The 106,930-nt window shown below is 55.1% G+C and overlaps 6 protein-coding genes across 11 annotated transcripts; 2 read left to right on the top strand and 4 right to left on the bottom strand.

Annotated features, from left to right (window-relative positions):
* The first annotated feature begins 2,278 nt into the window (after nucleotides 1-2,278).
* On the top strand, nucleotides 2,279-31,460 carry PPL (periplakin). Its single transcript, XM_058815661.1, has 22 exons — nucleotides 2,279-2,437; nucleotides 11,325-11,424; nucleotides 12,472-12,626; nucleotides 13,799-13,919; nucleotides 14,435-14,560; nucleotides 14,825-14,866; nucleotides 15,301-15,462; nucleotides 15,854-15,961; nucleotides 16,462-16,557; nucleotides 17,501-17,623; nucleotides 18,465-18,611; nucleotides 19,517-19,668; nucleotides 20,156-20,253; nucleotides 20,508-20,665; nucleotides 22,812-22,990; nucleotides 23,074-23,212; nucleotides 24,471-24,664; nucleotides 24,990-25,140; nucleotides 25,428-25,511; nucleotides 26,043-26,159; nucleotides 26,783-26,875; nucleotides 27,914-31,460. Exons 1-22 carry the CDS (start codon nucleotides 2,376-2,378, stop codon nucleotides 30,596-30,598), a joined length of 5,292 nt encoding a protein of 1,763 aa, XP_058671644.1. The 5' UTR covers nucleotides 2,279-2,375; the 3' UTR covers nucleotides 30,599-31,460.
* Nucleotides 31,461-32,171: 711 nt separating this feature from the next.
* On the bottom strand, nucleotides 32,172-60,791 carry UBN1 (ubinuclein 1). 2 transcript variants are annotated; one of them, XM_058815860.1, is made up of 17 exons: nucleotides 60,274-60,791; nucleotides 58,677-58,763; nucleotides 57,698-57,793; nucleotides 57,021-57,155; nucleotides 56,480-56,583; nucleotides 54,948-55,377; nucleotides 50,255-50,325; nucleotides 47,735-47,864; nucleotides 46,351-46,469; nucleotides 45,759-45,881; nucleotides 44,814-44,957; nucleotides 42,023-42,073; nucleotides 40,920-40,962; nucleotides 39,399-40,622; nucleotides 37,778-38,030; nucleotides 37,403-37,492; nucleotides 32,172-34,520 (listed from the first exon to the last, which is right to left on the bottom strand). In XM_058815860.1, the coding sequence occupies exons 1-17, from the start codon at nucleotides 60,511-60,513 to the stop codon at nucleotides 34,468-34,470; spliced, it is 3,393 nt and encodes a 1,130-aa protein (XP_058671843.1). In that variant the 5' UTR covers nucleotides 60,514-60,791; the 3' UTR covers nucleotides 32,172-34,467. The 2 variants fall into 2 exon arrangements, with proteins under 2 accessions (XP_058671843.1, XP_058671844.1); XM_058815861.1 differs by lacking the exon at nucleotides 37,403-37,492.
* Nucleotides 60,792-64,198: 3,407 nt separating this feature from the next.
* Nucleotides 64,199-69,807, bottom strand: NME3 (NME/NM23 nucleoside diphosphate kinase 3). The gene is made up of 5 exons (XM_058816136.1): nucleotides 69,580-69,807; nucleotides 69,125-69,255; nucleotides 68,610-68,711; nucleotides 67,616-67,728; nucleotides 64,199-66,322 (listed from the first exon to the last, which is right to left on the bottom strand). The coding sequence occupies exons 1-5, from the start codon at nucleotides 69,749-69,751 to the stop codon at nucleotides 66,205-66,207; spliced, it is 636 nt and encodes a 211-aa protein (XP_058672119.1). The 5' UTR covers nucleotides 69,752-69,807; the 3' UTR covers nucleotides 64,199-66,204.
* Nucleotides 69,808-80,433: 10,626 nt separating this feature from the next.
* Nucleotides 80,434-92,640, bottom strand: SPSB3 (splA/ryanodine receptor domain and SOCS box containing 3). 4 transcript variants are annotated; one of them, XM_058816124.1, is made up of 7 exons: nucleotides 92,578-92,640; nucleotides 89,806-89,939; nucleotides 86,343-86,520; nucleotides 84,463-84,650; nucleotides 82,602-82,704; nucleotides 81,683-81,808; nucleotides 80,434-81,453 (listed from the first exon to the last, which is right to left on the bottom strand). In XM_058816124.1, exons 2-7 carry the CDS (start codon nucleotides 89,917-89,919, stop codon nucleotides 81,107-81,109), a joined length of 1,056 nt encoding a protein of 351 aa, XP_058672107.1. In that variant the 5' UTR covers nucleotides 89,920-89,939; nucleotides 92,578-92,640; the 3' UTR covers nucleotides 80,434-81,106. The 4 variants fall into 4 exon arrangements, with proteins under 4 accessions (XP_058672107.1, XP_058672104.1, XP_058672106.1 ...); XM_058816121.1 differs by having other exon boundaries at nucleotides 86,337-86,520; XM_058816123.1 differs by having other exon boundaries at nucleotides 86,343-86,523; nucleotides 92,578-92,612.
* Nucleotides 92,641-92,986: 346 nt separating this feature from the next.
* Nucleotides 92,987-97,188, top strand: NUBP2 (NUBP iron-sulfur cluster assembly factor 2, cytosolic). Of its 2 annotated transcripts, none has more exons than XM_058816130.1 (7): nucleotides 92,987-93,055; nucleotides 94,267-94,385; nucleotides 94,923-95,121; nucleotides 95,341-95,495; nucleotides 95,621-95,731; nucleotides 95,996-96,065; nucleotides 96,598-97,188. In XM_058816130.1, exons 1-7 carry the CDS (start codon nucleotides 93,022-93,024, stop codon nucleotides 96,738-96,740), a joined length of 831 nt encoding a protein of 276 aa, XP_058672113.1. In that variant the 5' UTR covers nucleotides 92,987-93,021; the 3' UTR covers nucleotides 96,741-97,188. The 2 variants fall into 2 exon arrangements, with proteins under 2 accessions (XP_058672113.1, XP_058672115.1); XM_058816132.1 differs by lacking the exon at nucleotides 92,987-93,055 and adding an exon at nucleotides 93,192-93,240.
* A 1,118-nt stretch (nucleotides 97,189-98,306) lies between these two features.
* IGFALS (insulin like growth factor binding protein acid labile subunit) lies at nucleotides 98,307-101,226 on the bottom strand. The gene is made up of 2 exons (XM_058816117.1): nucleotides 101,165-101,226; nucleotides 98,307-100,348 (listed from the first exon to the last, which is right to left on the bottom strand). The coding sequence occupies exons 1-2, from the start codon at nucleotides 101,178-101,180 to the stop codon at nucleotides 98,535-98,537; spliced, it is 1,830 nt and encodes a 609-aa protein (XP_058672100.1). The 5' UTR covers nucleotides 101,181-101,226; the 3' UTR covers nucleotides 98,307-98,534.
* Nucleotides 101,227-106,930: the final 5,704 nt, after the last annotated feature.

Genomic DNA, 106,930 nt, shown 5'->3' on the forward strand with positions numbered 1-106,930 from the left:
TGCTCTCAAGGGCATTTGCACACAAAAATGAGCCACGCCAGAGATGTGGGGAGATTAGGAGGATTAAGGCTGCAGAACTGGCACAGGAGGAGACGGAAAGCAAACCCCCTGGTAGGCAGAGGCAGTTCATCCCTAAACCTCTGCTCACCTTCCCACAGGGTCAAGAAGGGGGGCTCTGGGATGGCTCTGGGAGCTTTAAGAGGAGCAATCAGTCCTTTGGGCATCCAGAACATGTTGCTGCTAGAGATGGGGGGGGGGGGGGGGGGATCCCAAAGCACAAAAAGCAGAAAGTGTTTCCAGAGCCGAGTAAGGATGTGCAGGATTTCACACAGTGAAGCAAAAGCAGCCAGGCTGGGTTTCTCCCCTCAGCTCCTCTCTGTGGGGCTGCAGGGAGGACAGGGATGCTCACAGCCTCCAAAAGAACCTCAGCACTGGCAAAACCCTCCTCCCAAAACCCAGGGGAGCACCGTGGGCTCCTCAGCACGGGCAGGAGGCTGGCACTGAGGCCATGGCAGGCACTGAGGGTGCCAGGCTCCAGGCAGTGCCAGGGATGCCAGGGGATAACGGGCTCTGGGGATCACATGAACAGTTCCTGCCCGGGGGATCCTCATGATCTATTTAGAAATAAGAACAGAAGCTGGGCACCATGGAGAGCAATTCACACCCCAGTGATGGTTCAGATGGAGCTGCTGCCATGGCTGGCAGCAGGAACAGCCCAGAGACAGCCCCAGCCAGGCCAGGGTGAGGCCCAGCCCCAGCTCTGGCTCTCGGGGGCTGCTCCAGCCTCACACCAGCACACCCAGCACCGAGTGACAGCGCTGGGCTCAATCCCAGCAGGACCCTGCCGCCCCCAGCCCCAGCTGATCCACCTCCAGCACAACCCTGGGCCCTGGGAGGGTTTTAAACCCATCCCCAGTGGCCAAGGGCTCTGAGGAGCTTGGCTGGATGGGGCACACCAAGAGCTGCTGTGTGTGGGGTGACAGCCCGGCCCGGGGGGCTCAGGGCTCTGTGGGGCTCGGGCTGTGGGTTCCTCACAGCTCAGGGGATGGCAGAGCCAGGCAGCAGTGCCAGAGCCCGGCAACAGCTCTCACTTCCTAAATGAGCCAGGAGCACAAACCACGGCAGAATGGGATGGAGGGACTGCCACAAACACACACAGAGCAACACGGACAGACAGACGGACACACAGACGGACACAGAGAGACGCGAAGCCGCACTTGCCTGCGCTGTGGCTGCCGGCCCCGCCGCCTCCCCGCTCCCCCGGCCGGGAGTGCCCGGGGCCGCAGCGCTCGGAGCTCTTTAAGGGCGCCCCGGATCCGGCACACGCAGGGATCGGGATCAATAGGTCACAGCGTGCACTGACTTGCCCCCAGAACAGAGGATTTGGGGCTGGTGGGGAAGCTACAATCAGGGCTTTAATCCCGCATGGGCACAAAATCCCGGGATAAAAAGGCCAGAGCTGGTCCTAATTGCTGACTGCTGTGTGCATGTGTGAGCAAAACCTCTTAGGCTGCGGGGGGCCTGGGGGAGGCAGCTCCGTGCCTTATGGAGACCTCGAGGTCGGAGCAGATCTGTCAGATCATCAAGTCCAACTCCCCCAGCACCATCGTATTTGCCACTGACCCTGTCCCCAAGTGCCACATCCAGAGGGCTTTGAATCCCCCCAGGGATGGGGACCCCACCACAGCCCCGACAGCTGGGCCAGGGCCTGGCCACCCTTTCAGTGAAGCTTTCCCAGTATCCAGTCTGAACGTTCCTGGCACAATTTGAGGCTGTTTCCCCTTGTCCTGTCCCTGTTCCCTGCTGTCCCCTCCTGTCAGGAGCTGTGCAGAGCCACAAGGTCCCCCCTGAGCCTCCTTTTCTCCAGGCTGAGCCCCTTCCCAGCTCCCTCAGCCCCTCCTGGTGCTCCAGACCCTTCCCAGCTCTGTTCTGGACCCCCTCCATCCCCTCAGCGTGAAAAGACCAGCGCTGTCCCGGCAGTGCCGATGTCACTGAAGGAGCAGGGACGCTCCCAGCACCGCTCATCCCCAAACACAGAAACCTCCCGGGAGGAGCCGCAGCCCCCCTTGACTGCCCCCTGTGCCCATCCCGGGCCCGTGCCAGGCCCTGCACATCTGGGGGGGTCTCAACCCTGCCAGGACCCTCCCAGGGGCGCCCCCAAAGCCAGGGGAGGATGCTGCGGGCTGGGAGGGGCACGGCGGGAGGAGCAGGAGGAGGCAGGAGGAGGCAGGAGGAGGCAGGAGGAGCCGCAGGAGGCAGAGGCGGTGCTGCCCCGTCCCGCCTCCCGGCGGGGCCCGGCCCGGTGGCGGCGCAGAGGCTGCGGGCGGCGGCGGGGACGGGCAGGAGGAGCGCGGCGGGCGCCGTGCGGGGACGCGATGCACTCGCTCTTCAGGAAACGCAACAAAGGCAAATACAGCCCCTCCGTGCAGAAGAAGAGGTGAGTGACCCGGCCCCGGGCAGCCCCGCTCCTCGCGGGACGGGCAGAGGGGATCCCGGGGATCCCGTCCCGCAGCATCCCCCCCGCTCGGCGGAGCTGATCCCCCCGAGGAGAGAGAGCCCCCCGAGGAGTGGGAACCCCCTCAGGTGTGGGAATCCCCCCGGTGTGGGAACCCTCGAGTGTGAGAACCCCCGAGGTGTGGAACCCCCAAGTGTCGGCACCTCCCCAGGAGTGGTTGCCCCCGGAGGTGTGGGCACCACCGAGGTGTGGGCACCACCGAGGTGTGGGCACTCTAAAGTGTGGGCAACCCCGAGGAGAGGAACCCTGAAGTGTTCCCACACCCTCGAGGTGCGGGCACGCTCTGGGTGCTGGTGGAGCCCTGAGAGCCGAGTGCGAACTGCGGTGTTTGCCCCCCCGTGCGGTGCCAGCTCCTCCCCGAGCTGGGTCCATCTCCTGCCCCGGCTGTGGGCACAGGGATTGTCTCTCCCAGCTCCCCTCCCATGGCAGCAGCTCCGGCGAGCAGGTTCCTTCCCTTGCCAGGTGTGTGCTGCGTCAGATCTTAGAGGAAAATAGTCTGGTTGTTGTCCACCTTGGCCCCTGTTCCCTCCGGACCGAGGATTCGGTCCATCGTCGTTTCCTCGGCTCTCTCTGGCGGGGTGGAGACGCGTTTCGCTTGTACTGGTTGGCTAAAAGAAAAAGAAAAAAAAAAAGAGAAAGAAAGAAAAGCAGGGTGTTGAATGCGCCCTGTGAAAGGTCACTGATAAAAGGGAAAAGGTGTAAAAATCCCTCCGCAGGAAGGCTCGGCCTCTCTGGGCTGGATGTTGGACAGTCCCCAGCCCCTGCCTGCGCCTGGATGTGTTTCCACAGAGGTGGATGTTGCGATTAATCAGAAACGTGCCCTGTGTTTCCCAGAGTAGCTACAGGGGCTCTGGAGCATGTGGGATGCTCCAGGATTCTGAGTGATTCAAGGATTCAAGATCCCAGCCCGTGTCCGTTCATCCCCTCCCATCCCTCTCCATCCGCACCAGTCCCGGCTGGTGGAGCCCGAGCAGCCGCCCCCTCCCAAAAATCTCCTTTGGGAAGGGAGCTGGGGAGCGCTTGGGGCTGAGGGGCCTCCGAGCACCCAGGAGGGACCGGTCAGCCCAGCAGGCGCCGGCATTTCCCGAGCAGGGGATCCCCGGCTGCTCCCTGCCCCGGGAGCGGGGCTGTGCCCGTGGCAGGGGTTCCGTGCCCGCTGCTGCCCGGGCACCGGGCACTGCTGAGCTCCAGCCCCGGGAAGGCTCCCCCGGCCGGCTCGGCAGGGCCGCCCAGGCTCCCTGGGCACGCTGTGCTGCCCATCCTGGCACACGGGGCTGGCACCGAGCCCTGGAGGCTCCGCACCTCCCTGGCGGCCGCGACTCCCCCGAGTGAGGATGGTGCCAATGCTCATCCTTCTGAGCATTTCTGCGCTTCGGGGGATCAGCGGGCGGCTCGAAAGGGAGAAACCCCCCAGCAGGGATGGGATGGGATGGGATGGGATGGCAGCTCGGGACCCCGGGAGCAGGAGGAGACAGAGCTGCGGTGTCACAGCATTGTCAGGAGGCTGTGGAGCAGGAGGGGACAGACTGCACTGTGCCCCACCGTGGGGCTGTGCCCGGGTCCCCACTCTGCGCTCCAGCCCCGGGTACCCCGAGCCCTCTCCATCCGCCGGGGATGGATCAGCGCAGGAAGGAAGGAAGCTGCTTTCCTCCTCCTCCTCCTCCCTGCCTGCAGCCCAGCGGCCCTGGGCAGGTGCCAGAGCACCTCCGCAGGCTGCGGGCCAGGCTGGAACCTCTGTTTTTCTGGCTGGTGGTGGCTGAGGAAGCAGCGCAGGGCTGTGCCCGGGGCCAGCCTCCCTCCCTTCCTGCGCCCCGGCTGTCCGTGCACACCTCGGGGAGAGCTGTGCTTATTAGCCCCAATTTGTTAATTCCTGCCTCGGAGTTTACAAACATCTGTGAATCCAGGGAACACTCCCACCGTGTGGAAACAGCCCCACCATCAAGATGGGGAAGCCGGCGCCCGACCGGTTGAACAACTCGCTGCAGGAGGATTGCGAAGAAGCAGCGAGGAGCTGCTGCCCCGTCCCCTGCTCCAGGCACTGCCAGGCGGCTCCCGCCCCGCTCTGCTGCCAGGAAAACAGAGCAACACTCCCCAAATCAGCCTCCCGCCCCCGCCGGCAGCGGGGACCGCGATTTCGACACCGCGGGAGCGCGGCCGGATCGGCGGGGCTGCGCCTTGGGCAGGGCGCGGTGCCCGGCACGGAGCCTTCAAAGCGCCGAGGGACGGGGCGAGAACCGGCACCGGTTTGGCGAGAGAGAGAGAGAGAGCGGGGGGCACCGAGCGTGTCCTGCCAGCCCCGGGAGCCTTGGTGGCTTCCTCAGCCTCGGGACAAAGCCCAGGATGGGAACATCTCCATGAACAGCACTGGCACCAGGAGCTGCACCCTCCCCATGAACAACTCTGGATGTGACAGCCACCCTGTCCCACCCCCAAAGTGGTCCTCAAGATCCAGCAGCACCAGGGTCCAGGTCTCTCCTCGGGAATATCTGCTGCAGCTCTGTGATCTGCCTGGCCTCCAGGCTCAGGAGCCATCCCCATCCAGCCCTGGGCATCTCCTGCCTTGGCTGGGGATCCTGGGGGATGATGGTGACATCTCTTCTGTCTTCTCATCTCTTTTGTCTCATGGACTTGCTTGCTTCACTCTGCTCTCATCCCTGAGCACGGGAAGGCCCTGGGAATTCAGCTGTGCCCAGTGTTCTTACATGGATGTGTGTCCCTGGGAGGGAAGGCAAAGCCTTGAACAGAGCCACAGTGTGGGGAAAATCACTGGCCTCCTTCCACACCACGTTCCTCAAACCCTTGCCATGCTTAGAACACAGGAGAGGTTGGCTCCTTCTTCTTCTTTGGTAGTCCAGGCTTGGCAGGTAGGAGGCAGTGAGGGAGGTGCTGGATGGAGCTTGGAGCACCCTGGGATAGTGAAAGCTGTCCCTGCCCATCCAATTTAAACCATTTGATCATTTTATGATAAAAACCAGCTCAGCGTTCCCAGCTGCTGCTGAAACTCTCTCCTGCCAGCAGGAAAGTTGTTCATCCTCGGGGTGGGAGCACTCCCAGCCCTGGGGACCCTCAGCAGTGTCAGTGCCCAGGTGAGAGGGTGCAGGCACTGGGACAGCTCTGCCTGCGGGGCTGGCCCCATTTCCAGAGGCTGTTTGGAAGGGCTGGAGTCAGCAGGTGAGTCAGGAGCTGCTCAGGCTGAGGGCGGAGCCAGCTCCCTTTGCCCGCCCCGTTCCTGCCCTCATTTCCATGCAGATTACAGAAATATCACCATTGCTCGCAGGGAAGATAAATACCCCTGGAACTGGCTGGGCTGAGCACAGCAGCCCTGCTGTCCAGCCTCACCCTGCCGTGGGCAGCCTGACAGAGCCTGCTCTGAGTTTTCAGCCAGATCCTAATCTCTCCCAAACCTGAATCACTGCAGCCAGAGCCCAGCCCTTGTGCCACAGCCTCACTTCGGGGTCATTAAAAGCAGCAGGAGAGAATTGCATGCAGGCTGGAGGAGCTTCAAGGACATTTAGAGCTCTGTGGCCTTCTGGAGGATTCATTCAGTTTAATTCCTCCAGCAGCAGGGCTGACCTGGGAGAGCTTTCTGTGAAATTTCTGTGCATGGACATTGAATGGGATGGAATTGGGAGCAGCAGAGGGTGGGCACTGCCTGCTGTGCTCATTGTCCATGCCAGGGGTGGGATCAGAGCCATCCTCACCCAGCTCCCCTGGCCCTGCCAAGCCATCCCACCAGGAGAAGGGATGGGAAGGGTTCCTGACAGGAGAGCAGCATCCCTGAGCAGGGGATCCCTTCCCATAACCCTCCCAGCAGGGATCAGGCTCATGGGGCAAATTCCCAGCAGGAGCCTTCCCAGGATGAGCTGGAGCTGCCAAAACTCAGGAGTGTCTGAACATCTCCCTTGGAGGGATTAAGGAAAAAAACCTCCTTGTTTGGAAAAGAGAAACTTGAGAAATCAAAGGGATTTTCTACCACCTGCCAGCAAGCACAAGGCCTTTGCACATCCTGGAGAAACTGATCTCAGGGAGGTTTGCTCCAAAACCTGCTCTTACCACTGAGGGTGCAACCTAATGAGAAGAGGAAAAGAAAAATGAATAGAGGAAAAGCCCAGTTTTTAGCAGCAAAGTTTTCACATTACAATAATTATAATCATATTTGTCTGTTGAGAACACCTCTTCGTAAAAATATCTCAACTAAAATATTAAGAAAAATCACCAAAACTGTAAGAAAACAGAAGAAAGAAAAACCTGAATCCTAAAAATCCCCCCTAAGCCTTCAGAAACACCTGAACCCCTCTGAAAGCAAGGTCCTGAGGGCAGAATTGTGGTACATGGATGAAGCTGCTTCCTCCTGTTCCCCAGCTGGGAGAAACCCCAAAACCAGCTCCCGTTCCCCATGGGAATGATCTGGGGTCCCTCACCCCAGCCAGGCAATGGCACTGACAAAAATCAACTCTTGTGCTGAGCACAGCTTTCCATGAGAGATCATTTTTTCCTCCCTGACCAGAGAATGTTAAAGTTCTCCAGAAATGGCAAAGCCAGTTTTTCCAGGCTTTTATTATTTTTTTTTTTTCATCTCTCAGACAAAGCCTTATCTATTCCAGCAGAGCTCTCTGCATTCCCCCTGTGCTGCAGCCCCACAGGGGCCGTGCCCTGGGCACTTCACTCCTGGCTCTGCTCAGTCTCGTGTGTGCTGCCCATCCCAGCTGGGCTCTGGCCAAGTCCTGCTCTGCTCCATGCTCCAGCCCCAGGCTGCTTTTGGGCCCTGGCATCCCTTTGTCTTCCCTGGATGCATCCATGGCTCTTCCTGCAGCTTCCCAAAGGAGCCCCATCCTCCCCGTCCCATCCACCCACTTTTCCTGGGGCAGCCAAGGCTCCCTCGCTGCTTTGCCCATCCATTTGTGCTTCTCCTGCACAGAATCATGGAGTGGGTTGGGGTTGTAAGGGAGCTTCAAACTCATCCCATTCCCACCCCTGCCATGGCAGGGACACCTCCCACTGTCCCAGCCTTCTCCAAGCCCTGCCCAGCCTGGCCGTGGGCACTGCCAGGGATCCAGGGGCAGCCACAGCTGCTCTGGGCACCCTGTGCCAGGGCCTGCCCACCCTGCCAGGGAACAATTCCCAATTCCCAATATCCCATCCATCCCTGCCCTCTGGCAGTGGGAAACCATTCCCTGGGTCCTGGCATTCCAGCATCTTCCCCCTTGCAGCAGATGCAGCCAAACTCCTCCATCCCCTGGCATGGAGAGTCCAGCCAGGCTTCAGCTTTCCCTGTTTGACATCCAGCTGGATGCAGGGGCTGTGCTCCTCCTCTGGTTTATCCACACAGCCCCAGCTGTGGCAGGGACAATGGGTAATTAACAGGCCTGATGGTAATTAACAGGCCTGATGGGTAATTAACAGGCCTGATGTTCTCACATCAGCGATGTCCAAGCTGGTTGATGAAGTGGCACCAAAGTGACAAGTGTGGAGAAATAAATACACAAATAAGAGAGATCTCCCATGAGGGGTTCCCATTCTCTCTTATTTCTGTTTATTCCTGCCCACTTGTTATCCCTGCAGTGGCTGGGGGTGCACAGCTGAGCTCAGGGCAGGATGGGGAGCACAGCAGCAGCTCCCCAAAGCTGCAGTTTGAGCTGCAGCTCCCATGGGAGTGTTTATGAGAGTTCCCTGTCCCATAGCCTCAGCTGTGACTTTCACACAAACCACAGAGCAGCAGAGGGCAAACAGCTGCTCTGGTGTGCCAGGAGAGCCCAGCCATGCCCACAGCACTCCCAGCATGTCCTTGCCTGCTCTGAGCAAGGCTGCATTTCCTGGCCCTGCTCACCCAGACATTGCAGGTTCTGGATCACCATCAGCTCCCTTCTCTGCCCTCCCCTGCTCCATCCTGCCCTGATGGAGAAGGACTGTCACTGTCACTGTCACCATCACTGTCCCCAGTGCCAGGGGCTGAGGGTGACTCTGCCCCAGCCCTGGCAGTCACTGAGGGCAGGAGGGGGTCCAGGGGCAGCACCCCCAGCTTGGGAAGGGGCTGGCAGGGCACAGGGATGAGGAGAGTTTGTGGCTCCAGGCTGAGAGAGGAGCAGAGGGAAGGGGAGCAGGGGCTCATCCTCACCCCACCCCAGCTGGGCAGTGAGGGGAGGCTCAGGGCTGGGTGTTACCCTCACTGCTTCCAGCACCTGAGATCAGTTTTGTGATGCAAAGTGAGCACAAGGCTGGGCCAAGGCTCCAGGCTCAGCTCTCCAGGTCAGCCTGAGCCACAGCCATACATCCAAAATTCCCTGCCTTGGGTTTATTTCCTGCCTACAGTTTAGAGGTTTCAGTCAGAGGTAGAACTAGAAAAAGCTCAGACTTCTGCTGGGTTTGAAAAAGCTCAGACTTCTCCTGGGTTTTAGGATGGTTTTCACATCCATGCTGCAGCCCTGAAGATCCATCCTTGGACTTGCTAGGGTCCCTGAGCCCAAGGCAGGGCCCAGGGAGAGGAGCCAGCAGGAGCTTCCAGCTGTGCCCAGCTCAGTGCCAGCCCAGGAGTGCCCAGCTCAGTGCCAGCCCAGCCCTCACAGAGAGCATCCCAAGCTTGGATGATGAACCCCTCTCACCCCCCCAGCTCAGGTGGCTCCAGTGCAGGGTGAGGGTGAGGAAGGCTCCTTGGTGGCCTCAGGCTCTGCCAGGGTGCAGGAGCTGCCAGCTCTGAGCAACCATCACCCAAAGAGACCCAAACACGTGCAGCACACTTCAGGCACCCACTCCAAACCACTGATCCCACCTGACTCCTGCCCTGCTTTCTGTGGGATGGTGAAGGTTGGAAGAAACCCCGACGTGGATTTTGAGGAGCTGCTTCTACCACTGGAGCAGGAGCCAGCACCCACACCCCATCTCCCCGTGCACCCTCCAGCTGTGATTATTGAACACAGAATGAGAATCACCCTTGGAATTATTGCAATACAGCTCCCAGTGACCCCTTCCTTGTCTCCTCTGCCAGGAATGCCCCCTGGGCTCATTGCTGCTGGTGCAGGAGGTGCCAGGCAGGCAGCAGGCACAGGGACGGGCACAAACCTCTGAGTACCATCCTGATGATGCAGCTTCTATAAAAAGAAAAAAATCAGTGTAAACCATGCCCATAGCAGAACTTCCCTGGGAAGTGTGAACTTTTCTGGATGCCACAAGGCTCCTGCAGCCTGGGGCAGGTTTGAGGTAGGGAGGAACAAGCCCAGAGCTGGGGTTTGGGTTTGTTCTGCTGCACTGAAGCGACAGCACATGGGGCAGGCAGGAACAGGTCCTGAAATTCAGCACCAGAGTCCTGGTGGGACTGCAGCTGCAGCCCCAGTCCTGGGGCAGTTCTGAGCCCTCCCAACACTGAGGGGCTGGAGGGGATCCAGGGAAGGGTCAGGAGCACCAGGAGGGGCTGAGGGAGCTGGGAAGGGGCTCAGCCTGGAGGAAAGGAGGCTCAGGGGGGACCTTGTGGTTCTGCACAGCTCCTGACAGGAGGGGACAGCCAGGGGGGTTGGGTTCTGCTCCCAGGGAGCAGAACAAGGGGAAACAGCCTCAAGTTGTGCCATGGGAGGTTTAGGTTGGATATTTGGAATATTCCTTCATGGAATGGCCAGGCACGGGCACAGCTGCCCAGGCTCACTGTTCCTGGAGGGATTTACAAGCTGTGTGGATGTGGCACTTGGGGACACGGGTCAGTGGTGGCCTTGGCAGTGCTGGAGGAATGGTTGGACTCGATGTGCTTGGAGGGTTTTCCAACCTCTACAATTCCATGGTTCTGCCTAGGGATGCAGGAACTCTCTGTGCCATGAGCCAGCACTGCTGGGGTGCTGCTGCTCCCCCAGCCAGCCCCGCTCATCCTCTCCAGCAGCAGTTGACACTTCCAAGTGCCACATAAAGATTCCTTCTGCCACCACATAACGAGCTCATTAAGGCTCATATGAAGATGGTTGGGGCTGCACTGAGCCAGCCCAGATGGCAAAGCAGCTCAGCTGGGACACCCCAGCCTTGCCAGCAGCCTCAGCCCCCTCTGGCTGCAGGGGTTTGGGGGGCACACTCTGCCCCTGCCCCTGCCCCTGGTCAGGGCTGGGTGAGCTGGGCAGTGCCTGGCACAGGCTCCTGGCATGTGCAGCCTCTCCCTGCAGCCACAGTGACAGACACGGGATGAAATGTTTAAAATAAGCCCAGCAATGCAGAGCCTGCGTCACAGGGTGTTCTGCTCTGCTCCAGCCCCGCTGTCCCTGCAGTGGGATGGGAATTTGGGCTGGCCCTGCACCCTGCCAGCCTGGCAGCAAAACCAGTGCAGGAGATGCAATGTGTGTGATCCCATGCCCTGTGTGGGGTTAAAGTGTGAATAGAGAGGGAAACTCTGAGCCCAGAGGGGCAGAGCAGGGCTGCAGCAGGGGCTGCCCATGGCCAACACCCTCCAAGGGGCACCTGACTGTGGGCATGGGCCCTCCCTGCTGCTCCAGCTCCTCTATTTCCACACTGGAGCCTCCTTTCTCAGACACAGGGTGGGATTGTTGGAGTGTCAGTGCAGGGCCAGGGGCTGATGCTCCTCGTGAGCCCCTTCCAGCTGAGGATATTCTGTAATTCTCTCCCTGCTCTGAGGCCGAGGGAGGCTCAGGCCCCGCTCCCCTTTCCAGCCGCCCCCTCCCGGCCCCCTGGCTCGGTATTTTGGACAGAGCTGGAAGGCAGCAGTGAGTCACACACAGCTGCAGAGCCTGGCAGGCCCGGCTGGCCCCCGGCCACCCCCGGGTCACCCCCGGCAGCTGTGCCCGCCCCCGAGGGGTGACCTGAGCCCCCCTTCTGTCCCCAGCATCTCCAGCAAAGAGCTGACCGAGCTCATTGAGCGCCTGCAGAAAAATGCTGACCAGGTGGAGAAAAACATCGTGGAGACCGACTCCCGAATGCAGAATGTAAGCAGGGCACGGTCCCGCAGCCACAGCTCCTCCCTGAGCTCCTCTGCCCCCTGCCCCAGCCCCTGGCACTGCCCGGACTCTCCCTCCTCTCCTGGGCACGTGTGGGTGCCTGCCCAGCCCTCACTGGCACCTGGATTGTGATGATCTGCAAGGGTCATTCAAGGGTTATCGGGGTCCCCCGCTCGTGGGAAGAGGGTGGGAGGGTGTTCCAGGCAACAGGGCCCCCCAAAATTCCCTCTTAACCTGGGGAGCAGGACTGTGCAGAGTGGGGTGTGCATCCAGCAGGGAGCTGGGGATGAGGAGGCCTGAGCCACCCTCCTGATCCCAAAGGCCTGAACCACCCTCCTGATCCCAAAGGCCTGAGCCACCCTCCTGATCCCAAGGGCCTGAACCACCCTCCTGATCCCAAAGGCCTGAACCACCCTCCTGATCCCAAAGGCCTGAACCACCCTCCTGATCCCAAAGGCCTGAACCACCCTCCTGATCCCAAAGGCCTGAACCACCCTCCTGATCCCAAGGGCCTGAGCCCTCCTCCTGATCCCAAGGGCCTGAGCCCTCCTCCTGATCCCAAAGGCCTGAGCCATCCTCTAATCCCAAAGGCCTGAGCCCTCCTCCTCACCCCAAAGGCCTGAGCCATCCTCTGATCCCAAAGGCCTGAGCCATCCTCTGATCCCAAAGGCCTGAGCCACCCTCCTGATCCCAAAGGCCTGAGCCACCCTCCTCACCCCAAAGGCCTGAGCCACCCTCCTGATCCCAAAGGCCTGAGCCCTCCTCCTCACCCCAGAGGCCTGAGCCACCCTCCTGATCCCAAGGGCCTGAACCACCCTCCTAATCCCAAAGGATGCATCCCGAGGTGATGCAGCTCCCCAGCCCTTCCCCAGCAGCTGAGATTAGAGTGACCTTGTCAAGTGATGGAAAGTGAAATCCATCCCAGGTGGGTGGGAGACAGCAGAGCTCCTGCTCCTCTCCAGTGCCAGGGGAGAGCGGGCTGGGATGACCTCCTGGCACCCAGAGGTGACCCTTCCTCCTGTCCCCACCATGCAGGACCTGCACAAGATCAAGTCGTGCCAGCTGGCACAGTACAAGGAGCTGACGGCACAGAAACTCTCCGAGTCTGACAAGCTGCTCTACGTGCTGGATGGGGACGCGGCCGTGGCCCGGCACATGAAGCATCCCCAGGGGGACATGATCACAGAAGAGTGAGTGACACGCATGGGCCACTGTCCCCAGAGCCCTTGGATGAGTGGAGGCCTCTCCAGGGGCTCTGCTGAGCTAAAGAGTTGGTCCTTATTTATCAATTTCATTGCAATATTGATAAGGGAAGAAAAAGACCTAAGTCCTTAACTTTCTTAACTCCAACAAAGATTTAAAAAATTCCTTGTAAAAAATGTATCATAATTATCAGACTATGAAACCATTTTAGGTGGGAAAAACGTTCAAAATTTGTCGGGATAGTGGCTGAATGCAGGGCGGGGGTCACCACGGGCTGCTCTGCATGCCAGCTCCTGAAAAGGCAGGGGGAGCCAGTCTCCCCCCAAGCCCCCAGCCCCCAGATTGGGCTTAACCCTGAGCAAGGCAGTCCTATCCCAATAACTCAGTCCCTCTGGGAGACAGAGTGCTGAATACCCAGTCAGCTCACAGCCACTGGCTACCCTTAGCAAGCTCAGTGATTTCAGCTCTTTAGTGATTCTCAGCTCTCTTGGGATTTCAGCTCTTTGCTGGCTTGCTAGGATGTCTTTGGCTGGGGCAGAAGCAGAGGAGAGAGAGGAGAAGGAGAGGTCCTGGCGTTCCACAGCAATGGTTTATTGAGGGATCTGTGAAGGGTTCCAGTGACAGCTCTTCTTCTGCTGAATGGGCTAAAACAGCCCCTTTTTATAGGGTATAGGGGGATCCAACCTTGTCCAATAATAAGAGTTAGGGGAAAAGTGACCTATGGGGTTACAGAGATAAGCTATGGGTCGAGAGGCAGAAGGCAGGAGCTTATTTTGCTGTCTCATCATAACTCAGCAGTTCCTACTGTTAAGTCTCAGCCCTCCACAGAGCCTTGGCCAATTCTATGGAGTCTGCTACAAGCTCCCGTTAGGGTGTGTGACCCACACCATCCTGGGCACGGGGAGTGTGAGATGATGGCAGCCTGGCAAGGTGGCCCCACACTGCCCCAGTGCCCTGATCTCACAGCCCCTGGCAGAGGGCAGAGCACAGGGGATGCCCTCTCCCTGCCCACTGCACAGCCCAGCTGCTGCCAGCCCCCCGGGCTCTCCCCAAGCACAGCCACCATCCAGGGGACCTGGAGAGGATCAGCTACACCCAGCAATGCCAATGCCAGCCATGCCCACATCCTGATTCCACTCTCACCTTTCCCTTCTTGCAGCATCCGGCAGCTGAAGGAGCGTGTGGCAAACCTGAAAGTGAAACACGAGCAGATCTACAACTTCCCCCTGCAGCACATTGAGCCCCAGGTCAACTGGTCAACAGTGATCGAGGAGAAACAGGTACAGGGGCCACCAGTGCCACTGCCTGGCCAGCAGCACCAGCTGGGCAGGGACTCCTGCAGCTCCCCATGGAGATCCTGGCTCTTGGAAAGCTTCTGGGCAGCTCCACAGTGGGAGCTGCAAACAGCTGGGTGGCAGGGGAGAGGCAGAGGTGGTGGGACAAGGCTGGCTGCTGTGGCACCAGGAGTCAGTGCTCGAGGTGGCACCACTGCTGGCCTCAGCATCCGCAGTCACCACCTGCTTTAGGCTCTATGCCACAGCCTTTACTTTTCATTTCATCCCACTCCCTGCACTCCTCCAGCCAGAGAAGGGTTTATTTAACCCCCCAAACTGGTTTTCCCATGGCTGCCCTCCAGCACAGCTGATTTCACCCACACTCTCCTGGGGCATCTCTGCACTGCAGCCACTGGAGCCCATGCAAGCCCAGCTCCAGGGCAACTCCAAGAGGAGTTTCCTAGGCCTTGGCAGCCTTTCCTCGCTCCCCCATTGCTAACCCCAACTCCTGTTCACCCCAGGATGCTCTGAGCAGCAAAGGCTTTGGGACTGACCTGCCGCTGGTCAACAGCCAAGTAGAAGAGCACAACATCTTCCACAATGAGGTCATGGCCATCGGGCCCCACATCGTCAAGGAAGGAAGCAAGGTCAGCTCTCCTGCCTCTTTCCCTGCTGCCCTGAGCCCAGGATGAAGGGGAGGGTGTCCCTGTCCCACCATCCAGGGGGCTACAGCAGGTTTGGGTGGGTGCCCAGATCCCCTCCAAGCCTGAGAGCCCAGCATTGCATGCCAGCTCTGGCTTTACAATGAGGTAAATCCCATAAACCACATCCCCCTGCACCCTCAAGCCCCCATCAGAGCACCCAAGTGTCTCCAGCCACCCCTCCTAACCCTTGCCTTGCTCCTCCTCCAGGAAAGCATGAGCGACTTCCAAGCCAAATACCAGAAGCTGCTGGTAAGAGCCCCTGGGATCCTGGGGAGGAACCCCTCCTGGAGGGGTCCCTCATTGGGGTGGCCTGGGATCCATCCTGGAGGGGTCCCTCATTGGGGTGGCCCTGGGATCCATCCTGGAGGGGTCCCTCGTTGGGGTGGCCCTGGGAGGTGACTCCTGGAGGGTTCCTCTGTTGGGGTGGCCCTGCGATCCCCTCCTGGAGGGGTTCCTGGTTGGGGTGGCCCTGGGATCCATCCTGGAGGGTTCCTCTGTTGGGGTGGCCCTGGGATCCATCCTGGAGGGTTCCTCTGTTGGGTTGGCTCTGGGATCTCCTCCCAGAGGGGTCCCTCATTGGGGTGGCCCTGGGAGGTGACTCCTGGAGGGTTCCTCTGTTGGGGTGGCCCTGGGGGAGGCACAGGGAGAGTTCTGGGCTGAGCTGTCCGTGTGTCCCTCCGCAGGCCGGCTCGCAGCAGCGGCAGCAGGACCTGCACTCGCTGCAGGATTACATGCAGCGCTGCACCAACAAGCTCTACTGGCTGGATCAGCAGGCCAAGGACAGGACCCATTACGACTGGAGCGACCACAACCTGGACTACCCCAGCCGGCGCCGCCAGTACGAGGTCTGAGCCTGGCCTGGGCAGAGGGGAGCTGGGCACGGGGCCGGGAGCTGCATGGGGGCAGGAAATATCCCTCCTCTCGTGCCTCAGTCTCCCCCAACCCATCACAAATGGCTTTGAGATGTGCAGGTGGTAGTACAGGGATAGTGAGGTTAATCCTTAGCTCTGCCAAAGATAACGTGACGGGGAAGTGTCCCCATGACAGGGACAGCTCCCTCAGCCTCCTCAGCGCTGGCTTGGCAGCAGTCGCATCTTTAGCAACATCTGCCAGGGAAGGAAAAGTGAAAGCTGCCGTGGGAGAACAGCACACTGTCTTGTGGAGCTGCTCAGCCCCAGAGTGCAGCCAGGCTCCCACCCTTTCATGGGGATCAATATCCCACCTCTCTCCATCCAGAACTTCATCCACCGGAAGCTGGAGGAGAAGGAGGAGGCCATCAACAAGCTGCACGCTGATGGGGATCAGCTGCTGGCCCAGAACCACCCCGGGAAGAATGCCATCGAGGTGAGCACCAGGGATGGCTCCCAGCTCCTCAGCCACCCTGGAGCATGGGAGACTCACCCAGCCCTTCTCCAGAGTGGGACCCAGTGCCAACACCACTCGTGACTTTAGTTCCTGGGATGCCAAGGGGGAAAAAGCCTCCTTCACTTGCAGATGTGTAAACACCACAGGAGGAGAAAAGATAAGCCTAAGGAGCTCTTCCCATCTTCCTCATTCCTGTGGCAGTTACCTTGTGCCCACCTGGAGAGGATAAACTGTGGTGGAACCCTTCCCTGTTTGGTGGGAGATGGACACAAGGATGTGCCACCTGCACACAGCCTGTGTTCCCATGGGATCATCCCAGCCTTGGGTGTTCCCATCCTGGGCTCCCCCAAGAGCATCTGGGGGGCTCCAGAGGCAGCCAAGGAGCTGCTCCCTCAGGATGGCGACGGGAACCTCCTGGAGGAAAGTTCAGGCTCCCCTGCCAGGGGGTCCTGCTGATGTCCCCTGTCCCTGTGCTGCAGGCTCACATCGAGGCCGTGCACGCTGACTGGAAGGAGTACCTGAACCTGCTCATCTGCGAGGAGAGCCACCTGAAGTTCATGGAGGACTTCCACCAGGTACCACATCCCTGGGCAGTGACTTGCTGGAGCCTGGAGAGTGGGTGCTGGGTTGCAGGAGATCCCAGAATACAAAAATTCTTGTTATTCTGGAAACTGGGTAGAAGAGATGGAGTGCCACAAACCCAGGATTAAGGTTAGGAGAGCACCTTGAACTGATAGAACACAAGTCATAATTGCTTAGGCACCTAAGGTAAGTGATTGCTTGGCCAAAGCATGACTTGCAGAAAACTTCTGCTCCACAGAAGTGTCCTGAGCCACAGTGGGTGTCAGCTTCCCTGTGCCCAGGACAACAGAGATCCCTCACCCCCAAACGGCATGGGGAGAGCTTGCATGCTCCTCTGGGAAGCAGAACAGGTCCATGTAGGAAGTCCCAGCTGCCAAAGCCCCCCAGGGAGCTGGGCACAGGGGCTGAGTGTCCCAGCTGAGCTGGGCAGACAGATGTCTGCTGGATAAATGGCATCCGACAGCCAGGGAGGCTCTGCAGGGGAGCAGGTCGGGCTGGATTCCTCTCCCACAGCCTGGGTGTGTTCCCCACCCCACGAGGCTCCTGCCAAAGCTGAGCTGCGGTGCCCAGCCCAGGCAGTGCCTATTGTGGGGATGTGCCAGAACAGCTGCCCCAGGGCATGGTTTGTGTGAGCAAGGGCCGGGCTCTCCCTGCTGCTGGCACTGGTGGTGGTGGCACCACACACCGTGGTGATGCTGTCCCCGTGAAACAAAAGTGAGGGCAGGGAAAGCTCAGCATGAATAAGCTGCTCATCCCTGGTTGTTGTTTCCTTCAGTGTGATCTCCTGAGCAAGGGAAATAGTGATCCCTGGCCTTGCTCCACATATTCTAGTGTTCAGATTCCCAGAGGAGCTCTTGGTTGCTGTGCGAAGACCATGCAGGGTCTGCTCCAGTTTCAGCTGGATCCTCTCTCACAAGAAACTTTCCCTCTCTGCAGTTTCAGAAGGATGCCAAGGATGCTCAGGAGCTTTTGAAGAAGGTGGATACAGACCTGGACCAAAAATTCAGCCCAGAGTTCAAGGACAGATACCAGCTGGAGTCACTCCTCCGGGAGCTGGATGTGAGTGTCTGCAGGCAGGGCTGCAGGGTTGGCAGCAGCAGCAGCCACTGTCCCCTGGCACTGTCACAGGGATGTCCCTGCCTTTGTGGGCACCTGGCCCAGCTCTCTCCGTGGGGAGCAGCAGGGCCGTGCTGCTGCCTTCCCCCAGCTCTTCCTTCCCCCCTGGCTAGAGATTGCCTCTCCCCTAGCAACGTAATTGCTCACTGGGCTGGTTTTTATTTGTTCTCTCATTGAGTTAGCACTCGTTAGGGGTGGGAGCATAATTAGACTTGCTGCCAGAGGAGGTGGTGGAACTCGCTGTGCTGCACTGAGCTGGGCTGGAGATCACCCACATGGGAAGAGCTGTGCTGGGCCTGAGCCTGAGCCTGAGCCTAAATCCAAGCATGCTGCAGCAGGCCAGGCTGATGCAGGTGTCCCAGGACAGCTGATAGCCCTTCCCAAGAGCTGTCCCCTCTGTTCCTGCATGCTCCATCCCACGCAGCATCTCGGGATCTCCACCTTCAGGGAGATGCTGGAGAGCCTTGGGACAGGGCTGGAATCAGAGCTGGCAGTGGGGCACCAGCACAGCCACATGTGGGCCAGGCACAGGGACCCTGTCACTGCCCGCTGGCTTGGCAATCCCTGGGCATGTTGCCAGCCCTCAGCCCGGCTGCAGAGGGAGGCAGGAGGGTGCAGGAGCACCTGGAACAGGAACCCAGGGCTGCAGGGGGTGCCTTCAGCACAGAAGCAGCCGCAGTCTCTGTCCCAGATGCGAGGAAATGAGCTCCTCCCTGCCTATGAGAGCCCAGCAGTTCGCTCTTCCCCTGTTTTCCTACTGTTTCTTTTTATTGCCCCGTGCCAGGACCAGGAGAAGGCCCTGGACAAGTACGAGGCCGTAGTGAAGTCGCTGCAGGAGCGCAGCCAGCAGGTGCTGCCCCTGCGGTTCCGCCGGCAGCCGCCGCCGCAGCCCGTGCCCGTGGAGGCGCTGTGCGAGTATGAGGGCGAGCAGGTACCACACCCATCCATCCATCCCTCATCCATCCATCCATCCATCCATCCATCCATCCATCCATCCATCCATCCATCCATCCCTCATCCATCCATCCATCCATCCATCCCCCATCCATCCATCATCCATCCATCCACCCCAGCCCAGGCGGGCAGCGCTGCTCGGGGCACGGCAGGGGAAGCAGCACTGGGGGAAGGAGCAGGTTTGCCCAAGTAGTGGTGGTGGCTCCTGCAGGGGGAACGAGGCAAAGGTTGCCCTGGCCCCGGTGGGAAAAGCAGGTTTTGCAGCGGAGGAGCAGGAGGGATCTGGGGGAAACGCGGCCTCGCTGCCTCTCACACCCCCTGGGGATGTTGCGACAGCACAGCTCTGTCACATTCCCACGCTCCCCGAGCTGCTGTCCCGGCGTGTTCCTGACCAAAGGAATGTCCCACCGCCACCGGCCGTTCCCAGCCCTCATCCCCTCATCCCTTCATCCCACCGGCTCGGTCTGAGGGATGGGACAGCACAGCCACCACGGCAGCGACAGGAGTGGGATGGGAGCCAGCAGCTCCAGCCAACTCAGCTGCCTGCTCCTCCGAAAAGGAAAGGCAAGGGCACAGCCCTGGGAACGCCTCCTCATCTCTGCCCGAGTGGGAACTGCTTGCCGTGGCTGTCGCAAGAGGCACGGCCCGGTGCCTGCAGGCTGCGGGCAGGGAGGAGCAGGAGCACGAGTTTGTGAAGAGGGGCAGGGAGGAGCAGGAACACAAGTTTGTGTTGAGGGGCAGGGAGGAGCAGGGGCAGGAGGAGCAGGCACAGGAGGTTCTGGCGAGGGGCAGGCTCCCCATGGAGGAGCCGGGAGCAGGGCTCGGGGCTGTGCTGCGGGCGGTGGTTCGGGCCGTGCTGCTGTGACCGGTTCTGTCCCGCAGGGCCAGATCAGCCGCGGAGCCCACTACACCCTGCACAGCAACAGCGGCGACCTCTGGGAAGTGGCCGACAGCGCAGGAGACACCATCAGCGCCCCCGGGGTCTGCTTCATGATCCCCCCGCCCGACCCCGAAGCCATCGCCCTGGCAGAGCAGTACGTGCCCCAGCCCGGGTGGGACCGTCCCGCTGCCCCTCCGGCCCTTGCCTGCCCCACGCCCAGGCCCAGCCCCGGGCGCTGCCACCGGCCCTGCACCCTGCTCTGGTGCCCCAGGGGTTCCCACAGTGAAGCTCTGTCTTCTCGGAGCCTCAGGCTTCCTCCCAAAGGATTCCTGCCCTTCCCTGCTTGCCCAAAGGTCCCACCCAGGCTCCCCCTGCTCTGGGGGCCATTGTGGCAGGAGGAGCTGCCCACCCCTCCCTCAGCAGGCAGGTTCCTGCCCAGCTGCCTCTCCCCTGTTCTAATGAAGATGCTGCTCTACCCCAACATGGGGTGAGGGTGCTTTTTCCCCCACCTACCTCACGGCTGTATCGAGGGAGCAGCCCCACAGCCCCTCCAGAGCTGTAGCTCCTTCCTGGAGCTGGGATGGTGACGGGTGATGGAGAGGCTGAGGGTCTGAATGACCTCCTGCTGTTCTTTTCTGCAGGATTGCCAAGCAGTATGTGAGTGTGAGGGAGAAGACCAACAACTGCAAGAACGTTCTGCAGCAGCGCTATGAGGGGCTGAAGGCAGACAGCATTGGAGGTGAGGGCAGGAGGGCAGCCTGGGGCACAGAAAGGCTTGAACTGAGGTGGTGGAGCATCTTATGGGCATGTTCCCATCTCCTAAGGGTCCTGGGGACAACGGTGGATGGATGGGGGGCAGAGCAGCCAGGCTGTGGTCACAGCAGGCCAGGCTCAGGGAGAGCAGCAGGACGAGGATTTGGCACCCACCAGTGGGACTGAGCCCACACCCAGCTCCCATAACCAGCTTTAATCTGGTCTCCTCTTGCTGTCCAGATGCTGCATCAGTTCGGGGACGCCAGCTGCTGGCAGGGCTGGAGAAAGTCACCAGTGACCTGGAGAAACAGGAGAAAGCAATAACAGCGAACCTGCGGCCGCCGCTGGAGCAGAGCCGGGCCGTGCAGGACAGCACCGAGCGCTCCAAGGACCTCAAGGTGGGGCTGTGGGGCCGAGGGGCAGGGCCTGGCAGAGCTCCTACTCCCAAAGCATCTCCAGAGGGTCTCCATTGCCAAGGGTGCTTAAGGTGCTCCCTGAGCCCTGGAAATGGGATGTGGAGGGACTCACAGCTGCTTCCCGCAGAGATGGGGAGCAGCCCTATGAGCAGCCTCAGAAGCCCAAAACCTTTGCCAGCTCAGTCAGATGGGAAAAAGGTGATGGCTGCAGGTGGTGGCTGTGAGGATGAGGGGGGAGCCCTCAGGTTTGGATCCTGCCTATCATCCAAGCACATGTCTCCCAGACCTGAGACATGAAACTCTTTATTGAGAAGAACAGCAATTCAACACAGAATCATTGAAGAATCTTTGAGTTACTGCTGTGAAAGCCAGGGCACTAACAAAACTTCTTTCCAGAGCTGGGGCAGCTTGTGGATGATTCTGTGCATTATCATGATTCAGAGGTCTACAGTGGCTTATCATACTGAATGACATTGGCCTGCTATCCAACCCAATGATTTATGCAGGATAAAATGGAGTTCATCATAGCCAGTGAGCCAGAAGGGATGTAGGTTCTTCTTAATTGCTATTCAAAAGTATGTTCTGAACCGACTTTATAGACTTCAGAGTTTCAACATTCACCCAGTATTTACACTGATGCTTGCTATGAGTGTACTGACAGTGGAAATAAGTGGAGGTGCCTTCTTGATTTATTTTACCCTGGATGAAGGCACACAGAGCAGCTTTGAATCATACTTTACAATAAATTTACATCAGACTGAGCTCTGCTCTTTCTCATTATTAGCTCTCAGTCTGAGATCTGTGCTGATGTGAAGATCTCTCAGAATATCTCCAAGGATATTGTCATATTGAATGATACTGGCCTGCTATTTAACCCAATAATTTATGCAGGATTTTTGCCGGTGAACTTTGCCACCACTATCACCAGCTCAGAGAGGAACAGGAAAACCCTTGTGGTCCCAGGCAGTTTCTCCTTGTGGACCTGCTCCTCCAGGCTCCAGTGCCAGTAGCATCCAGCTCCTTTCGTCTTTTTCAGACCCCTAATTAAGCCAGGCTCCATGCCACAAACCTCCCTTGGTTTAGGAGGAAGTTCAGTCCTGGTTACATCACTTGCCCAGGGCTGTGTCAAAATCCAGGTGCTACCACAAGAGAAAGCAAATTGCCCCAACTGCCTGCAGCACTTTGATGTCCAGGCAAGGATTCATCTGCCAGAGCCCAACGGCCCAGATGAACCCAGCATGTCCCTGACAGAGCTGGAGTGCTGGGAACCACTGCCCAGCTGGAGTTTCCTCACTGAGGAGAGACAGGTCAAAAGAAAGTCAGCCCAAAATATCCTTCTGTGCCCTGCAGGGCTGGAAGGCACCTTCCACCAAACACAAATCCTCAGTCCTGACTTCCTTCCTCTCCCTGGACAGCCAAGTGTGGCTCCTCTGTAGCTGCCAGCTCCTGGCCTAGCTGCTCTAAAGGCTTTGTTCCTCCTGCAGAACATCACCAGTGAGGTGATGTGTTCCTCCTGCTTTGTTCTCCTGCAGAACATCACCAGTGAGGTGATGTGTTCCTCCTGCTTTGTTCTCCTGCAGAACATGACCAATGAGGTGATGTGTTCCTCCTGCTCTGTTCATCCTGCAGAACATCACCAGTGAGGTGATGTGCTCCTCCTGCTTTGTTCTCCTGCAGAGCATCACCAATGAGGTGGTGTGTTCCTCCTGCAGAACATCACCAACGAGGTGATGTGTTCCTCCTGCTTTGTTCTCCTGCAGAACATCACCAGTGAGGTGATGTGTTCCTCCTGCTCTCTTCCTCCTGCAGAACATCACCAGCAAGGTGATGTTTTCCCCCTGCTCTGTTCCTCCTGCAGTACATCACCAACAAGGTGATGTGTTCCTCCTGCTTTGCTCCTTCTGCTTTGCTCCTTCTGCTCCAATGAGGTGATGTGTTCCTCCTGCAGAGCATGACTAGTGAGGTGATGTGTTCCTCCTGCAGAGCATCACCAACGAGATGATGTGTTCCTCCTGCTTTGTTCTCCTGCAGAACATCACCAACGAGGTGATGTGTTCCTCCTGCTCTCTTCCTCCTGCAGAACATCACCAACGAGGTGATGTGTTCCTCCTGCTTTGTTCTCCTGCAGAACATCACCAACGAGGTCCGTCGGATCGAGCCTGAGAAGAACAGGAAGATCCAGGAGTGTGAGGCCTTCATTGAGTCCGTGCCCAACACGGGCAGTGCCACCCTGGTGAGGAACAAGGTGGACAACACCAACAAGAAGTACGAGCGCGTGGTGCAGCTGCTCAGCGCGGCCCAGGAGAAGTAAGTCATGGCTTAAATCCCAGCCTGAGCCCTGCAGGAGGAGGGTGCAGGTGTGCTTAAACACCTTCCTTGTGTCCTGACAGAGTTGAGGTGGCCACAAACCTGGAGAGGAGCCTCCAGCAAGGGCGAGACCTGCTGTCAACCTATGAGAACAAGCTGGTCATAGATGACACGGTACCGGAGGACTTGAGGGTGGTGGACAGGAAGAAGGAAGAGCTGCTGGTGAGTTTCCTGCCCTGTTTGTGTGCTGCACATGCAAAAACACTTTCCAAAAGCTGTGGTGATTTCTGCTCAACTCCCAAGCTTGGATCTGTTGGTGACAGGATGGGCTCCCTCAGCTGGGGGTGAGAACTCACCTTGACTGCAGTGACCCCACCTGCTTCAGACACAAACACCTCCCATCCTCAAATCCAATCCAATCCAATCCAACTTTAGGTCTTGGGATTTGATGAAAGGACTAATGCAGATGCATGCCCCCTCTACTCTGCCCTTGTGAGACTCTCCCACAGCAGGGCTGTGTCCAGGTCTGGAATCCTCAGCACAAGAAAGACATGGACCTGTTGGAGCAGGCCCAGGGAAAACACTCCCAGGGCCGGAGCCCCTCTGCTCTGGAGCCAGGCTGGGAGAGCTGGGGGTGCTCACCTGGAGAGGAGAAGCTCCAGGGAGAGCTCAGAGCGGGCAGATACTGACAGGACAAGAGGAATGGTTTTAAACTAAAAGAGGAAAGATTTGAATTAGATATTAGGAAGAAATTCTTCTCTGTGAGGGTGGGCAGGCCCTGGCACAGGGTGCCCAGAGCAGCTGTGGCTGCCCCTGGATCCCTGGCAGTGCCCAAGGCCAGGCTGGGCAGGGCTGGGAGCAGCCTGGGACAGTGGGAGGTGTCCCTGCCATGGCAGGGGTGGGATGAGATGAGCTTTAAGTTTTTTCCAAGCCAAAACCTTCTGTGATTCTTAGAAAAGTGAAGGATAAAATGGTCTGGGAAAAGCAAGTCAGTGGCCTGATACTGGAAAGATGGGCCTGGCAAGGCTTTGAGAAGTTATTGCTTGGAAAAACTACCCAAACTGGCAATTCTTCTGCTATAGAAAGACCAAGAACTGGCTAGGCCAGAATTTTCTGTGCTCCTTCAGCTTTTCCATGAAATCCCAAATTCACACTAACATGGAAGAGCTTTCACTGCTCCTTCCACAGTTGCTGCACTGGCAAGAACAGGATCTAAGCCTTGCATGAGGAACAGCAGCTCCTCACTCATTTTGCACTTTGCATGGTTACTCTTAAAGGTCAGCAGGTGAGGAGGGAGTAAGAGGCAGCTTTTCTCCTTGTCAGGTTTACAGGTGGTCCTGCTTACCACATAAGTACTGAGCTTGGTTTTCTCCACAACTGGTGGCACTGCTGCAGCTCCAGTGCAGTTGCTGGATCAGTGTGGGTGACAACAGTGTGAAACCCCAGAGAATCCCCCTCCTCTCCTGCTTTTTCCCCACAGGCCATGGGCAGCGAGCTCCAGTCCAAGAAGTTCCTGCTCAGTGAGGCTGAGCAGAACCTGCAGAGGACCAAGACGTGCTCCAACACCCTGGCCAGCAAGTTCCAGGAGCACTGCCCCGACATCGAGCGCCAGGAGGCAGAGCTCTACAAGCTCAACCAGCGCTTCAACAACCTCAGCAAGCAGATTGACCACAGGTGAGAGCACAGGGCAGGGAGCTGGGATGGCTGCTGGGGTGGTGGAACCACGCTGGAACTGAAGGAGGTACAGCACCATGGTCCTGGGATGGAGGAGTTGCAGAAGGGATTCCAGGGAGGTCTGAGGAGGAAGAGGGAGAGGTTGCTGGCATGTGGTGCCTGGGTAGAGCTGGGAAAACAAAGATTGTTGCAACAGAGGTGCCAAGAGAACAACCTGGCTCAAATCCATGTTTTAGGGAGCAGGGGAGGCGGGATGGGTTGAGAGGTGTCTGCAGCAGGCACAGGAGATGGGGCAGGACTGAAGCTGAGCTGGTTTCCCCCACAGAACACAAACCCTGCAGAAAGCAAAAAGTGCCTACTCCAACTACCGCACCAACTACGACAAGGTGAACCAGTTCCTGTGCAACATCCCCAACTACGAGCCCCAGGAGACTGACAACATCCAACAAGTGGAGATGAAGCTCAAGAACCAAGCGGTAACTCCCAGAGCACCCCGGGCTCCTCAGGGAGAGAAAAGGGAACAAAACTAAAAGAAACAGATCTTAGATAGCTGCTGTACATCAAATAGAAAAACAGAAATGTTTATTAGCTTTATCTTTGTGCTCTAAGGTCCTGCGGTCCTCCTGTGCCTTGTTCACGAAAAGTAGGGCTGCTCAGGGAGGTTGGAATTCTCAGGGTTGTGATTTTAATGGTGACCCCCAAAAAGGCTGAGGGATGCATTTGGATGTTGTGTTGTCTCTGACCTGTATCTCCATGCACCCAGGCACTGCTCAATGACATTGCAAGCAAGGAACAGGAGGTGCAGAAGGTCTCTGCCACAGCTCAGCAGTACCAGCAGGCAGTGAAGGTAAGGACTGAAATTCTGCCTGTGAGAGAACAGAGAAACAGAGTATTTGGGTTAGGAGAGACCTTAAAGCCCATCTCATTCCATCCCCTGCCATGGGCAGGGACACCTCCTACTGTCCCAGGTTGCTCCAACCTGGCCTTGGGCACTGCCAGGGATCCAGGAGCAGCCACAGCTTCTCTGGGCAACCTGTGCCAGGACAAATTCCTTCCCAATATCCCATCCAGCCCTGCCCTCTGGCAGTGGAAGCCATTCCCTGTGTCCTGTCCCTCCATCCCTTGTCCCCAGTCCCTCTCCAGCTCTCCTGGAGCCCCTTCAGGCCCTGCAAGGGGCTCTGAGCTCTCCCTGAACCCTTCTCCAGGTGAACACCCTCAGCTCTCCCAGCCTGGCCCCAGAGCAGAGGGTGGGGTTTTGTGGCCTTCCTAAAAAACAGATCAAGGGGTGAAGTTGTTAAAGCCAGGGCAGCTTAGGAGGAGCCTGTGTGTGAAGGGGATGCAGCAGTTTCACATTTCTCCTGGGAATGTCTTTGCACAGGACTACGAGCTGGAGGCTGAGAAGCTGAGATCCATCCTGGACCTGGAGAACGGCCGCAATGGCTACACCAGCAAGAAGCCCAGGCTGCAGTCCCCAGCTGCCAAAGTGAAGGAGGAGGTGAGCAAGGGCTGGCCAGAGCAGAGCCAAAGCAGAGGGCAGCTCACAGGACCACGGAGGGTTTGCAAACACCTACATTTATTGTGGGGACCTTGGTTCCACAGGGAACCACAGGGAATCAGGAGGAAGGGATTTTTCATCTTTTTTTTGAACTGGGCTGGCCACAATGAGGGAGGGAAAATGCTGGATTTAACACTTTTGGAAGGGAAAAAGGAGGAGAAAAGCTAAAAACCTGGAAGTTTTTCTCTTCTCTAGACTTTCAGAGAGATTTCACTACCAAAGATAGAAATACTTACAGTGAGATGAGACCACAAGCTACTCACACTCATGCAGAATCTGTTTGCTACCTGCTTCAAACCTATCCTGCCTAGAGAGGCAGGCAAAAGTGTCCACCTGGTTCTTCCTCAGCTTCCTCACCTGGTTCTTACTGCACCTGTTTTTGCTTATCTTGAGTAGAAAAATCACAGCATGACCATGAGTGTGTCTGTGCTTGAGAATCCCTCTCCCCCCAAAACTCAGCAGTTCACTGCTGTAGGTTTTTAGAGGAGCACCCAGAGCTTCCAGTTCAGAACCTGTTTTTTCTGGCCTTCTCAAGCTCTTCCCAACACATTTTTGCTCTGCAGGAAGCTGTTCTGGCAGCCAAATACACAGAAGTGAACGCTGTGAACAAGCAGAGGCTGCAGAACCTGGAGTTTGCCCAGAGCCTCCTGCGGCAGGTGAGTGATCACAGGAGCAAGGGGATGCTGAGGGGACACACCTGCAGGACCCAGGGACACCTGTGAATGGCACATGTGGGGCTCTGCCAATACAGGCTGGACTGGGAACAACTCTATCTGGTGTCTTGTCCCCCTAAATCATTAATCAACAGACACTTAAACCAGACAGACCAACCCCCAGTCCCATTGCCAACTCATCCTAGGAAGCTACATATAGTTTTCAACACTCTTTTTGCCATTCTGTGACAGAATTAGTGTCCCTGGTGGCTCAGAGCTTTGTTCTGACATTGCAGAAAGGATTTCTGAGGCTGGGAACCTGCAGAGGTCCATTTGCAAATGCTCTCTGCTCAGGGTTTGCCACAGATCTGCTCCCTCCTGCTGCTTTGTTGGAGGCACTGATCTCCTGGGCTGGGTCAGGAATGGCCAGCAGGACCAGGGCAGTGATTGTCCCTCTGTGCTGGCCTTGCTGAGGTACCTGGAGTTCTGTGTCCATTTCTGGGCCCCTCATGAAAAGAAGGACATGGGATCACTGGAATGTGTCCAGGGAAGGGAACAGAGCTGGGAAGGGGCTGGAGCAGCAGGAGGGGCTGAGGGAGCTGGGAAGGGGCTCAGCCTGGAGCAAAGGAGGCTCAGGGGGGACCTTGTGGCTCTGCACAGCTCCTGACAGGAGGGGACAGCCGGGGGGGTCGGGCTGTGCTCCCAGGGAACAGGGACAGAAGGAGAGGAAACGGCCTTGAGTGCCAGGGGAAGGTCAGGTTAAACATCAGGAGAAATTCTTCACTGAAAGGGTGGTCAGGCCTTGGAAAGGGCTGCCCAGGGAGTGGTGGATCTGTTCCACCATTCTTGGAGGTGTCCAAGGACTGCACATGACACTCCATGCTCTGGGCTGGGTGGCAAGGTCGGGATTGGTCACAGGTTGGACTTGATGGAGTTTTTTTCCAACCTAAATGATTCCATGATTCTGTGATGATAAGCACCAAAAGTGTGACTAACTGGATTTTTTGCACCAATTTTTTTTTATCCTTTTGCCAACAACAGCAGCCAGATATTCAGGTGACACAAGACTTTGCCCAGACCAGAAAGTCTGTAAGGCCTGTGGAAGAAGTCTGGAAGTTGAAGAAAGAGCTTGAGGATGAGACTCAGCGTCGGCAGCAGCTCGAGGCAGAGATTGAAGCCATTCAGAACAACATTGTCCACCTGCAAAACCAGAAGCCCCAAGAAACTGTGGTGAAGAAAGAACTGGTGAAGAAGGTGCCTGACCCCCAGCTGGAGGAGAGTTTCCACAGACTGCAGCAAAACCTGGCAGAGGAACAGCGCAAGAACCAGGCGCTCCAGGACGAGCTGGAGGCTCTGAAAATCCGGTTGCGAGTCCTGGAGCACGAGAAGAGGGAAGGAGGGCAGGAATATATAGTGAAAGAGGTGCTGAGGATTGAACAAGATAAGGCCCAAGCTGCTGAAATCCTGAAGCTCAAAGAGGAACTGGAAGAGCTCAGGAGGCAGGAAGGAACCAGGGAGAGTGAAGTCATCCTCTTACGCCAGCAAATTGCTGTGCTGTCCAGCGAGAAGAACAAAGAGCAGGAGAAGGTGACAGAGAAGGAGGTGCTGAAGCTGCAGAATGATCCCCAGCTGGAGATGGAATTCCGGATGTTGCAGGAGACCAAGGAGAGGGAGAGCGCCCTTCGGCAGAAGCATGAGGAAGAGCTCAGCTTCCTCCAGGAAAAGCTCAAACGTCTGGAGAAGGAACGGGCCATCGCCGAGGGCAAAATCACCGTCAAGGAGGTGCTGAAGGTGGAGAAGGATTTGGCCATTGAGAGGGAGGTGAACGAGCTCCGGCGCCAGTATGAAGATGAGAAGTCCAAGGGTCGTTCCAACGAGCGGGAAAAGGCTGAGCTGCTCAGGAAGATCCAGCTGCTGGAGGAGGAGAACTCCAAGGTGGTTGTGCAGGAGAAGGTGCGTGAGATTGTGCGCCCGGACCCCAAGGCTGAGAATGAAGTTGCCAACCTTCGCCTGGAGCTGGTAGAGCAGGAGAGGAGGTACCGTGGTGGGGATGAACAGCTGAAGAGCTGCCAGAACGAGCTGGCTGCTCTGAAGAACAGAGGGCCTCTGGTAGAAGTCAAAGAAGTAATTAAGGAGGTCATTAAGTACAAGAATGATCCAGAAACTGAAAAGGAGCTACAGCGACTCCGGGAGGAAATCATAGAGAGGACCGGAGCTATCGAAAGAGCTGACCTGGAGATCTACCAGCTGAAACAAGAGATACAAGCTTTGAAAGACACCAAACCCCAAGTGCAAATGAAGGAAGTTGTTCAAGAAATCCTCCAGTTTCGGGAAGACCCCAAGACTAGAGAGGAGGTAGAGTCGCTGCGAGTGCAGCTGGCAGACGAACAAATGAAGCACATTGACCTGGAGAGGGAACGGCTTCTCCAAGAAGAAAAAGTAAGACTGAAGGAGGAAGAACTTTCCCAGGTGAAGGAGAAGGTGGTCCAGCAGGAAGTAGTGAAGTATGAGCAGGATCCTGCCTTGAAAGCCGAGGTGAACTCCTTCTCGCAGAGCATCGAGAGCGAACTGAAGCAGATCGACGGGCTCCGTGAGGAGCTGCGCAGGCTGCAGAGGAGACGCTCCGAGCTGGAGCGGCAGCTGGAGGAGCTGGAGAAGGAGAGACAGGCCCGCAGGGAGGCCGAGCTGGAGGTGCAGAGGCTCAGGATCCGGCTGAACGAGCTGGAAGAACAGGAACGAGAAACGACAGAACGAGTGACTGTGAAACAGAAAGTGATCCTTCAGCAAGATCCCCAGCAGGAGAAGGAGCACTCCCTCCTCAAGCTGGAGTTAGAAGAAGAGAAGCACCGCAGGCAAGTCCTGCAAACCGAGCTAGAAGCCCTCAGAAAGAAGCTCCTTTCTTTGGAGAAGATGGAGGTTAAGGAGAAAGTGGTCTTTTCAGAGAGTGTCCAAGTGGACAAAGGAGACACGGAGTATGAGATTCAAAAGCTGAAGAGCAACCTGGAGGAAGAAAGTAGGCGCAAGAGGGAGCTGGATGCAGATATCAACCGCCTGGAAACCAGGCTGTCCGAGGTGGAATTCAACAACTCCAAGTCATCAAAGGAACTAGACTTGTTAAGGGAGGAAAACCACAAGCTCCACCTCGAGAAACAGAACCTACTGATGGAAACAAGGAGACTGCAGTCAGAGATTGAACTCACTGCAACAGAAGCTCAGGATCTGAGAAACATGACCCACGTGGACAGTGGAATAAACCTGGACTCCAGGTTCCAAGCTTTGGAAAGAGAGTTAGAGGATCTGAAGCAGTTGTCCAGAGAAAAAGATGCAGAAATCGAGCAACTTCAGAATCGCCTGAAGACAGTGGCTATCAAGAGGGAGCAACGAGAGAACCACCTCAGGCGCTCCATCGTGGTCATTGACCCCGACACCGGGAAAGAGATGTCTCCAGAGGAAGCTCACGTGTTTGGCCTCATTGAATGGAGCCTGTTTGTCAAACTGAAGAGCCAGGAATGTGACTGGGAGGAGATCTCAATAAAGGGTCCCAACGGGGAATCGTCTGTGATCCTGGACAGGAAGTCTGGCAGGGAGTTCTCCATCGAGGATGCCCTGAAGAGCGGGAGGCTCACGGCGGCCCAGTACGACAGTTACCTCAACAAGGAGATGTCCATCCAGGAGCTGGCAGTCTTGGTGTCCGGAAGCAACTACACAGCGCTCGCTCCACTCTAGAAACTTCACTTCAAGAGCAGCCAGTGAGAGCTGCAGCACCTTGCAGACACCCAGATCACTGCAAAGCCTCGCCCTCCTTCGCCTCTTCCAAACCGCTACAGCCTCTGCCCCGGCCATGCTACGCAGCCACTCCGCTTGTTGTCACACACTGCAGAAACACCACCCGTAGTGGAAAACATCTGCCAACCTCCTGAAACCCCTCTTCCTCCCTGCCTACCAGAAAATAAGAGAAAGCCTTAGGACAGTGAAGTGCCTCAAGTCCAAAAGACTCAGTAGAACCTGCAGTTTCCTCAACTCCTACTCACATAGTCGTGCACGAAGCCGTGTCAGGAGAGAGACTGAAGGTCCAGGTGACTCTGAGGTGACCAGCAGGAGCTGGTTACAATCAGCTGCATGGTGATAAGCCAGATAGTCCCACTGGGGACAACTGACTCAATGATGGGCTCATCCTCTGAGAAAACCAGCTCTGTGGAAACCAAGGTTTCAGCCCAGAATCACCACGCCAAGACTCACCCACCACCATTTGTTCACCTCTGTGCCTGTGCTGCTGGGGAAGAATGAAGGTGTACTTTGATGGCACCAGCCACTGATCCAGGAGGAGCATTCACATCACCCCAGAGGTCAAGGAAAAGGACATGAAGAGATGGCAGAACCACCAGACACAAGGGGTTGTGCACAGCATGCAAGGGAATCCAATGCAGAGGGCCTCCCACAGGCAGCTCCTTCACTCGTGGTTAAAAGCTGTTAGTGCTGGTGTTTTCCTGGATGGAGTTACATGCAGCTACATGTTTCATTTATTTGTGTAAGGGAATGGGGAATAGAGGGGAATTCTATTTATAGTACAAAATAAAAATGCAGTGGTTCCAATCAGAAGGTGTTTGTTTTTCATTAATTATGGCAGCATCCTGATCTTTGGGTGTACAAGAAGGTGCCATTAAGGAGTCAGAATTAAAACACTAAGATATTAATTTTAGCTGTTGGCTCTTTTCCAAGGGGAAATTGCTGGAGCAGCATTGAAGCTGGGACTAATGAGCAGCATTAGATGGGAGTGAAGTGCACTAAAGAATGGGACTGACTGCAGGAGAACAGTGGATTTCACTGGGATGGTACCTTTGAGAACCCATTCACTTCCTTTTGCCCCAATTTCAGCTAATACCCACACCCTGGGGAGCTCTGATGTCCACAAAAGCATCATAAGCATTCCCTGCTTAACCCTCTTGGCTCTGGGGATTAACTCCACTATTTTACCTTTGTGACTGAAGGGATCAGGGAGGATCTCACTGGCCCTGCAGGGTCTGAGCCCCACATGTCCTTTCCAGCAGAGGCCAACTTCAACCATTAGGAACAGAGGGAATGAGAAGAAACATTCCTACCCCTGCAACAGCTGTAACACAGCTGCCATTCACTCACCACATAGGAGGCTTTAAAACAGTCAATAATTCATTACTCACTCGAGACACAGATGAGCATCCAAGCTGCAACAGAAATTCTTGGGAACAAAGGGAACTAGAAGTAAGGAGATGGGGAAAAAAAGCGTTTTGGAAAGTTTGAAACAATTTATTGAGTTGTTCTGTACAAGATTAACATTTTTTCATACCACCCCCACCATCTTCAGCAAGACAGTGCCAACACACACATAAAAAAAAATAGAATAGTAAACTGCAGCTCTTACAGCCAAAAGGAACTGCCATCCCCAGGTAGGTGCCGTGGGAGCCTATCCCTCCCCATGCCATCCTGGAAGCGCTGCAAGTTGCCTCCCCAAGGCAGAGGTGCCAGCCTGGCTCCCCATCAGCTGCTCTGCGTGGGCCTGCCTTGCTGCCACTCTGCTCCACACCACTCACTCACTCATTATAGCATGTAAAGAAAAAATATCCCACAGAATTTCCACCACATAAACGTTTCCCTGAGGCAAGAGGCTTCGCTAAATTCCTAGAAGGAGGGATTCTGCACACGGGGGCTTCCCAGCAGAAGCATTCAAGTGAAAGCAAAGAGAGGGAGGAGAACCAGTACCTCAGGTCACTCACTGAGAGCCCCTGTCCTGCCAGGAGTCCCAAGCTTTCAGCTCCCAGGGGAAGGTGAAGGTGCCAAGCACCCCTCAGGATGAGGCCTTCAACAGGAACCACACGACATCCACTGCTCAGAGTCTAACAAGAAATGCTGTGCTTCCTTTGACCCACACCAGTTCTGTCTTTGGCTCTTCTGCTACAACCTAGGTATTTTCTGTAAACAGACTTGAAATCTGAGCTGTGTCCATTAATTTGAAATACAATCAACTCGCTGATCTCGGGCAGTTATGTATCAGCTCAAATTGAAAACAGTCATTCTCAGATCTTAACAAAAACCAGAGGAAACTAAAGCAGACATTTGCTGGCATCCTGGGCTCAGCATCCTTCCCCAAAGCTCAAGGAGGAAGCTGCAAGCCTTTCCTTGGAATACCAGTAAATTCTACATGGATCAGCACTACCCCTGCACAACTGGGACGTGGCTGGGAGGGCCTGAGAGAAGACAGACTGGGCAGAGCAGGAAACCAAACTTCAGAAAGCTCAGGTGGAGCCTCAGCCTGCCCTTAGCCTGAAAGGGGGTGCACAGGGGAAGTATTTAGCTCTGAAGTTAAAAAATGAACAAGAGAAGACACCCCCAGACTGTAGATGGTCCCTGTTCCTGCAGCTGTGCTGAGCACATGATCTTGGTGCAGGCACCACTGAGGTGTTTTTCTCTGGAATTCATTGGACAGGTTGTGACCTTGGCTCATCTCACTCATTCCCTCTGCCCACCAAATTGATCCTAACTCACAACCCTAGGAAAGAATGGCTTTAGGGGAGGGCCTGGGACCCGCCTGCACAGACTGGGATGGGAACTGGTGCTCCTGCTGGATTTGGGACTGTGCTCAGTCACCAGGTCACCACTCAAGTCCAGACAGTGCAGCTTTTTTTTTTTTCTTCTGATGTGCAACCATAAAAAGCTCTATTAAATAAACCAGAATACATTTTAAATACAGAATGATTAAAAAAGGGTTGAGGAGCACACAAAATAGGGCTGAAATGTGTGTCACTAGTCCATTCTTGCTCCACCATAAAAGGCACTGGAATTATGTCTTCCCATCCATGTGACATGCTAAGAGGTGTCCCATTCAATCCAATGCATTCGATGGCAATGAGGATAAAACTGAGCAGGAAAAAAGCATCCCTTTGGAGGGAAAAAAATCCAAAAACTCAAAAGAAGTAGAATTCTAAAAGTCAATGACTGCATCTAAAAATGTCTTTAGTCTCTAGAGAGTCTTCCTTCTCCTCCAGAGGGGAACATCAGGTGGTTCCTCACATTCACCACACAGGAAATATTAAATCCTCCAATGAAGTGTAGTTTTATAGTACAATTGGAAAGTTCCTCAAATGTCTTCAAGAAAGCACTGGCAGTGCTAGAATTATCCAAGTAAATCCAAAGCAGAAGAAAGAAGCACCTTTCATACCCTCCACAGGGAGACCAAGGAGGTAACTGGACTTGGAGGTACTTGGCAGCTACAGACACAGGAGGGTGGGAATCCACTGCAGGACCAGCCCAGCCTCCCTGTGAGTTCCAGCTCCTGCCAGTGCCAGGGAATGCAGGAAGGGCAGCAGCAATAAACAGTGCTACAAAAGGCTCCTCTCATCAGGGCATGGCTCCAGGTGGCCCCAGGTGTGGGGCTCAGCTCTGAAAGCCTCTGAGCAGACGCCCCAATGAGTTCCTTGTTGCAGTTCAGTCTCTCCAGTTGTCATAAAAAAAAAGAAATAGGAAAAAAAAAGAAATCAAAAGACACAGCTGGTATCCAAAGTCCATGAGCTGTTCCTCTGGGTTTTATCCTATGGGTGCTGGAGCTCCCCTCCTTGCAGGCGTCACAACTTGCGCTGCTGTGCATTGGACCCTTTGCCGTGAAGCTGAGAAGCATCTGAAAGAAAATAAAACAGCTGGGAAAGGGCTCAGCACCCCCAAAGGGCAGCTGGGACAGCCAGGCCTCTGCACAGAGTTTGGAAAGACCTACTCCTCCTTCCCAGCACCAAGGGATGCAGAAGAGGATGTGCTTGGAGACATCTCTGCACTGGGAGCAGCCTCTGAGGAAGGGACAAAGGAAGCACTGAGGGTCCCCTGTGGGCTCCCAGCAGAAGCCCCAGGCACAATTCCAGCTGCCAGGGAGCTCCTTAGCCTGGGCCCTTCTCTAAATCCCCCCTGCCACATCTCCCCCTCCAGGAATCCCAAAACACATGCTGGGGTTGCCTTGCCCCTAAGGTGGTTGGAAGTAACCTGTTGAACACTTTTGCTGTTGTAATCACAGAATCACTGAGGTTGGAAAAGACCTCAAAGGGCAAGGAGACCAACCTGTGACCCAACCCCAGCCTGTCCCCAGCCCAGAGCACTGAGTGCCATGTCCAGGCCTTCCTTGGACACCTCCAGGGATGGGGACTCCAAACCTTCCTGGACAGCCCCTGACAATGCCTGACCACCATTTCCATATAGAAACTCCTCCTGATGTCCCACCTAAACTTTCCCCATCTCCTCTTGTCCTGTCACTGGTTGTGTGGGAGAAGAGGCCAACCCCTCACCTAGAAACCCCTTTTAGATAGGGCTTTAAGTGCTTTATTGGTTATTTTTTTGAACTATTTAATTAGGTGCTTTTTAGAATTAGAAGGCTTTAGGTGCCCACTGATAGCAACAGGATCCATAGGAATCTCACCACTGATGAAACAGAAAGGAATGGATGTGGAGGACAAGAGAAAATGCACTGAAGAGAGAAAAAGGAAGTTTAAGGAAGCAAAAGTTTTCCAGGAGCAATCAAAACCACTTCAGACTGTGAAGGACAAATGGGAGCACTGAGACGTGCAGCCAAGCAGCAGTGGCACCCAGCAGTGCAGCAGCAGCTTCTCCTCCAGGCCAAGAACAGCTCCTCTGCATGCAAGAGCTCAGCCCAGCACATCCCATCTCCACATTCCCAGCACAAGGAACCTCCACCAGCAACAGAAGCACCAACCACACACATGCAAGCACTGGATGCTCTTTGCTCAGAGGCTCTTGGATGTACATGGATATAAAAGCACTTTTATTTAAGGCATCAACATTCCCTTGCACTTGCAGCAACCTCCCAGGCAGCTCCAGTGCTCAGACACAGCAATGCAGCTGCGGGCAGGTGTTGGCACAGCCAAACACAGCTGGTGCCACAAAACACAGGAATTCATTTTAAGCTTATGGGAGTCACTTAAATATCTGCTGTGTTCTCCTCCAAAACACCAGAACTGGGACTGATCCAAGAGATGGCAGCACCAGGCTCCATCCCCAATCTTTAAGTGAAAACACCAAGTGAGAAAGGAGGTCCTTGCTGAGCTGGATCCATGGTCAATTCTCCTTCACTTATTCCCAGTGGTCTTCTGGCCCTGCATCCTGCTGAAGAATTCATCAAAAAATTCTTCTGTTATAAGCCCTCTGAACAACAGTGATCACTCTGAACTCCTTGAACTAAAGGGACAAAGAGATGCTCCTCAGTGACATGGAATAAACTCCACAAGCCATGTGCTATCTTTGATCTCATTCCAGAAGTGTGATTTACAAACAGGAAGGAAGGTTCTGTCCCACCAGTGATCACTGCCAGGACCTTCTTCATCTCTACCACACCAGCATGGCACAACCCACATCAAACTTAATCAGAGGAAGCAAACCAAACCAACTCTTTGCATTTTCCTGAGTGCACAACACACTCTTCCTTCTCCAGCCAACAAGCACCGTGCTCAGCACTCAAGGGCTTTTATTCCATGACTGCTCCAGGAGGCTACACCATGCACACACCACAGGGCCAGGCTAGCACCCCTAAATCAGGCTCACTTAGCCCAGGAAGACCATCCCAGCAGGAGCAGGTACTAAGATAATGGCACTGAACTGCACCAAAGTGCTAAAGAACATGTCTAAGAAAGCAGAAATGGGAATTATCAGGGGACTAAGCAGCTCCCTGGAGCAGGTAAGAATGATCTGCTGGCGCTGAATTTCAATTTTCCTTACTTCTCTCCTTTAGAAAACTCCTGTTTTATGCATCACTTCTGCAGGCATCAAACTGGGGCAGGAACAGGCTTAACTGCCAAATCCTCACGTTGTGAGCAGCAAGAGGAGCAATCTGCATTTACACTACAAGCTTGTTGTGAAGGAGATGCTGGCAATTAACTCAGTCACAGACACAAGACAGTCTGGTCTGACACATTTTATGTAGGCCACCAGGAACAAAACTCCCCAGAGCTGGAATATTCATTCCAGGCACAGCTTTCATCCTGGCAGGATAATTCAGAGTATCTGCAGGAACCAACACTTGCTGTAAGCACTGAGGATTCATTCCAGAAACCACAGAATCCCAGGATGGTTTGATTGGAAGGGACCTTAAAGCCCATCTTATTCCACCCCCTGCCATGGGCAGGGACAACTTCCACTATCCCAGGCTGCTCCAAGCCCTGCCCAGCCTGGCCTTGGGCACTGCCAGGGATCCAGGGGCAGCCACAGCTGCTCTGGGCACCCTGTGCCAGGGCCTGCCCACCCTCACAAGGAAGAATTTCTTCCTTACCATGGAATGGTTTGGGTTGGAAGGGACCCTAAAGCCCATCCTGTTCCACCCCCTGCCATGTTCCACCACCTTCCACCAGAGCAGGTTTCCCCCAGCCCCTCACTGTGTACCTCAGAGAGGCATTAGAGACAAGCACAGAGCTGGAAAACATGGAAACCCCTTTGGCTGCAGCCCTGGATCTGCTGAAATAGAGGGAGACTCACGAGGCAGAAGGACAAACACATCTGAGAAGTTACCTGGCAAACTCTGTGGTAAGTGAGTGGCCAGGGCAGAGTGTGGGAGTGGCGCTGCGTGGTGGGGGCTGGAGTGCAAACCAGCCAGAAGACCTAGAGAGAAAAACAAAGAGAGGACAGGGAAAAAGGAACAAATACACATCCAAGACAGAATGAGCAGAGGAGCTGCAGCAGTTAGCAGAGGTCGGGTTCCAGTTATTGGCACTTCTGGGTGAGCTCTAGGGATGTTCTCCAAACTGCTGGAGATACAAAAGCAGGGAGCACAGCACGAAGCAACAGCCAGAGAGATGGGCTGGTGTGCAATGGGGCAGCCCAGCAGAGCACTGGTGGTCTAGGTGACAGCACAGGTGACACACAGGTGACCAGCAGGATACTCACTGTGCCCGAGGCCGTGGTGGAAAGTTCCTGGAGCAGGTCCTGTAACTATTGCATCCTTGGAAACTCCTGCTTTGGGGGAGGAGTCGGAACTGAAGGAGATGACATGGAGAGGGAAAGAATGAATAGGAGAGATAATACCTAACGAGGTGGAGCTCAGGGCAGCTGGCAGCTTTGGGTTGTTGGACTTGTAGGATGGAGCCAGTACACTTAAGGAGGAAGAGCTTGTTAGCAGCACAGCTCCACTAGTTCCTTTCTGCAAAGCAATGGAAAAGGTCAGTCAGGAGAGGGAGAATCAAGGCACAGCATCATTCAGACTTACAGATCTGCAAAACATGGAATGCTCGAGAATTCCCCCTTGGAAAAAGCACCCTCCCAGCAAGAGATGCCAACACTTGAGGCCATCTGCAGATGGACATTGGCAAGCCAGCTCTTCTGAATGTGGCCACACTGGATTTGCCTCCATGACTCCCTTGCTGGGAATTGTGCCTCCATGAGGCAGAGGAAAAGTTTCCACACTGCCTGTGAGTTCCAGGGCTTGCTTCCCACTCACTTATGGCAGCACACACTGCTGACAACTCCAGGCACTGAGGTCTGACACCCAAGGCACCCCAGGAGGTTATTCAGCACCTCATTCATGGAGACAGGCACCACTGGGGACTGCTGCCAGCTCTCTAGCTCAGGAACAGACAAGCTGTATCAGCTGAGCAGTTCATGCTTTCCATTTAAACACACTCCTTGTATTTCCCAGCTCTTTCCACGGGGCACACAGGAAGGCAGGCATGAGCAGCCAACAACAAATGAATACAACATTAGGAACTATTATTTTTTGCTATAGATAAAAATGAACCCCCTTATACAATTAAGTAATAAAATATTGTAGTAACACAAGTCTGTACCGACAACCCAGAGGTCCTTCCTGAAATGTTCTATCCCAACAAATATTGGGAAAATTTCTCCATGGAAGGGGTGGTCAGGCACTGGCACAGCTGCCCAGGGAAGGGGTGGAGTCACCACATCTGGGAGGATTTAAAAGCCATGTGGATGTGACACTTGGGGACATGGCTCAGAAGTGGCCTTGGCAGTGATGGGGGAGTGGTTGGACTCATGATCTTAGAGGGCTTTTCCAACCTGAATGATTCCATGGTTCTATAACCACAGGTTATTTATACTGGTTATGGGCCAGTTATGACAAAAATGGCAATAATACTAAAATGACTTGGAACAATTTAAAGAAGGCTAAGTTTGTAGATCTAATTAATAATGCATTCATCATTATACTTTTAGTTTATGCAATGAATTTTATCTCTTGTGATAAATTACCTTACTGCACTTTCTCTTAATCCAAATGGGAGCCCTACTGTCCCCATAACTCACAGGGCCAGGGCAGGACCATGACACAGCCTGGGCAGTAACTGCCCTTTGGAAGGCAGCACAGTATTTATTCAGCTCAGTGGTTGTTTAGGCTGAAAGTGAAAGCTGGAATTCTGGAGGGCAAGCCCAGGGCAAAGGCCACAACTTTCTAGTCTAAAGCAGCTGAAATCCAGAGAGTCATTCCAGATTTAGCTTCTGAAGTGCCCCCTTCAGGGCAGCAGTGACTGCCAGCCCAGCAGGGCCCCCTTACCGGCACAGAGGTAGAGGCTGCGGTGCTGCTGACCACAGCTGGCTTTAGGGACGAGGTCAGCAGCTTGGCCACGCCCTGGGTGCCTCCGCTGGAATCCCCGTTGGAGCCCCCAGGAGGTGCCACCAGGGTCAGCTTCTGGGCCACGGGAGGTTTCTTCACCGAGGAGCCCGAGGCCGGGCGGCCCGAGGCCGAGCCCGGGGACGGGGCCGCAACACCGGGGAGCAAAGTCCCAGAGGAGCTGCCCTGGTTGGCAGGAGCTCCAGAGGAGCTGCTGGAAGAAGCCCCGTGCTTGGAGAGGGAGCCAGCGACAAAAGGGGATTTGTAAGATTGTCCTGAAGAGCCGGAGCCGCTCGAGTGCTTCCCGGTGTAGCTGAGAGAGGAGGAGGACAAGCCTTGGCTCTTGTGGGAGCTGCTGGAGTTCTGGGTGCTGCCTGGGGACGCGGAGGAATGGAAGCTCTGAGCTTTGGTTGATGACTTGACCTGCTGGAGGAGGGAGCGCGGGGGCAGGGGGGTGGAGGATTTGGGATTCTGCAGTTTGACAAAGGGAGCTGGGGAGGTGAAGGGTTTCTGGAGCTGAGCGCCAGGGTGGAACACCTTCACCTGAGCGCCCGGCACCGGCGCCGAGGCCGGCGGCCCGTGGCCTGGCCTGACCAGGCTGTGGTGCTTCTGTTTGGCCTGGTGGGCATCAGGAAGGATTTTGCTGGGGGAGGCTTGGCAGGAATGTTCTTTGTAATTAGAGTTCTCTGTCTTCTTGTCTTGAGAAGACTGGCCCAACGCCAGGGCCTGCTCAGCTAGGAAGTTTAGAGGAGACTGGAGGGAACCAGAGGATGATGAAAGGGAAGGGTTCGGCTTTGGAAATGTCCTCTTCTCCTCTGAGGATGCAAGAGCTGGGATCTTCTCTGGTGGAGCTTTTGGAGCTGCAGGAAGAGTAAAGTCAGGGCTCCCTGCTGCCCTGCTGTTGAGCACAGCCAGTTCCTTGGACACGGCTTCCAGGGAGGAGGTGGGGTTGTGAATCAAGTCCTCATCCAAGGAATCATCCTTGAAGGTGGCAGGAGCAGCAGTGCTGCTGGCAGCCTGGGCTGTCCCAAGGGACAAGAGCTCCCTGGTTTGGGCACTGATGCCCAGGGCTCCTCCCTGGGGCTCTGAGGACATGGCCAAGGTGCTGCTCGAGTGCAGGGAAGGGACAGACACCGACAGCTTCTTGTCTGGCTTGCAGGAAGAGTCCTGGAACATCACAGGAGAAGGCACAGTCAGAAGAGAGATAGGGTTTACTGCTGAAAAGGGAAGGAAGGTTCACAATCTGGGGATAAAAGGCAGGACACGCATATTCTGTGCCCATGAGCTCCCACTTCCCTCCCAGCTGCCACCGCCATCAATTTTAGCTGCTGCTCCAGTTGATTTTTCCAAGCAGAGCAGAGCCATTTCACAGGAGCTGATACAAAGCTCAGACACAGGGTTCAGGGTGGCAGTCACTTGCCATTTGGCACACATCAACCATGAGAACCAGAAAACAGAACTCACCTTCACTTTCACCTTGGTAGGAGCTATGACTTTCTTCTTCGCCCTGTTTGGAGGAAGACAAGAGAAACATGGCTGAGTGACTGCCCCAGGGAAGGAGCCAGCCAGGGAGCACTCCTGGGCCCTGCTGGTGATGATCCACTGTGTCTTTGCAGGGAACGGAGGCAGCATCTCAGGTTGCTAGGATTCAAAAGCACATGACATTTGGTTGCTGCTCTTGGAAGCCCCAACTCCCACCAGGGAGTGGAGCAGAGCCTTGGAATGGCAGCAGAGCAGTGAAACACCCACACACACATCTGCACCAGCTGCAGGACCCCACTGCTGCCCTCCTACAGCAAGGCCCAGAGAGAAACTGGCACAGAGACTGTTCTGCAGAAGTTACATCCTTCTTTTGGCTTCCCAGAAGAAGCAAAAGATGCAAAAGCATCTGCCAAACTCCCAGAGAATAGATTTGGTCAGATGCAATCCCTGGTACAAGACACCCCTGAGCTGCTGGGTGTGTGGCTGGGGGAAGGATGACTCCACACCCTACTCCACTTCCCCTCACTCACCAGTGCCAAGAACAGGACAGTCTGCCAACTGACACCAGCCTAAATCCACATCCTCATCTGTTATCAACCACCAGCAAGATCCATGAGACCCTTTGGATTAAAGCCCCTGCCCAGGTGGATTCTGATGGCTCTTGGTGAGCCTGCTGCACCCACCTCCACCAGTGTGAGCTCATGGTGCCCCTCCTTGAACCAGGCAGCAAGAGAGAGGGAATGCAGAACCCAGCAAGTACCAACAGAACAGGCTGCAGAAATCACACTCCACCTGACCTCCCTGAGCCTCCCAGGCCCAGCACAGAGCCCTCACTCCAGGCTGTAGAACCAGAGCCAACCTGGCTTTAAAGCTGTTATTGTTGAGCTTGCTGAAGGCTAAAGCACCTGAGGGAAGTGTTGGGAGATGTCACACACAAACAGCTGCTGTCCCTAGACCTCCCCAAAGGAAGCAGCACTGATCTATGAGGGGGGAGCCAAGCAAGCTCAGGTGCTCCTGCAGGATCCCCCAGGCCCCAGGGATGGAGATGAGCAGTTGTCACTCCAGAGGAAGGCTGTGATACTCACAGGACTGATGTGAGGTGTCCGTGCACACGCCTGCTCTCCTTAAACAGTGTCCTAAGAAGGGAAGAGAGCAATGAGAAGTGATATCCAGCAAGACCCAGTAGAGCAGCTGGGATCACTGGAGACAGAGCTGCACAGCACAGCAGGGGACTTGGCGAGACTGAAACCACAGAGAGCAAACCAATATTCAGCCCTTTGCCAGGAGGATCATCCTGAGCTGCCCCACACAGTTCTCTTGCTTGTAGGCACTGCAAAGGCCATTGTGGCAGTGGCTGGACAATGCCTAAGGAAAGAGCTCAGCCAGCTTAAAAAGCCAACTGGAGGGGCAGGATCATCACTCAGGGCCTTCCTGCTGCCAGAGATCATCCAAGAGCTCTTCAGCCTCCAGGGAGAAAGTTCCCTTCCCGTGCCTCTCAGCCAGCAATGAAGGAGAGAAGGGTCTGTGCTGCCTTTGTCCCCAGCCTGGAGCTGAGGTGACTCTGTACCACAACCCTTGCTGGAAGGACTGACTGAGCACAGCCATAGACTGAGCCTCATCCAAAGCCTGCACTACTGAGGGTAAAGCAGAGTCTCCCCCAAACACTCTCTGACCCAAACCAGCTGCCACTCAGCTGCCCTCCTACATGGCAGGGAGGAGCAACAAACATTCCTTCAGTACTGGCACATGGAATGGGATTCCTGGCTGGTATTAACAGACTTTTAATTTTTCCCCTTTATTTTTTATCTTAAAAAGCAAGCTTATGTTACCTTAACATTCTGTTAATCATCTCTTAGTGCTCATGGAGGAAACAGACTCATGGCAGGGCCTCTCTAACTCATCCATGAAATTGCTGCTCTACCTTCAAGTTCCTCTCACAGATGAACTTCTGTGACCATGATGACAGCGAATCAAGCTGACTTATCCATGGAATTGTTACAGTTTTCCTAGAGCCACCAATCCCTCCCCATGGCTGTCACTCTACCTTCTGTCTTTAAACCACCAAGTCAGAGAATATCTTGAGTTGGATGGGACCCAGAAAGATCAAGTCCAACTCCAAGTCCCAGCAGGAGAAACCATTGTCTTTCAGCCATTGGAAAGCAACCAGGAAATCCAGTTTTACTGAGGTATTACTTACTGTACTTAATTCCACTGGAAGTGCCTCCTACACTGAGTCTTTGTGAACACCTGAATGCCCAAGAACAGTTTCACCATCAAACTTGAAGATTTTAATTACAAGAAAAGTTTTTAAATCTTGGCAAGCTGAGACCCTCAGGCTGGGTATATCTTCATTAACTAAGCAGGAATCTTCTCCCACCTCCTCATGCCACCTTTCAGCTCCTGCACCACCACACCACAACCATGCTGAGCACTGAGCTTCCTGTGCACATGCACCAAACAGCCCTCATGGACTTCTCCAAGTGCATCTCTGATGTCACTCATTCTTACTGCTCTCAGGAGCTGCTACCTACATCTTCCTTCACCCTCCAACACCCAGAAAGCAAACTCAGCAGAGAACTCAGCAGAGAAGTCAGCACTGCCCAGCTGGTGAAATGCAAAGAGACAGATCATGGAACAGCTTGGGTTGGAAGGAACCTTAAAGATTCCAAAGTAAGACTGCAGAGTTGTCCTTGCTTTGAAAGTACTGAGCAAAACAAAGCAGGCCAGAAGGTGGTGACAGCCCCAGCAGAGGGACTGTGCCATTTGTGTGGCTCTCTGCCACTGCCAGCTCAGGGCAGGGATGATGGAGAGTGGGAAAGAGCAGGAAACAGCAGCGAGGGTGCAGAAACCACACCAGATTCTACTGACTCCAGTAAGCCCCTAAAACCCTTCTTTTGGAAATACTCCAGAGAAGACTTCCCAAAGTGTCTGGAAAATGTATCCTTTGTGATTACAAGTGGATCTTTTGTGATACAGAGCCAAGAAAGCAGAGACTGGCCCATGGGCCTGAGCTCAGAGCCAGTTCAGTGCCAGTGGCACCTGTGTGACACCACCATGGCACCAAGGCTGCCCAGTCCTGGCTGCACTCAGGCATTTGGGAGGTGAAAAGGGACAGAGGCAGAGGGGAGAACATGGTGGAGGGGCAGGGCTGCCATCCACAGGGCCCTTCCCAGGCTGGAGAAAGGGACCTACACAAACCTTGTGAAGCTCAGTGAGATCCAGCACCAAGTCCTGCAGCTGGCATGGAACAGCCCTGGGCAGAGCCCTGCAGGAAAGGGCCTGGGGCTCCTGGGGCAAGGGAAGGGAAGCACTGCTGCAGAGGTGTCCTGCTGAGGTCAAACCCTCCCCTGATCAGCACCTGGGAGGACACATCTGGACACAGATCCAGCTTCAGGGTCCCCACAATCCAAGAGAGATGCCAACAAACTGGAAACATCCCAAGGAACAGCAACACAGGACAGTCAAGGAGAGGTGGAGGGAACTGGGTTTGCTCAGCCTGGAAAAAGAGAAGCCCCAGGAGGAGTCTCATGGCAGTTTTCCACTACCTAAAGAGTGGTGGGGACAGGAACAGGATGGAGCCAGACCTTTCTCAAAGGTGCACAGTAAAAAACAAAAGCAGGGAATATTCAGTTCAGTGCAGCAAGGGGAATTCTTACAGGAAATAAGGAGAAAAGATCTCATGAAGAGTGATCAAGTACCAGAACAGGAGCCCAGAGATGCTGTGGTAATCTCCATCCTTGGGAATTTCCAAAATTCCACATGCCAAAGCCTTGAGCACTCTGATCTAACTCTGAAGCCAACCATTCCCTGAGCAAGGGTAGGACTAATGACCTTCCCAGGTCCCTTGGGACAAGGAATCCCTTGGTTCTTGCTCACCTGGCCTGCATCCAGCCTTTTGGCCAAAGGGGCTTCACCTCTCCTTCTAGGAAGGTCTTCACATAATCCTCTAGAGACTGAGCCTTATTCTTGTCAAGGTCATAACCATCCAATTTAATCTTCACCAAGTGGCAAAGCAGCTCCCTGAGGAACAGGAAGATTTCACATACAGTTATGCAGATTGACCTTTCCCACTTGGAGATCATTCTCTTTATCCAGGCTGGATAAATTCACCAAGACACAGCTGGCTCTTGCTAACACAACCCTGCACTGCCTCCTTAGGAAAGGAGAAGGGAAAAGCACAGTCTGTGTGTGCACAGGGAGAAAAGTCTTGTTATCCCTTCCCAGTGTGAACTCCTGAACCAGCTGAGGCAGCAAAGCAGCGCCAGAGCCACAGGCACCAGTAACAACCACAGAACTGAACCTCTCTGCAAGGAAGCACAGCTGGCTGTGTCCTACATGGATCAGCAGCACAAATCTGTTCCAGAATAAGAAGAAAAAGACAGCAGGACTGATTTTCCTTTTACCCTTTGTCACTCTCCCCTGTTCTCAGCACTCCCTTTTCTGTCAGCCCCAACTCCAGGGGCAGCAGAACCCAACAGCTTCAACTGCTTCCAGAACCAGAACCTGGGCGTGTCAAAGTCTGGGCTGTAGGATGCCAGCAATTCAGCTGAATTCCTTCTGCTCCCAAAGATCTGACTCTCTCTTTTGGACTCTGCACAGAGGCTCTCAGCACTTCTCTCAGGGTTAGCCTGGGCCTGAAATCAGCTTCAGGGTGAGATGCAATAAATGCAGAAATGGCTTCCACAACCAACACCACGAACCTCCACGCTGACTGCTCCTACAGGTGCTTTGTAAACAAAACACAGACTCCAAAATGCTTCACTGCCAACTGCAAAGAGTAAGACAGGTCATGAATTTGCTTAATATCTGAGTTATTCAAACCTGATTTCATCATTCCACTGGAATTTCTTCCGAGGGCCCGCGACACGCTTCCCTCCCTTCTCTTCATCCTCATCATCATCAGAACAAACTCGCTGTTCTTTGTCTTTTTCCTCTTCCAGCATCCTAAAATGGAGACAGAAAAGGTGGAAGTGATCATCCTGCAGGTACAAGTAGATACTTAATCTACTTAATACTGCAGATTAAGTATCTCTGAACAGCACTGGACAGAGGTCTCAGTATCAGCAATCTCTGGCTTAGGGTGCAAGCTGAGCTATGGGCTGAAGGTTAAGAAGTCTCCCCATATTTTGTAACAGAGATGATGGGACTAATGCAGCCTGACTGTTCCCAGGCTGCCATGTTCCCAAGGACATGTCTGCACATGCAAAACCCTTCAGCCAAGCTCTGTCCCATCAGTGCTGCTGTAGCTGGCATGGCCACAGACAGCACAAAGAACACACACAGCTTAAACAATGCCCATGAGCAAATGTAACCCACGGAACAAAAAGAGGTGGCAAAGAGGAGAGCAGCCCAGGGCACAGGGAGCCTGCTGGGAAAAGCCACAGAGGGGGGAATGAGCAAATGAGGAGCTTACTTGGCAAACTTGGCCTGAGTATGGGCTTGGCATTCCTCCTGGTACTTGGCCACCTGCTCTGGCATGGCCCTTCCAATGGCTTCCTTCAGCTTCTGCAGAGGCTCCTTCAGGCGCCCACCCTGCAGCGGGCACAGAGCTGTCAGCACAACAGCCACGACTGCCTGGTAACTCACACAGACTCCATGAATTTACAGAAGCCTGAGCAATAATCTGTATTAAGAAACTTATACTTTTATACCTTAGTTCACCACAGGAGGAATTGATTAGTTCTTTAATTAAAACATTGTCATCATTAGTTAATTAACAAATCATCCTTTGGTAAACAAATCTGCGTTACACATTCCACATGTTCACAATACCAGGTGCAGCAAGTTAAGAATTGTTTCTCATTTTTTTCTCTGATCTTCTCACAGATTTTTCCAAGAACGATGCCTGGGAAAGTGTCAGAACCTAGGACATCCCTCTGGCTGCCCTGGATGGCTCGAGCCCCTGGGAGGGGGCTCAGAGACCTTAGCATGAAGCCAAAGACACCTGTGGCTTTGATTTTAACCCATGGAGAAAATTACCAACTTTATGTGAAGGTTTACAAGCCACAAAAGTTTAAGTAGAATGACAGTTACTTTGTCAGAGGGTGAAAAAGTAAAACGTTGAGGTTTTTAGAATAGGGGTTCAGAAGCCAAGACAGAGGAATTTGGGTGTTCCTTGCCCTTCTTCTTTCTTCTTCTTAGCCTCCATCTTCTGGGTGATGGTGGCATTTTTGGATTGGTTTAGAGTAGAAACACACTGTCTAACATAGGTGATAGGTATTTGAACATTATTATAAATAAAGTACAGGTAGTTTTTAGCATAAAAAGATAACACTGTCCTGAGGGTGGTCAGTGTGCCATGGACTGACCTGCCAGACAGATCTCAGCAGGTCAGAGAAAGAATGTTAGATAGATAATAAATAAATAGAATAACAAATAAATAGAATAACAAATAAATAGATAGATAACAAATAAAAGAATGTTAGATAGAATGATAGATAACAGAGAATAAACCTTGAAAATCAGAGCTGAAGAATCCTGACTCTCCCTTTGATCTCTGGGCTGGGAAAAAGAGACTTTCCAACACCTCGGGGTCATCTCAGCCACAGAGACTCCAAAAGGAAAGCTGTGTGTTTCTCTCTGTGGCCAGGGAGCTGCTGCCATACAGAACACCCCAAAACGTTCCCATGGCTGGGACACCAAACTCCAGCCAGCTCCAGTCCCCACCCAGCCACCGTGCTGGGCTGGTGCTCCATGGAGGACACGGGGTTTGGGGACAGCAACAGCCACACTGTGCCCAGCAAGGCCACCACCCCCAAGCAGGGCCACCATCCCCAGGCCTGGTGGCACCTCCTCACCTGCTCGTAGAGGTAGAGCCTGCGGGCCCTCTTCAGCAGCGTGTCCTTGCTGCAGGGGAAGAAGGCGGCCAGGTGGGCGTAGACCCCCGAGCGCACCTGGCTGCTGAGCTCCCGCGTCTGCAGCTCGATGCTGGGGACAAAAACACAGCCTTAGCAGGACTGCCAGCCAGCCCTGAGCCACCAGGGCCACCCTGAGGGGACTGGGAGGCAGGGACATGTAGGAGTGTCAGGGGTAGGACGGTGAGGACAGAGACAGAGATCTCTGCAGCCAGGTCAGGAACTTGGGGTTTATTGCAAAGGGCCTGGGGGCAGGGCCCTGCTGGGAGCTGCCAAACACAGCTCAGAGCAGGCTGAGAGAAGAGAGGGTAGAGAGGATGAGAGGGTGAGAGAGCAAGAGGGTAAGAGAGCAAGATTCCCATTGCAATACAATAAATCTTCTTCTGTGTTGAATATTCTCATTCTCACTAACCAATCTAGTACAAGATACAAATCCTACAGCATTTCCATACAGCCTATAAGAATCATTACATTTCCATACTGTGTTACTTTTTAAACCCTATAAACTCCTCTTTGGGCCCCTTCTGCCAAGCTAGTGGGGTCTGCTCTGACCCTTGGGCCTGTCTGCAAACAGAGGGTGTTGTTCCATCAAAAGGGGATTACCTTCAGCCAGCCACACCATTGTTTTCCAGTTGTTCAGTAACTGAGGTATCTCAAAGCTTGCTTTCATTTCAATCTCACTTATAGTTTCTATATTCTCAAAATCTTTTGCCAGGCAATCATATTTATAAGGCTTTCCTTTTCATCTTCCCCAACAGGGACAGAGGGATGAAGGACAAAGTAAACTGCATGAAAGTTCTCTTCTAGAGAACTTTCTAGAAGGATTCTAGAATCAACAGATTTTATCCCAAGCTGTGCTTTGAATCTGCTGGAGAAGGAACAGGTGGCAGTCTGCAGTCTCATCTGCTCCCCCTGGCACCTGCAGGCAGGAGGATCAGGCAATAAAATGGGAAGTGCACACTGGTTGTATCAGGTGCTGTGGCAGTGGAATTCAGGACAACACAAAATCAAACTTTATCCCTTGGGTTTCAACTTCCAAGTGAGCAGATGAGAGAGACAGCATGTGCCAAACCCAAACCTATTGCACAATCAAACAGAAATTAGGAGCCTGGCTTTTTAAGCCATCTCTCAGTATCAGAAAGTGTAAAAAGTATCAAGTGATTCAGCATCACCATTATTAAAGTCACAGAATGCTTTGAATTGGAAGGAACCTTAAAGTTCATCTTGTTCCTCCCCTGCCATGGCAGGGACACCTCCCACTGTCCCAGGCTGCTCCCAGCCCTGCCCAGCCTGGCCTTGGGCACTGCCAGGGATCCAGGAGCAGCCACAGCTGCTCTGGGCACCCTGTGCCAGGGCCTGCCCACCCTCACAGGGAACAATTCCCAATTCCCAATATCCCATCCATCCCTGCCCTCTGGCAGTGGGAGCCATTCCCTGTGTCCTGTCCCTCCATCCCTTGTCCCCAGTCCCTCTCCAGCTCTCCTGGAGCCCCTTCAGGCCCTGGCAGGGGCTCTGAGGTGTCCCTGGAGCTTCTCCTCTCCAGGTGAGCACCCCCAGCTCTGCCAGCCTGGCTCCAGAGCAGAGGGGCTCCAGCCCTTGGGGCATCTCTCCAACAGCCCAAATTCTTCTCTCAATCTATATTCATGTCTGGGGTTCCCCTGTTCCAAATTGTGCAGCAAAATTGTACAAATCTGTCTAAATCTCCTCTGAGCGAGGCTGAAGTGATCAGTTCACCACCAGGCAAGGACTGTTTGTGCAGCCAGCACTGGAATGCTGGAAGGTGATAATCAGCCCTGGAAATGAGAGGGAAATAGAGTCCCAAACTCCCCTTGGCAGTTCCCTGCAAGTGCCTGGATAAACCTTAATGAAATTAAAGCCTGGGTGTCAGTGTAATTGCACTGATCACAAAACCCTGTGCATTCATCAGCCCTGTCCAGGCTCTGGCAGAAGAATGAAGCCATTATCTGCAGCTGCCTGAGCAACACTGGCACTCTGTAATTTGGGCCTCAAAACACAGAGCAGGAATGGAATTCCTCCAGTTTTCCCAGAGAACCAGTTGAACACAGCAGCCTTATCCCAGTTACAAACAATACTACATAGCATGCAAGTTAAGTAGCAAAAACACACCTGACATCTCTCACAGGGAGAGATTTACTTGCATCAGGCTAAACTCACAGGTCAATTGACCAAATTTAGGCACAAAAATATCAGGCAGCATCCTGAGAACAGGAGGCCTGGGTACATTCCCTCCAACACTCTCCTAGCTCATCATATTTCAACTGAAAGCCATTTGCCATTTATAGGAGACTTTCATGTTATTCTGGGCATGTTCTGCCTGGAAGACCTGTACAAGGACAACCCCACAATTCCTGCTGAACCTGCTCCTGGATTTACCAAAAATGCTCTGCCTAATGCTCTCCTTAATGCTCTCCTTTCCCACAGCTCTCTGCTGGCAGCACTTACTCCAGGATGATGTTGTTGATGTCCTGAGTGAAGAATCTCTGCTTGCCTTCTCCCTCAGCAGCTCTGGCAGCCTGGAAGTCAGCAAATTTGTGTTACAAATCATCAGCACTTCACAGCTGGCACAAGCAACCAGGTGTCTTCAAAACCACCCCAGAACTACTGCAAAACAAGGCACAGCTTTATTACACAAACTCTGCCACAGCTAAAGCAAAGTAAAATTTTTCCAAAGTATAAATCCACTTTGATTTAAGTGAAATGTACATTTTTGAGTTGAGTCTGTAGTTAGAAAACATAGCTATTTAGCCTGACTGCAAAAATCCTAAGCTCAGAGAAACTGCTTCAATGAAAGACAGAGATAAAAGGAGAGACAGAAAGGGATAGAAAGATACAGAGAAACTGCTGTGAGAGCAAGTCAACCTGACTTAAGAATTCTTTCTGATAAAGAACTAGCAGCAAATGTCACGCGAAATTCATAAAAATGAATATGTATGAACCTATTGTAAAATTGTATACATATGTATCTGAAAAAAAGATAAAAAAAACCCTGAAGTTCCCAGAAGTACACATATCATTTTAAAAAAACAATTCCCACATGCATCCAGCGCTGTAATAAACATACCAACTTTACAACTTTCACAAAAGTTGTAGAGTTTTGATTATCTCTGCAAAACACAGCAGAAGTGTGAACCTCCCCTGCTCAGGTCCCTGCCTGACCTGGTAACACCTGGTGACCTTCCCAGCCTGGATTCTCCTCTCCAGATTGGAATCACCACTCTGGAGTGTTTCCTAGGACAAAGGAGGTGACTTCTCTGGCAAACTTGCAACAACAGCTTCAAGCATGGTTTTATCTTCTCAGTAAATGGAGGAATATGAGCTCAGAGCTTGTCCCTGGACCAGGGAAGCTCAAACTAATCACATCTAAGGAAGGTTGAGGAGACTTATCACCAGGTTTACTAGATCCATCTGGAAACTAAGCCAAGACACCAAGAGAGAAGAGTCACAGCCACAGGGGATGTGTTACTCCCAGTCAACACCATGGAAACAAAAAAAAAAGTCCAGTTCAGGAAGCTTCCAGAGCTATGACTGCAGCTCACAAAGTGCTGCCCAAAACCATCACACCCATGAAAAATATGTCCAGCAGGAAAATAATTCCAAGAGATGAATGAGGTAGAAGCAAATTGCCAAGAGCTTTCAGCTTTTTCTGAGTGGGGATATAAACAAAGCTGGGATTTGGCACAAGGCAGCACCACGAGTTAGTGATTCCTTGCACAGGGAAGCAGACCAGGAGAGGATTTTGAAATCCCATTATTTATCACTCCAAAGTTGAGGCAGGCAAGCAATTAATTGATGCCCAGAGGGTGAACATTCCTCCCTGCCAGCAGCAGGTGATGTCAAAGGACAAGAGTCAATGCTAAGGAGAATCCTAAACAGGAAAATTACTCAGGAAGGAGAGGGTTAAAGTCAAAGCAGTTCAAGGAGAAAGGAAATGCCTGGAGGCTCCATTTAGCTCAGGAGATGCTCCCACCTCTGGGATAGAGATCTGGCTCTCAGGCAGAGGTCCAGCACCTCTTCAGTGCCACCTGAGCTCATGTCCCACAGCCCTGACCCACAATTTCAGTTTCTTTCTTCTCTTAACACCCACAATCCAGCCACAAGAGACACAGCAGCAGGAAAATCTAAGCAGGGAAACCAGTGGGGACTCTGCTATTAAACTGTTTCACAACACCATAACAATTAACCTGATACCATGGAACTTCCAAAATATTCTCCTTTAACTCAGATAGAGCCACAAACAGCTGTTTTGGTGCTCTCTGAAACAGAAACATCCACCAAGAGCCCATTATCTTTATCAGCTGTGGCAATACTTGCTTCAGCTCCTCCTCCCCTCCCATCTGCTCACTCCCAGTGCACAACTCAGCAGAACAGTTCTCTGAGAGCAGCTTATCTTCAGTGACAGGAGTTACTCAGCATCCCTCACTTCAGCAAGAGGTGCTCTGCACTGAAGTGCCCCAGGAGGCAGAACCACCACAGAGCTCCAAGGGCATGTTTAGGACTTAAAACCAATGTTTAAAACCACACCAGCAGCAGGAACAAAACCTCCCAGCGCTTGCTGACAGGCTGATGGTGACAGCCCTCACACCACAAGGCTGACAGCACACTGTGACAGGCCAGGAAGAGATCCCTGACGAGCACCCAGTGTTTTCCTTCTCCAAATTAGACTGGAGCTTCCCAAAGCACATCACACTATGGAGAAGGAGCCCACCTGCAGGAGGAGCTACTGGTGAAAAGACAGAAGATCATCCTTCTAGACATCAATATATTTCACTCCTTTGCTGGAACCCTGGTCACTGAGAATTTCAGACTTTCTGTGCTGCCAGGCACTGACCCCCAGGAGAACACTGCACTGACCTGAGGCTGTGGAGAAGCTTCCAGAATGGAATGACAGAACTGGGATTGTGGGTGTGGAATTTGAACAGAAGTGTGTAATATGTGGTGGAAAACTTAGAGTTTAATGTTTTAGAATATAGTAATATATATAAAGCAAGATGGAGGTTTTAGGGCAGAGGCTGCTCCTTCTTCATCTTCTTCCATGGGTTTGGGTGGTTTTGTGTAATTAGATAAAAAGTCCACATTGTGGGCACAGGTGGTTGGTCATTGGGTTAAAAGTAAAAATAATTTTGGTGTAATTTCCTAATAGGACAGTTTAGCCTTAAAAGGCCTTATAGAGAGAGATACATAGCCATTTTCTACCTTGTTAGAGAAAAGCACTGTAAAACTCACAGCTTGTGAGACTGTGACATAGATAAGAACTAATAAACATCTGAGTCTGACAAGAAACACTGTCTGGTCATTTAATCCTGGCCCTGGCAGAAAAGAAGCAAAGAATCCATTCCTCCCTAATGGGACCCCAACAACCAGATGTTAAAAATGGCTGAGGGACTCAATTTGCCAAATTGGTGCAGCTCCAGTGGTACCCAAGCTTCAGCAAAGGCTCTGCCTGTGACATGGAAATGGTTCTAGCAAATCCTCAAGCCCCATCTACAGGGCTTTCCAGGCCTTCTCCCAGTGCACAACTGTGCCAGTGCTTTCCAGCTGCACCTTCTTATTTTACACACACTGTGCACCCCTTCAGTGTCCTGACCAGCACAGCACATTGAAAACCTTATGGTGGCATTTGTCCTTGTCATGGTTTAACCCCAGCCTGCAACTCAGCCCCTCACAGCTGCTGCTCCCTCACCCAGGTGGGATGGGGCAGGAAATCACAGAGGTGAAAGTGAGAAAACCCATGGAATGAGACAAGGCAGTGTAACAGGGAAAGCAAAAGCCATGCAAGCAAAGAAAACAAGGAATTCATTCCTCACTCCCCATGGACAGGCAGTGTTGAGCCATCCCCAGGACAGCAGGGCTCCATCCACCACATGTTTCATGTGGGAAACAAATGCCATCACTACAAACATCCCCTCCTCCTTTTCCCCCAGTTTTATCTGCTGAGCATGACTCCCCTGTCTGGGATATCCCTGTTGGAATCCCTGTCCTGGCTGTCCCCTCCCAGCTCCTCCTGCCCCTCACTGGCAGCCTGGGGTGGGAGCACCAGAGGCCTTGGCACTGGGTGAGCACTCCCTGCTCAACAACAAAACATCCCTGGGATATCAGCTCTCTGTACAGCACAACTCAAAACTGCCCCAAAACAGCCACTCTGGAGAAAATTATCTCCATCCCAACCCAAACCAGAACCCCAGGCTCAGTAATTCACATTTCAGTCCATTCATGTCAAACTGACTTTGGAAATTACTGCTTGCACCAGGTCCATACTTTTCCAAGAGGGGTAAAGAAGGAATCCTGGCCAGCTGTGATCTCAAGTGTCACATTCAGCACCTGACAAGATCCAGCACTTGGACATCACTTCACATCTGGGCCTTCAAGAAAATCACTTAGAGGAAACTGAGTGACACAAAGGTGTGATTCCAGTGATCTGGGAAACTCCCACTGGAGTGTGCTCTGTCCCTGTGTGCTGCCACACACAGCCAGTGGAGCTGTGCCCTCCTGTCACACACACAGAGCCAGCAGAGCTGTGCCCTCCTGTCACACACAGAGCTGTGCCCTCCTGTCACTGTCACACACACACAGAGCTGTGCCCTCCTGTCACACACAGAGCTGTGCCCTCCTGTCACTGTCACACACACACAGAGCTGTGCCCTCCTGTCACTGTCACACACACACACAGAGCTGTGCCCTCCTGTCACACACAAACACAGAGCTGTGCCCTCCTGTCACTGTCACACACAGGCAGCAGAGCTGTGCCCTCCTGTCACACACACAGAGCTGTGCCCTCCTGTCACACACACACAGAGAGCTGTGCACTCCTGTCACTGTCACACACAGGCAGCAGAGCTGTGCCCTCCTGTCACACACACAGAGCTGTGCCCTCCTGTCACACACAGACACCCTCCTGTGTCACACACACACACCCTCCTGTGTCACACACACACACAGACACCCTCCTGTCACACACACACAGACACCCTCCTGTCACACACACACAGACACCCTCCTGTCACACACACACACACAGACACCCTCCTGTCACACACACACACAGACACACACAGACACCCTCCTGTCACACCCTCCTGTCACCCTCCCAGCAGAGCTGTGTCCCCGCCAGCCCCAGTGTCCCCAGGAGCTGCTGTACCTGAGCCAGTTCTTTGATCCTTTTCTCCAGGGGGGCAGGCAGCCCCTCGGGGAGGGATGGGGGCTGCTTGAACTCCTGCTCCAAGGCAGGCTCGCTGCCATCCTCCAGCTCAGGGCAGGGGCTGCCCTCGGGGGACTCGCTGAGCAGCCGCTCCAGGTCCAGCTCGCTCAGGGAGTCCATGGCTGAGGCTGCCTGCAGCAGGTCACTGTCACTGGCGTGCCCAAAGAGGGACAGCAGAGGGTCAGCCATGGCCTCTGCCTCCCTTGGGCCTGCAGGGTCTGCTGGGGAAGGGGGCACCGCTTTCTGCTCTTCATCTTTCTTCTTCTGAGCATCCTTCTCCTTCTGGAACTTCTTCAGCATCTCCTTGACACTGAGAGCTCCAGAGTATTTCTTCTTCTTCTTCTCCTTACTTGCATTTAATGCTGTGAAGCTGAAAACAAAGGGTAGAGGGGGAAAGGGAACTGAATACAAGACCAAGGAGCAGACAGGGTCCCTTTTCCCCAGTTCACTTCAGGCACAACTCCCTGAAAAGGCTTAGCTCCTTAACCAACTACAGCAGCAAAAGTATTTTACAGCTTCTAAAAGTCTCAGGGTTCTGGCTGCTCTTCTCAGCTCAGAGAAGTCTGTCCTGACTCACTGCAGAGAGGTGCTAGGGCCTAAACGACCTCCACAGAGCTCTGCTTTCACTTAGCTACATAAAAATTATTGTTATTCCAGCAAGGAAGGTTGGGAAATGCACAATTAGTACAGAGGAACTCTGAGGCAGGACAGAGTTAGTGTGAAGCTTTCTGCTGTGTTAAAACCAGGAGAGCAAATTCCTTTCCTTGCTCACTTTGAAGGAATCACACACTGATACCATGTCAGACACATGGGCTGCTGCTGCCCAAAAGCAGATCCATGCAGGAAAAAATAAATTACAAAGAATAGTTAAAGGTAGAAGGAAAAAAACTTAGGAGGAAAATACAGGAAATTAATGAAAAGCAACAGATATAGATACTGAAAGAGACAGGCCAGGCAGATCAAAGCATGGACAGAGCTACAGCACAAGAGGACTCAGAACAAAAAGAAAAATCATTCCATTTTACAGCCCAAAAGCTATAAAAGAGCTGAGCACTCATCCAAGAAATACTTTGGGCAGGAGTACAAAGGACTGCCCAGAGAGAGCAGTGACACAGCCTGCCTTGTAACCTCTCCCTCCTGGCAGCCCCAAGCCCTTCCCACCTGCCTTTCCTCCCACAGCTTCATCCTAACAGTTGTTATCTTTGCCTCTCCTCTCCAGATCTACTCCCATTAAACAGAGCTCCAAAAACAACACCACTCCTGCAGCCAGCTGTGCCCCTCCATGCTCACACACTGCTGCTCTGGAGCTGTGCTCCTTCCCTTTTTCCACCGTGGGAAGCAACAGGGGTTTTCTTGCTGGTGTTTGCAATGTGCATTGAAGCCACCCCACACTGCAACAGGTTCCTACTGCAGCCACCTGGAACCCTGGAACAAGGTGCTGAGCAGCAAGAATTGCCTCCTCCCCTCCTTACCCAGCTTTTGGAAACTTGGACTTCTTTGATTTCTTTTCCTTGTCATAAGAATCATCCTTCTTCTTCTTCTTTATTTTTTCACCCCCATCTTTCAACTTCCGCTTCTGCAGAGGGTTTAAAAACAAGTCACAACCAAAGAGTTTCCCACAACATCACCAGCACTCCCAGAGCCACTCTGGGGCCTCTCCCAGGCATGTGAAAACACAGGATCATCAACCCAACCCCCTACATCCCTCTCCATGGCTCTGGCATGTGTTGCCTTCAGCATTTGACACCACTCCCATAATGCTGTGACTTCCAGGGTGACAGGGAGCTGCTGCCACCTCTGCTCTGGGAACCAGGTAACCCCACCAGAGTCTTATCCATGCCAGACATGCTTCATTTTACTCAGAAATTTTAGGATACAATGGGATTTCATGTGCCTATCCCTATCCTGTCCACGCCAAGTCATAAATCTCTCCCACTCTGGATGTTAACACACTTTCATGCAGCAAGCTCTGAGCTGTAACAGAGGGGATCATTGAGAAAGCTCCTTCCTGACCTTGGGACACTTCTTCTTCTTCTCTTTGACATAGTCATCCTCAGACTCAGAGGCCTGCCGGAACTGCAGCGTGCCTGAGTTGATGTAGAACCCTCCATACTTGGTGGTGAGAGAGGCAGGAACCAGCTCATCATACTGCAAAGAACAGACAACACTTCATTGCCACTGGGACCTGCTTACTTCATTCCACAGCTCAGCTGCTTGGAGGATGCAGTGGGATCCAGGGAATCACAAAACATGCTGAGCTGGAAGGGACCCATTAGATTGAGTCCAGCTCCTGGCCCTGCACAGACAACCCAACAATCCCAATCCCTGAGAGTGTTGTCCAAATGCTCTGGAGCTCACACAGGCTTGGTGCTGTGGCTCTGAGAAAGCTGTTCCTTGAAAGGGGAAGAACCTTTTCCTGATATCCCACCTAAAGCTCCCTGGCTCAGCTCCAGCCATGCCCCCAAGTCCTGTCCCTGGTCACGAGAAGGTTGTGCTCCCCCAGGAACACTCTGGATGCCCACCAGCACCTCCTGCCACACAGCTGCCCCTCTCACAGAGCTCACCCCCTGCCCCAGAGCTCTCCCTCCCTGGCCCTGGCAGCCTCGTGGCTCAGTCCCAGAGCAGGTTCAGCCTCCCCTCAGCCCCCTTTAGGCACTCCCAGCCCCAGCACCCCCAGCCCCTGCACTCACAGCCTCCGAGTTGTCGATGAAGGAGTCGGACTCATCGTAGCCATAGCCCATATCAATCAGATCCTGGATCCGGTCCTTCCTGCGCCTCTTGCCACCCTGAACAACAAACACGGACACTGGGATCACTTCTCCATCCCAGCACCCCACAGATACTCTGACACAGGGCTCCAGGACACAAAAGCTACAGCAGAAGCAAAGCAGGGCTGGCTCCCATCACACTGCACTCCCAGGGTGGGGTAAATCCAGTTTTAAGCCTTGTCATAGAGAAACAAAACAGTGCAGCCAAATGAAAAACTTCCAGCCAGACTCCACACTGAACTGGGTCTGCATCCCTCCAACAATCCTGTCAGGGCTCTCTTCCATAGGGCTTGCTCTTCCCCAAGTGCTCCAGCAGGTTCAGACTCGGTGCTGCAGGCATCAAACACACACAGAGTGTGCCAGGGGGACCCACGGGCCAAATCTGTGCCACAAAACAACACAACTTGCTGCCCCAAAGTGCCAAAGGGTATAAAAAACCACAGTGTGGTTTTAGTGCCACCAAAGAAATAATGCAAAAGGAAGAACAGAAAGGACAGGTAAGAGAGATCCATGCAGCACTGTCCTCATCACAGCCCCAGGCTCACACTCTGAACATTCCACTCTGCCACAGCAACAAGGCCTAGGAATCCATTTTTGCTTAAGGAAAACTCAGTTTTATCAATCACAGCAAGTGATTTGCAGCTCACTTTAGTTCATGTAATTTGCTTTAATCAGACTCATCTGATTTAAGAATGAATCTGAACTATTTTTGCAGCCCTGAGACAGAAAAAGAACATAAAAAGCAGCACATGGCAGCCAGGATAAAGGACTGGGGGAGAACAGGAACTTGAGAGCCAGTGAGCATTAAAAGCACTGCCTGAGACCTGAACAGCACTGCCCAGCCCAAAGAACATAATTTAAAAAAACAACACAACATAATTTAAAAAAAAACAACACTTACATATTTTTCTTCAAACTTCCTAGCAAGAGCCTCCACTTTGTGCCTTTCCTTTTCCTCATCATTGAAGGGATCAGTTGGGTCTTTCTTCTGCAGAAACAAAGGGGGTAAAACAATGACAGTCAATCCTGTCACAGTGCCACCAAAACTGCAGGAATTAAACCCATCCTGAATGGAGCAGCTGGGCAGAAGCTCAGATAAAGCAACCTTTAGGACAGTGCTGATCAACATCAGTGCCAGGGACAGTGAGATCAGGGCACTCTCAGCATGCCTGGGGATGCCACCCAGCTGTGTGGGGTGGCTGACACACCTGAGGGGTGGGAGGGCATCCAGAGGGACCTGGGCAGGCTGGAGGGCTGGGACCATGGGAACCTCACAAAGTTCAACCAAGCCAAATGCTGGAGCACCTGGAACCTGTGGGATCAGTGCAGGCTGGGAGATGAAGGGATTTGGGGGGCTGGAAGGTGACAGCTGGACCTGCCCTGGCTGGAAGCACCCAGAGACCCCCCTGTGCTGGGCTGAGCCCTGCTATGGGCAGCAGGAGGGGGGGATTCTGCCCCCTCAGGTGAGACCCCACCTGCAGAGCTGCCCCCAGATCTGGGGAACAACAGCAGCAGGACCTGGAGCTGCTGGAGAGAGTCCAGGGGAGCCCATGGAGACACCCCAAGGGCTGGAGCCCCTCTGGAGCCAGGCTGGCAGAGCTGGGGGTGCTCACCTGGAGAGGAGAAGCTCCAGGGACACCTCAGAGCCCCTGCCAGGGCCTGAAGGGGCTCCAGGAGAGCTGCAGAGGGACTGGGGACAAGGGATGGAGGGACAGGACACAGGGAATGGCTCCCACTGCCAGAGGGCAGAGATGGATGGGATATTGGGAATGAGGAATTGTTCCCTGTGAGGGTGGGCAGGCCCTGGCACAGGGTGCCCAGAGCAGCTGTGGCTGCCCCTGCATCCCTGGCAGTGCCCAAGGCCAGGCTGGGCAGGGCTTGGAGTGACCTGGGACAGTGGGAAGTGTCCCTGCCATGGCAGGGGTGGGATGAGATGAGCTTTAAGGCCCTTTCTAAGCCAAACTATGCTGGGATTCTGAGAGTGTCCCTGTGGTTTGGGTGCTTTCCCAGCTCGTTTTGTACCTGCCTCTGCTTCTCACAAACCCCAGAAAACACTACCAAAAATTAAATGGCATAAAACATCAACTGACTGCTAACAGTCCTGAAGGCAAACAGTAAAAGAAACAGAATCCAGTAAGTTTCTTTTCACAGATAAACACTCCTAACTCAAACTTTAGATGCTACAGGAGTTTTCATTCATGTCCCCTTTGGAAAACAGCTCCTTATCACTCACTACCTGCTGCCCAGGTACCAAAACTCACTTTAGATCCACTGAATGAGCATCACATCCCACACCTGCCACAGCACAACACCACATTTCAGCAGGGCAAAGGAGTGCCCCAGCATGGCCTGACAACAAGCACCCCAGCCTGTGGGTCAATGTTCACCCACCCTCCTCCCTCCTCGCAGCAAACACAGACCCAGCTCTCACAACTGAGACAGCCCTTGAGACGTTCAGCTGCAGCACAGATCCGCACAGATCCCCCAGGGACACTCACCTTATCACCTGAAGAACTCCCTTTAACTTTCCCCCGGCAGCTCTTGAGGAGATCGGGGTAGAAGAACTCGGGGCAGCGTTTGTGGTCGGGCTCGAAGAGGGTCAGGGTGATGCGCACGGCCGTGGCCGCCGGCTCCGCCTCCGGGGGCTGCTCCGCCTCGTCCTTGCGAGACCTCTTGAGGAAGCTGCTGCTCAGGGGCCCGTGCAGAGTGGTGAACGACACCCGGTGCGGCTCTGTCATGGCTATGGCCGAGCCTTACCAGGCCTCACGGCATCGTCCCCATGGCATTAGGAAAGGTCTGTGGGGTTTCAGCGCGGGTAACGGAGGATGCTGGCAGCGGAACGAGGGCTTTGCTTTCGGAGTTTTCCCGGGAAGTGACAAAGGGCCGTGCTGCGAGCGCTCGCTGCAATCATTAGAGAGAAAAAGGAGAGAAAGAAAGAAGTCAAGCCTTGTAGCAGTGCTCCCTCCAGCACCGGCAGTTCCTCGCCATCCCTCCAGCTCCATCGCGGCTCTCTCTCCTCGCACCACACCGCTCCATGGGTAAGGGCTGAAGGAAATCCAGCTGCGGGTAACAAAACCAGCCCGCCACACTCGCTCTGACGCGGCCCGGGAGCCCTGGGCACGAACACCGGGCCGGGCTGCACCTCTCGGGCCGGGGCTGCACCTCCCGGGCCCGGGCTGCGCTCCGGCCGCGCGATGTCCCGCTGCACGGAGGCCCGCTCACCGCTGTCTCTGGGACGGGGGCCGAGCGGGGCCCGGGGAGGCAGCTCCGCCGGAGGGAGCAGAGGGGCGGTCCGAGGCCGCGGTGCCGGTGCCGGGCCCGCCCTCACTCACCGCCGCCTCAGCCGCCGCTCCGGGCCCGCTCCGGCCCCGCGCCCGCGTCACGTGGGCGGTGCTGCCCTCGCGCCGGGCCGCGCGCGCCACGGCCAATCAGCGACCGCTCCAGCGGCCACGCCTCGCACCGCGACCAATCAGCGGCCGCCGGCGCGGCCACACCTCGCGGGAAAAGCTCGCGGACCGCTGCCCCTCGCCACGTGATCGCGGCGGGCCAATCCCCGGCGCCGGCACCGCCCCGTCCCGGCGGCCCGCGCGCGGCGGAGGCTGGGGCGGGGAGATGGCGGCGGCCCCTGAGGGAGCGCGCGCAGAGGCTGCCCGAGCCCGCTTCGCTCACACAGCAGCGTTTGTGAAGCCTCATAGGAATCAATGGCGTGAAGCCTCCAGGAAGCTGCGTTCGTCCTGCCCCTCGTGTCCCTTAAAGAAGCCGAGGTTTCTTCCATAGAATGATTTGCGACGTAGGGAATGTAACGATAAGGGATAACAGAATAATCTGATATATTTAAATAGGGGCTCTCATGGATAAGGCTGCAGGCCTGTGCTGGACGATGGCAGACTCACAGCAGCCCCTGAACCTGTTCGGGACACGATGAGATTCCTGGATTTGGAGTATTTATAAAACTGCTCCACCCCAGGGCACTGCTGGTGTCACCCTGCCACTTCTCCATAGTTTTTCAGGGTTTGGGGAGTCTGGACAGCCTCTGTTGAGTGGAAGGTGATAAATGTCGCAGTTCTCAAGCAGATTTAAGGAAGAAGACCCTACAACCTACAAGCCTGTCAGTCCCACTTCAGTGTTGAAATCCTGGAGGTTATTTAGGGAATTGCTGAAAACCCCTTGAGAGACAATGCAGGCAGCAGTCACAGCCAGGGTGGGCTCACAGAGGGAATTCCTGCTCCATCTGCTTCATTCCCATTTGGAGAGGCACTGATTGCCCAGAGTCACACAATGATTCAGCTGGAAGGGCCCACCTGGCTCACCTGGTCCCAGTTGCTGGCTCAGGCAGGGCCAGTCCAGACAGCTCTGAAACATCTCTAGTAACACACTCCACTCCCTCTCTGGGCAGCCTGTGCCACTGTACAAGGAAGTTTTTTGTGTTCATTTGGGACTTGCTGGGCTCAGTCCCTGCCCGTGGCTCTGGTGCCCTGGAGCAGAGCCTGGGCCCTGCTCTGAGCCCTCCTTGCACCCAGGTACATCCAGGGACACCCAGGGCTGAGGGTCCCTCTCAGCTGGGGCTCCTCACAGGCTGAGCAGCCCCAGCTCCCTCAGCCTTTCCTCACCAGGAGATGCTCCAGGCCCTTCAGCATCCTCACAGCCCCACCAGGCCTGTTCCAGGAGCTCCATGTCCCTCCTGTCCTGACACAGCATCCCAGCTGTGCCTCACAGGCTGGGCACAGGGGCAGGATCCTCTCCTCACCCCTCCAGGACCCTCCTGGGCTGGTCAGGAGCAGTCAGTGTCACTCTTCTCCACAGAGCCTGGTACCTGGGGTTGTTCCTCCCTAGCTGGAGGAGCCTGCTCTGGATTCCAGAAGATTCCTCTGTCCCTGTGAGGTCCCTCTGAAGGGCCACACGACCCTTTGAGATATCCCCTCCTCCCAGCTCTGTGTCAGCCATCTTTGGGAAGGCAGTGGATGGGGTGGGTTGGGGTTTTAGCAAAGCTTTAGCACCATCTCCCACACTCTCTTGGATGAGCTGTCTTTCACACAGCTCCATCCTTGGCATGGGTGAGAGGCACTGCCAGGTCAAGCTCAAAGGATTCCAGCAAATGGGGTCACATCAGGAATGGCCCCAAATGGCTTTCCCTATATCCAGCCTGGTTTTCCCAGAATTTCCAGGGATGGTGGGGAAGGGGCTGGAACATCCAGATGTGCAGGAAGATCCAAAAATCCCATTATTTGGGTGGCTGGATATGGCAGCAAAGCTGGGATGAGGCTGGAATGAAAGGAGACCCCTCCAAATCCAGGGAGAAAGAGGAGAAAATCCCATTATTGCCATGGAACTGGATTTTCCAGGGCAGGGACAAAGGACAGTCACCAGTGGGGTTACACAGGGCTCTGTCTGAGGGCTGGTGCTCTTGAATGTTTTTACAAATGCTCCAAATCCAGGAATTTACCATCCATTAAGCAGGTTTGCCAACAACAGTGACCTGAAGGGGCTGTGGAGCCCCAAGGGCCTCACAGGGAGCTGGGCAGGCACAGCCTGAGTGAGATCCAACAGCAGCAGTGCTGGAACCTGCACCTGGGCAGGGCTGGACACAGTCTGGGGGATGAGAGGCTGGAGAGCAGCCCAGCAGACACACCTGGGAGCAAAACTGTGCAGAGAACAGGTCCAAAGAGAGAACATGGATCAAAACTATGGAGAGAACAGGTCAAAAGCCATTTCCTGTCCCATAAAATTTGTAACCATCTTTCATTTTCAAATGCTCTGTGTTTTTTTGGCTGACAGCAGCACCTCAGACCCAACTCTTTAGATGGTAATCCAGGGAAAGGCCCCAGGAGCAGAAAGCAGGGTCTGACATGGGCTGGCATCCCCCAAGAGGATGGGCAGGGCTCTTCCAGTGGTGCCCAGCAAAAGGAGAAGGAGCAACAGCCAGAAAGTAAAACACAAGAAGTCCCCCCTCAAGATGAGGAAGAATTTCTTTACACTGAGGGTGGCAAAGCACAGGAGCAGATGCCCAGGGAGAGTTTGGAGTTTCCTGCTCTGGAGACATTCCAAACCCACCTGGACTCATTCCTGTGATGGCTGCTCCATGTGAGCCTGCTCTCACAGGGAACTGAGTGATCTCCAGAGGTCTTTTCCAGCCCCAGCTATTCTGGGTTTTGTGATTCCTGCAGGAGCACAGCCCCTGCTGTTTCTGCTGCCATGAGCATGTGGTGCCACAGCATCAGCCTGGCTCCACTGAACACCACCCAGCCAGGCTTCTGCTTCAGTGGGGAGCACAAAACCCTGCACAGGGCAGAGACAGGGGCATCTCTGCTGCCTTCACCTCCTCCAGCTCTGACACCCAAACCTCCCCTCCACGCTGCTGCCCAGGCTATTTTTGACAAGCACCTGCAGCCTCCTGCCTTCAAGGGCCCCAAGAGGAACAACAGACAGCTTCAACATTTATTATTACACTTTAACACAGTTTTGGACAGAGGAGAAGCAGCAGAAACCAACATGCAAAGCAATTAAAAGTCCCCAGGGGCTCGAGGAACAGCAGGCACAGCTCAGCTCCTGGCAGGGTCTGTGGGGGCCCTTTCCCTGCAGCTGCTGCCCCATCGTGCCCCAGAGCAGGACAAGGTCATGGCAGACACCAAACCTACACACACAGAGAGGAGAGGATGGGCTGGGATTGTGTCTCAGTGAGTCAGGTCTGTATCTGACTGGAGTTCAGTGCACTTTGAACCAGGAGGCATCTTCAGTCTTGTCTGTGCAGACAGGGAAAAGAGGGATCCTTCAGGAGGAGGCACTGGCAGGAGATGAAGTTCAGCTATTTGGGCAGAGTTTTCCTGTGTCAGAGCTGGCAGCTCTTGGTGCCAGCAGCTCTTCTAAATGCATCTGTTAAACAACAAACATGGCCTTCCTCCCACCTCAGTCTTCACCAGCACCTTCTCCTGCAGCCCTGCTGCAGCCAGACTCCAGGTTCAGCCAAGTGGACAAGTTCCAGGAGCAAATGGGATCTGTCAGGTATTTAGAGCTGGACACAGTGCTTGGAGGAGGCCCCAAGGCAGGAGGAGCCTTGGCTGAGGCAGCTGGGCAGCCCCACTCACTGGGGGACACCTCCCACCCCTGCCCTGCTCAGCCCCACACCTGGGCCCAGCACAGAGCAGGGCTGGGGGTGACCTCACTCTGCTCCCCCAGAGCTGCCCTCATTCCCCAGCACCTACAAAGCTGAGCAGCCAGAGGGACAGACTTCCAGGGCACAGGTCAAGCTCATCCTGCACACAGGAGAGCCCTGGGATCTTGTTCCCTTGGTTTAACCATGTCCCTGTTCCATGGCAGGACTCAATGTCACTGTCCCTGTCCTTCTGCTCTGGTGAGGCTGCACAGGGAGCTCAGGCACAGCTCTGAGGAGCTGGGTGGCCCAGGAACAGCCCACAGATGGTGTCCAGCCCATTACAAACTGGTTTCCAGACACCCTCCCAGCAGGAAAGCTCCACTGCAAGCTCTCAGGGGGACAAGGAAGATCCTGGCACTTGCCAGAGCTCAGTGTCAGGACTCCACAGTCTCACAAGAGGAACTAAATACTCCCCTAAACAGTCCTTCCTGAGCCCCACATCCACAAACCCTTCCCTGCCCCCCTCTCCCCCTCTCTTCCTGTGGCTGCTGCCTCACATCAGTGACCAGGGAGGGACAGTCTGGTGTCAGGCTGGGTCAGGGCCATGCATGGTCTGGCTGTTTCTGGGTCTCTCTGGCCCCAGAGAACCAGAGCAGACCTGAAGGAGCTGCTTCCCACCCCACAGCCACAGCCCAGGAAGCAGAGCCTGAGGAATTGTGTGTTTAGCAGCATTTGGAGAATCTTCCTTCCATGGACTCGCTCATCACATCAGGAACTGGGTGAGCTTCTGCCAGCCCAGCACCCAGGGCTCCCACCAAGGGAGAGAGAACTGTCCCATCCTTCATTCCTTGTCTTGGAATGAACTCCAAACTGAGAATTTGCTCCCTTATCCTACAGCAGCCTGATTTTTTAAGAGCCTTTGGTGAAAAGCCTTCTAGAAAAGCAGGTAAATTGTCAAGCCCATCACCTTGTGACCAGCACCTCTCCCAGCAGCAAGGAAAACACATTCTCCTGCTCCAGGCAGGGATGAGAACACCCAGAAAATGGGCCAAGAGCCCAAGTTTTGCTACAATTAATCAGCTTGAGCTACTTGGGATTTAAGATGCTGCAGCAAACAGAGCAACAATACCAACTACTTACTAGAGCAGAGAGAGGAAAAAAAACAAAGAGCTGCCCTTGGCAGGAGCTGAAGCAGAGTTCCACACACAGCCCAGCTCCCAGCATCCACAGGCAGAAGAGGAATCCCACAGAGGACCTGCAGCCAGCCCAGCAGCTGCCAGGAGATGGATGGAGATGTGCTGTGTCCCAGCAGGAGGATGAGCTGCCCTGGGCCTGCTGCTCACTCGTAGATCCAGCGTGCAGCCGTGTCCTCCCAGCACGGCAGCTCCTCGGGCCGGAACCACAGCGAGATCTCCTGCTGGGCACTCTCCACTGAGTCACTGCCATGGATCACGTTCCTGTGGGTGAGGAGAAAGCTCTCACCAAGCTGGGAAAGGTGGGAGAGGGATGCTGCAGCCTGCAAAATTCCCCCTTGACCAACTTGATTAAAGTGATGGAGCCAGTCCTGTCCCACAATGCTGGGGAAGATGAGACAGGAAAGCTTTATAAATATGATTGCCTGGCAAAATATTTTGAGAATATGGAAACTATAAGTGAGATTGAAATGAAAGCAAGCTTTGAGATCTCTTACTGAACAACAGGAAAACAATGGTGTGGCTGGCTGAAGGTGATCTCTTTTTGATGGAACAACACCCTCTGTTTGCAGGCAGGTCTAAGGGTCGCAGCAGACCTTACTGGCTTGGCAGAAGGGGTTTAAAGAGGAGTTTTTAGGGTTTAAAATGTAACACAGTAATGTAGTGATTCTTACAGGCTGTATGTAAATGCTATAGGATTTGTATCTTGTACTAGACTGGTTAGTGAGAATGAGAATATTCAACACAGAAGAAGATTTATTGTATTGCAATGGGAACCTCGCTCTCTTACCCTCTTGCTCTCTTATCCTCTCATCCTCTCTGCCCCTCTCTTCTCTCAGGCTGCTCTGAGCTGTGTTTGGCAGCTCCCAGCAGGGCCCTGCCCCCAGGCCCTTTGCAATAAACCCCAAGTTCCTGACTTGGCTGCAGAGATCTCTGTCTCTGTCCCAACCATCCTGCCCCCTGATGCTCCTACACCACAATATCCCTTCCTATCCCACACCATTCATCCTTCCAGCAGTGCCAGCTCCCAGCACTCCCCCCTCCTGTGCTGAGGAACCTTTTTTTTTGCTACAGGAGAAGCTGCAAGTGGCTGTAGCTCTGGGATGTGCATTTTTTATGTCAGGGATTCCAGATTTTCCCCCTTCCATCAAAGCAGGGTTGGTGTCAGACACCAGGAAACAGATCTAAGGCAGGATGGTTCAGTAAGAGCCAGGCTGGGGCCACCCAAGGTCACGAGCCATGGATATTCACCTGTTCCCATGAAAGGACTGAGTGGGAGCCTCCCTTCCTCTTCACAGCCTGACAGTCCTGATTAGCAGAGGAAAACAGGCAAAGCCCACCTGCTTTCAACAGAGCACTCAGGAGGAAGGAAAGACACAACCCAGGCTCTTCCTCCTATTAAAGCCAACCCTGGCAAGCAGAGCTCAGCTCTGGTCTGAGCACAAAAGGGAAAACTTCTGCTCTGGGAATGCAGACTCATTCCTGGCAGGCTTAGCATAGGAATGCCTGGACAGGATGCCCTGAAACACTGAGGGAAGAAAAAGTCACAGCTCTCACTTGCCAACTTCAACACAGAAGTCTCCTCGGATGGTGCCAGGCCTGGACTCAGCTGGGTTGGTCTCCCCGATCATGGAGCGAACGGTTTTCACCACATCCAGGCCCTGCCAGACCTACAGGAGAGCAAAAGCAGGATCAGCTTCCACAGCTGCCCCAGCAGGTCACAGCTGCCCTCTGAACTCCCCACCCTGGTGACAGACAGCAAAGGGTGTCTCCAAATTATTCTTCCAAAGTTGATTTTGGAAAATAATCCAAATTGTCAGTGGATTTCTCCCCATTCCTGGAAGTGCTCAAGGCCAGGCTGGATAGGGCTTGGAGCAACCTTGGTCTAGTGGAAGGTGCCCCTGCCATGGCAGGGGGTGGAATGAGACCTTAAGGATCCCTTCAAACCTAAACAATTCTATGATTTAACAGAAAACATCCCTGCAGTTCAGAACAGCTTCAAGAGACCCTCTGAGTGGGGATATTGAGACAGAGTAAAAATTCTCCAGAGTAGAAATCCATTTTGATTTAGGTGAAATGTACATCTTTGAGTCTGTGGTTAGAAAACATAGCTATTTAGCCTGACTGCAAAGACTAGGCTCAGAGAAACTGCTTCAGTGAAGGACAGAGATAAGGGGGGGAGACAGAGAGTGATAAAGAGAAATTGCTATGAGAACAGGTCAACCTGACTTAAGAATTCTTTCTGATAAACAACTAGAAGCAAATGTCACTCGAAATTCGTAAAAATGAATATGTGTGAACCAATTGTGAAATTGTATGTATATGTATTTGAGAGGGGGATAAAAAGGGACCTGAAGTTCCCAGAAGTACACGTGCCTTTTAAAGAGAGAAATCTCCACATGCATCCAGTGCTGTAATAAACATACCGGCTTTACAACTTCCACAAAGTTGTGGAGTTTTTGGTTATCTCTGCAAAACAATATCACCTTACTTCCACTGTGCCAGCAGGCACACACCTGGCACTGTGTCCCTGTCCCTTGGCAGCACTCACCATGGCTACGATGGGCCCGGAGCTCATGTACTTCACCAGGCGGCCGTAGAAGGGCCGGTCCCGCAGGGTGCTGTAGTGTTCCTTCAGCAGCTCCTCCGAGGCCTGCACAGAGCACACAGCTCAATCTGCTCCCTCAGGGGCACCTGGGCAAGGGCTGCACCTCAGGGATGCAGGAAATTCACAGAATGAAGCTCTTGCACAGATGCCCAATTCCAGGAGTGAAACAGCAGCAGCCTGACACAGACAGGCGTTTCCAGCTGCTGGATTACAGTGCCAGCCTGGAGTATGGGCACAACCAAGGGCAGACATGTTCCCCACAGCTGGAATCACCCTCCCAGTGCCAGCTCTCCTCTGAGCTGCGAGTGACACCAGCAGGCTCTACAGGCAGAACCCCAGCAGTCACCAGCACAGCCACGGCTTGGGGGGCCGAGGGGCTCCTCCAATCCAGGGACCCCCAGGCTGGCAGGGGCTCCTCCACTCCAGGGACCCCCAGGCTGGCTGGGCCCGGCCCTCACCTGCAGCAGCTTCATCCCCACCAGCTGCAGCCCTTTCTTCTCGAAGCGCCGGATGATCTCCCCCACCAGGCGCCGCTGCACCCCGTCCGGTTTGATGGCCACGAAGGTTCGTTCATGGACCCCGCCGAGGGCTGCAGGGACAGGGCAGAGCTCTGAGGGGGGAAGGGGGCGCCTGCGGGCCCTCAGCCAAGCGGGCACAGGGGGTGGCAGGACCTCAGCTGAGGGGACAAAGGGGGTACAGGGCACAGAGGGTTCCCAGGTTCCCGCAGGGGAGGGCAGGGCAGGGCAGGGCAGGGCGGTGCTGGCCGCAGAGGGCACAGGGACAGCGGGGCCTGGCCTGGGCCTTCAACCGCGGGGTCTCTCCCGGGGAAGGGAGGTCCCTGGCCCTCAGGCACAAGGGGAGTGGGGGTCCCTGCTCCTCAGACCCCGGCCGCGGGTCCCGTTCCGTTCCGTACCATTGTGGAAGAGGCCGGCGAAGAGCCCCAGCACCAGGCAGATCATGGCGGCGCCGCTCTTAAAGGGGCCGCGCTCCCCCCGCGCTGTCACCGCCCCCCGCGGAACCATCGTGCCGGGGGCGCGGAGCGGCGGGGCCGAGACACGGGGACACCGGGAACGGCCCGTTCCCATGGCAACGGGCGGGGCCCGGTGCAGGCCCGGTGGGACACACCGGGCTCCACCGGGGCGAGATGTCCCGGCCGCGGCCTCCTTGGTGCCGGCTCTGAGCTCCCCTGTGCCGCTGCGACAGCGCCCCGGGTGTTTATAAGACTTTTCCCTCCGCCGTCTCTGTCGTTGCGGTTGTTACTGCACACTATAGATCAGGCCGGTGTGGGGCGGCTGCTGCGGTACTGAGCAGCCCCTCTGGCCCGGGCAGGGAGCTCAGGAAGAGGAGTTCTGTGTTCCCCAGGGCCATGCACTGATTCCATGTTCCATTTGTCAGACCCGGCTGTCAGTGCCCTCTCAGTCTCAGGGCTCGTCAGCACTGCACTCCAGGGCTCCATTTCCTGTGCTCAGGAACTCACCTCTTGGTTCAGCTCCCTCCAAAATCAGCCTCTGGAAACACCAGCCCATGAAATACCTGCACCAGGTGCCCTGTGGAGGGCTGGCTTTGCTCCCAGAGCTGCTCAGGTGCCTCATGGGGTGCTGGCTCTGCTTCCATCCCGCGTCTCGTGTTCAGAGACAGTGTTCTGCTCCCTCTCCTCTGTTCTCGGCTGGGACTAGCAGGGATCCGTCTCCAAACAGCAGGGACCCAGCTGCTTTATCCAAGACTGTTTTGAGTAAATCATTCCCACGTTTGTACCAATCAATAATTAGTGGTTGCATCCCGGTGGTCCAGTGCGTGGCTTTGCCTGAGGAAAGCTGACCCCTTTGCTCCAGTACGGTTGTTATTCTGCCCGTGGAAAAGCCTTTGTAGGATAAACTCTGTCCCTTGTGGAGCCGTGGGCACTGCTCAGGAGGCGAGGGCGGTGCCAGAGCTATTCCCAGGGCTGTTTCCAGAGGCTGTTCCCGGGGCTGTTCCCAGAGCTGAATTCAGAGGCTGTTCTATTCCCAAAGGCTGTTCCCAGAGGCTGTTCTATTCCCAAAGGCTGTTCCCAAAAGCTGTTCCCAGAGCTGTATTCAGAGGCTGTTCCCGAGGCTGTTCTCAGTCTGTTCCCAGGTCTGTTCCCAGTCTGTTCCCCGGGCTGTTCCCAGTCTGTTCCCAGTCTGTTCCCAGTCTGTTCCCCGGGCTGTTCCCAGGTCTGTTCCCAGTCTGTTCGCAGTCCGTTCCCAGGGCTGTTCCCGGGGCTGTTCCCAGTCTGTTCCCAGCCTGTTCCCGGGGCTGTTCCCGGGTCTGTTCCCAGATCTGTTCCCGGGGCTGTTCCCAGTCTGTTCCCAGTCCGTTCCCGGGCTGTTCCCAGTCTGTTCCCGGGCTGTTCCCGGGCTGTTCCCAGGCTGTTCCCGGGCTGTTCCCAGTCTGTTCCCTGGTCTGTTCCCAGGTCTGTACCCCGAGGCTATTCTATTCTCAGATCGGTATCCCGGGGCTGTTCCCAGTCTGTTCCCGGGGCTGTTCCCAGTCTGTTCCCGGGCTGTTCCCGGGCTGTTCCCAGTCTGTTCCCGGGTCCGTTCCCGGGTCCGTTCCCGGGTCTGTTCCCGGGGCTGTTCCCAGTCTGTTCCCAGTCTGTTCCCAGTCTGTTCCCGGGCTGTTCCCAGTCCGTTCCCGGGTCCGTTCCCGGGTCTGTTCCCGGGGCTGTTCCCAGTCTGTTCCCGGGGCTGTTCCCAGTCTGTTCCCAGTCTGTTCCCGGGCTGTTCCCGGGGCTGTTCCCAGGTCTGTACCCCGAGGCTATTCTATTCTCAGATCTGTATCCCGGGGCTGTTCCCAGTCTGTTCCCGGGCTGTTTCCAGTCTGTTCCCGGGGCTGTTCCCGGGCTGTTCCCGGTGCCGGCAGAGGGAGCGCGGGCAGCGCGGAGCCGCTCCCGGTCTGTCCCGTCCGGGCATCCCAAAATCATCGCTGGGGTTTTCAGGGGCACAGGCAGCGTTGTCAGCCCTCCCCTCCCGTTCTTAGGGACAGCCGGGCTGTTTTCTTGGAACATCTCGAACAAACCCCGTCGGGAGCAGGTGTCTGTGCAGGGAACAGCCCTCACACGGTCTGGAAAGGTCGCAGCGTGCTCTGAGGACGGTGCCTGCAATGAGGTGTCAGCTCTCATTGAGCTGCTCACAGAGCCACTAATTAAGAGCACATTGTCCGTGTGCTGCCGGTGACATCTGTGTGTGTCCAGCCTGGTGTGCAGGAATGTCACAGTTGAGACAGAGACAATACAACGCCACACTCCATTTTCAGAAGGCTTCAAACTTGTTTTTATTTTAGCATGCATGCTTTTTATACATTCTTACACAACTCCTAAGTTTGCACTTTACTCATTGGTCAGGAAAGACAAAGTGCTCATTGGAATAGACAGTTGCAGGTTTCTCTTATTTATCCTTCTTTCTTTCTTGGTTTCTATGTCAACGACCTTGGTAGAAAATTCTTCCAGAGCAAACATGGATCCTCTTATCAAACTTCTCTCTGGCTCACAGGAGTCACTGTGAAACCTCTTCCACACAGGAGTGGCAGTGGGGCTGAAGGAGTGTGGCAGGTGTCAAAGCTTCCCAACTCCAGCCCCATGGCTGATCTCAGTCTTCCTTCACAGAAGGCTGGTTCAAAAATAATAATGTTGCTGTCAATTCCATAAGATTTATTCTAGGACACTTCTCAAGGTGCCTGCAGAGGTGTCAGTGATGAAATCAGCAGCTCAGTGCCCAGCCCAGCCAGCACCATGTGTGCTGCAGGCAGCCAGACTAACACAGGCAGCAGCCCTCATTTCACACTCATTTTATTTCTGCTGTTTGTCAATGCTGATGAAACACCTCATTTTCTCATACCAGGGTTGTTCTGTCACTCTCCACAGGTCTCCTCAAAGATCCTGGTGCAGGTTTTCATTTCCTTGGACTGTAAATGTTCCTTTGAGCCTCAGGCAGCTCCCTGCAGCAGAACTTGGAGGAGAAACATATCGAACACTCTCCACTTGGGTGAGTCCTTCTCATCTTCTCTGGCAATGCTGTGCTGTGGGGAGAAAGCTTTGATTTCTTCTCTAGGAGCCCCAGAAATGTGGGGAGTAGCTTGGGAGGTGGAGCTGGGCCTGATTCCCAGGCAGATTCTTCCTGAGCCAGTGTTTTAGGCAGGTGTGTATCTAGGGTGAGCACTGGAAGCTGCAGTAAGCAAGAATGAGACTACGAATCCTTCCTACAGAGCTCTCACTTGGGTGCTCAGCATTCCCAGCCCAGATGTGTGCATGGAATGGTGCCACAGGCAGCAGCTGCACATCTGCAAGGGCTCAACAGGGGGAATCTGGGGAAGGGGAGATCTGAAAAAATTTGTTGCCTCATTTGGAAAGCCCAGTGATCACTTTTTGAAGCCCTGAGTGGAAACCTGAAGGGCCAGGTGCCCTGTGGCACCAAAGACCTTTGATTTCAGTGGAGGATCCCAGTGTGGCAGGAGCTGGGAGGGGCTGCTCCCCTCTGCTCGCCCCCACTGCAGCAATGGCAGGCGGAGGCACAACTCTATTTTTGCTCCTGCTGGATGGAACATTGCAGATCCTGTGCTTATGTAAGAGACTCCAGAGCATGTAGGAGCAGATAAGGTGGCCATCCAACGCTGTGCAGTGCAGACAAAGGCTTTTTGTCTCTTTTCATCACACTTAGCAACTCCTGCAGTTGGAGGAGTTCCTTCTCAGGCTCTGCCCACCTCCCTTCTCAGGCTCTTTTTGCACGTTTTTGGTGTTTTTGGGGAGGATTTTCACCTTTCAGTTCAGCCATGGGCTTTCACATAGCACTGGCACAGCCTGGAGTGTTGGTGCCACTCACAGTGTGGGCTCTGCACAGCTGCAGACCTCTCTGCATTCATCCTGGACCACTGATCCTGCTGGAAATAATTCACCTTTTAGGATAAAGAGGGGTTGGTAGAGCCAGAAGATTTCCTGAAGCACCTTTTGCTGGACACAGGGGATACAGATGTCAGAGCCAGAGCTACACAAAGTGCTCCGCAGCAAGGGAACATGGAACAGGCAAGAGGATCCATTCCAAAATGCCATTGCTCCACCCTGAAACAAAGCTCTGATACAGAAATGGGAATAGCTGTCTGAGTACAGCAGAAGGTCTACAGGGATACATCTCTAACCTCAGGAGGGGTGCTCCTTCCTCAGAGGGAACAGCTCAAACCTTGCCTTTCCTTGCATTTGGCTTTTCCATTCTCATGGAGTCCATGAAAGATTTCAAGGAAAGAAACACTCAGGGTACCCAGCCCAGGGAAACACTTGCACTTTGGAGCAGAGCTTTGTGTTAGTTCTCACTTCTGTGCAGTACTGCAGATTTTATTTATACCTGTCTGGGCAGCCTGTGCTTCTCCCCTGAGAAGTTCCCAGTCCACCCAGTGCCCTGCAAGGCCAGAGAAGAAAGCCCAACCCATCCCACCCCTGCCATGGCAGGGACACCTCCCACTGTCCCAGGCTGCTCCCAGCCCTGCCCAGCCTGGCCTTGGGCACTGCCAGGGATGCAGGGGCAGCCACAGCTGCTCTGGGCACCCTGTGCCAGGGCCTGCCCACCCTCACAGGGAACAATTCCTCATTCCCAATATCCCATCCATCTCTGCCCTCTGGCAGTGGGAGCCATTCCCTGTGTCCTGTCCCTCCATCCCTTGTCCCCAGTCCCTCTGCAGCTCTCCTGGAGCCCCTTCAGGCCCTGGCAGGGGCTCTGAGGTGTCCCTGGAGCTTCTCCTCTCCAGGGGAGCACCCCCAGCTCTGCCAGCCTGGCTCCAGAGGGGCTCCAGCCCAGGGGGCATCAGGGATGATTTCTCAGGGACAACTCCTGTCTCACCACCTCCTCAGCTCCTCACCTAAGCCTATGAGGACAAATATTTTTTTATAAAAACCCACTGTGGCCTGTGGAGTTCTGCCAGCAGAGGCAGCCAGTGGGTCTCACCATGGTTTGGGGTCTCACTCACAGGGGAGCTGCTGCCACACCTTGATCTCCTGCTCCAGGTCAGATCAGATGTGGCAGATGTGGGACTAAGCCTGACCTTGCCCTCTTTACAGACAGCAGCCCTGGGTGTGAGTGTGTGAGGCCCTGCATGAGCCCTGTGCCCAGGGCAAGGCAGGCAGCACCCCCTGAGCCTGGCAGTGCAGAGCCCCAGCTCCCAGGAAGCTTCCTCTGCCTCACAAGGAGGTACTGGGGGTAAAACCTGGGGTCCTTGAAGTTTTCTGTCGCTGGGGTTGAGCTGATGGCCCAGTCCCACGTGTGTGAGCTCTGTGAAGGAATGCTGTGCCAGGGAGGGGGTGGCTGCCTTGGGTCAGGTTGCATCCATTGCTTACACCTTCACCTTGCAGTGGGATTGAGGAGGAGCTGCCAGCTCTGAGGCACTCTTTGAACCCCTTGTTCAGAGGGGCCTGAACACAGCCTCCCCTCTCTAACCCACCCCCAGCTGCTCAGCTGTGAGAGGGGCTCTTGGATCTCCCTCAGTGCCCTGCAGAGCCTGTGTCGCCCAGCAGTGCTCCCTGGGATGCCACAGCAGCCACAAAGTAGATCCAACACCATCTAAATCCTGCCTTGATATCCCTTGAGCTAAATTCCTGCCCTGCCTGAACGTGCAGGAACCAAGAGGGGTTAGGACCCATGGCTTACAGGGAGCTAAGAACCATGAGCAGCTTGCAGCAGCTGAGTAAACAGCTCTGGGCAGCCGGGCTCCATCCCCTCCCCTGCCATCCCTGCTCCCTCCCCTGCCATCCCTGCTCCCTCTGCCATCCCAGTTCCATCCCCTGCCATCCCTGCTCCCTCCTCTGCTCTGTCCCCTGCCATTCCTGCTCCCTCCCATCCTATCCCTCCTCTGCCATCCCTGCTCCCTCTGCCATCCCAGCTCCCTGCCCTCTATCCCTGCTCCCTCTGCCATCCCTGCTCCCTCCCCAGCTCCCTCCCCTGCTATCCCAGCCCTCCCCTGCCATCCCTGCTCCCTGCCCTCCATCCCCTGCCATCCCTGCTCCCTCCCTGCCATCCCTGCTCCTTCCTTTGCCATCCCAGCTCCCTCCCCTGCCATCCCTGCCATACCTGCTCCTTCCCCTGCCATACCTGCTCCTTCCCCTGCCACCCCTGCTCCCTGCCCTCCATCCCCTCCCATCCCTGCCCTGCCATCCCTGCTCCCTTCCTGCCATCCCTGCTCCTTCCCCTGCCATTCCTGCTCCCTGCCCTCCATCCCCTCCCATCCCTGCTCCCTTCCTGCCATCCCTGCTCCCTCCCCTGCCATCCCTGCTCCCTCCCCTGCCATCCCATCCCTCCCCTGACATCCCAGCTCCCTGCCTTGCCATCCCTGCTCCCATCCCTGCCATCCCAGCTCCCTGCCCTGCTGGGCCAACCCCGGCTCATCTCTCCCTGGGAAGTGTCTAACCATGTGTGCTTTTTAAGGTTGGAAAAGATCTCCAAGATCAAGTCCAGCCTTTGACCAAACACCACAGCCTGCTCAGCCATATCAGCCAGTAGCACATCCAGGGCTTTTTGGCCATTCCCAGGGACAGTGACACCAGCACTGCGCCAGGTGACACCACCAGGAGGGTGAGAACCTTGGGCTGTCCTGGCTCTCCTGAGCCTTGCTCCATGTGTTACACATCTCACCTCCCCCTTCTCTGCCTGCTGCAGCCATGGGGTAACACAGTGCTGTGTGTAGTAGGAATTTGGCCAGCACCTCTCTGACAAGGGCAACAACAAAACACCCAGACAAGTGAATAATTCCCTCACATCCCAAGCTCAGAGCCTTGGGAAACCTCAGTGAAAGTTACAGGGTTGTTTGTCTGTGCCTGCCAGCCTGTCCTTGAAGCTGTCAGTGGCACCCAGGTTATTTGTGTGTCTCAAGATGCTTTTGAGTCTCTGCAGATGAAAATGTGTCCTGGTGGTGAATGCAGTGGTGACTCAGCACCAGGGAAGGAGGGAAGATGACCTCAGGAAAAACTTTTCACCCCCGTGCTCTGGAGATGTCCATGAAAGGAAAAGAAGATTGAGTGGGGAAAAAAATATTAGCCCTTGGCAGAAAGAGGCTTTAGAAGAAGCCCAGAGCTTAATGCCAGGGTGATGCTTCAGGTTTTAGCTTTTATAGTTTTCAGATTCTGCGCTGCTTTAGTGTGTGGGTCTGAGCTTCACATTAGGGGATGGTGAGCTCTCTGCACAGAGCAGGGAGACTAAACAATTCCTTCTCTAGCTGGGGACCAAGGACAAATGATCCAAATCTCAGGCCCAAGAGCACAAACAACGTGGACTGAAGAGAGAAAAACAAGGAGGATGGGACTGCATGGGCTAAAGCTGGAATTGGACAATTAACTCCAATATGCAAACGGAGCAGAACTGATCAAAGTGAGAGATCTCGTGCCCAGTCGTGCATTTTGTGACCATTTTGGTTCATCTTGAGCCTGGCTGGGCTCTTGTGCTGCCCAAGGTGCATCCATTGAGGCCTCCTAACAAATCACTGCTTTATTCTGTAACTCTGTCCAGTCTCTGTTCTGGGGCAGCCTGCACAGGGCATCAAGGGGAGGGCTGCAGACTCTGGGCTCTGGGCACACAGCAGCCTCAGGCCTTGCTCCCAGCTCTCTGTGCAGCTGGAGCTGCAGAGTTTCCTTCCTGCCCTCCCAAGAACAACCCAGGACTCTGGCAGGTGTGGAAGTGATAATTCCAGCAGTAGAACAGTCAGCAGCAGCAGCAGCTGCAGTAGAAGCAACCCCTCCCTGCTCCAGGTGAGCCCCCAAAGCCCTCTGTGGCCTGTTAAAGCTTGGAGGGCTGGGGCAGGGAGGGCTGTCAGGGGAATCTTCACCAAAAGCTCTGTGCTGATAGAGCAAACAAGCTCTGAATATGCCACCAGCTCTCCAGGGAAGCAAGCCCTGTCTCTGGGTGTGTGATTAAACCAGAGCCTTGTTCCAGGGGTATTTGTTCACCCTCCTGTTGGTTTTCCCAGGCCTCTCCCTGCTCACATCACCTTGGACGTTCCCCAGGGGGTTCCTTTGGCTGCCCACCCAGCCAGGTTGTTGGGGCAGTCACTGTCCCCCATGGTTTGATGTCCCAGTGGCTGCTGACAGCTGCAGCCCCTCAGGCAGAGAATGTGTCACTGCAGAGCTGAGGGGCCTTTCCACAGGACACCAAGCTCTCCTCATGGTACACCCCACACCTTCCTCTCTGATCCTTCAGGGAGCTGTTTTAGCTCACCAAGGTCTCCCTCCCCCCACACCCCTGAGCTTTCTGCTGTTCCTGACAGAGAATGGCAGGAGCAGGATTAGGCTGGGATGCTCTGACCCTTCTGACAGCAGCTCAGCCAGTGGATGAAGGTGCATTTTTATCAGCATGTGCTTGTTTTTTGTGAACATTAATCATATAAAACTCCTACTGGATGAGGAACTCTGACAGAACCTTTTTTTATATAATCTCATGCAGTCAAATACTCTCCTGTCTTTTTCCTTGCCCTTGGTCTCTGGCCTCAGCACAGCCTCTCTGGATGATGAGTTTCTTCCCACTGCCAGAGGGCAGGGCTGGATGGGATATTGGGAATTGTTCCCTGTGAGGGTGGGCAGGCCCTGGCACAGGGTGCCCAGAGCAGCTGTGGCTGCCCCTGCATCCCTGGCAGTGCCCAAGGCCAGGCTGGGCAGGGCTGGGAGCAGCCTGGGACAGTGGGAGGTGTCCCTGCCATGGCAGGGGTGGGATAAGATGCACTTTAAGGTCCTTTCCAGCCCAAACCATGCTAGGATGTTATAAAGTAGCCTTACAGCCCTCTCTGGAGGGATAGCACACAACTGAGTGTGTGCAAGGTCTGCCTCCAAGTGATAGAGATTTGTTTGTTCTGAGCTTTATCTCCCCCATCCTGATATGTTCGGATGAAGTCTCAGTCGTGGATCCTCACTGTAACAATGGGATTGAGTCCTGCAGGGAAGATTGGGCTCTTCTGGAGCATCTGTGCTAACTGTGCCTATGGAGTGCAGCACAGGTGACAAGTGACACCCCCTGAGCATCCCAGAGGGTGACATGAGACATCAGTGGCCAAGACCACTGTGCTGAGGCACATCTCTAAGCCCTGTTCTGGCTCTGTCCTGCTCCCCACAGAGGGACTGTGGCTGCTGTTGGTCACTCCTTTATCTGCCAGGCTTGGCTGTGGCTGAGCTGCAGCTGGGAGCCCAGCCAGGGGAAGCAGCTGATTCTCCTTCAGAGCAGAGACTTGCACATCAATAAATGTCTCATTACAGATGCTTTCTTCACCCTCTTGGCTCTCATTTCCTCTTTTCTCCTGCTGGCTGGAAAGCTGCCTGGCTCCTGTGAGAGCTGAAGAATGCTGGAACAGGGGCTGGTGCAGCTCTGTCCTTGCAGGTGAGGTGCTGGACAGGCCATGTATTTTCTTCAATGTTTATCCTGACCTTCCATGTCCTGCTCTGGCTCTCTGTGGGATCTGTTTCTGTAGGTCCTGTTGTGGCTTCCAGGGACATGTGGGTCCTGTTTGAGTCACTTTGGAAAGCATCTGCCAACTGTCAAACCCAGCTGAGAGGAGAGGAACCACTTCCTTGGGGTAACACAGCTCAGGGCAGGGCAGTTTGTTCACTGAACTCCCAACACGAGAAAATGCTGATTGTGCTCTAGAAAATCCATGGGAAATGGTGGGTTAGGATGGGATTCTCCTTTCCCAAAGCTCCATCATTACCCAGAAATAGGCACAGCCAGGATGGGGGTGGGTCAGGGTGCCTGCTGAGGTTTGGGATTGTTCACTGGGGCTTTCCATAGTGGCACAGAAACCCTGGAGCTGTTCCTACAACCAGTGCTGCAGGAGCAGGAGAGCCCCTCCAAAGCATGACCCTCCCTGCTCTGCCTGCAGCTGCTGCTGCTTGAGTCAGTTCTGGGGAAGAGTAAAAGCAAAGCAGCTTGTTCTGCCTGCAGCACCAGCCCAGGGCATGGACAGAGCCTGACCTGCTGCAGTGAAATTCTCATTCAAAGCCTGGCCCCAGAGCAGCAAGAGCCAGCTTGGTTTCAGGGTTGGAGATGAGCTCAGCAGGGAAGTGCACATGGTGCAAGGAGTTTTACCTGAGCCTGTGGGGGTCTGTGATGGGAGCAGAGGAAAAGGCAGCAGCTGGAACATGAGGGAAGGAAACCCACAGAGAGAACTGGGTAAAAGCCATTTCCCATCCATACCTCAGCCCTGTTCCACTTCCCAGTGCCCTTTGCAAGGCTGACAGCACCAGCTCAGCCCTGACCCCTCAGCCCACCAGAGGGGAGCTCAAAGGCTGGGGAAAGGCCCCTGGGCTGAGCACAGGCCCTGCAGGGACTGGCTGGGCTGGCACCAGTGCTGTGGGAGCACAGAGCCCATCCCTGGCAGTGGCATGAGGCCACAGCACACTGAGGCACTCATCCAGATCCTAACCCAGCATTTCCCCTCAGCAGGACCACAAAGGCTTGGAGGGGCTGCTCTGACTGCCAGGCTCTGGGCTGGGGGTTTGGGGTGTTTCTCCCAGTGTGACCTGCCAGAGGACAGGCACTATAAACCCTGCAGCCTCTCATCCAGTGCAGTCACAGGCACCAGCCTGGCTCCACTGAACACCACCCAGCCAAGCTTCTGCTTCAGTGGGGAGCACAAAACCCTGCACAGGGCAGAGACAGGGGCATCTCTGCTGCCTTCACCTCCTCCAGCTCTGACACCCAAACCTCCCCTCCACGCTGCTGCCCAGGCTATTTTTGACAAGCACCTGCAGCCTCCTGCCTTCAAGGGCCCCAAGAGGAACAACAGACAGCTTCAACATTTATTATTACACTTTAACACAGTTTTGGACAGAGGAGAAGCAGCAGAAACCAACATGCAAAGCAATTAAAAGTCCCCAGGGGCTCGAGGAACAGCAGGCACAGCTCAGCTCCTGGCAGGGTCTGGGGGGGCCCTTTCCCTGCAGCTGCTGCCCCATCGTGCCCCAGAGCAGGACAAGGTCATGGCAGACACCAAACCTACACACACAGAGAGGAGAGGACGGGCTGGGATTGTGTCTCAGTGAGTCAGGTCTGTATCTGACTGGAATCCAGCACATTCCAGCCAGGAGACTGTCTGACCATCCTGAGTGGGAAGGGAGCTGTGAAGATTATCAAGTCCAATTGTTATCATCAAGTCCAACTTCTTAAACGTTGTCTGTGCCAACAGGGAAAAGAGAGATCCTTTGGGAAGAGGTGCTGGCTTCCATAGCAAGTCAGGAGATGAAGCTCAGATGTTTCACCACAAATTTCTTGTGTCAGAGCTGGCATCTCTTGGAGCCGGCAGCTCTTCTAACTGCCTGTGATGGATGTCAAGGCCAAAGATTTGCACAGCACTGGAGAAATCTTTGCCAACACGTGGAAATGGATGTCCCCAGAAGGAAGAGGTGCATCAGGCTTGACTGACCCTTGCAGACAACACAACAAAGCTCACCCACGTGCTGTGCAGAGCCTTTATGTCCTCCTGCACCTCTTCCTTTGGCAGGCCTCCGCATCCGAGCCGCACGAGCTGTCCGAGTCGCTCCCCGAGGATGAGGAGGAGGAAGGCTTCGACGTGCTATAGTTCATGCTCAAGACCCAGCCCAGTTTGTTGTGCAGCACCTGTTTGAGTCCTGGGGGCAGGGGCAGCACCTCCAGCGTGTCCACGTAGTCGGGCAGGAGCTGGCGCAGGCGGAAGCAGCACAGGTACTGCAGGGACGTGCGGCTGGCGCAGGACCTGATCACCTTCATGCTGCTCTTGGCCGCCGTGGAGCACACCATGGGGTAAAACTTCTTGTTCTGCAGCTTTGTGGCTGCCACCCCTGCCAGGGCACAGCACCAGGGAGGGCATGTTAGTTTAGACACAGGGATCTCCCCCCTCCCACCTACCCCAAACCCATTAACTGTAAAGCTGTTGGGAAAAGCTTTCCAAAATCCCAATCTATTAAACAACAAACATGACCTTCCTCCCACTCACTTCACACCTTGCTTTCCCAGTGTTTTCTGCTGCAGCCAGACTCAAGGTGCTCCCACCCCATCCCTGGCTCTCACCTATGCACTTGCGGTTCTTGAAGAAGGTGAGTGTCCCGTGCCATGTGTCCAAATGCACCCCAATAATGGAGCCTTGGCCAAACCTCGAGGAGAAGTTTGTTTTGTCCCCCTTGTGGTGCAGCAGTCCTGAAAATACACCCCAAAAAAAGGCATTCTGTGGAAAACTTGCACTCCAGAAATTCATCTCAACTGCCATGCTGCTGGTACAGCCTCGCTCAGTGCCAAAGACATCCCTGCATTTCTGACCCCTGCCCTCCCATCCCAGAGGGGCTGGTGGAAAGGCAAAAGTGAGGTTTTACAACTCTAGAGCACAGGGAGCAGCACTGGAACCTCAAAGGGCTGATGTGACAGTAATACCCTGGTGCCCTGGCAGGGTCCCACACCAGCTCTAAGGGCTCTGCTGAAAGTGGGCTGTGATGGTGTTCACAGGGGTCTTAGGATGAGGGAAGAGATGAGAATGTTCACTCCACGTTTCAGAAGGCTGATTTATTATTTTATTATATATATTATATTAAAACTATACTAAAAGAAGAAAGGATTTCATCGGAAGGCTGGCTAAGAATAGAAAAGGAATGATAACAAAGGCTTGTGACTGACTGAGACAGTCCAGACAGCTGGGCTGTGATTGGCCATTAATCAGAAACAACCACATAAGACCAATCACAAATGCATCTGTTGCATTCCACAGCAGCAGATAACCATTGTTTACATTTTGTTTCTGAGGCCTCTCAGCTTCTCAGGAGAAAAAATCCTAAGGAAAGGATTTTCCATAAAACATCTCTGTGAGAGTGGGCCAGGAGAGATGCTCCAAGGGCTGCGAGCTGCCAGCAGCTGCTCTGGTGTCCCTAACAAAGGGATTCACTGCCTGGTGGCACCTCCTGTGCCACTGCTGCCCACCCAGCCCCCCTGGCTGTGTTACCTGTGTAGGAGAGGCCCCAGCTGTCCTCATCCTTGCCCAGCAGGCTGCAGAAGGTGTGCCGGTACTTGTCCAGGTTCACATCTGATGTCCCAATCCCCACCATCTGCCAGGCAAAGCAGGGAGGGACAACACAAGCTCGGTGTCTTTTCAAACAAGACACAAGCAAGATTCCACCTCCAGTTCTTCCCTCCTCTTCTTGGCTCAGCCCAAAACACCCAGAGGGGCTGGTGAAGCCAAGGCAGAGGTTTCAGGGTGGAACTGAAGGCTCCCAGCTCTGATTTCCTTTGCTAAGTGAGGAGGCAAAGGTAAAATGCTGCACAAGGTCCCTGTCCTGTTCATAGAGTCACAGAATGGTTTCAGTTTGAAGGGACTGTAAAGTGCATCTCATCCCACCCCCGCCATGGCAGGGACACCTCCCACTGTCCCAGGCTGCTCCCAGCCCTGCCCAGCCTGGCCTTGGGCACTGCCAGGGATCCAGGGGCAGCCACAGCTGCTCTGGGCACCCTGTGCCAGGGCCTGCCCACCCTCATTCCCAATATCCCATCCATCCCTGCCCTCTGGCAGTGGGAGCCATTCCCTGTGTCCTGTCCCTCCATCCCTTGTCCCCAGTCCCTCTGCAGCTCTCCTGGAGCCCCTTCAGGCCCTGGCAGGGGCTCTGAGGTGTCTCTGGAGCTTCTCCTCTCCAGGTGAGCATCCCCAGCTCTGCCAGCCTGGCTCCAGAAGGGCTCCAGCCCTTGGGTTGTCTCCATGGGCTCCCCTGGACTCTCTCCAGCAGCTCCAGGTCCTGCTGCTGTTGTTCCCCAGGGCTAAGCCAGCTCTGCAGGTGGGGTCTCATCTGAGGGGACAGAATCCACCCCCTCCTGCTGCCCATACCAGGACTCAGCCCAGCACAGGGGGCTTCTGGGTCCTCATGGCCAGGCCACGTCCAGTTCTTGTCCTCCATCCCTCCATGTCCTTCTCCTGGGGCTGCTCTCACTCCAATCCCTGCCCAGCCTGGATTGGTGCTTGGGATTGCCCTGACCCAGGTGCAGCACCAGCACTTGGACCTTGTTCAATTTTATTCCCATGGCCCCAGCTCTCCAAGCTGTCCACGTCCCTCTGGATGCCCCATTCCTCCCCTCCAGGTGTCACCTCTCCACACAGGTGGGTGTCAGCACCAGTCTGGCCAAGGGTGCCCTGATCCCACTGTCCATGTCCCCAGCAGACATGTGAAACAATTCTGGTCCCAGTCCCAGCCCCTGAGCAATGTCACTTGTCACTCACTGGTCTCTGTTGACTCCCAACTCTTTGCCTGTGCTCATCCAGACAATTCCATACCCACCAAGTGGTCCCTCTGTCCCTCCAGGTTAGAGACAAGGATGCCATGCAAGGCAGCACCAAATGCTTTGCACAAGTTCAGGCAGATGAGATCAGTTCCTCTTCCCTCCTTCACCAGCATTGCAACCCCATCACAGAAGGCCACAGAATCCCTTAATGAAGCCATGATGGATGCCATCAATCACATCCACTCTTTGCATAGCTTCCAAAGGATCTGCTCCATGTTTGCCAGGCCCAGAGGTGAGACTGCTCAGCCTGTACTTCCCCAGACGTTCCTTATTTCCCTTTCTAAAAATGGGGGTTATATTTCCTTTTTTCCAGTCACTGGGAACTTCACCAGACTGCCACATTTTCTCCAGTATGACAGATAAAGGCTAAGCCACTTCATCCACCAACCAGCTCCCTCAGATCCCAGGGATGCATCTCCTCAGCTCCCCATGGACTTGTGCACTTCCACACAGCCTCAAACCTCACTGCCATGGTGGAACCTCATCCTGCCAGCCCCTGTCCAAACTCCTGGGCATTTCTGGTGCCCCACACGTACCATGTCAGTGCCATACACTGGGGAGGTCATCTTGATCTCCCAGAAGTGCTGGCCCTCTGCCAGCTCCTTGTTGCCGCGGATGGCGGCCGTGCCACAGCTGTACTCCATGTGGAAGTTCACCTTGCGGTTGTCACACGTCAGCAGCGTGGCCGTGGACTTGTTCACCTCATCCCACACCCAGTCAAAATCTGTTGGGGAAGCACACAGGGGACAAGGATGGGCAAAGACACTCAGGGAATAAGCCCCAAGCCAAAGCACAGCAAGATATTTGTTTTGAAGGCCTGTTAGTGGGTTTGTTTCTATTTCTCTTATTCTTTAAGAGGATAAATCTTAAGCTGTGCACATCAGAGAACTGCTTGAGGTCTGAACTACTCTGCAGTGTCCCACCAGGGATGGATCAGTGCTCCAAAGCTGTCAGCATTCACCAGGCCAAATTCTGGGTGACACTGGGCAGAGCCTCCCTTCTCCCCACCCTCCTCATGGGATCAAGGGGTGGCTCTGCCCTGCCACAGGCTCTCCCCCAGCCCAAGCCCACCCTGTGCCCTGAGCCAGGCACCCTGCCAGCCCCTGCAGGGATCAGGAGGGCCCTAAGCAGGGCTCTGTATCACTGGGGCCTAATCCAGATCGGAAAGCAGGTCCCAGGGGTGAGCGCTGACGCCGTGACAGCATCAGCCCTGAGCCTGAAACACGACAGCAGCCAGGGGCTGGTAATCCTCTGTGCCTCAGGGTGTACACACAGGGATGCTGGGACAGGAGCAGGACACTGCAGGGGACGCCCTGTTGCCAGCCCGGGGCCTGCAATGCCACCATGGCATTCAGCAGCCTAAATAGGAAATGCCTAGTCATGATGACTGGACCTTGGAGCTCCTCTCCCCCCTCCAGACCCTTGCCCTGTAAGACTATAGGTCACTTTCCTTTGACCCTCACTATTGGACAATTCCTAACACCCCTGTACCCTATATGAAGGGCTGCTTTTACCCAGCTCAGCAGAAGAGCTGTCCCTGAGAACCTTGGCAGAAGAGCCAATAAAGACATGGCTGTGGAACCTGACACAGCCTTCTCCTCTCTCTCCCTGTATTACCAGATGGAACGTGCCTGGGCTGGTCTGGCCCTTGCTGCTTGACCAAAGGTGGCAGCCGTGGTGGTTTCACCTCAGAGACACCTTTGGCTGCCTGGATGCTGCAGCTGGGTGCTTGGGACAAGTCCAGGCATGCAGGAGCTCAGGTTTACCTCTGGCTGAGAAGCTTAAGGCAAGGTGAAGGAAAGGAGTTGGTTCTGATGGAGGGTTTGGATCCAGAGCTTTATTCCTGGCCCACAGGCCTCTGAATGCAGCAACAGCTCCAACAGAACTCCCTGAGCCCGTGCTTGCTGTGTCTTTTACCCCCAGGGAGAGGGAGAGGGAAGGGGTAGGGATCCCACCAACCAGGTAAGGGGGGGTGTCTCAGGGAACAAATGACACCTGGATGGCCAATGTCCCCCAGGGCTGAGAGGCATCTTTTGAACTTTGCCAATCACACAAAGCCCTTTCTGGAATGCCAAGATTGATGGACAGCCCTTAGCAGGAGGCAAGGAAGGGGAAGGGAGAGGTTATGGCACACCTGGTGAAGGAACTAGGATAGCTGAAACAGGCTATTACACTGCACCACAACATCCCTGCGTCTGCCTAAGGCACCTAGCAAGCAAAGAGCTGAAATCACACAATGAGCTGATAATCACTAAAAGAGCTGCTATCACCTAAGCTTGCTAAGGTAGCCTGCAGCTGGGAGCTGCTTGGGAACTCAGGCTGTGCTGAACAGGACTGTGTTATCCAGACCCACTGGGGACACCCCAAAACCCAGCAGAGGCCCCGTTATCCCCCATCCCCAGCCCCTTACACTCACACTCATCCTCCTCTCCGCAGCGGCAGTCACGGACACGGTGCAGGGCGTGCAGGCTGGAGCAGTAGGGAGCTTCACTCTGGTTCTCACAGTTGCAGTAGGACTCTCCAGTCACAGGGATGGCACTCGGGATGGAGGGAGACAGGGAGGAGAACTCTGGCTCCGAATCTGAGTCGCTGTGCTGCTGGGGAGAACAGGAATGGTCACTGCTGGGTACCCTGGCCATGGCAGCCGGGCTGGCAGAGCTCCCTGAGGGCTCTGCTGGACATCCCCAGGCCTGTGTCACACAGGGAGAGGCTGTGCCCATGGGATCACCCTGCCCTGGGACATCCCCAGGCTCCTGTCACACAGGGAGAGGCTGTGCCCATGGGATCACCCTGCCCTGGGACATCCCCAGGCTCCTGTCACACAGGGAGAGGCTGTGCCCATGGGATCACCCTGCCCTGGGACATCCCCAGGCCTGTGTCACACAGGGAGAGGCTGTGCCCATGGGATCACCCTGCCCTGGGACATCCCCAGGCTCCTGTCACACAGGGAGAGGCTGTGCCCATGGGATCACCCTGCTCTGGGACATCCCCAGGCTCCTGTCACACAGGGAGAGGCTGTGCCCATGGGATCACCCTGCCCTGGGACATCCCCAGGCCTGTGTCACACAGGGAGAGGCTGTGCCCATGGGATCACCCTGCCCTGGGACATCCCCAGGCCTGTGTCACACAGGGAGAGGCTGTGCCCATGGGATCACCCTGCCCTGGGACATCCCCAGGCTCCTGTCACACAGGGAGAGGCTGTGCCCATGGGATCACCCTGCTCTGGGACATGGACAGTGCCTGCTGAGCCTCAGGGACCTGTCAGCACTCTGCAGTGCAGGTACAGCCTGTGTGCCTGCCAGGGACACAGAGCTGTCACAGCAGGGTGACAGCCCAAGTGTACAACACACACATTCTGAAGGAAATGCTGTGCTAAAGCTTTGGCTTTCACCAGGCAGGTTCCAGCCATGGCAGAGCTGAGCACTGCTCTGGAGAGGCTGTGAAGAGGCACAGGAGGAGAAGGGGCAGACAAAGGGAGCCAGGTGAGCAGCATGGCTGCAGCTCCTCAGGCCAGCACTGTAGACAGGCCCACAGGGAACCCAGGGCAGGATTAAAGAGCTTTTGTTTACTTTCATGAACACAAAAACCTGATTTACTGTTCCCCAGTGCCAAGAGACCACAGTGATCCTGGACTGGACACAGTGAGAGCCACAGCCCAGTTTCACTCCTGTGTTATGGTGTTGCCTAAGGGATTCTCTTACCACTGGTTGCAGAGTTACTCCAGGTTTATGTGCTGCTCACGTGTACCTACTTGTTATTAACCATGGTCAGGAGCATTTAATGACAAAAATCTTTTGAACTCATGTTCTTGCAGCTGTGTAAGACAGGGAATTGAAACTGCTTGGGCTTACATACATACTACCCAGGCCTGCTCTGGCCTGCAGGGTTCTGCCTTTCCTAACTTCTAACTTTCCAAGTACTGCTGCCTAGAAATCCTGTCATTCCCCTGGCTGCAGGGACAGAAAACTGCTCATTTTCAGGGAGCACAGTGCCTGGGTTTGGACACTGTGCTCTGGCAGAACCTCCTGGTTTCAGTGTGGCTCTGAAGCTCCTGGAGCAGCTCCTTGTGTCCCATCACAGCACAGGGACCTCAGCTCACACACTGAAGGATTAGGGAAATAGGGAAGGATGGCAGAGGTGAGTCAGTCACTCCTTGCACTGTTTTACTCTTGTTCTCCCTGCTGTGTTCCCATCTCCAGCACACCTGGACCAGGTTCAGAAGTGAGGCTCACACTGCAGAGCAGGAAATGTGAGGACATTTCAGTCTGAAGATGCTGCCCTGCAAATTCCACCACCATCTCCAGGCCCCTCACAGCCCAGGAGGGAGCACAGCCAGCCTGATCAGGGAACTGATCCACTTCAAACACTTATCTAAAGCTCTGCTTCCAAAAAAAATTTATAAAAATATGGAGGGGCTTGACAGCTGGTCTGCAAGCAAAGCTGAGTTAATAGAAGAAATAATGATTGGTGATTTTCAGGTGTATCCATACCAAAGAAGACAAGGCCATTGGCATAGAAACAGATTAGAAAAGATACATGAAATTTTTGTAATTTTTGTAACTAGACTACATGCATAAGTAGATGTGTATATGAGCCTTAATAAATTTCTGTAAAACTTTTGCTAATTATATTGATGCTAATTGCTTTGCACCAATGAATATAAGAAGTTATTGTGATGTAGTTAATGACTTTAGATCGTGCTTTGGTAAGAGTATATAAGCTAGAGAACATGCAAAATAAAAAACTTTTTCTTCTTGGACCCTGATCATGTGTATGTCACGTCCAACCTAACTACAACATAAAAATACTGTATGTATTTTATGTATGACACACCCATTCTATGCTTGAAAAAGTTTTTAGTTTAGTATCAATATTGACCATTACTGAATCCTTCCTGCTTTTGGCCAGTTCAGACTGGGTATCAGGGGCAGGAAAACACTCCCTGTTGTAGGGGGATAGAATATAAGAAAATAAAGATAGTGTAGAAAGTGATCTTACCCCTGGGCCAATTATCAAACATTAGGAGCAGGCCTGACTTTAACAGGCCACACTGTAAGCAATGAGAAGAAGATGCTATAAAAGAGTGGGGTGGCTGGCTGAGAAGGGAACTGGGGTCACTTGGCTGCTTTAAGAAGAAAGAGTCAGTGCTCAGAGGAGCTGCCCATGAAAAACACTAAGAAGGTGTAGGAGCATTGGGGGATAGGACAGTCAGCACAGAGACAGAGATCTCTGCAGCCAGGTCAGGAACTTGGGGTTTATTGCAAAGGGTCTGGGGGCAGGGCCCTGCTGGGAGCTGCCAAACACAGCTCAGAGCAGCCTGAGAGAAGAGAGGGGGAGAGAGGATGAGAGGGTGAGAGAGTAAGAGGGTAAGAGAGCGAAGTTCCCATTACAATACAATAAAATCTTCTTCTGTGTTGAATATTCTAATTCTCACTAACCAATCTAGTACAATATACAAATCCTATAGCATTTCCATACAGCCTGTAAGAATCATTACATTACCATACTGTGTTACATTTTAAACTCTAAAAACTCCTCTTTGGGCCCCTTCTGCCAAGCTATAGGGTCTGCTCTGACCCTTGGGCCTGTCTGCAAGCAGAGGGTGTTGTTCCATCAAAAGGGGATTGCCTTCAGCTGGCCATACCATTGTTTTCCATTTGTTCAGTACCTGAGGGACCTCAAAGCTCGATTTTATTTCAATCTCACTTATAGTTTCTATATTCTCAAAATCTTTTGCCAGGCAATCATATCTATAAGGCTTTCCTGTTTCATCTTCCCCAGCAGAAGGTAAGAAACTTTTGCAATAAGGAGACACCAGCATGGACCTCCTGCAATGAGATGACACCCCCACGGCAGCCAGAGCCCCCAGCCCATCCTACCTGTCCGTCAGAGTCGTAGCCCCAGCCCCGTGCTCCGGCCCGGCCGTCGGCCTCGCGCCGCACCCCGCTCAGGACGAAGCGCCAGGCCCGGCTGCTCCGCGGGCGCCGCGCCATGCTGCCCCCACGCAGGTAGGCTGGGGAGGAACACAGGGATGGTTACACTGCTGCCACACCTCTGGCACCTCCCCGGGTCACCAAACACCCTGGGGAACCAGCACAAGATCAGCAAAGGAAGTTCCGTGTCGCAGACAACTTTACGAAAAATCCTTTCCTTAGGATTTTTCCTCCTGAGAAGCTGGGAGGCCTCAGGGACAAAATGTAAACAATGGTTATCTGCTGCTGTGGAGTGCAACAGGTGCATCTGGGATTGGCCCATGTTGGATGTTTGTAATTAATGGGCAATCACAGTCAGCTGGCTCAGACAGAGAGCTGAGCCACAAACCTTTATCATTCTTTCCTATTCTATTCTTAGCCAGCCTTCTGATGAAACCTTTTCTTCTATTCTTTTAGTATAGTTTTAATGTAATATATATCATAAAATAATAAATCAAGCCTTCTGAAACATGGAGTCAGATCCTCTCTTCCCCAACCCAAGAACCCCTGTGAACACAGTCACAGTTCTCTGCACATAAAGAGCCTCTGCAAACTTCAACCTCTTTCTCCACCCAGGGTCAGCTCCTCCCTGAGCCAGTGCTCAGCTGGCCCCAGGAACGCTCCCAACATCCAGCTGTGGTGGCAGCAGCTGCCCCTCTGCAGGAATGGGGTCCTGCAGCCACCTCCCACCTGGCCTGGGGAGCTTCAGGGCTGTCAGAATCAGAGTCCTTCGGGTTGGAAGGACCTCCAAGCTCATCTTGTTCCACCCCCTGCCATGGGCAGAGACACCTTCCACTACAACAGTGTGCTTCAAGCCACAGCCTTCCTTGTACGCAGTGACCCTGCAGCAGCTGTCCTGGCTCCTGTCCCAGCCCCTGCAGCCTGTCTGTCCCCAGGGAATGCTGCCCACCTGCACTGCCCCAGGCCCTGCAGCCTGTCTGTGTCCAGGGGAGGGTGTCCACCTGCAGCTACCCTCTGATGGAAGACTTTGCTCTCAGTGCTTGGAGAGGAAGAGAAAGCACTTTCCTGCACACTGGAAGGAAACCAGGGTCGTGCCAGACCTGTCCCAACTTGCCTCAAGGACAACAGGCAGAAGGGAAGTGATGGCTCAGGTTTTAGCTTTTATAGTTTTGAGATTCTGTGCTGCTTTAGTGTGCACTTCTGAGCCTCACATTAGGGGATGGTGAGCACTCTTCACAGAGTAAGGAGACAAAACAATTCCTTTTCTAGCTGGGGACCAAGGACAAATGATCCAAATTTCAGGCCCAAGAGCATAAACAATATAGACTGAAGAGAGAAAAACAAGGAGGATGGGACTGCATGGGCTAAAGCTGGAATTGGACAATTAACTCCAATATGCAAATGGAGCAGAACTCATAAAAGTGAGAGACCCCGTGACTGGTTGTGCATTTTGTGACCATTTTGGTTCACCTTGGGTGCTGCCCTGGCTGGGCTCTTGTGCTGCCCAAGGTGCATCCATTGAGGCCTCCTAACAAATCACTGCTTTATTCTGTAACTCTGTCCAGTCTCTGTTCTGGGGCAGCCTGCACAGGGCATCAAGGGGAGGGCTGCAGACTCTGGGCTCTGGGCACACAGCAGCCTCAGGCCTTGCTCCCAGCTCTCTGTGCAGCTGGAGATGCAGGAGTTTCCTTCCTGCCCTCCCAAGAACAACCCAGGACTCTGGCAGGTGTGGAAGTGACAATTCCAGCAGTAGAAACCCTTCTCCAGCTTTGCTGAGCACCCACAGCAGCCCAGCAGAGCTGCCCTGCTCCTGAAGGCCCTCAGTAAGGCTGGGGCTCAGGTCCAGCAAAGAGATCCCAGCACCAATGGCAGAGTCACACATGGAATTGTTATGGCTGGAAAAGATCTCTTGGATCAACGAGTCCAACCATTCCCCCAGCACTGCCGAGGCCATCACGGAACCATGTCCCCAAGTGCCACATCCACACAGCTTCTGAATACCTGCAGGGATGGTGACACCACCACTACCCTGGGCAGCTGTGCCAGGGCCTGACCACTCTTTCCATAAAGAAATTTCCCCAATATCCAATCGGAACCTCCCCTGGCACAGCCTGAGGCGATTTCCCCCTGTCCTGTCCCCATTCCCTGGGAGCAGAGCCCGACCCCCCGGCTGTCCCCTCCTGTCAGGAGCTGTGCAGAGCCACAAGGTCCCCCCTGAGCCTCCTTTTCTCCAGGCTGAGCCCCTTCCCAGCTCCCTCAGCCCCTCCTGGTGCTCCAGCCCCTCAGTGACCAGAGCTGCCCCAGGACCGGAGCTGTCTCAGCAGTGCCAGCACAGGGCCGGTCCCTGTCCCGTTCCCGCTGTCACAGCGGCGCTGCCACCAAGAGCCGCTCACCCCTGCGGGGCCCTGGGCTCGCTGAGGCCTTTGCGGGAGGGAAGCGGTGCCACAGCGTGACCCGCACAGCCCCGGGACCGAGCGGCGCGGGGGGACCACGGCAGGGATCCCGGCCCGGCCCGGCTCGGCTCCCGGGCCGCGGCAGCAGCGGCTCCACCGAGGGCGGGCAGCGCAGCCCGGCTGTGCCGCCAGCTGAGGCCGCCGGACAGGGCCGGGCCAGGCCAGGCCAGGCCACGGCGCTTGGGTCGCACAGCCCCGGCCCGCCCTCAGCCAAATCCCAGACCCGGCTCGCGGCTCCGGCCCGTCCCCCCAGCCCCCGGCCCACCTGCCCGGTCTGACCCGGTCCGGCCCAGCACTGCCCCGGCCCGGCCCGCGGCGCTCTGACCTACTTTCCTCTCCCGGGACATAAACAATCCCCTCCCGGCACCGCCCCCGAGCGCTCATTGGCTACGACCGCGCCGTGCCCCATTGCTATTGGCTAAGCGCTCTGTCACTCACACGCGGAGGAGGACGAAGGGGGCGGGGTCTGAGAGAGCCCGATTCTATTGGGTGCCCAGTGTGCCAATCGCCAGAGAGCGGCGCCATTGGGCGGCCGCTCGTGAAGGGAAAGCACTAAGCCTATTGGCTGATGCGAAGGGAACACGAGAAGTAGATTGGCTGTAAAGCTCTGGAGGGCGGGTAGTCCGGTGAAAGTGCCCCTTGAGATTGGGCACAATACCTGTCAGTCAGAAAGGGCGGGCCGTGTGCCGGAGGAAGACGGAAGCGGGTGATGCGCGGAGGCAACATGGAGGAGACGGCCGGGGGTGAGCGGCGGAGTGGCCGCGGCCGGGGGAAACCGGGATCCGGGGGCTCGGCCTGGGGGGCCCTACCTGCCTCTCGGGGGGCGTCCCAGCTGGAATGACCCGGCCTAGCGGGGGTCAGGACCCGGCTCCGCGGAGTTCCGAGGTGCTCGGGCCGAGCCGGTGTCGCGGTGTTCGGCCCGACTCTGGTGAGGGGAGCGCTGGGCCGGGCCCGGCTCCCGCGGCAGACAGCGCCGTGTAAGCGGGCCTGGCGCGGTGTCCCGGGCGCTCCTCGCTGCGGGGCCCCGGCTGCCCTCCCCGGGCCCCTTCTCCCCCTCCCCGGTGCGGGGCCCGTGGCTTTACCGTCGGCGGAGGTGCTGATGAGCTCTGCCATGGTCCGTGCGGGCTCCATGCCGCCGGTGCCGCTGCTGCCGGGCCAGCCCAGCCCCGGCGCGTTCAGTCCGGGCGCGGCCGTGTCGGGGCCTTCGCCGGCTGTGGCTGGAGCGGCCCGGCCTCCCCTGTGCTGCCCCGCACCGGGGACTCCGATCCCGAGCGCTCCTGCTCCGGGGAGCTGAGGCCGAAGCAGAGCCGGGAGCGCTGAGAGCACAGCGGGGAATGCGAGGAGCGATGGAGAGGAGCAGGGGCAGGCAGGAAGCGACTGGTGTGGCACGGAGGGAGGAAACGCCAAGGGCCTGAGCTCACCGTCAGCCCCGGGCCATGGCCCGGCTCAGCCTCACGAGCCCCGTGTTTATTGCTCTGCTGCCCAATTTCCACTTAGGTCATCCGGACCAGCCTTTGCTCCCCACACACGGCGTTTATTGCCATTGTTCCCTTTGTCCCTGTTCTGATGACAAAAAGCCTGTGGCATGTCCACCTCTTCTTTCCCACTGCCTTACACTGAGGGCAGAGTTCTGCGGGGCTGCAGCTCCTCCTGAGGGGCAGCTCTGATCTCTGGGACAGGGAATGGCTGAAGGGTCAGGGTGGGTATCAGGAAAGCTCTTCCCCCAGAGGGTGCTGGCACTGCCCAGGCTCCCCAGGGAATGGGCACGGCCCCGGGGCTGCCAGAGCTCCAGGAGTGCTTGGATAATGATCTCAGGGTGGGATTGTTGGGGTGTCTGTGCAGGGCCAGGGGCTGGGCTGGATGATCCCTGGGGTTCCTCCCCTCTGAGGACATTCCATGGCTCTGTGGGGTCCCTCCCCCTGAGGACATTCCATGGCTCTGTGTCCCCCTGCAGACAGAGCCAACCTGGCCGGGGTGCGGCACATCGTGCTGGTGCTGTCGGGGAAGGGCGGCGTTGGGAAGAGCACCCTGTCCACCGAGCTGGCCCTGGCTCTGCGGCACGCTGGGCAGAGGGTGAGTGAGCCCTTGGGGTGCTGAGCTCTGCCTTGGCCCTTCCTGCCCTCAGCTGGGCTGGGTTATGCCCACCCTTTCCATTGTGGGTGTCCTTGGTGGGCAGCGTGTGGATTCTCTGTGATGGTGTGATCTAGTTCAGGTACTGCAGTTCATTTCTCTTTTGTTTATTTTATTAAATCACTCAATATTTAGTGTTGAAATTGGTGCTGGACGTGACTTGGCTGCTTTGTGGTGTCACCCTCACTCCCTCTGTGGAGTGAAGTGGGTGAGCTCAAGGACTCTTTAAATGGGGATCAAAAGGAAATGTGTGGGCAGGAGACAGACTGCATTCCCTGAGGACCTTTTTAAAGGCTCTGTGCAGCCTGTGCCACTTGGGTTCTGGCATAAAGCACTTGGAAACACCCAGGGGATGCTCCTTGGGGAGCAGGAGGTCAGGAGGGATATGAAATTTAAAACATTGTGTTCCAAACGTGGCTGTGGTGGAAGGGGGGTGCCCAGGGGCTCTGAGCCTGTCTGAAGGGCTGTGCCTGTCCCCAGGTGGGCATCCTGGACGTGGACCTGTGTGGCCCCAGCATCCCACGCATGCTGAGGGTGCAGGACAGCGCTGTGCACCAGTGTGACAGCGGCTGGGTGCCCGTGTTCGTGGGCCAGGACAAGGCCATCGCCCTCATGTCCATCGGATTCCTGCTGGAGCGCCCCGACGACGCCGTGGTCTGGAGGGGACCCAAGAAAAACGGTAACACCAGGAATTGCTGCTGGGGGAACCCCCTGTGAGCCCTCCTGGAGAGGGTATTCCTTGGGGGAACCAAGGAACGGGTTAAAGTCACTCAGATGGGGACAGTGCAGCATGCTGACAGACATCCTTGTCCCCTCTCCTGTCCCATGACTCCCAAGCCACCTGCTGAACCCAGTTGTGGTTTGGGGTTTTTTTTATCTGTCCCTTTTATTTCCACAGCTTTGATCAAGCAGTTTGTCACCGATGTGGCCTGGGGGGATCTGGATTTCCTCATTGTGGACACACCACCAGGCACATCTGATGAGCACATCTCCACCGTGGAGGCCCTGAGGCCCCACCAGCTGCTGGGGGCAGTGCTGGTCACAACCCCTCAGGTGGGATATGGGGCTGGAATTCCTGGCAGGGGGGAAATGCACCCCAGGTGTGCACAGGGCTGGCTGTGGATGCTCTGGAGGCACAGGGTGCCCAGAGGGATCCCCAAGTGCTGCTGTTCCCCCAGGCTGTGTCCGTGGGGGACGTGAGGCGGGAGCTGACGTTCTGCAGGAAGGCAGGGCTGCACATCCTCGGCATCGTGGAGAACATGAGCGGCTTCGTGTGCCCCCACTGTTCTGTGAGCTCTGCTGACCTTCCTGTGCAGCCTTGGGGCTGCTCTGGGCCCTTCCTTGGGGTGCTGGGGTGGGGAATTGGGAAATGGCACTAGGGTGATGCTGTGAGCCAGCTCTGGGCTCTGCTGTGCTGAGGAGAGGGCAGGGCAGGGCACAGGGAATGCCTGGGGCTGCAGGGTGGAGGGGAGCTGGCCTTGCTCAGGGCTGGCAGCTCCTGCCCTGTCCCACAGGGCTCTGGCCTTCCTGACTCACTCATCTTCCTCCCTCAGGAATGCACAAACATCTTCTCCAAAGGGGGAGGCGAGGAGCTGGCCAAGCACGCCGGGGTGCCCTTCCTGGGTGAGTGGCTCTGCAGCACAGCTCTGCTCAGGGTGCTCTGGGAGGGCTGAGCACAGAGAAGGAGCATCCCAGGGGCAGCTGGGCTAGGCTGGGGGCTGAGCTGAGGTTTGTGCTTTGCTTCTCTGCCATCCAAACTCCTCACAGTGGGTCCCTGGCCCTGCTGGGGCAGAGGTGGTGGTGCCAGCAGCCTGCTCTGACTGCTGACATTGTGGTGACAGTGTAAACAGGCCTGGAGCTTCATGAGAGCCACATTGCAATGTCTGAAGCCTTCCTGAGAAATGGGGGCTGAGGACTGAGCCCTCTCCCTGGGCAGGGCTGGGATCAGGTGGGACAGCCCCTCTGATGAAGCACCAGGGTGGGGTGGGCTCTTGGAGCCAGAGGTGAGAATGATCTCCTGGAGAGCCCAGGGAGGGCAGTGGTGGCTCTTCCCCACCATTTTCCCTGGAGCTGACTGGGCAGTGTGTGTTCATCCCTGCCTGCAGACCTGGGCTCTGCAGGGAGCCAGCTCTCACTCTCCCTCCCTGCCCCACAGGCTGTGTCCCCCTGGACCCCCAGCTCAGCCAGAGCTTGGAAGAAGGCAGAGACTTCATCCAAGAGTTTCCCAAGAGCTCTGCCTTCCCTGCCCTGACTCACATTGCCCAGCAGATCTTGGATACATCGCAGAGGAGCTCCTGAGGATGCTGTGGAGCTGGACTGGTGCCACACTGGCAGCCCCAGCAGCAGGAACGGGGTTGAACAGGAACTGTTCAACTCAAACTGGGGTGTGAGGGGGGAGCACAGATTCCTGCTGCTGCTGGCAGTCCCAGAGGGAAGAAGCCACATCCCCTCAGACTCAGAGACACTCTGGAGCTGCAGTCCAGTGCTGTTCTTCCCTGAGCATTCCCATGTGGCTCTGACCACCTGATCAGGGCTCCATGTGCTGCTGCCTTCTCCTGCTGCCCCTGCCTGATGGATCACACAGGGCTGGCCTCAGCCTGGCTTGTGCTGGGTGCTCCCTGTGGAGCCAGGTCAGGCCCTGAGCTCGGGATTCTCGGCTCCCTGGTCCCTGATGGGCCACGAGGGCACAGCACAGCCTGGCTGGGCTGAGCAAACCCCTCCAGGAGCTGGCTGGGAGCTGCATCCCATCGTGCTGGGAAGGAGCCCTTGGACCTGCTGGGCTTCTGTGACTCAGGAATATTTTTCAAGGTTCCAGGCAGTAAAATCTTTTCTTAAAATGCAGGTCTGCAAAGTTCTGTTTTTCCATGGCTTCAGGCCTTGCTGTATCTCTGAGTCTTGGCCTTTCACATACATCAAGGTGCTTCCTGCTGTTCCCTGGTTTCCTTGCTGGAATTCAGCTAAATCTCCCCTAGAGCAGCATCAGGATCTGTCTTGCTGTGAGCCAGCCCTGGCAGCCCTTCATGGAGCTGTTCTCCAGCCTGGGGCTCCTCTGTGTCCCCAGCTGGTTCCTGCTTCTGTCACTTCCCAGTGTCCCGTTCCCTGCACCTCTTCCCATGGGAGCTGCCCTCCTCTTGCAGGCTTTAGGAGAAGCAGTGAAGGTGGTGGCCTTGCATCTCACCTCCCTCCCTCCTGGACTCTGAGTCCTCCTGCCTGCCTCCCTCTCTGCCTTTGGGACTCCCCCTCACTGAGGTTTTGGGAAATCCTGGATTTTCACTGAGGAGATTCCAGCAGGCAGGAGCAGCACCCAGCCCTGCTCCCACTGCACAAGGACCCACACTCCAGCAGCTTTCCCCTCATGCAATTTTCCAGGAAAATTTGGTCTGACCTTTGGACACTTATCTGGGATTTGGAGAGCTGGGCAGTAGCTGCAATCTGTCAGGGCTGTTGGCTTCTGTGGGGAAGCTGGGCATTTCCTGCTCCCTCCCTGGGAACAAACACACCCCCCCAAGGCTTGCAGGACATGCTGGGAGCCCCCTGGGAGCCTGAATCCCTCACCTGAGGGGCTCTGGGGAGAAATCCTGGCCGTGGGCAGCACGAGCTTTGGAAAAAACATAACTTACAAGGTGGGTTGCAATAGCTCCAAAGGTTTATTTGTCTGCTGCCATTTATCAGGCGAGCAACAGAGGTGCTTTCTGTGCCCTGCCTACACCTGCTGCTGCAAGGAATCATTGCAGCAAGTCCTCTGCCCCTTCCCTAAGCTCGGGGGGGCTTTTTTTTCCTGCTCCATGGCAGGAAAACGCTTTGTTTTGTCTCATAAAAGTCCTGGCCTGGGCAGGGCTGCCCCTTGCTGTGGCTGCAGCGCTGGGGGTGCAGCATTCCCCCATCCAGAGATTCTCCTGCCGGGAGCTGGGAGCAACCATACTCTGCCCTGGGGGCTGCTATTTAAATACGAAAGGACTGAAATACTCAGTTTGAAGCCCAGGAGGGCTGGTGCCCATCCAGCATCGGCAGCTGCTGGAGATGTTGGCAAATGTGTGCTGTGGCTGGGGTGGCACAGGGCCGGGGTGAGGTCCCTGGGAGGGCCAGCCCAGCTCAGCAGTGAGCAAAGCTCTCCTGGGCAGTGTCCCGCAGGTCCAGCCCCGCCAGGCCCGGCGGCTGCAGGCAGGTGAGGTTGTTGTAGGTGTAGATGGGGACGTGGCTGTCGTCGCCCTCGGCCACCGACTGCACGAAGCGCGGCACCACGGCCGGGTGCTGCAGCGAGAAGTCCCGCAGCCCCTTCAGCGAGCAGTTGCAGTGCCAGTTGTTGCCCCCCAGCCACAGCTGCTCCAGGGAGAAGGGAGGGCACAGGAACGACACCGAGAAGGTCTCCAGGGAGTTGTTCCTCAGGCTGAGGTACCGCAGGTTGGCCAGGGGGGAGATGACGCTGTTGTCCAGTGTCTCCAGCTGGTTGTGGGAGAGGTCGAGCCAGAAGAGTCTCTGGAGAGGGCTGAAGGTGTCCTGGGAGATGTCCAGGAGCTGGTTGGAGGAGAGGAAGAGGTACTCCAGGTTGCTCAGCCCTGTGAAGAGCTGGGGCGAGAGGTGGCTCAGCCTGTTGTGCTTCAGGTCGAGCTCCAGGAGCTCGTGCAGGTCGCTGAAGCTCTGGTCCTCGATCAGGGAGATGCTGTTGTGCTGCAGGAAGAGGCGCCGCAGGCTGGAGAGCCCCGAGAAGGTGTTGGCCCGGATCCTGCCCACGCAGCTGTGCTCCAGGTGGAGGCTGTGCAGCTTGGTGACCCCCTTGAAGACAAAGTCGGGCAGCACCTTGATGCAGTTGGCCGACAAGTGCATCACAGCCACGTTGTGCAGCCCCAGGAAAGCCCCGGCCCTGATGTCCTGCAGCTGGTTGTTGTTGAGGCTCAGCACCTCCAGCTGGCCCAGCCCCTCGAAGCTCCTTTCGGCCAGGCCGCGGATCCGGTTGTGGCCCAGCTGCAGCTCCTCCAGGAACTGCAGGTCCTTGAAGGTCCTGGGCCTCAGGCCGGCGATGGAGTTGGTGGAGAGGCGCAGCACGTGCAGGCTCAGCAGCCCCAGGAAGGTGTCCTCGTAGAGCTGCACCAGGCGGTTGTGGGACAGGTCCAGCCACCGCAGCGACTTCATGCCCATGAAGGCGCGGGGGGCGATGGCGTTGATCTGGTTGTGGTTCAGGTACAGCTTCTGCAGCTTCTGCAGCTTGACAAAGATGTTGATCTTGATGCCCTTGAGCGCGTTCCCGCTCAGGTCCAGCTCCTTCAGCTCGGTGAGGCTGCAGAAAAGCTGGTGCTGGAGGTAGGGCAGCTTGTTGCCAGCCAGGATCAGCTCCCTCAGGTTGGGCAGGTCGTGGAACACCTTGTCGGGCAGCACCACCAGCGAGTTCCAGCCCAGGTTGAGGTACCAGAGGTTGGAGAGCCCAGCAAAGAGCCCTTCCTCCACCTTGCTGAAGTGGTTGTTGTTGAGGCTGAGGGACACGAGGTTCTGCGTGTGCAGGAAAGTGTGTGGGGCCAGGTGCCTGAGGCGGTTGCGCTCCAGGTGCAGGTGGTAGAGGCTGCGCAGCCCGTGGAAGGCGTGCTGCTCCACGGAGCCCAGCTGGCTGCTCTGCAGGTCCAGGAAATCCAGGGCTGACAGATTCCTGAAGGCTGCGGCCGGCAGCACTGTGAAGTTGTTGCCGTCCAGCCACAGCGCTTTGGCGTTGTGGGGCACGTCCTCGGGCAGGCGGCTGAGGTTGCGGCTGCTGCAGAACACGTTCAGCTCCTCACTGTAATCGTCCAGGCTGCAGGCGCAGGGGCTGGGGCACCGCGGGGCCTCCCCGTCCCCCCCGTCCTTCGGGGGGTCCCCGCCGGGGGGCTGCGAGGCCGCGGCCAGCAGCAGGGCCAGGGGGAGCAGGAGGGGGATGCCTGCTGGGGACCGAGAGAGGGGACAGCGTCAGGGCAGGGCTGCGGCTGCTCTGGGGGACACTTTGGGACCCCCCTTGGGACACCCTGGGGACCCCTTGGGACACCCTTGGAACCTCCTTGAGACCCCCTTGGGACTCCTTGGGACCCCTCGTGAGACCCCCTTGGCACCCCTTGGGACATCCCTGGGAACCCCTTTAGACACCCTTGGAACCTCCTTGGGACCCCTTGGGACATCCCTGGGACCCCTCTTGAGACCCCCTTGGCACCCCTTGGGACATCCCTGGGACCCCCTTTAGACACCCTGGGACCCCCTTGGGACCCCCCGTGCGACCCCTTGGTGGGTGCCCGCACCGCCGGGGCTGGGGTGGATAAAGGGGTCGCTCCCGGCCCTGCAGCTGCGGGGGTTTCCAGAGCTGGATCCCCTGGGAAACGGTCTAAGATCACCCCCCAGTGCTGCTGTGACCCCTCAGGTGCAGGGACCCCCCGAATTCATCCCCATATTGCAGCGGCAGCTCCTCCCTTTCATGGGAAAGGCCGCCGGACCCCTCTCCCTGTCCCTCCCCGGTGCCCCTGGACTCGCTGGGTACCGAAGGGTCCCGGTACCGGTACCGCGGTCCCTGCCCATCCCCGCGCTCCCATCGACGTTTGGGCTCTGCCCCGCAGCCCCTGCAGCCCCCCCAGGCAGCTCCGGCCCCCCAAAATGTCTGATTAGCAGCGGAGGAGGAGCAGAGCCAAGAGTGCCCGGAGCCCGGGCAGAGCCCCAGCGTGTCCCCCCCGGTCCCTGCGGTCCCCCAGGCCGAGGGGCAGCTCCAGCCTCACCTTTGCCTGCGCTCATGGCGGCGGGCAGGGCAGGGCAGGGCTCCCGCTCCCGCTCCGCTCTCCGGCCCCTCGGACTGCGCAGGGATGGATGGAGCAACCACCTTGACGCCTGTCCAGGCTCCCGCCTGGCCGGGCTTAACCCCACTGCTGCTGGAGCCCCGGGCACCGCGACGGGCTCTGGGACTACCTGGGGGCAGCTGGGGACAAGGGCACGCAGATGGGGTTTGTGTGGGCTTTGAGCATGGAGGGAGGAATGGGGCAACCTCAGAGGGTGCCCCAGCACCGTGCCCCGAGCTCCTGAGCAGCAGCGCTGACCCCTCCCTGCCCTGGGATGAGCCCTGGCAGTGGCTCCTCGCTTCCCATCAGGACACAAAAACCACACGCTGGGGCTTGGAGCATCCGCAGGACACGGGGATTGAAGTTTGGGGGTCAGCCTTAGTGCAGGATGGGCTGAAACTCCTGAGGGTTTATGGTGATGGGAAAGGGGGAAAAACTCTTCCCTGTGTGGCACTAAAATCCTCAGCCGCTCCTGGGCATTTTCCCATTTTCCCTCGTGGCTGGGGATGCTGCTGGCAGCTCTCCACTCTGCTCTGCCCAGTGCCCCTGTGCCCAAGGGGAAACTGAGAGCCAAGGCAGGGTCCCCCTGTGGGGTGCTGGCTCTGGGGGTCCCCTGGCAGCCCCCAGGCAGGGAGATGAGGGCGGGTGATGCTCCAGGGCTGGCAGATCACACTCTGCCCTGGCAGCTCATCAAAACCACCCTGGGGAGGCACTGACCTCATCCTGTGTCCCAGCTTATTTCCCCACCAGGCTCCAACACGGCTCTGTGGAATCTTTTACCAGTTTCCAGGAAAGAAATAGAAACGAAAAACCCCAGCAAGAGGAGCCCTGTGGCCAGATAGAAAAGCCATGGCTGAACCTTCCTCTGTCCCTTCTCCCTGGAGATGCACCAGGCTGGCCCTGCTGATGTCCAGCACCAGCAATCTCTGCCCTGCAGTTGCTTTTCTCTGCTCTGGTTCCCCCAGGCTGCTTTGGGAGAAGCAGGGATTCTCTCCCCACCATTCCCTCCCCATGGGCACCCCACCTTGCCCCTTCCCCTGGGAGCCTGGCATTCCCCAGCCCTTCACCAGGCACTGCCATGCCCATGGAAAGGGGTTGGAGAGATACATCCAGGCTCCAGCCTTGCCACCCAACTTTCCCACAGGCTCTGCTTCCCCTCTTCCCTTTTGGCCCCGAGTGGAATCCTCCTCCCCCTCTATTTTAATCCTGTCTTCTGGGAATTTATAGATCAGGAGGAAGAAATGAGGCATAGGGATACATACACCCACTAATAGGCACTGAGCACATATTGACACAAGGTGTAATCAATCTGGAAGCTAAAAAGAGCTGAACCAGCACAGGTCAGCCAGCCAAAACCCACAAAACCTCGTTGGGAAGTTTAAACAAGCCCTGCCTGCAGCTGGGAGCAGGTTCATCCCTGCCTGCAGCAGCCCTCCCCAGGGAAATATCAAATGAGATGCAAAGGGAAAATAAGGAGGGTAAATAGGAAATCCCTCCCCAAAGTGCTGCATGGAGGAGCTGGACCCATCTCCACCTCTAGAGCTCCTTGTGACAGCGTTCACAGGGGTTTTTAGATTGGAGAAGAGATGTTGATCTGACTCCATGTTTCAGAAGGCTGATTTATTATTTTATTATATATGTTACATTAAAATGATACTAAAAGAAAAGAAGAAAAGGTTTCATCAGAAGGCTGGCTAAGAATAGAATCAGAATGGATGATAACAAAGGTTTGTGTCTCAGAGTCTGAGCCAGCTGACTGTGATTTGCCATTAATTACAAACAACCACATGAGACCAATCCCAGATGCAGCTGTTGCATTCCACAGCAGCAGATAATCATTGTTTACATTTTGTCCCTGAGGCCTCCCAGCTTCTCAGGAGGAAAAATCCTAAGGAAAGGATTTTCCATAAAAGTTGTCTGTGACAAACTCCTTGAGGCAGCTCCTCCAGGCCTGTCTGCACCCCCAAACCCCCCTGGCAGCCTGGGCTCCAGGTGTGGCAGGAGCTGCTGGGACCCTGCAGCTGCACCCCAGGCCCCCCATGTGCCCTGGACACCCTGGGGACCTGGCTGTGGCTCCTGTCCCCTCCCTCCCAGCGTGTCCCTGGCCATGGGGACCCCTGTGTGATCCCTCCAGCAATGAACTCCCAGCCGGGAGCAAAGTCTGAGCCCCTCCCCTGGTTGCCTTGGAGAAGGCTGTAATGGTATTAGGGAAAGCAGCAAAATCCTTAAAAAGTAGTTTTTAAAGCTATTTAAACTCTAAGGAATCATTTACCTTCCCCAGCAGCCCCTGCAGTCCCTCCCCAGGGAGGTTCCCAGTCCCTTTGGGTGGGACATGCCACCAGCTGTCCCTGCAGTCCCTGCTGTGTCCCCGGGCTGGGGAGGGGACAGTGCTGGGCCACATCTGCTCTGGGACCCAGGAGGGCCCCACCAGGCAGGGTGGGTGACCAGGGACACTCTGCAGGGGCAGCCCTGGGGAGCAGGGAGGTGACACGTGTGGTGGCACTGTCACAGCTGACTTAGGGAGTATTTTTAGCAAATCTTGCCAAATATTGTCCCTGTCTGGAGGAGAGCATCTCGTGTTGCCAGGGTAACCAGTGCTCCTCATTCAGGACCAAAAACGTGTCCCAGAGAGAGGGGAGGGGTGGCAGGGACACCAGCAGGACCCAGCCCCACGAGTGGCACCGTGCCCAATGCTCACCCATGTTCCTGGTCACTCTGGTCACCCTGCTCCTGGAGGTGAGCACTGGGGAGTGGTGGCAGCTGCTCTAAAGGTCCCCATGGGCAGCTCTGAGTGCCCCCAGCTGCCCTGCCAGGGCTGCAGAGCCTCGTGTGGGAGCTGGGAAAGGTGCCCATGTCCTGGCAGCCCCAGGGATGGCAGCTCTGCCCTGCTGGCACATGTGGTGCCACCAGCACTGCCTGGCCAGGCTGGTTGGACTGGGAGAGGTGACTCAGGGAGGTCAGGGCCATTGCTGGGGGCAAAGATGGGGAAATTCCCAAACACTGAGGTGTGGGGAAAGGGGGGCCCTGGGAGGGGATTTGGGGTGCAGGGAAGGGCAGGAGAGCAGCAGCTGTCACTGGAACTGGATGGGGAGGGCAGAGGGAAGGGAGGCACCACCGTGCCCAGCCCACCCTGAGGGCAGTGCCAGGGACAGGGGAGAGGGGAGAGGTGCTCTCCATGTGCCAGCCCAGCTCTCCAGAGCCGGGCACGGAGGGAGCAGCCTGGTCCTTGGGGTGCCAGGGAGAGGGATGGGGTGGGAGGGTGACAGGGGGACCAGAGCTGAGGGACAGTGGGAGGGTGGCAGAGGGAGCAGAGCTTTCCTCCTGTCCCAGATCCTGGCCCTGCCCCATCCCAAGTCTCCTCCCAGCCCTGCAGGGAAGTGCCAGGAGGTGCCAGGGGGTGACAAACAGGATGTGGGGTGGCAGTGGGTGCTGGCAGCCTGTGGGACTGCCATCCCTTTTCTGACCCAGGCACTTCTTATCTCAAAGTTTACATAGAAACACATCCCATGCAAACCTTTTATCCAACCCTAAAATCTCTCTCCAAATCCTTTTCCCACAGCACCCACAAACCCAGCGTGGGGCAGGGCAGGGAGAGGGTTCCCCCTGAGCCCTCCAGAGCACACAAACACCCCCAGGATGGGATCCTGGCACAGGGCAGGCCTGGCTGGGCCAGAGCAGACCCAGAGGGGACCATGGAGATGGTTTGGGGCTGGAAGAACCTTTGCTGTTCCTTCTGGGGGCTGGAAGAACCTTTGCTGTCCTTCTGGGGGAGCTCAGAGAGGTTCTGCAGCTCCCTCCTCCTCTCCCTCACCCAGGCTGGGGGAGCTGGGGCTGTCCAGCCTGGAGAATTCCTTGTGGCATCTCAGGGCTTGGAAAAATCAGAGAAAAGCTTTTCCTCAAGCCAGGAGACACGCTGGCGATTTTAAACTGGAACAGGGTGGGTTTAGGTTGGAAATAAAGAGGAAATTCACTGGGGGGGGATCAGTGGGAGCCCAGGAATTCCCCATCCCTGGGGCAGTGAGGCTCGGGCAACCCTGGTGTGAAAAACATCAATCACTTGGTTTTCTAAAAATTTTAAAAGTTTAATAGTAATAAAATGGTTATAAAAATAGTAATAGAATTAGAGTAATAATAATTTGGACAATTTGAATTAGGACAATATGAGACAATAGAGACAGCGTCTGGGTACCTTTTCTGGGCAGCAGGAGCCCGAAGAAGGACTCACATTAACAAAGGATTAACCCTTATAAACAACAGCCCGTTGCATATTCATACACCTTATCCATGATGCATAAATTCCATTCAAACACAGGATTCTGTCTGGTCATCCTCAACTTCTTCCTCTGAATCCTGACAGCACCTTCGAGGCAGGAAGAAGTTCATTTCTTCTGATAAGAGAGCCATAAATTCTTTTTCTCTGAAAGATTCGAGTGTCCTGTGGCTGCTATTTCCCTGCAAGTCCTTTCTTTAAAAAGAGTATTCTACATAGCACAGTTTCTATTTTAACAATTTTTATAACCTAGGGCTATATTTAGCAGAGTCCTTAAGAGAATTAATACAGCATTACTTTCTAACACAACACATATAATATTCTAATTATATATTTTACTATATAATATATATTATATACCATATAATATATACAATATACTATATACTATATAATATATAATATATTATATATAATATAATATACTATACTATACTATAATATAATATAATATAATATAATATAATATAATATAATATAATATATATTATATTATATTATATTATATTATAGTATAGTATACTATAGTATATTATAGTATAGTATAGTATATATTATAGTATATAGTATATAATATGTTATTTATATTATATTATATTATATTATATTATATTATATTATAGGTATATTATATTATATTATATTATATTATATTATATTATATTATAGGTATATTATATATATTATATTTAAGGTATATTATATATGATACAATATTTTAATATTTGCGAAAAGCCAGTCATAAAATACACATTTTTCACACCTGGCATCCCGGGGGCACAGAGGGCTCCCCTGGCATCCCGGGGGCACCGAGGGCACCCCTGGCATCCCGGGGGCACAGAGGGCTCCCCTGGCATCCCGAGGGCACAGAGGGCTCCCCTGGCATCCCGGGGGCACAGAGGGCTCCCCTGGCATCCCGGGGGCACAGAGGGCACCCCGAGCATCCCCGTGGACTCTGGCGGATCCGGGCTCGGGTTCCTTTGCAGCCGCTGGAAGCCAGATGGAGCCATCACTGCGCTGAGCCCGTGCGGCTGTGCCGGAGCTGCTCCCCTGCTCCCGCCGGGGTCCCTGGGGGGCACAGGGCCATGGGTGACCCTGCCAGGGCTGGAGGAGCGGGCACAGCGAGCAGGGGACACCCCAAACCCTCCCGGAGCTCACCGGGTGTGGGAGCGGCTCCATCTCCTAAAGCCGCGCTCCCGGGGCTGGGTTTAAGGGGATCCTGACGAGGAGAGCCCTCACCCCAAATCCTCAGCACAGAGCCGGGGTTCGGCCGTGGTTCAGTCCGGAGTGGTGCTAGAGATTCAGCGTCACCCCAAAACTTCATTTCTCGGCCCCAATCTGCTTTTGGTGGTGTTGCCCGGCGCAAAATTGGCTTGGTATTCCCAGTCCCCGGGAAAAGGGGTGACTGTCACTCCTGGTGCCGGTAGGGCACCTGGCGC

Source organism: Ammospiza caudacuta, chromosome 17 (genome assembly GCF_027887145.1).
Source record: "Ammospiza caudacuta isolate bAmmCau1 chromosome 17, bAmmCau1.pri, whole genome shotgun sequence".
Classification (NCBI taxonomy): Eukaryota; Metazoa; Chordata; class Aves; order Passeriformes; family Passerellidae; genus Ammospiza; species Ammospiza caudacuta.

Coding starts and splice junctions, on each gene's coding strand:
- NME3 (XM_058816136.1), bottom strand. CDS start 69,751: ATGGGAACGGGCCGTTCCCGGTGTCCCCGTGTCTCGGCCCCGCCGCTC. Junction 69,256..69,579: donor CGCCGGCCTCTTCCACAATG/GTACGGAACGGA, acceptor CTGTCCCTGCAG/CCCTCGGCGGGGTCCATGAA. Junction 68,712..69,124: donor TGGGGATGAAGCTGCTGCAG/GTGAGGGCCGGG, acceptor TGCTCTGTGCAG/GCCTCGGAGGAGCTGCTGAA.
- NUBP2 (XM_058816130.1), top strand. CDS start 93,022: ATGCGCGGAGGCAACATGGAGGAGACGGCCGGGG. Junction 95,122..95,340: donor GAGGGGACCCAAGAAAAACG/GTAACACCAGGA, acceptor TTATTTCCACAG/CTTTGATCAAGCAGTTTGTC. Junction 95,732..95,995: donor TCGTGTGCCCCCACTGTTCT/GTGAGCTCTGCT, acceptor TTCCTCCCTCAG/GAATGCACAAACATCTTCTC.
- UBN1 (XM_058815860.1), bottom strand. CDS start 60,513: ATGACAGAGCCGCACCGGGTGTCGTTCACCACTCTGCACGGGCCCCTG. Junction 37,493..37,777: donor CCACCACGGCCTCGGGCACA/GTGAGTATCCTG, acceptor TTTTCTCTCTAG/GTCTTCTGGCTGGTTTGCAC. Junction 34,521..37,402: donor CTTACCACAGAGTTTGCCAG/GTAACTTCTCAG, acceptor ATTTTCTTTCAG/ATGCTTCTCAGCTTCACGGC.
- SPSB3 (XM_058816120.1), bottom strand. CDS start 89,919: ATGGCGCGGCGCCCGCGGAGCAGCCGGGCCTGGCGCTTCGTCCTGAGC. Junction 86,524..89,805: donor GCTACGACTCTGACGGACAG/GTAGGATGGGCT, acceptor TGTTCTCCCCAG/CAGCACAGCGACTCAGATTC. Junction 82,705..84,462: donor CAGTGTATGGCACTGACATG/GTACGTGTGGGG, acceptor TTTGCCTGGCAG/ATGGTGGGGATTGGGACATC.
- PPL (XM_058815661.1), top strand. CDS start 2,376: ATGCACTCGCTCTTCAGGAAACGCAACAAAGGCAAATACAGCCCCTCC. Junction 14,867..15,300: donor CCAAATACCAGAAGCTGCTG/GTAAGAGCCCCT, acceptor GTCCCTCCGCAG/GCCGGCTCGCAGCAGCGGCA. Junction 15,962..16,461: donor CCGGGAAGAATGCCATCGAG/GTGAGCACCAGG, acceptor CCTGTGCTGCAG/GCTCACATCGAGGCCGTGCA.